Source organism: Macrotis lagotis, chromosome 1 (genome assembly GCF_037893015.1).
Source record: "Macrotis lagotis isolate mMagLag1 chromosome 1, bilby.v1.9.chrom.fasta, whole genome shotgun sequence".
In the NCBI taxonomy this organism is placed as follows: domain Eukaryota; kingdom Metazoa; phylum Chordata; class Mammalia; order Peramelemorphia; family Peramelidae; genus Macrotis; species Macrotis lagotis.
Window position 1 is genome coordinate 690,543,595 of NC_133658.1, and position 144,179 is coordinate 690,687,773.

General features: G+C 36.3%; 1 protein-coding gene and 1 pseudogene across 3 annotated transcripts; both read right to left on the minus strand.

Moving 5' to 3' along the window:
* Positions 1-8,183: 8,183 nt before the first annotated feature.
* LOC141523329 (POU domain, class 5, transcription factor 1-like) lies at positions 8,184-9,432 on the minus strand (annotated as a pseudogene).
* A 7,444-nt stretch (positions 9,433-16,876) lies between these two features.
* Positions 16,877-113,261, minus strand: ITGA6 (integrin subunit alpha 6). Of its 3 annotated transcripts, none has more exons than XM_074215709.1 (26): positions 113,043-113,261; positions 62,321-62,445; positions 58,329-58,408; positions 56,358-56,613; positions 53,902-54,033; positions 52,215-52,331; positions 50,360-50,570; positions 43,740-43,933; positions 43,511-43,599; positions 42,738-42,856; positions 40,025-40,123; positions 39,179-39,240; positions 34,798-34,958; positions 34,442-34,585; positions 32,631-32,746; positions 32,330-32,519; positions 32,137-32,220; positions 31,956-32,035; positions 31,728-31,805; positions 31,537-31,639; positions 30,036-30,209; positions 28,393-28,494; positions 28,201-28,311; positions 28,000-28,098; positions 24,611-24,736; positions 16,877-19,120 (listed from the first exon to the last, which is right to left on the minus strand). In XM_074215709.1, the coding sequence occupies exons 1-26, from the start codon at positions 113,225-113,227 to the stop codon at positions 18,959-18,961; spliced, it is 3,399 nt and encodes a 1,132-aa protein (XP_074071810.1). In that variant the 5' UTR covers positions 113,228-113,261; the 3' UTR covers positions 16,877-18,958. The 3 variants fall into 3 exon arrangements, with proteins under 3 accessions (XP_074071810.1, XP_074071807.1, XP_074071808.1); XM_074215707.1 differs by lacking the exon at positions 52,215-52,331 and adding an exon at positions 21,512-21,641 and having other exon boundaries at positions 19,032-19,120; XM_074215706.1 differs by lacking the exon at positions 52,215-52,331.
* Positions 113,262-144,179: the final 30,918 nt, after the last annotated feature.

The window sequence follows — 144,179 nt, forward strand, 5'->3', positions numbered from 1 at the left end:
CTCATACTTTATTCTTCTCCCTTAAGGATACGATTTTTCTGTCATCACATACAACTGAGATCAATGTATACCATGGAAACAATGTAAAGACTAACAGAATGACTTCTTGTGGGGGTGTGGGGAGGGAAGTAAGAATGGGGGAAAAATTGTAAAACTCAAAAACACCAAAATCTTTCTAAAAAATATAGTACATATTAAATATGCTTTCATTATTGAAAATAAAGAAAAGAAAATTCTGGAAGTCCTCTATTTCACACAATGTTTTTTTCCAGGTTCTTTTCTTGATCCAGGCTTTCTAGTAGTCCAATGATTCATAGATTGTTTCTTCTGGATCTATTTTCAAGGTCATTTCCCTAAAAGGTACTTTAAATTTTCTTCATTTTTCAGCCTTTTTATTTTGTTTGATGGAATCTTTTTAGTCTTGTAGATTCATTGGTTTCTATTTGTTCAATTCCAATTTTTAGGGCTTTTTTTTTTTAGGGCTTTATTTTCTTCAGTTAGCTTCTGTGTTTCCTTTTGCAGTTTTTATTTCTACTTTTAATGGAGTTGATTTCTTTGGTCAATTTTTCATAATTTTCCTGTATGATTTTCATTTTTTTTCCCCATTTTTCTTCTTCCTCTCTTCTTTGGTTTTAAAATTCTTTTTTAAGCTCTTTTCTTTTTTATCTCTTTTCCTGGAATATAGGGAGTATATATCCAAGCTTTTTTTTTTTTTTTTTTTTTGCTGGGGCTGGGGTCTGATACCTGGCTTGCCATTGAGCAATATGTTACCTATACAATCCATGTTGCCTTTGCAGAGGTTTTGGGGGGTTTTTTCCTCCTTTTTGTCTAGGTTCTAACTTAACAGTGGTTTGTTCCTGACTCAGTCCTGTCTTTTAACCCAGTGTTCTCAGGATTCAGATTTGGTTTGGGGCTGGAGTCCTCCCTGCTGGCTTGCTATCTAGCTGCCAGGACCTCTACTGTTGTTAAGCTATTGGGACTTGGATTGCACTATCATTAAAAACCCTCTGCTTGCTTTCCTGCTTTCCCACCTCCTGGACTTTACTTCCATTTCCCCACCAAAAAAGACAGACCTTCACTGAAGATCCTCCACAATGTCTGCAATTGAAAACTTCTTTGAATCTTCTCTTTTTCTTGGTGGGATCTGCAGTGTGAATGTCAGAGTAGAGACTTCATTTAAGCTTGGTAGGGAAAAGCTCCAGGAGCATGTTAGCTTCATCCCATCATCTTCCTCTGAGCCATTTCCAATGAGAGTAAGGCTCACTCACTTCCCCTTGTCTCCCCCTCCTTTTCCATTCCACTGCAAAAGGTTTTTCTGATCTCTTTTATGTGAAATAACTTACCCGATCTACATATCCTTTCTCTTTCTCCCACTACATTCTTTTTTTTTTTAGGTTTTTGCAAGGCAAATGGGGTTAAGTGGCTTGCCCAAGGCCACACAGCTAGGTAATTATTAAGTGTCTGAGACTGGATTTGAACCCAGGTACTCCTGACTCCAAGGCCGGTGCTTTATCCACTAAGCCACCTAGCCACCCCCTCCCACTACATTCTTCTCTCATCCATTAAGTCCATCTTTTTAATATCTTATCCCTTCATATTCAATACTTACCTATGCCTTGTCCATATGTGCTCCTTCTAACTGCCAAGCAGTTCAACAACATTAGGTTCCTTATGATTTGCCTTTCCTTTATTTTACTTGAGTCTTGTATTTGAAGATCAAATTTTCTGGTCAGCTCTGGTCAGAAAGTTTGAAAGTCATCTTTTTCATTGATTATCCATCTTTTGCCCTGAAAGAGTATTTCAGTTTTGCTGGATAGTTGACTCTTGGTTGTAATCCAAGCTTTTAAGCTTTTCAGAATATCATATTCCAACCTCTAGGATTCCTTAATGTAGAAGTTGCTAAAACACTTGTGTTATCCTGACTGTGGTTCCAAAGTAATTGAATTGCTTCTTTCTGACAGCTTCCAATATTTTCTCCTGGACTTGAGAGCTCTGTGATCTCTTTATGGAGGTGATCAGTGCATTCTTTCAATTTCTATTTTACCTTCTGTTTCTAGAATGTCACGGTAGTTCTCATTGATAATTTTTTTTTTTTTTAGTTTTTGCAAGGCAATGGGTTAAGTGGCTTGTCCAAGGCCACACAGCTAGGTAATTTTTAAGTGTCTGAGGCCAGATTTGAACCCAGGTACTCCTGACTCCAGGACCAGTGCTCTATCCACTACACCACCTAGCTGCCCCTCATTGATAATTTCTTGAAAAAAATGTTGTAAAGGCTCTTGTTTTTGATCATGGCTTTCAGGTAGTCCAATAATTTTAAAATAAGCTCTAGTTCTTCCAAGTTGTCTTTGGTTGAAAGATTGTTTCACTCATTCTTTGCATGTTTGATCACTCTAGAATTTGATTTGAGTCATTATTTAAAGGAATTTTGAGTGGTTTTGGGGGAGAGTTCGGGCAGGTCCTTGCCTTTACTCCACCATCTTGGCTTCACCACCCCTTTGTTTCTATTCTAAATTCTAAAATGAATGTTTCCAAGGAGGTCAAAGAAATCCAAAATGAGTACAATCAGGTGGAAAATAAGGAGAGATCATCATTTCTCATTTGAACTATTGTATTGCCTCATGAACACCAATTAAAGAGAAATAATAAATTCTATTTCCTTGTTTCTTTGTTTCTATACTCATCTATTTCTCCTTCAACCCTTCTCTTTTCCATCTTTCAAGCACTCAGAAAATAATCAAAACATCCCAAGATCATCTATTTTTTTTAATTCCCTCAATAAGTCATTAAGGTTTTGAGAGGATAGTTGTACCTTCTCCCCCTATTAGAATGCTAATTTTACATTATTATACAGCTCCATTCTAAGTGCTCAAATTAATTCACTTTTCTAGCTTTCTCCTGACTCCCTGTTTGCACTTTAAAAGTTTCTATTCAAATCTCTGCTACTGACCATTTCCTCCCTCAATGTGCACTCCCTCTTATCACCTTTCCCCTTTTTCTTTTCCCTTCCTACTTCCATGTTGAATTAGATTTCTAAACCCATCTGAATGGGTTCAGATGAAAGTGAGGTTCAAGAATTGCTCTCCCCATTGCCCCTCCACTGTAAAAGCTTTCCTTTGCATGTCTCTTTTTTGTGAGATAATTTTGCCCATTCTTTCTCACTCTTCACCCTTCTTCCAGTACTTCCCTCTTTTTCACCATTTCATTTTTTCGAGATCATCACAATATAATTACCTCACACTTGTGTCCTCTGTCTATGTAGACTCCTTCTAACTGCCCTAATATTGATAGGGTTCTTAGAAGTAATATGTCTCCTCCTTCCATATAGGAATGTAAATAGTTCAACCTTATTGAATCCCTCACAATTTTTCTTTTTATCTTTTTTACCTTTTTACCTTTTACTTGAGGCTTGTGTTTGAATGTCAAATTTTCTATTCATCTTGAATCTTTTCATTATAAATGTTTGAAAGTCCTCTATTTTATTGAATATCCATTTTTTCCTGAAGTGTTATACCCAGTTTACTGGGTAGGTTATAATCCTAGCTCCTTTGCTATCTAGAATATCATATTCCAAGTCCTCTATTAAATTCTGTGTTATCCTGACTGTGGCTCCATGCCTGCTTTCAATACTTTTTTATTGATCTGGGAACTCTAAAATTTGACTATAATATTCCTGAGAGTTTCCATTTGGGGATCTCTTTCAGAAAGTGATTATAAGATTCTTTTAATTTCTACCTTGTATACCTTCTATTTCTAAGATATCTCAGCAGTTTTCCATGATCATTTCTTAAAAAATAATATTTTAGGGGCATCTAGGTGGTGCACTGGCCCTGGAGTCAGGAGTACCTGAGTTCAAATCCGGCCTCAGACACTTAATAATTACCTAGCTGTGTGGTCTTGGGTAAGCCACTTAACACCATTTGTTTTGCAAAAACCTAAAAAAAAAATTTAACATTTTAGACTCCTTTTTTGATAATAACTTTCAGGTAATCCAATCATTCTTTTTTTATTTTAATTTTTTAAATGTACATTTTTATTTATTTATATGTTACTAGAATAGTCTTGTTGTAAGAGTAAACTTAATCCCCTCTCCCCCCCACAAAAATAAAAAACCTCACAAGAAATAAAGTGGAGGAAAGAGAAAAAAAAAGTCTTCTGCCTGTGTTCCAATACCATCAGCTCTTTCTCTGGGGTGGATCGCATTCTTTATCATAAGTCCATCAGAAAATTTACTTCCATCTTTTTCCACAGTTGCTTTTGCTGATTGTAATTCCCTCCATCCATTCCTCCCCACTACCACTTATTATATTTTCTCTCTCCTTTCACTTTGTCCCTCTTCAAAAGTGTGCTGTGGGGTAGCCATGTGGCATAGCAGCCAGAGCACTGGCCTTGGGGCCAAGAGGCCCCAACCCTACATCCCACCCCAGAGATCCAGCAACCATCCAGAACCATGTTCCGAATAGGCCTCCCAATCCCACCACCTTACAAAAAATAAAAAAGAAAATGTGTTATATCTAACTATCCTCTCCCAGGGTCTACCCTCTCCTGTATCACCTACAATTCCCCCCCCCATTTCCTTTCTCCCATGCCCTTTCCACTCCTTTTTCTTCTAGATTTCTATGCTCTATTAAATCTATATGTTGTTTCCTCTCTGATCCATTTCCAATGAGAATGAAGGCTCCATCTTTCCCCCCACCTTCCCCCTTCCATACCATTGCAAAAGCTATCTCTTGACTCTTTTACATGTAAAGTCTTAGTCTATTCTACCTCTCCTTTCCTTTCTCCCAGTACATTTTCTTTTCACCCAGTGACTCCATTTTAAAAATATACCTTCAAATTCAGCTCTCTCCTGTGCCTCATCTATAAAAGCTCCTTCTAACTTCTCTAATAAATGAGAAGGTTCATATGAGTTTATCAGTATCATCTTCCTATTCAGGAATATGTGCAGTTCATCATCATTGAATTCCTCATAATTTACTCTTCTCATCCATTTTCTCTATGCTTCACCCGAGTCCTGTACTTGAAGATTGAACTTTCTGTTCATCTCGGGCTGTTTGAATAGGAATATTTGAAATTCCCCTGTTTCTTTGAAAGTCCATCTTTTCCCCCTGGAAGAGATGTTCAGTTTTGCTAGGTAGTTGATTCTCGGTTGCGTTCCAAGCTCTTTTGCCTTCCAGAATATCATATTCCAAATCCTATGAGCCCTTAATGTGGATGCTGCTAAGTCCTGTGTAATCCTGACTGCAGCATCATGATATTTGAATTGTTTCATTCTGGCTGCTTGTAATATTTTCTCTTTCACTTGGTAGTTCTTGAACTTGGCTATAATATTCCTGGGTGTTATTTTTTTACTTCTTTCAGGAGGAGGTTGGTAGATTCTCTCAATTTCTATTTTACCTTCTGTTTCTAGGATATCAGGACAAATTTTCCTGTAGAAATTTTTTAAAAGTGAAGTCAAGGTTCTTTTCCTGATCATTACTTTCAGATAGCCAATAATTTTAAAATTGTCTCTTCTGGATCTGTTTGCCAGCTCTGTTGTTTTTTTTTTTTAATGAGATATTTCATGTATTGTATTATTGTCTCTTGAGTCCTCACAAAGTCATCAACTTCTTTTAACTCCAGTCTACATTTGGAGGAGTTGTTTTCAGAGAGCATTCTTATCTCCTTTTCCATCAGACCAATTCTGTTTTTTAAGATATTCTTCTCCTCATTAACTTTTTGGACTGCCTTTTCCATTTGACCTAGACTAGTTTTTAACATGTTATTTTCCTCAGCGTTTCTTTTTTTGGATCTCCTTGACTAAGCTGCTGATTTGGTTTTCATGTTTTTCCTGCATCTCTCTCATTTCTCTTCCCAATTTTCTCCTCTAGTTCTCTTACTTGAGTTTCAAAATCTTTTTTGAGCTCTGCCATAGCCTAAGCCCAACTCCTATTTTTCTTTGAGGCTCTGGATACAGATGTTTGGACTTTCTCATCTTCTGAGCTTGTGTTTTGATCCTTCATGGGACCAAAGTAATAGTCTATGGTCAAGTTCCTTTTTCTCTGTTTACTCAGATCCCCAGCCTATGCCCTGGCTTTGGGGTGCTTCCCAAACTTTTGAGTATTATTGGGGCACCCCCTACAAGGACTTCAGTTCCTTCAAGGTCTTATGAGAGGCTTTGACTGCTCTCCTGCAGATGGCCACAAGCACACCCCTCTGCCCTGGAGCTGTGAGGAGGGTCCCTGCTCTGCTATGTCAGTGTAAGTCTCCAGACTGTGACCAGGGTCTGGATATGGGCAAAGCACAAGAGTCCTGTCTCAGGGACAGAGGAGAGACTTAAACAATCTTCCCCCACCCTCTTACCTTCCATGGGCTGAACACTCTGGAAGCAGCTGCCTGGCAGCTCCCTGATGGGCAGCTCTGCAGGCTGCTTCCCTTTCCTGGGATCTGGGCTGTTTTGAGGGCCACAGCTATGCTGATGGCTGCAGCTGCCCCGAGGGTCACACTGACTCCCACTCACTCTGGCAGGTTTCCCTGCTGATCTTTCAAGTTGTGCTTGGTGTTTCCTGGGTTGGCAGGTCAGGAAATGCTTCTGCTGCCAAGAGCTTGTGCTCTCAGGGACCCAGGCACCCCGTGGCTATTCCCAGGAGCTCCTTCAGACAGATGCAATGGTCCTGGCTGTGCTGCCATCCCCTTAAACCCCATAGAACAGAGATCTTCCAGGTTACCTTGGGCTGAAGAATTGTCTCCCTGAATCTTTCTGTGGGTTCTGTCTCTCAAAAATTTTGTTATTTTAAGGTTTTTGAAACATTTTGGGGAGAACTCCTAGGAACAGTTGTTCTCATGCTGTCATCTTGGCTCTGTCCCCTAAACCAATCTTTCTTAAAGTATCTCTTCTTGATCTTCTTCCCCCAGATCAGTTGAATGAAATTATTTCACATTTTCTTCTATTTTTTCATTTTTTGACTTTGTTCTATTATTTCTTAATAATGTCTCATGGAGTCATTAACTTCCACTGTCCAATTTTAATTTTTAAGAAATTCTTTTCTTGTTTATGTTTGGTTTAAGTTATTTTCATCAATGAAATTTTGTTTTACTGTTTGGTTAATTCTTCAGCATTTTTTGTGCCTTCTTTATAAAATTGTTATCTTTTCATAACTTTCTTGCATTGTTCTCATTTATTTTATTAATTTTTTTCTCTACCAATCTCATCTGTGTTAGAGACTTTTGTGTATGGGAGTGCTGTGAACATTCATAACCTGGTGTCCTTGAGCACCAGAACCTTGTTTTACTGAGTGCCACAGGAGCGGGAGTGAATTAAGAGACTGGGGAAGTATTCAAGCACTGGTATTTGGTTCAATAAATGGAGACCTTGGTGTAAAGGAGAACTTGTCTCTCTTGTCTCCCACCCCTTCAATGCTCTCCTGGGGAAGGACTCAATATAATGGCGCCTGAACAGGGACAGGAAAGTGGAGTTATCTGAGTGAAGTTTGGGATAAGGACACAGCAGAGACAATCAAGAGAACCAGGTGACATCACAGTGCAGAGGACTCTGAAGAAAGTAACAGGCTAATTTGTTACTAGGGGGCTGATTTTAAACAAAGAAGTGTAAAGTGAAAGTGAAAAGACAAATAGTATTTAGCATTGAGGAGTCAGAGGGAAGTAGAACCTCCAAGGTAGTGCTGTAGGGGACTGAGCTTCTTCCTCCACAGGAGTCCATACCAGCACCATGAACAGGATGTGGAAGGTCTGCTTGCTGCTCCTTTTGGCTGCTGCTGCCAGCCTGACTGCTCTATGCGTGTTCAATCCAAACCCTTAAGCTTATGGGCAACTTCAGAGAATTCTCGTCATTGCCAAAGACCCTGACACCAAGGAGGAATTTCACTTCAGAAGTCACAGAGAGTTTCACTTTCCAGCCTACAGCAGGTGCACCTCAGCCATTGCTCTGGCAGCAGAGGGCTATGAAATGCACACTAACTGTGTTTCCTGTGTTGAGAGTAAAATGTCACAGGCTATTGGACAGTCTGTAATGGTGTTGACTACTGTTTAAAAAATGCAACAACCCCAAATTGTACTGTTGTCAACAACTTTTTTTTTTTGAATGGTTGAAGCAAATGTTTAATTTGGAGGGGTCAGAGGGGAGGACCCAATAGAGGTCTTTAAATACTTGAAGGGCTTTGATTCAATATGACTTGCTTAATATTGTTTTATTTAAGAGTTGGGAGATAAAAGAGATGTGGAACTAATAAACAAATTTTCCAACTTCCCCCCACCCATTCCCCCTCAAAAATCTGTTTATGAATCTCTGAAATATTGATCTCATTCTTCCCTGTTCCTAAATACTCCCAGGATTTAGAGAACTTAATTGACCAACTTCCAGACCTCATAATATTTTGTTGGGTTCCTCATCTCTATTCTCTCACCTTCTCTGTCCAAGGATGGACTAGCCATTCAGCTTGAATGCATGTTAGAGCCCAAAGGGGTAACAGGGAGAGGGGAAAATGCATCCCCCTCTGTGAAAGGAGCTGGGGAATAGAGTAGTGAAATGAGGGGCCCTGTAGCTGGGATGACTGCCCCCAGGGAAGGAGCCAGTTGCCTCAAAATCCTCTCGGGGTGAATTGCCGTTGCTTCACTTGCCCTTCTGGCGCCGGTTACAAAACCAAACCTGGACAACATCTTTGTCAAGGCCCAGCTGCTCAGCAATATTGCTAATCTGCTGAAGTGTGGGTTTGGGACACTGGAGAAACATGTTCTCCAAGCTTCCCCGAACTCCATTCTCAATGCTTGTGCGTTTCCTCTTTCTGGCTTGTTGAAGGACTGTCTCAGCCTTGCACATCTCCTGAAGGTGGTCATTGTCATCTGCTGCTTCTAGCCACTTCTGTAGCAGAGGTCGGAGCTTACACATGTTCTTGAAGCTAAGTTGTAGGGCCTCAAAGCGACAGATGGTGGTCTGGCTAAAAACCTTCCCAAAGAGTGCTTCCAAGGGGATGCCCACATCAGCCTGGGTATAACCCAGAGTGATCCTCTTCCGCTTTAGCTCCTTGGCAAACTGCTTCAGTTCCTCTGGGGAAGGGTCTCCTGTGGCTGCTCGTCTCCACTCTCCGCCGGCTCAGTCTTGGAGACTCGGGCAGCGGCGCGGGGCTCCGGAGCGGGGCTCTGGGGGCTGCCCTCGGAAGGGCTCTCAACCCCGGCTCCGGCGTCGCGGTAGGCGGCAGCGATCTCCTGCGCAGGTGGAACCATCGCTCCCACGTTGGGCTGAGGCTCACAGTAGACACCCCCTCCCCACATATCGTACAAATGGCACGGGGCCATTCCCCACCCGTCGGGCCCTGGTCCGGTTCCAGTCCCTCCGGGTGGGCCTTGGAAGCCCGGCCAATTCCACATAGGCTCTGACCCTCCCGCCCCGCCACCACCTGGGGGTGGAGAGAAATATTAAGGAGCCAGGTGTCCAGCCATGCGGGAGCGGGGTCCCCCAACCCAGGGATTTCTGTTGTCAACAACTTAAGTAATCTCAAATGCTCTCTCTCATTCTCTGCCTTTCCCACCCTCTGCAGAGGGAGGAGGGAGGGAGAAGGGAAAGCTTTCATTTTGGAACTTCAAAACTCAAACCCATGTCTCAAAAAACTTATTTTAGAAATTAAAGGACCTCCATGACTTCTTCCTGTTTGGGGAGGAAGTGGGGGGGTTGGGCAATGACCAATAGGTTATTGATTGGGAACCCTCATGGTTAGTTAAGAAAAAAGGGGAAGAAGACTTTTTTCTGGGATTGGGAAGTTTAGATTTTGTCTTTTGAAGAAAGCCTCTGCTTATGGCTAATATTCTGGTGTGTTATGTGTGTGTATATGTGTATTTAAACATCTACGGGACATTTTACACCTCTCTACTGGCCTCAAGATGCGGGAAAATGTTTCTATATTCTGAGATCTGGTACTGGCCAGGTTATCCATCTCAGCTTGGTAAATGTGATACAAGAGAGTTGTTTCTGGGTTTGTGTTAGTGTCTAAAGTCCTGTGTGTGTGTAATTCAGATCTGAAATAGTTAAATGTTACTCAAGTTAAAAGTTACTCCTTTTAGTTTGGATTTTGAATTTGATTGCTTTGAAACGTTTTTTGTTGGCAAAAGAAAAAAAACTTTGTAATCCTCATCTTTTGTAAATTGGGGATAAAATGTATTTCAAGGAATTTAGGAATGTTGGTTTTCACTGTTGACATTTGTTTATTTTTTGAACTTTTGTTTACAATTTATGTGGCATTCATTATGTAATAATTTTGTTTCAAAAGAAGACAAGAGGGGTGGCTAGGTGGCACAGTGGATAGACCACCGGCCCTGAAGTCAGGAGTACCTGGGTTCAAATCTGGCCTCAGACACTTAATAATTACCTAGCTGTGTGGCCTTGGGCAAGCCACTTAACCCCATTTGCCTTGCAAAATATAAAAAAAAAAAAAGAAGACAAGAAGGGGGATATGTCAGGGACTGTTGTGCATGGGAGTGCTGTGAACCTTCATCACCTGGTGACCTTGAGCACCAGAGCCTTATTTTGCTGAGTGCCATGGGAGTGGGAGTGGATTAAGATACCAGAGAGGTATTTAAGCACTGGTATTTGGTTCAATAAACAGAGACCTTGGAGACCTTGATGTATAAGGTTGTCTTCCTTGGCTTCTGCCCCTTCAATGCTTGCCTGGAAAATGTATAAGGGAATCCAGAACAGGGACTCAACACATCTGATTTTAAAAATATTTTTTCTTGTTTTTTCTTTTGTTCATCTAGGAATTCTTGCTGGGTTTGTCTTCAATTTTCATTTTTATTTGTAACTGTTTTGACATTGTTTTCTGAGTTTGTGTTTTGATCTTTCCTGTCACCACAGTAGCTTTTTTATGGTCAGGTTCCTTTTTTGTTATTTGCTCATTTTCCCATCCTATCACCTAGGGAAGTGAAGGGGACCTGTCCCAACTTTGAGGTTTCTTTCTGTTGCTGTTTTCTGAGGGTTTGGATATTTTCAGTGCTACCAAGGTGGTATAATTTGGAGACAGGTGTGACTACTGCTCTTCTGGTCTGCTTTCTGATCCTTATCCAGGAAGTGTCCCGATCCCTTGTGACCATTAGCTTTATTGCTCCTAAGGGCCCCTACTCCCTTGCAGCCCCAAGTACTCCTCTCTACCTTGAAACTATGATATGGAAGGAATATGAGCAGTGGAGTTGTCAAATAGTTCTCTGTCTGATGGGGTCCCTTGTAATCTTTTGCTGATCAATTAAGCTGCTGCTGCTGCTGTTGCTGCTATCACTGCCATTTCCAAGCTAACATCTGGTGTTGCTGTCATGTGTACTCTGGGCTGTCCCCCATCCCAGTTTCACAAACTTCACCTCCTGACATCCTAAGTATGACTGGAAAAGTTTCTCACCCCAACCTTTTGTTGATTACCACCACAGAATTTTGAGAGTTTGGCTGAAAAGCTTCCACTACTCCACCATCTTGGCTCTGTCTCCAGAGTGATTCTTGATTTTGGACCTGGCACTGGGACAGGTTGCATGGAAAAGGAATATGACCTTTTAACTACCTTTACTATAAATGATCCTGCCTGAGCTGAGATAGGATTGGTGACAGTGCCAGCAGCAATGTCATATCCCTTTTGTTCCTAGTACTACTCCTATACTTCATTGCTACATCAGGAGATTGACTATGATCTTTGGAGATTTGGCATAAACTAGTACCTGACTAGATCATTAAAATGTGGGACTTAGTCTTTCTAAAGCAAAGTCTGGAATTTATAGTTTTTGGTCAATTCTATATTATTCCTTCAGGGGGGTCATTATATTGCCTTTTGTTTTTTGAGGGTTATGGTTGCTGTCTTCTTATTTTAATTTTTTCTGTCCTTTTACCATGCCGCTGATGCAAGGCTTCTCAGATTAAGATTAAGATTAAGGTTGTCTAGTATTGACCCTAAAGCCATTTTAGTGGTGTAAAGGCCTCTCAAGATGTCAGACTTGTGGCTGAAAAACTCCCATATACCCAAAAGTTACTAAAATGTAATTGAGAAGGGTTTAACAAAATAAATAAAAATGCAACACAACATAAATAATGTTAATTTATGGTTTTATAAGTCAAAATTTGATCCTCTTGGATCCATTTCCATTTGAACTTGACAGCACTGCTCTGGAATAACTTTGGAACCTTGCTACCAAAGGGTGGAGTAAAGTAGGAGCAATAACTGCCTGTAGATTATGCTTATTTTTTGTTAAAGGTAAGAATCATCAGGCCATTGATATAGCTTTCTGGTAGCAAAATTGTACAAAAGTCCAACAAAGGAGAAATAAATAGTACCTCTCTCAGGATTCTGATTAAAATACCAAGTTTCCAATAAAAATAGGAAAGATGTACTCAACTGAATCAATGCTATATCTGTGTTTATATTCCTTGTGAACTTATTATAAACTTATGAAATATGACAAGACCTATTTGTTCAGACTATTGTGGTAGGCCAGTCCGATTCTGTTTTTTTTGTCTTTTGCTTCTAGTTTAGAATTAGAATGAAATGAGACTATCATAAACCATAAAACATATGGGCAGATAGGTGACTAAAGGCCTTGGAATGAGGAAGATCTGAGTTGGAATCCAGCCTAACTTAATTTCTCTGTGACCAAAAGCAAGTCACTTAATTAAGACTCATTTTTCTCACTGTTAAATGAGGATAATAGCACTCATTGTTCAGTCATTTCAGTCATGAACAACTCTTCATGACCCTATTTGGATGTTCATGTCAGATACTGGAGTGGTTTGCCATTTCCTGCTCCAACTCATTTTACAGATAAGGAAACTGAGACTAATGGGATCAAGTTACTTCTCCAGGTCACACAGCTACTAAACATCTGAGGTTAGAAATAAGAAGAGTGTTTCTGCTCCAGGCCCAGCATACTATCCACTGCACCACCTAGGTACCCCATATAATACCTACTGGCTATGGTTATGGTGAGGATCAACTAAGATAACATATGAAAAGTTTTTCCAAACCTTAAAGTGCTATATAAATGCTATCTATCTATATATCTATTATTATTATTATTACTTGGACATGGTAGATCTGGAAGATCCTCTCATGAGAATATGAGGAAATGTGAATATATATGATTATCTGACCTCTGTCCTCCTGTTCATCCTTCCCAGCTTCTATTTCCAAATGTGTCCATAGCTATCCTAACTGACAAGCAGGGCTAGAGCAAAGAGAAGATTTTTATTCTGACACTTAGCTTTGCTGACTGCTGTAAAAATGGCACTTGACATTTCTCACTTCAATGTAATCATCAAGTATTTATCTGCTCCATTTTCCCCATCATGGTGTCTGGCCTACCTTTACCCTGTGCTAGGCCAGTTTTTTTTTGTTTTTTTGTTTTTTTGCTAAGAGCTGTGCTTTTGAAACTTACTTCTCCTTAGACAGACAACTTAGCTGTTAATCCTATTATTACTTTCCTCAGAGCTGGGGACACAGAGTAACAGCTGTTTCAGAGATGGTCTCAGTCAGCACTTCAGTAATACTCCCAAATTATAACAGCTGGATCAAACAACTTCCAGATCTAAAAAACCTGTATTTATTTTAAGGTATGACAGAAGTAGAAAAAACTGATTATCCATTTGGCCATAATCAGGAATGGGAAAAAAAAAAACCCATCTATTTTTTTATTTTTATAAACTCTCTTGTTGTCACAACTAAAGGGAGCTCCAAAGTTCCCCTGGGATTCATTTTCCCCACTAAGAACTACCAGTAGTAGACTCCTTTAATTTTGGTGTCAGAAAAACTTTTAAAAATCTTAATCTAAGGGGCAGCTAGGTGGCGCAGTGGATAGAGCACCAGTCCTGGAGTCAGGAGTACCTGAGTTCAAATTTGGCCTCAGGCACATAATAATTACCTAGCTGTGTGGCCTTGGGCAAAAACTAAAAAAAAAAATCTTAATCTAAATTTCACCAAATTTTATTAGACAATCTGGATCTTCTTCTAGGTATGAGGTGAAGTCCTCAAACCTAGAATATTGTGCTTTCCTTCTGTTTTCCAATCTATTTTCTTTTCCTTTTGGGGCTTATAACCTAGAAACCTGTTTGTTTTTCTATCTTAGACAGACCATCCTATTAATTCCTTTTATGGTGCTTTTTACATTTTTTTTACCTTACCAAACACAATAGAATCCAAGCATTCTGACAATGACACAGGTTGTTGTGGATACCAATATTCCTCTACTATATGAAGACAAACAAAGAAAGTATAGCATAATTTATCTTTTAGACAAATACCAAGTTAAAAAAATTAAGAGGATTATTTAGGATAATCAACAACTTGGTGCTCCTGGTATATGATTTTTTCATTTTGTTAAATTATTTGATAATCTTTCATGACCTATTTCATATATTCTATCATAGTCAAATGGGTCTACTAGCTATTGCTTATTAATGAAACTTAAACCATTCATTTCCTGTATCTTTACATTTGTATAAGGCTTTCCCTTTATCTGAAATGCACTTTCATTATTTTTCCTCTTATTTATCAATATTTATTCAAGGCTCAGGTGAGATATAATTCCCCATTTCTCTCATTTACTTCTCCCACCTCAAATGTTGTCAGAACACTGATAATTCTCTTCTTTGCCCCCTTCACTCCCCACCAAGAATTATCCTGATCTGTGCACATGCAGTGAAATGTAAGTTTATTGAAGGCAGGGACAACTTTCATCTTGACCTTGTATCCCAATCACTTGGCAGAGTCCCTCAAACACTCTTTTGTGATCTCTCCTTTATCCATCTCTTCTTCATTCCCTACCTTATATTTGTGCAAATTTTATCTGCTCAGTAGAAAGTAAACTCACTGAGGGTAGGGGCTCTTTCAGTTTTTGTCTTTATACCTTTAGTACTGGGTCTATGTACTTAATAAATGTTTATGGATTTGAATTGAATCTTACCAGAAGTTTAATAAAGCTGATAAGACTGGGGATTAAATCAAAGCAATTAAATACTTGTTTTGCATTTTATTTTTTTATTTCTATTTTTTAGGTTTTTACAAGGTAGTGGGGTTAAGTGGCTTGCCCATGGCCACACAGCTAAGTAATTGTCTGAGGCTAGATTTGAACTCAGGCTATCCTGATTCCATGGCCCATGCTCTATCCACTGCGCCACCTAGCCACCCCTAAAACTTGTTTTTCAATGGGCAAATCTGAAGCAATAATTTACTTTGGAGGTAAGTAAACAGCTAAGGCAGGATAGAAATGTGTTTCTTTTGTGCAGTGGTGTTAAGAAGTGAGTGGTGCTAAATGAATTCCTTATCAGTCGCCTCCACTGGGTGAGCAGTCCCTCTGATGTCATTAATTACCAATGTTGATTAGTATGATAGTGATACCTTACTTTTGTATAAAGTCCAATAAGCCTGCAAGTGCTTTTTAACAGACATTATCTTGTTAGATCCTATAACCCTGACTTGACAGGACATTTTAAACAATTCTAAAGTAAATACTGCAATGCCATTATTGTTTATTTTTGGCTGAGGCCATTTTTTTTTAAAGCATCAAAGACCTACAATACTGCCCAAACATCAGCCTGGGCTTCTCAGCTACTTAAGTATATAGACCACTTCAATTTTTTTGATGCACCTCTGATCTCAAATATTTCAGTAATCACTCCAGAGATGTAGACATCAAAACAAACATGCTCAAACTAGTTTAGAGCATGATTTATAACTATGTCTACATGATTTTTGTCTCTGTCTTCCAGTAAATTTGGCAATGGGTCTGGTGACTTAACAAGTGAGATAAATTATTGTTTCCATTTTGTTGTTGTTCAGTTGTGTCCAACTCTTTATGACTTCATTTGGGGTTCTCTTGGCAAGGATACAGGAGTGGTTTGCCATTTCCTTCTCCAGCTCATTTTACAGATGATGAAACTGAGGTAAGCAGGGTTAGTACCTGGGTTAGACAGCTAGTAAGTGTCTGAGGCTGGATTTGAACTCAAGTCTCCTTGACTCTAGGCCTAGTATATGACTCCAGGTGCCACAAAGCGGCACCACCTTAGTGAAGGACAAATTGAGACTCAGGCTAAATGACAATGACAGGGGTAGTTAAGTGGTGCAGTGGCTAGGGCACTGGCCCTGAAGTCAGAGGGACCTGAATTCAAATTTGATCTCAGACACTTGATATAAGTGACTTCGCAAAGTCACAACCCCATTGTCCCAACAAAAAACCAAAAAATGACAATGACATAATAAGTGGTAGAAGAACTAGAACCCACATGGCCCAGTTTTTTTTCTATTATACAACATGGTGTAGAATCAATATCCATTCTGCAGATGTTCAATACAAGTAATTGCTTAGGCTTTTCAACCACTAGAAGAAAACCATCCTAAAATAAATCAACAGCTAAAGGAAAAACTATCTAATTGATTACTTCAAATAATTTCATCTTTATTGTCCAAATTGAGGATTTAGAGCTTGGATGGATCTTTGAGGCTTTCTAGTCCAACACACTTATAGTGCATGTAAGGAAACTGGGACCCAGGTAATACGTTTCAGACATAGAATAGGCAAATAATGTAGACTAAAGGGAAAAAAAAGGAATTCTCTCCTTCATTAGCACAAGTATGCTATTATAAATTTTTTAAAAGTTGTAGATTTTTTAAAATGCCTTATCTTTGTTCCTTTATTTACTCATTTATATCAAACACTACCTGAAATCATATCTGGACAACTTCTAAATTATTTTGTGTATTAAAAGTAATTAAATAACTCAGTACTCTTTCATAAATCTTATGGAAGACCTAAAAATAACTGGTTTCATAAAGAGAGAAACCTTGGCCCTTAAGACTCTTTCACAAATGTTTTCTATGTTACAAAGCCAAAGTTAGTCTCATGACAATGACTAAGTAATAAGTACTTTCATTAAAAAATTTTTATTTCACACTTTTATACAAATATCCACAGGTATGTTCTCATCATGGAATGATTTTACAATGTTAGTATAAAAATTTATCAAATGCAAACAGACCAGTGACTTGACTTGAGATGACATTTTTAACAATTCTAAATTTAACACTGCAACAACATTTTTGCTTTTTGTATTATTAAAAACTACACTGACTTCAGGACATTCATTTTTTTTAATAACAAAGGTCTATGAACACTCACTGTCAATATAAGCAGCCTCTTTGCAGCTTATAAAGCCAGTACATTGTGATCTTGAGTTATCCAGGCAAGATACTGAATCTTTTAAACACTGATACTACCTTCTTTTTAGAGACTAAAATTGTAAACAAAATACAATATTTGTACATGTCTTTATGAATGAAGACTTGAATTTTAAGGTCATACAGTTCCTGAAATGGAAAAAATAGCCCAAACTGATGAAAGCACGTACAATAATATTTTGTACTTTAGGAAATTTCTTATACTAGTTTCAAACTAATTAGTACTTCTCTCCTTTCCCTCCCCATATAACTAAACATTCTGGAACATGATAGGTAAACTGTTTATGAAGCCTGGTTCTATTCAAGATATAATCAATGTGTACAGCATAGCAATTGCCTTATTCTGTCAGTAGAATGCAAGAAGCAATTTGAAGGCATTGTAAAGTTCTTATTTTAATAATCACAAAGTCATTCAGGGAACATAGATTGGAGAAAAATATCAATGTATTCTTTTGATGGCTCTAATAGTAATAAAAAAATTAAAAGTCATGCTATCATGTCTGAAAAATAAAATCACTGTTTTGACATTAAAGCATCATTCAGTAGTCTCAACTTGGATCAGTTCAGATCCACCATATGCACCTAGCTGTTTTTGAAATGCTATTAATAGATAACATCTGGAGGAATGAGAGATGGGGACAAACAAGTCCATTTCCTCCAAGACTTTCTTAAAGTATGTGTGTGATGTTCTGAAAATAGTTGTTTGAGGGCAACCAAAACAAGCCTGACGCAAAAACCAAAACCAAGAGATCCTGACTGATCAGTAAGGAAAATAATCTTAGAGTTAAATTCTATCTCTTAAGCAAACCCAGATCTAAATGGTATTTAGGAAGAATAAGGGTAGAAAGAGAGGAGAGGGGAAGATGCTATAATATATAGTTGTTTTAAGTTATTAAAAAAATATCTCTGGTATATTTATAAAGAATTATTATTTTCTTTTTTGCAGTGAAAGATTTAGGTCAAAACCACTAACCACCTATATATTCTAAACTGATCACCTAAACCAGTCAAATAAAGCTAAATTGGAAAGTCTTTGGCCTATGTGTTAGTCAAAGGCAAAACGATTTATGAGAAAAATAAATACCAGGGCTAAAATATATACAAAAAATATAATTAGTTATTCAAGCCTGTTTTGTGTGTGTGTGTGTGTGTGTGTGTGTGTGTGTGTGTGTTGTATGTGTATGTTAGTCAGAAGAGAAGATGATATCCTGTATATTTTGGCATGAGCAGTATTCACACAAATCTGAGGTTAAAAACAAGATGGTAGGATGGCAGCATCACCTTCTATTGCACATTTACTTGAAGACAGTACTTTAGCTTAAACCACTGTCGATTTAAAGTTCTCTGATTCTAGTGGAAGAAATGTTTGGAAAGGCAATGCTAGAATTATTGAACTTACTACATGCCAGTGGATATCAGCATGACTGACGATGGTGTTTTTCTTTCTAATGCACTAATGGGATCATTTCACAAGAGGTACAACTCAGCATACTCTTTCTCATCATGGGCCAGCCACACCAAAATGAAAGGCAATCTGGAAATTTAAATTAAGGCAGTTTAAAAAAAAATCAGTTCCATCTGATTCAAATTTAGCTGTGCAAAATCAATGCCTTGGGATACGTAACAATATCCACAGTTTAAAACTGTATGTCCATACTGTCTGTAGTAAGTCTGAAACCAATCCTCAGTTACCGAAGGAATTTTTAAAATCCATTTAAATTTCTGAGTTGGAAAACAAGAGAACAGTCTGGAGAGTGTGCTGGTTCCCCCCACTAGGAGTAGCTTTCATCTTCGTTCCATTTTGTGATCCACTGTTTTTTTTCCAGGCCATCATTATATTTCTCATCTTTGATCTCTCGTTCCTCTTTCCGGATTCTTACAGCATGGTATCGGGGAACGCTGTCATCGTACCTGGAGCGCTTAAAGAATCCGCACTGGAGCAGAGGCAGAAAGGGGAAACAAAAATATTCAGTTACAAAATGCAAAAAAAAAAAAAAAAATGTACCAAGCAGAAATAGCTTAGCTTTTTTGTTCCTTTTAAAGTAATGCCCATATTTGGGAGAAAAGAAATAATTTTCCTTAAGAAAGAAACACAAATGTCTTAAAAGGAAAATGGCTGAGGTTTTAAAAAAGAAGAGAAATAATGGAGTGAGAGTTCAGTAGGAGAACTATGCAACTGAAGGGCAAGTCCATTTTCACCTGCTGACTTTAGATTAAAATTTTGCTTTTGATAATAAAGAAGCCTATTTCTGTTGTAACAATTTAGGAGTCACTGGGAAAATGCTTCTACAATTGAATAAAATAATCTCAATATTTTATTTGAATTATAGCTCATTTTAAAATCATTCTAAGGGAGTCATTTTGGCATATAAGGGGCATTTTGGAAATAGATTAGGAGTTAAATCAAGCCTGAAAAAAAGAAAGAGAAAAGGTTTCCTTGCCAAAATAAAATGATGTTGAGTCACAAACATTTTGCAAGACAGTATGTGAATATTCCCATATTATGTAACTGGCATATTTAAAAACCTTACTCTTTCGTACTGTTTTAAATTTCATTGCTCATAACATATCTCTTGGGAGCTATACATCACCTCAGTTGTAGGGGACATGCTGTCCATAAGTTAATCAATTCTCTTTACAAATAATGAAGTAACTGTGTGCTAGTATTCAGTTGAATTAAACACTGCCTAAACCTTTTGTTTATTGAGCTACCATGGGACTCACAACATATTGGAGTGGCTCCTCATTTTGCTTGGAAAATACAAAATATCTTTTCCATTGAAAGTGCTATGAGAATTAAATATTTTAGTTATATGTACCCTGCTCTGTTAAAAGACAATGCAATCTGAATGGAAATTTTCCAGGTTATTTCAGAATCAAAAACTGTTTGTAGTGCAGTGTGGCAGTAAAGGAAGAGTCTTCCAATTTAGAAATGCAGCTAGATGATGAATGATGAAGATATTTAGAATGAAAGATTAGCCTGCTTATTATGCAACTACCTACAGGAACAGATTTATGTTGAATGATACTACAGTATTATTAAAATACTATGGTCAAAATGCATAAGTATTAATATGGCAATAGAAAAATGGTATGAGAAGTAACTTTCATCTCAAGGTTACTTCTATGTTGACCACAATATTTTTATGATTTATAATCCCAGACTAGATCACAGTAGTATCTACCTAAAATAAAACACAGCTACCCATTTAAATAGTGCAGTAATTTAATGAACATTTAATGGCATGAGAGAAATACTATGCCACTGAAATTTGGGTGGGGCACCAAACTGAGCCATGGAAAGGAAGTTGGAAAAATACCATCCCTGTTTATCAAGATGTCAAAAAAAAGTAAAATGAGAAAAAGGAAAACACTCAACTTCTCCCATGAGTCCACAAATAAGAAAAGTAAAGCAGATCTAAAAATTTAAGTGAAACCTCTAAGAGAATAAAGTGGTCAAAGTCATTTTACGATAAACTCAGTGATCTGTCTAAATTTCTTTGTATCTATTATTACTCTCCTAGTGCATAGATCTTGAAATCTTAATTGGAGAAATTTTGATCATAATGTGCTGAAATGGGCTTTGGACTATCTTATGCTTGCAGCAAAGTGAGTCATATCTCTTGATCTTAGCAGCCCAACATTTTTGAGCAATAGTAAAATTATTCCAAACTATCAATCCCCCCCTTCCATTTAATGTAAGTAGATTAAAATGATAATGATGAAAAAATAAGGTAAAATTAATGATGAAGAACCCTTTCATCAAGAGAAATAACATGTTTTCAGCATGCAACAAAGGTTAATAAAGCAGCCAACATCACTTCTAGTTATAGGCAATTCTATAACTAAAAGGAAAAAATAAAATCAGCAGCAATTTCTTATGTGTTGAAAAATTTCCAATTTTGCTCACTATTCAGTAGTGAGTATGTATATATATATATATGTGTATGTGTTTGCATACACATCACACATGTATCTATACAAATACTGTAGTAAACTATAAGTAATTATAGAGATTTGGAATATTCTTTGTTTCAGAGTATATAAGGATTCAAATTTTTATTACTGTTTTAGGTTGTACTGGAATGAATGGGAAGGAGGGAAAATCATACTTGTAGTTGAAGGGTTTTTCTTATACTTTCTAAGAAAAAAGCACATGAGCATTCAAATGCAAATAATGAAAATAAATAAAAGCAAGCAAGCACATGGAGAAAGGAGGAAACTCATGTTAATGGAATGAATGCAGCAAGCTCTTTCTCTTAACATTAGCCACCACAACCACAGCGGGTCCCACAGCTAGCAATGAAAAAACATTGATCAATTACCAATTACAGAAGTAGCTCAATACTATGCATCAGAAGTAAGCCTCTCTTTATCAGACGGCTGAGCATGGATCTCAGCCTTGTGATATGTGGCATCATAATGATCTTTCTTATTTCTCTTGAAGAAACCACACTATAAGGAAGCAAGGTACTTAGTCAATTTCACAAATTGATGGACAAACATAAAACTCAAAACTTGATCCTTTACTTTTATAGCTAGCCCACCGACAAGGATACCAATTTCAGCAACTGGTAGTGAAGACTAGCACTAAATATTTGGGATAACATTCAACCTGAATTCCATCAGGACATACTGCTTCTCCTGCTGATTTTCCTTTTACCACTTCAGAGATAATTAAGAAAACTATGAGTAACATATTAAAGAGGAATTGATTTTATTTATTCCAGTAGAAAAATGTCAAGGCCCACATTTTTCCCAAATGCAAGGTTTAAAGCTGTGACTTTGGTTTCATCTATTTGGCATGTTATGCTCTTCCAGAAAGTCAAAAGGCTGACTTATGCTGTTTGTTCAGACAGTAGGTTAGGAAATGAATTCTCTAAAGTGAGACTTTGCACAAATCCTAGGAAAAGAGTTTCTGGGAAGTTTTTTTTTTCTTCTTTCACAATAAATCCTTCAGAACAAATATCATCAATTTGAAGCCTAGGGATCCGTGGAGCGAATTACAATACAAATTTGAAGACAGCTCAAGGGAAGAATGATTACTGTCATTTTCACAAATTCCGGATGAACATGAAACCCTCAAATGATAGAAACTTAAGTGAATTAGGTTAGGTCACTGTAAATGAGTATAAAAGCATTATCCTACTTTCCACTGTAATTTCCTTCATATAACTGGAGAACTTAGTCTATTTACTTATACTTGGTTCATAAGGTCTTGGAATTATTTTTTGAAATATAGCTTGGCCTGATGGATCTGTGACCTTTGGTGAATTCAGCTTCATATGCTGACAAATGTTATGAAGGAAAAGATATACCTAGCTGATGTTGGGAAATGTCTGCTTATTTGTGAAACTAGTGGCCTCTCGAATATCAATTCTAATCAAGGTTCAGTATGACCTAAGGCAGAAATTCTTGAGAGTGAAACCCCAATCAGATTAAAATATAATTGGAGAATGCTTAATAAAATAAAATAAAAGTGCAATATAACATGGATAATATTAATTTATAGTTTTCTAAGTAGTCAATATATAGATCTAATCCTTTTCTATTTGTGTCTGACCACTAGCTTAGTGGACAGAATACAATTTTTGGAGTCAGGAAGTCCTGCTTATGACATATACTAGTTCTGTGAACAAGGGCAAGTCACTTAACCTTCAGATGCCCCAAGCAATTCTCTGATACTAAAAGTTAATATGAGTTGCTGATCTACATTAGTTGGAGGCAAGTTCACTACACCATGAATTTAAAGATTTGGATTCCCCAAATGGAGGAAAATGGAGGCTCAGTATGAAGGCAATAACCATAAAATAATGAGTCTTATTCACATGTATTCTTGAAGTCAAATTGCTTTAAATAGAAACTTTTTAAAGAAAATAAAGCTATCAAAATGGCAGATCTGGGAAAGACCTTAAAGATTATCCAATCAAAACCCATCATATTTCAAATAAGAAAACTTATGCAAAGAGAGATTATATGATTTAGCCAAAGCAAACCAGCCAGTTGATGGAAGTGCTGGGACTAGAAGTTATCTTTAAGAACACAAATATTTAGATGAAAAACTGTTAGCATATCTGGAAGACTATCCTTAGGGATTCCTTAAACCAAAACACTTTTGCCTTGACTTCCATTTTTCTTGATTTTATCTTGGCATGGGTTGTTTAGATTGATCCCAGAATATGAAAAGCACAATTACATATAGTAGAGCTAAAGGAGGTCAGGCTCTTTCTAAGAGTCACTGTGAATCAAAAGCTCTTGGGCTTTACTGATAACAAGAACTCCAAACACATCCTCTAAGAGAGGTCTAAAGAATGACTTCTCTTTGGACAACAACAATTTAAGCATGGCATAGTTGGAGGAAACATAGTTCTCATTTCCTATAGCAGAAAAATGAAATAGTAATCTATATAGTCCATTATACCTTGAACTCTATTTGTAATTTATTTATATTATTTGTGCCTTTTTTTTTTGTAATGAGGGCAGTCAGGTAGCATAGTGGCTGGAACACTGCTTTGAAAGACCTGAGTTCAAATCTGGATTCAGATACTGACTAGCAGGGTGATCTTGGGCAAGTCACTCAACCCTTGGGCTTAATTTCCTCATCTGTAAAATGAGCTGGTTGAAGGAAATGGCAAATCATTCCATACCTTTGTCAAGAAAACCCCAAAGTGAAGAATCAAACACAACTGAAAATGATTTAACAAAAACTGTAATATGAGATGAAAGAATTGTGCATTACCACTAATATTAAAAATCCAGGCTGCAAAATAGTGTACCCTCATATGATGTGTATTCATAACATAAATCCTCATATAGTATATATTATATATATATATATATATATATATATATATATATATATATAAATGTGTGTGTAAATATATATATATATGAATGAAATATGAGGATGGTTACAAGCTTTGTGGAAGAATTTTTTAAAAATATGGTAAAGTGCTTCAAAAGGGGAAAAGAGAAAAGATGTTTTTACAATTAAAAAAGAAATGAAAACTTTTCACATGGGTTTCTATTATGTTTAGGATAAAAAAGTATGGGTGTGATTTTTTTCATATTGATTCCAAGTTCTGCTCACCTCATATGTTCATTTCATACTGGGGGAGTACGAGTTAAGGGGAAGGGGAGGGTGAGGTTAAAACTTGCCAGAACTATAGTAAGCCAGCAATTAAGGATTCGTTGGTCCCAAATGAAGTACATATCAGTTTCAAGTAACACAAAAGATGAATTTAGTATTTCTAAAACATATTTTAGTTATGTGTTCTATGACTGTACATCGAGGTGACTGAACTTCATACATCAAAACTTTCCATGATATCCAGATAATTATAACATGCTGTCCTCACTCTTAAAAAAAAAACTAGTAATTTTAAAAACATGAAATAAAACACAAGAAAAATGCTAAAACCTACCTTCCATAGTAAAAATACTAATAGAGCAAGCATCAAAATTCCAGCAAGAATAGCCACAAGGATTATCCACCAAGGAACGCCAGAATACTGTGCGACTGTCTTTGAAGGAAATACCGTAACACGGACCTGTGAAGCAGAAGAAATAATGTGAGGTTGAGTGTATGCAGCAGTGTCAAGGAATGCAAAGAGTAAGCATTTGAGAGACCAATTCTAGTTCAGATTTTGTCCTTCAAGGCAGTTAAGAAGGCCATCTATGAAGAATGCTAAATTTTAAATGGAACTTTTTTCCCTCTATTAACTTGTAATGTGTTCCACAGTTGCTTCCTTTTATAATCCTGATTTCTTCATTCCAGGCAGACTTAAAAGGTCTATAAAAATACAATGATGCAGCTCTTCCCCACCAAACTAAACATTCAATAAAGGAAGAACTGTTGAATTAGGTAGACATTCTAAAACATTTTAGCAGTGGCAGTGAACACCACCAAGGCTAATGGAGGACAGGGCTATCTAGAGGGATGCGGGCATAATATATGCAGGGAAATCAGGAAGACCCCTCCAACACTCAAGTCCCTAATCACTACATATTGGCTATGTGACTCTGGAAAATTCATTTCACATCTCAATGGTCCAGGAATCTCCTAAGACTTAAGTTGTTCTCTTACCTGGTCAAAGACTTTCCTCCTCAGGAACTCCCAGCACAGAGGAACTCTCAGATCTGGTCAAGAAAAACTGACCTGCACCCTTTCCTGACTCTTTGATTATTCAACACTGTTCCTTACATTAGCAATTTCCTCCTCTGCCTGGAAACACTTGACCATCCTTCAAAGCCAAATCAATGACAATTTCCCTGATCATGGGAAGATCACCTTCTCTTTGTCCCTCACATAACACTTTGAAACCTTCTCTAAGGCACTCATGAATCATTGGGTGTGTGTTTTTTGTTATGATAATGTCCCAGTGAGGGATGACTATATATTTTCTCCCACCTCAGCTCCAGTAATGGCTTATACCTTTATTTGAGTTTTAAGTAAATGTTTATTGAACTGAATAATTAATCAGTAATAATACTAGGAATATTTGATTTTGAGAAAAAGAAGCTCTCATCAGTTTTCAAATATTTGCATGCATAAGAAAAAAACATATTTTACATTACTCTAGAACGGAGGTCCTTAACCTGAAGTCCACAGTCCTTTTGGTCTGTAGAGAGAGTCAGGGAGACTATGAACTTGGAAACTTTTCATATTTGGATAATTATTTCTATATAATTTGTTTTCTCAAAAAATCCTATGGGATTTTATTTTGTACATTTAAAAATATAAGAGAAGGGATCCAAAGACCTCATCTAACTGTCAAAGGGATAGATGACATGCAAAAAGTTAAGAACCTTTGCCATAGAAGGCAGAAGGATTATTGATGAATAGAGCAACAGTGTGCTGGTAAATGTTTAACAATCACTGTATGAAACCATACAACACTATTTTATGTGCAATATGCATTGCAAACATTTTCTTCACCTTCTTAAATCTAAAAACCAACAAAAATAAATAAATCAAGCCCTGATGCACTTGCTGATTTCTGAAGTGCATTTCTAATTAAAAGTTACAAAGAAACCAATTTAGGCTCAATACAAAGAATAATTTTCAAAATAATTAAACCTATTTGACAATGGAATAGGGTTCCTTATGAGGTAGTAAGGTTCCTATCACTGGAGACATTCAAATGTGATTTTCTGCAGCAAACACATTGTCACAGTCCAACTTGATCTGTTTTGTGTTGCCATATTACTTTTGTTCTTATTGTAAATTGATCTTGAGAAAGCATTTGGCTTGGTAGAGGCAAAATGTAGTTTTTAAGATTCTTTTTCAAAGTTTCTATCATACAAATGTTAAGATCATGCAAGACTTTTCTGACAGATGAAACCACAGTTATAACTTCAATCAGTGAACCTCTGATAGTTGATATTAAGTAAGACATAAAACAGAAAGACGTATGCTTGCCAAAAATGGGCCTCATTTCGAGGGAATATCCCATGTGAAGACAGAAATCAAAGAGGAATTACCTAGAGATATTGAGTTTCTCTCAATGTTCATATTTGAAAATGTGCTGTTTGCATCAATCCCTCAAATACTACAGGTCCTTTCCAATGAAATATTTCACTTCTCAAAAGAGATCAGCCCAATAATCAAAGATAAAGCCAAGTAGAAGAATAAATATACCTACTGACCAGATTGAAAAAGACAACTGCTTTGGCAGTCAACTGAGTGAGTCAATCAGTTCAAGTACCTTAGACAAACATAGCAGACAGATAAGGAGATGGGCCCAGAATTGAACAGGTATATGACAGAAAACTATTCTTCATTTGAGAAATTATCTCAAAATGCTCCCTTGGGTTATCCAAAGGGCAAAAGTAAGATTATGGTGATTCTAAGTGAGTTAAAGATTATTAACATAAAATATTAAGTAATAGAGTTGTTCAATGATAACTTTCACTAGAAGTCAGGATTATTTTAGCTTAAAAGAGGAAACAGAAGACTTGTTTAACTGGAAAAGGAGTCAGGCCATTAATATATATATATATATAGCAGTCTATTATATCTATAAAATTTTAAAAGACCCAGAGAAGATCTCTGAGTTATATGAGTAGTAGATTTGGAGGTTTTTATGGAAGAAGATGGACAAGAATTAAATAAGATGAGCAAGAAAAGATGGTATAGGGGTAGCTAGGTGGCACAGTGGATAAAGCACCAGCCCTGCTGTCAGGAGGACCTAAGTGAAAATGCAGCCTCAGACACGATACTTATTAGCTGTGTTACCCTAACCCCATTGCCCTGCCAAAAAACTATCCCAACCAAGAAAGAAAAAAGACCTACAAAATTCACTAGTGAAGGTAATGCCTACATTTATAAGCTTATTGATTTGGTAGCTTAATAAAAACAGAAGATTAGCCTAGATCAGGGGTATTTAATCTGAAATCTATGAATTTGGTACCATGGTATTTCAATATAATTGGTTTCCTTTGTAACCTTGAGTTTGATGCATTTAAAACCTTTATTCTGAGAAGGGGTCCATGACTCATAAAAAAAGTTGATACCCTAAATCTAGATAATTCTTGCAATTTCTCTAAACTCTATAATTCAATTATTCTATAACCCATTCTATAAATACTTTTGATAATTTAATATGTACAAGATTGGATGATTTCTAATTTTCATTCTGAATCTAAGAGTCTTTCAAAATGCATATAACTCTCTTTTAAGAGAGTGGTAAACATATAAGGAGGAATAGAGAGAGGAATGATGAGAGTTATGAGACTTAAGACAAAAAACATTAACTTCTTCAGTTTTGCCAAGTAGCCAGAAAAAGATGAAAATTATTTTGAAACTACTCACTTGAGTGCCTGCATTTGGGACCTTAATATTCTCTGCTCTTGCAGTAACATTAATGTTAGCGTGAAGAAGAATATCTAAGTAGTTCAACTTGGAATATTCCTGTTTTGGGGGAAATAAATGGCATTAAGAGTCAAAGAAACAATTAATCCCTATAAGAAGGCAGATAGCTCTCCAAACAAGTGTCCCATAATGGAGCCATACCTCTAGGAATGTTCCATTCCACAGTCTTGACCGTAATATAATAGAAGCTTTGCTGTCCAAACCATGCAGGGGACATATTATGTCCACACAGTTAACATTTGTGCTACAGTTCTAGAAAGAAATTGACAAGTTGAAATGTAGTACACCAAAGAATGTTAATAATCTAACAAATCTCTTAGAAAATGCACTTACAAGGGTCTGATATTTTCTTTCTGCAAATAAAGAAAATTTTCTGCCATCATCTGTTTGTTTCTCTGCAATTTCTCGCTTTCTTCTTGAATTGTGAGGAGATGCCTAAAAGAGAAGGAGAAGTGTACCAGGAAGATCTCAAGAGGTCACGTAGGCCTGTCTTTCTTCTGCCACCCCCCCATACAATCTGGACCTTTTACTTATCCTCCTTGCTACAATTACTTCAAATCTACATTTTTTTATAGTATAGGCATACATGGATTCCTTCTCCTCCTCAAGGAATTAAAATAGAATTAACTATTTATTTACAAAATCAGCAAAAGTTTTTATCACCTAAATCTTTTGATATTTAATGATGATGGGGCGGCTGGGTGGCGCAGTGGATAGAGCGCCAGCCCTGGAGTCAGGAGTACCTGAGTTCAATCTGGCCTCAGACACTTAATAATTACCTAGCTGTGTGGCCTTGGGCAAGTCATTTAACCCCATTGCCTTGCAAAAACTTAAAAAAAAAAGATATTTAATGATGATAAACCAGACAGATGGTCCCTAGCTTAAATAAGTACCTGCTGAAAAAAGAACAAGCTCTCCAAAGAATTTAGGTCCAAAGAGGCCCTAAATAACCTCTATTAACACACTGGTGTAGAGAAATTCTGGGAGGGAAGGTCTTGTACTAATATAGATTAATATCTGTGTGGAAACTCAAAGAGCCTTTTAGACAGGTACCCAGGAGTTTTACACAGAGTACATTTCAGAGGCAGGAATAGAACTCAGGTTTTCCAGACACTAAGGCCAACTCTCTATCACACCATGCTTCTCAGATCCAGCAAAACCCTTATACTAAATTTTATTCTAAAGGACATTTTTTTTTTTGTTTTTGCAAGGCAAACGGGGTTAAGTGGCTTGCCTAAGGCCACACAGCTAGGTAATTATTAAGTGTCTGAGACCGGATTTGAACCCAGGTACTCCTGACTCCAAGGCCAGTGCTTTACCCACTACGCCACCTAGCCGCCCCTAAAGGACATTTTCAATGGTCAAAACAGCTTTGGCTGGTACAGTTGAAGCAAAACAGAATTGAAAGTACCTGTCCAAGTCTCTAGCATGACTAAAAAATTATTCATTATAATTACTGATATTTCTATAATATTTAAGATGTAATCTTAACAGTGAGAGGCAAAAACTGCTGACAGTATCTCCCATGTTACAGATAAGAAACTGAGGCTTAAGAAGATAAGTGGCTTGCTCGTGCTCTGAAAGTATCAAAAGGCAGGATTAGAATCAAGGCTCTTCTAACTATTAAATCAGCTCTATTTTCACTGTACCATAATACCATGCCAACCATATGCCTCACCTCTCATCTCAGTGCTCAATAGATTTTATCCTATTATTAGCCATCAAATTCCAAAAATTTTCATTTCCTGAAATGAGTAAAGGCAGATCTAGCCTTTGGAAGTGGGTATTTAACCTGAAAATTTCTCACTATTCCTTGGTAAATTATGCCTAAAAAGAAAAATATGAGGAAGGAGGAAAGACAAGGTAATCATTCTGTCAATTTTCTCAGGAAAGCTCAGTGATTGTATCAGAAGTAATCTTCCATTTCATCAATATGTTATTAGATAAGTATGAACTGAAAAAAATTATTAACATACCTTTAATTGCAGAGAGTTAATTTCACCTTGTGGCTCACAGTTTATTTTTTCCAATCCTTTGGATTCTATTTTCATCAAATAAAGCAGCCATTTGCCATTGCTAATTTCTTTGGGCCACTGAATGTTTAGAGATGCTGTGCCGAGATTTTTAAGAGGTTTCCCTAAATTAATTACCTGTTGAGAAATAAAAATGCATATGTTCTCAGAGTAAATTCTCTTAATGTAAAATTACAGCAGCAGTGGTTGGAAAATGTCAAGAGTATTTGATGCAAAATTGAATAAGCACAGAAAGGAGTCAGAAGCACAAATTCTGGGGCCATGTTTGCTCATGAAGAGGACAAGGGCAATGTATACTGGTGAACTGATCTGTGTCTATGTAATCAGGTCATCATTATTAACTTCATTTATAGTTTTTTCCCCAAAGGCACTGGGGTTAAATGACTTGTCCAAGGTCATGCAGCTAGATAATTATTAAGTGTCTGAGGCTGGATTTGAACTCAGGTCCTTCTGACTCCAAGGCAGGTGTTCTATCCACTGCACCACCTAGTTGTCCCCATCATCAACTTCAAATGTGAATATACCTTCATGTTACTGCTATCAGGGGTCAGGAACGACACTTCTATGACAGACAAGGCATGCCATAGTGAAGTCAGGATTTTTAGTCACAGGAAAAGGAAATCTATGTATGACTTTATAGCAAGATTCAATGTCATATGGATGAAGTCAAAGAGATATTCAGATAATTCAATCATCTTCTGCATAACTAGTCTCCAGAGAAATTTTCATCACTTCAGCATTCTTGTTCCAAGTCTCTTTTCCCCACTATAGTTAGCATAATTTTATAAACTATAAACCCAATTTCATACATCTTCAGCAAAACAAAAATGGGAAGGTAAATCTCTTGAGAGAAAGATATTACCTTCCAAAATCAAATAATATATACATAAAATATTTTTTTTTAGATTTTCATTAGTACAAATAATCACAAGTTGCCAAGTTATCTCAGTTTTCTCATCTGTAAAATGAGTTGAAGGAAATGGCAAACCACTCTAGTATCTGTGCCAAGAAAACCCCAAATAGGGCCATGGAGAGCTGGACACAACTGAAGCAATGATCAATCAAGTCACATAAACAACAAATGTATATAGTGCTCACATTATACCAAGTACTCTGCTAAGTGATCTACAAATATTTTTATTTGATTCTCATACCAACTCTGTGAGGTAGGTGCTATTATTAACTTCATTTTGCAATTTAGGAAACTGAAGCAAACAGAGCATATGAAATGTTAAAGGTTGGATCTGAACTCAGGTTGAGTCCAGTTCCAGCACTGTACCCCAGGGCTATAATATGTAAAATGTAAAATAAGGATGAAAAGGTCAGACTGTGGAGGCCCTCAAAGGCCGGGCTAAGGGGTCTGGGGTTTATTTGGGGAGAAAAGTAAAAAAAGTGAAATGATTTATATGGACCCCAATTCCTTCACATGTCTGCTCTAACTCACCCTGAATTCATATTCTATTAAGTTTCCAATATCATCTTCAGATTTCATAGCTCGCTCACCAACAACAGTACCTCCAAAGTACACCTGGGAAGGTTTAGCAACTCTGTTAAATTAAAAAACACTGGGTTTCAGTAAAGATTGTAAATGGTTCTTTCAAACATTGATTTGTTATGCTAAATACAAACACTTACCCAGAGACCGACAAAAGCAGTTCAATAACCACTTTAGCTTTAGCTGTAATTGAAGCCAAATTATCTTGATTGCTTGTTCTGAAGTGAAAAGGAAACAATGAGGTTTTATTTTAACAGTTTTTTCATTATAATTACACTTCTTTCATGAGTCAGATCAGAGGCAATTCATAGAGGCCTACACATTCATGGTGCAAGGCTAAATGAAGAGACTAAGGAATAAGAACTCACGTTTCCAACTTCAGATTCACATCCAAGTCTGTGGTATCAAAGGTGACTTCTGTTGTACTTAAAATCAAATAAAAAGTAACCTAAAAAAACACATGTGTATGCCAATTAACATGAATCCAATCTATCAAAATCCTGATGACATTTTAAAATAACAAAATGAAAAAAAAAAATTAGCACCTACACTGGAATTTCTCTTAAAGGGATTTCCAAGTTCACAGTCTACTTGGGAACCATTTATATTGGCTGCACAACTCAACTGTTTTTCCTTGGGAAGTAAAAAAAAAAATATATAGGTCAAAATAGCAAATTCATGCATGCATATAAAGCACATCTGCCCCTTTTCTTCCTCCCTTTTTGTCTTTAAGGACACTCACAGGAAAAGCCTTCAGCTCTCTGTATGCAGAGTAAGTTAAGGTGTCAGGAAAAGTTGCAATGAGTTTGGCTTCATGGGCATCGTCCCCATCTTTTGTAGGATTCCTTGGGTTTGATGGGCTATTTGTCACTGTTATTTCTAAAGCGATATCCTTCTGATCTTTGAGAACAAGCTCTGGAATGCCATTGTGACTATAAAACACAGAGACAACAGTATTCTCAAGACACTTGAAATCCTTCCTCATCAAATGGCCCTTGTCTTATGATAACAGTTTATGCTAATGCTACAAAAGTGATTCTTACATTGGTAAATAAGAAAATTTGTCTTGGTTGCCATCTCGAGTACAGAATCTATACTCCAATTTCAGATTGCTATTGCAGATGTTGTCATTTCCACATCCCTCTTTTAAGAACTGGACCTAGAAATAAACCAGAAATGAGTGTAAATTAAGATCACTCAAAAAAACAGATAGAAGACTAAGTAAATAAAACTCTTTTTCTATAATATCTACATTCCAATGTGACAACTGCCCCTTTGGAGAAACCATAAGCATACAAACCCTTTGTAACATATCTAATTCCAACTTGGGTCTAAAAGGACATATAGTTAATAGCATTTTAATAACTTTTCCCCAATTTCATAAGAATAAGTCATGTCTAATGTTGTCTTGTGGTACAGCAGATAGTTTGCCAGGGCCTACAATAGAGAAATCTGGCCTCAGACATTACTAGTTGTATGACCCTAGGCAAGACACTTTATCCTTTTGCCTAAGTTTCTTCATCTATAAAATGAGTTAAAAAAAGGAATGACAAACATTCCATTATCTTTAACAAGAAAATGTCAAATGGGTCACAAAGAGTCAGACAAGACTGAAAACAACTGAACAACAAAGAAGTTTTCCTCCTCTTTGTTTCATGATGCTACCTTGAGGCTTTTGCCAGAAGGCAGAAATGTACTAGGAAAGGGATTATAAAGATGACAAAAATATCCATCTCAATAATATTCCAAAGAGTTTATGAGGCAGTGTTACACACTTTGGCATTTTAGGTTTAACCTGTCACTAGTTTCAAAAAACCTTATATTTTTTCTATTCAGTCAGAGAATGACCTCCACTAATTGACCAAGGTCAGCAGAGATTACAGTGGGACTGTATACAAGCATGAATATAAGCTGACCTTCAGACAGCAAGAGAAGTATTGTCATCAAGACATTCTCTTCTCTCTAAATTTTCATACTATTGATTCCTAACCCTTCCCCCTCTCTCACTTCCAAGCCAGTACAGGATCTCTAACAATTCAGATTTTCTCTAATCCTAATGGTAATTGAGTTCTGATGCTGTCCATTTCATCTTATAATCATTTCCCTTTCTGAGTAAGACATGCCCCTTGATTATAAGAACCAGACCAACTAAAAATAGTTTTATACTACTTTTCAAAGATAGTAAGTCTTCTATATGAGAACACTGAGACAGGAGAAATATATGATATACTATATTGAAATTCTAAACTCAGCTGGTTATAATATGAAAAGAACTGCAATAGAAAAAAAATTTCAGTCTATAAAACTACTCATAAATTATCTACATACCCTCCTGATTTGGGAAGGAGGAGTAAAGAAATATATGTGTATGATATACCTACATACATAAACATATATTTCTTTCTTTCTCCTTTCTACATTACTATGTGTATTTATGTATTAATGCTGTATTTTGTATAAATATATTAATGAGTATTAATAAACTTCAATATAACAAAATTTATGATCCCTGTTAGTCTCTAGATTACTAGAGATCAGAGTGAACAGTAAACATGCCAGCTTTTGTTTGAGAAGATGATGATTTTTCTAAATTACTAAGAAATGTAAGCAATTATTTGTACTATATAAACAGAGATTATTTTTCCTATCATTATTTCCTTAGATTGGTTGAGTCTAACATGTAATATACTGAACACATAACATATAAATATGTTACACTGCAAGTTTATACAAAGGAGCATCCTTTCAATCTAATCACATGTTCTAACTATACACTCAGGAAGACATTTTACCAGATTATTTAACACTGTAGGGAAAAAAAACTCTGACATAATGGGGAGCCAGGCAAACTTACCTCTGAGGTCACAGTTTTGGGTTCATTTGAATTCAGAATTGGAATAAGTTCTGGAAGTGAATTTACTCGCCTCCGTGAACTTGGCTCTTGGATTTCCACTGAAGCTGTTATAGGAATAGGACGTAATTTATCTCTGATGTTCTCCTGGAAAATATAATCCTCTAATGAAGATCCTACTATATGGAAACAGTAACATTCTGAAACACTTCAGAGGAATATTTTACTTTGAATTCAAGTATACTACTTTTCTATATTAAAAAACCTGTATAGACCATTATAAAACCCCTCTTAAATTAAATAAGAATAAAACTCATGCAGTGCCTTAACCCTCTCTTTTAAATCTCTTAATTTCTTACCTGCAGCCAAAGTGTCCTCTCCATACACATTTTTTGATTCTGCCCTTTCAGAGTCAAGGGTAGGGAAGACTTAGGTTCAGAAGCTTGATTTGGAAAATGAACTCTTGATGATAAGCCGGATTTCCTCCTCTGACTTTCAGCTTCAAGTGTGCCCACAATTTCTAAGTAAAAATCAACAAGTAAACAGATATTATGAAACATTTTATTGACCCAAAGCATATTCTTCTACAAGTATATTTTAAGGTCTTTTAAAATCCAATCATTTTGATCATTAGTGGAAATGTTTTCCATTTGCCAAGATGGAAAATTTTGTGGTTAACTTGCCATTCAATATTTTTCTATTTCCTACTAACAATTTATTTATACATTCAAAATCCAATGATTTAGAAATTAAATTTCAATTCAAGCCACCTGAGGGCGCTCAAAAACAACACAAAATTCCACAGCACTGTATTTTCTGTTAGTTTGTGGTAGATAAGATTATATAGTACACCATAAAATTCTAAGGCTAAATGGAGATCAAAAAGTAGAACTGTCCCATTAACTCTCCAAAAAGTAGAGCTATCACACTGCCATTAGGCAGGTGAAGAATATCTAAAGTTATCAAGTAGGTCATTGTCTTTAAAAATAAAAAAAGATTAGAAAAAACAAAACAAGACAAAACCACTACAGTGATAGAAAATCTGTAAGGTCAGTATTGTGATGCTGGTTGCATTTTCTTACAAAAATTTAGTTATGAAGTAGTCTTTTAATGATGCAATCAACTTCTAAAAAGACTTGATAGTTGGTTGCTATATGGTCCTTTTGTCAATGTAATGTTCCTATAATGATGAAAAGCCACTAACCAAGTTTCTTACACATGTAAATCTGAGCTAAATATTAATATTACAAATTATTTGACCATCTCAATTTATGTAGCCTCTAAAATACAGACTTCATAAAGTTAGAGCTAAAAGAAACCTCAGGGTTCAATTTCCCTCATTTTACAGCTGATAAAACTGGTCCAATTTTAAAACTGACTTGCCCAGTCATCCAGATGGCAAACATCAGACCTGGACTTTGAAGATAGACTGTCTCCTTACATGGATAGCTGAAATTCCATCTAGAGAGGACTCAAAGAAGCATTTCTCACCCACCTTAAGCCCAAACAGCAGATTTATTCTATTATATTTCTCTGATCACTATAAATTAGTTTGAATTCACTCAGTACATGGTAACTGACTAGGAAGAGGAGCAGCTCAGAGATAATAAACTAGGTTTAACAATACTGTTATTATTAATATTATTTATTATTGTTACTGGCACTGATAATATGAATTCAACCACTTCATTTTAAAGAAAATGAGATCTAGGAAAGCAAGTAATTAGCTCAGGTTATACCATGTATCAGACATAGGGAAGATGTTGAGGGGAGAAGGGGAACCACATTTTTTAGCCCATATAAGATCATAAAATCACATATTTTAGACTAGAAGAGACCTCAAGGGCTATTTATTCTAACCTTATGATTTTACAGCTGAAGAAACTGAGGACTAGTGAAATTAAATATTTTGCCCAAGATCAGAGATATCACAAGGGTAGGATTTTAAATCTAGGTCCACTAATTCCAGTCAGTGTGCGATCTGCCAAATCACAAGTTAAAAACAGTAATGATAACCAGTAGTTCCATGACTTAATTAGTTCTATGTATTAAAACACACATATGATTGTACACACCACAAACATATATCACACACACACACACACACACACAAACACATCCCACAGCCATGTGGCTCTCTTTTTGTAACTGCTACTATTTCTAAACAGATGGGCAAGACCAAAATTTAGAGACACTGACATATTGTTTCAACAGTAGCATTTCTGTGTCCATCGGAAGAATTCCTAAATGTCAGAGCTGCCAAATGGAATGCTCCCCATTTTAAGGCCCTCCACAATCTTGACATTATCCATTTATCAGTGACCTGCAAACATCAAAATGAACTAGATGAAGACTTAACATGCTGAGTGCCCCTCAAAGAAAAAAGTCAGGAAGGGTTTAGGTGCATTAAAACCATTTATGTGCCAAATTCTACTTTAACCCTTACTAACCCTCCAGACAATTCACATCATCATAAAATATTTTCAGGCTGACTCTTAACTGACCTTTAGAGAGCAAGCCAAGTAGAAGATTCATTAAAAGTAAATAATGAGTATCTGCATAAGTGGATTACTACATTTTAAGGTCTGTGCAATAAAACTGTCCTTCCATATACCAGTTCATATTTTTTTTAAACAAGGAGTGGGGGTGGGGTAGTTAACTATATTAATTTTTATATAGTGTTGCAAGAAGTTTTCTAGTTGACTTGTAATTTTTTTTTAATACTATGGGGTTAATACCTAAATAGCAGGTAATCTCTGAATATTCACTGAAAAAAAAAAGGTTAATCAATGCACAAATCTCTAAATACAATATGTATAAATAAAAATATCTCAAGCATTTAAAAAATATTGAATGAGAGATGAATCATACAAATGCAAGGTCTTGTACCTAATTCATAAAACACATTGAAAACTGATCATCTTTTATTCTTCAAAGATAAAAATAGTTCATTTCCAGGGAGGCAAGAGGTGCTTTGAAGAATTAGATCTCCTTTTGTTTACAAAATATATGATCTGAAAGTTTCTCACTAGAATTCCAACAAAATTTAACAAGATTTCTCTTCATAGGATCATCAGTTTAGAACAAGAAGGGATCTTTGAAATTATTTTAACTGAGATCATACAGGTGGCAAATGAGGAAACTGGGATTCAAGACCTAATCCTTGAATTCCAAACCAAATTTTCTTTCATTCTGTCTTTTATCACTAGTCATGAAATAGGTTGTTGGTTTTTTTTTTTTTATTTGGTGTCTAATTCACCCCAGGTGAGGATCTGTGACTTTTCAACTAAGGAAGAACATAAAATACATAGGTTAAAAAAAAAATTCCAACTACAATTGGGAAACTGTTAGTTTCATTTTTGTCTTTTTTATCCCCAGCACCCTTGTTGTACCCAGAACATGCATCATCCTTTGTTCTCAAAGACCATGACATCAGGAGGAGGTGATACCATGACAAGTACATGAACTGGATTTGAATGAGGGGGGCTGTGCTGTTACCAGTGTTACTCTCTCCTCCAGAGCCATCTGGGTTCAGTGGCTAGATATGGATGAAGATGATTGCAGTTGGTCCTGGATGCAAGGCAATCAAAGTTAAGTGACTTGTCCAAGGTTATGTAGTCAGTAAGTATCTGAGGCTGGTTTTGAACTCAGAACCTCCTGACTCCACAGCTGGCACTCTAATTTACTACCATGGAAACAGATGTCATAGTACCTCAAAGACCTGTCTTTGCCTTATGTGTTTCAAATATTAAGTCATACACACCATATTAACTCATTCAGTATGCTAAACATCACAAAAAAGAAAACTTTCATCCCATTATAATTTTTATGAGCAAAAATTTCCCATTAAAATTCTCAAAACTAGTGGAAGAAATCAACTTAGGTTGTTCAAGGACAAAGAATAATGACAAGCAAGGAAAAGAATCAATGCTGTTTGTGTCCTTCAGACCATGAAAGAGTGTGGCACTGGTGGGGGAGGTGCTGAATAAGGTGTTACAAAGGGTGGAGCCAGAAAGAGAGTAGACTTGGTGAAACTACCATATTCTGACAATTCCATAGAACTGTTTTTTTTTTTTACCAACCAGCAACAACCCCAAAGTCAGTTTTTCCATACACTAATTTTCACTGAGAAGAAGTCTTCACTAAGCTGTCATGAAAACTGGGAGCATGGTTACAGAAACTGTTATTTTCTTAGTATAAAACTGATTTTTTTGGAGAATGTACAGTGAAGATTTTCTCTTATTATTTGATTATGGGATATCTGCTGTTATTTTTTAAAGGAGAGGGAACTTAAGAAGAAGAAGAAGAAGAATATTTATATAGTGCTTTAAAAGTTTATAAAATTATATAATATGTGTAAAGAGGTTTATAATCAGATTAATATAGAGAAAAATACCTTTATTTTAATAAAACTGATTTCTTTTATAATCCTATACATGCACCTGGGAGGTGGGAGCTATTATTCCTATTTTAAGGGTGAAGAAACTGAGGCCTACAGAAACTATTTACCTAGGTTCACACAATTAAAAGTTTCAGAGGCAGGATTTGAACTCATGCCCTCCTGATGCTTTATCTTACTACACCATTTCATTGTCTCTAATAAAAAGGACTTTACTTCTAAATTTTCTTTTGTATGCTACAGTTCTATTTTTTTTCTAGAGTTTTTGAAGATTTTTCAACTTGGAAAAATTTCTTTAAAAAACATGCAAAGAATATATACATATAGTCTCAAGTACTTACGTATTGCAGGATTGTAATTACTGGGCTTGGCAGTGTATTCAAAACAGGCCTTAACCTTCAGGCTGTATAAAATCAAGCAAATAATTCTTAAATAATGCCTTATCATGGTAGGATAAATCAATTAAAAACTTTAGTTTTCATATATTTCCAGATTACTTTAAAAAGAAAAAAAAAGGATGACTTCATTTTGACTGTTTAGGAGAATAATAATAATTAGATTTGCATAGCACTTGTGGTTTATAAAACACCTTACAAATATTACTTCATTTTATCTTTACAATAAACCCTATTTACTGCTGTGGGAACTGAGGCAGACAAAGGTTAAGTGACTCACCCAGAGCTCATAGCTACCAAGTATCTGAAGCAGAATTTAAACTTAAGTCATCTAGGCTCTAGGTCCCATACTCTGTCCATGGTACCACCAAGTTGCCTCTCAAACTCTGAGAAGCAGTTATTATTAATGTGCTAATTTTACAGTTGAGGGAAGTGAAGCAAAAAGAGATTATTTTCCCAGAGTCACACAACTAGTAAGTATGTGAGGCAGGATTTGAACTCAGATCTGTCTAGGCTGCAGATGCAGGGCTCTATCCACTGCTTCACTAAAGGAAACCAAAATTTCTTCTGTCCATGCCCCTAGCACATCTTGCTTATGAAATTCTGAGCAATGTTAACACTGTAGGACCCCAGTATGTCAATAAAGGGAATTAAAATTCACAGGAAAACTCAATATAACAAACATGCACCCACTTGTACATACAAAGTCAGTTTGACAGATAGTACTGACTGTTCCCAAAGGAGGAAAAAGCAGACAGAGGCAAGCTCATAGCACACAACTACCAATCTCACCATATTCCACTTGGAGCATCACAGGCCATTTTGTGTCTTAGATCGATCCTGTTAGGGGTTACAGTCACTGTCTTCAGGATGTTGATCACAGGTCGAGATCTGGAAGGGGGCAGAAACAAGAGAACTCATTTGGTATTCTGCTCCTCTTCGAACTGCCTTGCCATGGAAAGGTCAGTTGTACATCACAAAGCAGAGACGTTTTAATCCCATGATTTGGATTGTGAAGTCTTCAAAACCCAAGAGGTCATCAAACCCAAGTCCCACATTTTACTGATGAGAATACCAAGGCCCAGGCAGGCTAAGTGACTAACTTTGAATCACCTAAGTTTTAAGTGGGAGGTTCAAATTTCAAATTCAGGTGTTCTGATTACAAATCTAGTTTTTATTATTAAAAAAAAACAAACAAGAGTGGGTTGGATTGGGAGCTATGGCTCCCCAATTTCTTCCATGCTGCCTCTGTCCATCTGATGAGCTGACAATTTGTGGAAATATTAAAGGTAATTTGAAAGTAACTGATAATAGGGATTTTAGCTTCAAGGATTTGATTTCTTGAAAAAGGAAAAAAAAAACTAAATTCTTTGGGGAATCATCTTAGCAGCTGTTTTTTCTGAGCTCTGATATCACACAGGGTGGATGTCTACTCTCTACTGATCTATCAATATTTTCCAGTATTCACCCTTTTCAAGACATAAACAGATGTCCATGTTTTTCTTTTTTGTGATTAGTACAATTTTTATTCCTCTGCCCTTTCTATTCCTCTAGAGGAAGATTAGAATCCATGTCATAAGAAGGAGTCTACGATTAACACAGCAGGGAAGACAACACAGCTGAGGCCTGGAGATGGTGAGGAAACAGGTGCGTTCACTGTGACAGCAGAGCATACCAGTCTGAAGATGATGTCCTGAGGTGTGGGTGGCTGTTTGCTCTCCCAGACTACAGAACTATTCTTTCTCTTCATCACTGCTGGTGTCTGCCACTCACCACCCCCGTGGCCACTTCTAATCATGCCCAACGACATCCCTTCCCTCCTCCCTCCATTCTTCTCTTTTTTTCAGTCTTTTTTGTCTTCTCTCCCTCTTCTCCAGATGTGTTCCTTAGTTGCCAAGTTGCTTAGGGAGGGACTGCTTCCTCATTTGTAAAATAATTAGGCTGGGGTTTTTCCTTTCTGTTTGTGTGTGTGTGTGTGTGTGTGTGTGTGTGTGTGTGTGTGTGTCCTGTCCACCCACTTCTAGGTCTAAAGCCACTCTAGAAGCTGAGGGATCTGGGAAGCTATTCTCTGTATAGTCAGGGTTTTTCCTACTACATTTCTTTTAAAATATTCTTTAATTCCGAAAATGAATTAATTTTAAGTACTCTCCCCCCACCCCAATTAATCTAAAATGACTCAATTTAGACCTCTACTAAGGGACTACTCTGATATTCAAGAATGATAAAGAGCTGGTTGGCCCTGTTCTCAAAAGCTAGGTAAGTAGAACACATTCCACTCTGCTCCAACAGCAAGCAATGGCAAAATGCCTACTGTAAGTTCTGAGGATACAAAGAAAGGCAGAAATGTATTCCCTGTCCTCAAGAACATATAACATATATACAGGGCAAGATAATGGGTCTTGAGGGAAAAGGGGAAGAGAAGAAGTGGGGAAATGGGATTTGAACTTAATCTTAGTAAGTTAGTCAGAAGCAATGAGAGAGAACATTCCAGACATGGGGAAAGTCAGTAAGGAGATGGTAAGAGTCGGGAGACAGAATGCTCTGTGAGACAGCAAGGTCAGAGTTACTAATGTAGAATTTGTGTGGAAAGGGGAAAGGGGATAAAACATAAAAAATGCTGGAAAGAAAGGAAGAGTTCAAGTTATGAAGGGATTTAAAAGTCAAACACAGAATATTTGATTATGGTGGGAATAGGGAGCCACTGGAGTTGATTGCTTCTTATCTAATGATCAGCCCTAAGCTCCTTTACTAGGCTTGGTCACAGTAACACTCTATGACCACTTTCCACAGAATTTTTTAACCTGGGGAGGTTTATGGATAATGAGGTCCATGAGCTTGGAAGGAGGGAAAAAGGTTATCTTTATTTTTGTTACTTTGTTGCTGCTCAGTTCTTTTTTCATGCTCAACTTTTCATGACCCTATTTGGGGTTTTTCTTGGTGAAAATACTGAGTAGCTTGCCATTTCCTTCTCCATCTCATTTAATAGACGAGGAAACTGAAGCAAACAGGACTGATGACTTGCCTAGGATCACACAGGTAGTTAAGTTTCTGAAGCTAGATTTTCACTCAGAAGATGAGTCTTCCTGACTCCAGGCCCAGCACTCTATCTATCCCCTGCACCTCCAATTGACATTTAGCATTTGTTTCAATTATTGAAATACATTATTCTGAGAGAACTAGATTCATCAGACTACCAAAGGGTTCTATTGACACTAAAAACTTATGAATCTGGTTCCACTAAATTTAAAAATGAACTGGGAGCACTTATATGGAGTGTATTTCCTTGCTAATAAAATATCAGACTGCTAAAGTATTGTAACACTGTATTAGGAAAATTTTTTTGGTTTTTCTTTACAATAACTAACTCTCAAAGGCAAATATCTTCAAAATTCATTAAAAAAATTTGCCTTTGCAGCACAGATACTAAACTTTTGAATTTCAATCTAAATTCTCACTTTAAATAATTATCAAAATGTCAATCTGTATGATTAACTAAATTTACTACCTGAAAATTGACACTGAATCTGAGAGTGAACCAACAGCAATATCAGGATAGGAATTTTTATCAAGGTCCATATTTCCAGCAATTGAGTAGCCAAAGTATCGAGATTTTCCCTCAAGAACCTACAATGAAAGGGTGAACAGAACATCAGATTATTCAAATGAACTTTTTAGCCACACTTTGAAAAAAAAATACAAAATTTCTTTTGGCACATGTTCCTTTAAAGTTCAACTATAAACACCCCCAATTTATACTCCCAAAGTTCAAGTATTTTAGTTCATCCAAGGCTTCCAATTTATGTTGCGACTACACAGGAGAAGTGTGCAATTATCTGATTAACTTGTTCCATGTACAAAGCTAATCTAGATAACTCAATTTTTTTAAAAAGCTCTCATTTTCCTTAATAGCAGTTTTGAGGGCTTGGATCATCCAGGTAATTGCAATAATTCTCCACTTCATTCCACCTTGGTGGATAGAAGCCGAAATCTGCATTGAGCATGACTGTAGAAGGAAATCCTTGTTCAGAGGATTTTTTGGAAAAATACAGAATAGCTGAATAGTCAAAAGTATTACTTCTTTGGGATTACTTTGATTCCTAGCTGTTTATTTATAATACTTTAAAATTAAAATGGAGTTCATGGAGTTTGTCTTTAGAAGCAAATTTCCTAGAAGTTCCCCAATGCTAAAGATAAGGAAAAAAATCAATTTAGATCTAAGAATTTTAAATTGTAGAACAAAATCAAATTTGAAATAAGTTGTCAATGATATTGAATCACCTGTGTTGGTTTGGTATTTATTCCACTTGGAGAGCCGTGATAGATAAAAACTTTCCCCAAATCATCATAAGGTGCTCCAATTGCAATATCTGTTGATGACATAACAGTTTGATGGGTATTTATATTTCTAAGTCATAAACAAGCAGTTTTTATAATATTTTAGACTGCTGATCACAGGAAGTTACTTGTAACATTGAGAACTTCAATATTTCATCATCCATTGTCTCACCTGGGTATCCATCTTGATTAATATCACCGATGTTTTCCACTGCAATGCCAAACATAGAATCTTTGGTTCCATTAAGGCGAATTGGCTTGACCTTATTCCATTTGCCTTGTTGATTAATGTAGACATACACAGCACCCCCAACTTCTCCATCTCTATCAAAATACTGTGGTGCTCCAATTACTATATCTTGCCAACTTCAAATACAATAAGGGGAAGAATTATATACAATTAGGTCAAAGTGCTTGAAAGTTTAGGGGAATAAGGCTACTAATACCAATATTGTTGAGATGCATAGTTGACTTTTCACCATCAGCACAGAGGTGAATCCAAAATCACTCTAGTCAAAGTTAAATATTGAAGACTACATCTGTGTCAAAGAAATACTCTTAGTTCAGGGGAAGCAGGAAATTATACTATATTTTGTCCCAGAACTAAGAATTTGGCCCAGTTCTTGAGATATCTGAAAAGTATAAATTCTGATCCTGGCTTAACTCTCACACTGAGTCCCTTCATGATGCCCCTACATGGTGTCTACATCCTTGTGAAGATCTAGAAGTCATTTGATCAAAATCCCCCAAGGATTACATTAACTCCTAGAAAGACTGTAAAGCTATTTTTTATCTTTAATATCCCTAGAAATCACTGAAAGTTTTATCATTTTTTCACATATATATATATGGCATATTTTTTCATATCTATATATATATATATTATATCTTGGATAGTCAGGGATGGAGAGATTGGAAGGTGGTAGTAGTAGAAATTCCAATGCCATAAACTTTTCTTATAATAGAGAACTGATGTGATGATGTGTTAATTGGGTGTCTGTTTTGTTTACCTAGGCTTAAGCTATAACCTACCACCTTGGTAGTTCCAGAATCAATCAATTAGTCAGCATATGCCTACTATGTACAAGGAACTGATTCAAATACAGTGAATGAAACAATTCATGCTTTCAAGAAGCATTATTCTAATGAATAAGACAAAGATATATCTAAAGTAAATATATGATAAATATAAATAGCTGTTATTTAGTTGTTTCCAGTCATATCTGACTCTTTGTGAACCCTATTTAGAGTTTTTCTTTGCCACTGGATTGGTTTGCCATTTCCTTCTTCAGTTCCTTTTACAGATGAGGAAACTGAGGCGAACAGGATTAGGGAATTGCCTGGCATCATTCAGCTAGTAGGTATCTGAGGTCAGATATGAACTCAGAAAGATGAGTTTTCCTGACTCTAGGCTCAGTACTTTATCCACCATACCACCTTGCTGCCCCATAAATTACCAACAAAAAGTGCTAATACAAGGTAATTTGAGAGGGAAGGCACTAGCAGTTGGGTGGCTGAGGGGAAAGATACAAAAAGGCTTCTTGTAGAAGGCTCTACACTTAAGCCTTGAAAGAAGGCTTCAATGAGGTGAAGTTGGGAAATATATATTAAAATGAAGAAAGGTCTACCTCTGGAAACTGATGGAGAACACAAAGTTGGGGGAGAAGATGGGACTGGAGATATATAAATATATATATATATATATGTATATATATATATGTATATGTATATGTATGTATGTATAAATGTATGACTGTATGTATATATCTGAGATTCATCTGCATTGGAGTTTCAAGAGGTTTCCAAGAAAGGGAAAAAAGACCAAGGAATAGAACCGTGGAGATGTAAGATGAAGAATTATGTGTGAGGAAGAAAAGGAGACTCAATTGGCTAAACTATAGAGTCCAAGAAGAAATGGAAAGATTGGTTAGAGCCAAAAGGAAGGGATTTATAAGCCAAACAGAAGAGTTTTTAATTTTATTCCAGAGGCAAAAAGCAACTGGAGTTAAGTGAAAAGAAAACTGACAAGATTAGATCTGTGTTGAAGGAAAATCATTTTGCCACCTATGTGTAAGACTGATTAAGAGTTGTGAGTGACCTGAGAAAAAGAGATCATCCATCAAGAGACTGTACTAACCCAGGTAGGAGGCAATGAGGGCCTAAACTAATAAAGCAGAAACATAATGAGATATGTTGAGTTTGAGATATCATTTAGTTTGTAATGTCCAAATGAGAAAGTGGTGATGTGGGACTCAGGGTGGGAAAAGTGGGGCTAGATATATACATATCTGTGATTTATCTACATAGGAATGACCATTAAGGCCATAGGAACTGATGAGGTTACCAAGAGTTGTGTAGAAGGAGAAGGAAGTTAAAAAACAGAATCTTGAACGCAATTCAGAAATGTGATATGGGTGATGAGCCAAGAAAAGGATGATATAGATACCCAGAGAGGGCACAGCCTCCAGAAGGAAAAAATTGTCAATATAGTGTGAAAATGAGAAGGATAAAGTCTGAAAAAACCCCAACAGGATTTGGCAATCAAAAGAGCATTGGCAACTTTGGAGAAAAATCTTTCAGTTGCATGATAAGATTAGAAATCAGACTGTAGAACTTTGGGAAATGAGTGCCAGGTGTTTGGTAAATGCTTAATGAACGTTTGTTGATTTGAATTTTTTTTTAAATTGCATTTTAGCATTGTATAGACTTGGGAGATTCAGAGAGATATATGGCATACCCTATGCCCTTCAGGGACCTAAAATCCAGTCAATATTCATAGAAAGATAACTACAATAACAAACCTTCTCCCCCCCCCTTTTAGTTTTGTAAATAGCATCTTATTTTTTCCAATTACATGTAAAGATAAGTTTTCAACATTCATTTTTTTTAATAAGATCTTGAGTTCTAAATGTTTTCTTCCTCCCACCCATACTTCCCAAGATGGCAAGCAAGCTGATTTGGTTATACATGTGCAATCATGTAAACATATTTCCACATTAGTCATGTTGTGAAAGAAACAGAATAAAGGGAAAAGCCACACACAAAAAATGAAAATAGTATGCTTCAATCTGCAATCAGACTCCATAGTTCTTTCTTTGGATGTGGATAGCATTTTTTTGTTATGAGTCCTTTGGAATTGTCTAGGACCATAACAAACCTTTTTAATGTAATTACAATGTATATGGCATTGTACTAGTTACTCAGAATATAAATACAAAAATCAAACAGGCTCTACCCTTAAGGAACTCAGATGCATTGAAATTGAACTCTTCTGTCGAAAGCAACACCATTCTTCCATAAGTTCCTAACCCCAGTATTATCCTCAATACCTCATTCTCCCTTATTTCATGTAGCCATTAAATTGTCAAATCTTGCCAAGATACCTCTTGTAGGGGCAGCTAGGTGGCACGGTGAATAGTGCACAGGTCCTTTAGTCAGGAGGACCTGAGCCCAAATCCAGCCTCAGACACTTAATAATTACCTAGCTGTGTGGCCCTAGGCAAATCACTTAACCCCACTGCCTTGCAAAGACTTAAAAAAAAATGATACCTCTTGTATCTGATTTCTTCTCTCTACTCACATAGTTATTGCTTCAGTTCCAAGTCACTGGATTATTGTACATGCCTTCTAAATGGTCAGCCTGCCTCAAGTTTCCTACAACTCCAACTCATCCTATACACTATTACCAAAGTAATAGTAGTTTCTGGTTTCAATGTATCATAGGTTGGCATAAAAAATTAAATTGGGAATTTTGAAGGAATCTTATAGAAATAGCAGACAACTTGATAAAGTCAGCAGATAAGAGGAAAAAGTTGACAAATTCAGAAAGGCATAAAATATATGTGTAGTATTGTATAATAGGAATACCTATAAAAGAAAAGAAAAAATTCAGACTTCTTCACTGATACAAAGAAAGGGTCAAAATATTTTACATGGATTTTCCAGATCATGGGGGTGTCATGACCCTTACCCTTGAGGTGTGAAAGGGATAACTGCTTATTACAAACCCTGATGCTCTCCCATTCACCATCTCCATACTTCCTACTGCCTCTAAGATAAAATAGAAAAACATTCACAACTTGGTCCCAACACATTTCCAGTCTCAATGAACATTTTCTGCCTTTCCAAATTCTGAAATCCAAACAAGCTAGCCCTCATGACTATCCATCTCCCATCTCTGTTTCTTTGTATTGGCTGTTGTCCATGCTTGGGACATGCTCCACCATCTATAGGGGCCCCTTTTCCTTCAAGGCACAACTCAAAGCACCAGAGCTTTTCCCTCCAAACTACCCTGCATTTAATTAATCTGTATTTATTTTCCTTAAATTTATGCTGCATATGTGCTTACAGATCATGTGTATGTTTACATACCCCATTGGACATGTAAGCTTACTCTAAGTAAGATTGTTTCATTCTCTATAATACATTTATCCCCAATACCTCACTAGCATGGCGCCAGGAAACAGTCACTCAAAAAATACTTGTTGAGATGACATAGGTACAGATCAGTAAATATGAGGTAACTGAAGGTGGGTGAGAGCATTCCAAACCCTTGGGGATTGGTTTTCTTCAGGAGGCAGCCTCTAAGCTAAATCTTGAAGACAGATTAAGTGTCTGACAAGAGGGAAGAAGATCCAAGGATTCAGAGTGGAAGAAGAACATTCCAAGGGTGGAGGCTACATTGGGCTGAGACACAGAGACAAAGGATCAGAGGATGGAAAAGAAAGTTCCTAAAATAAATCTATTCTTCTCCACTCAGCTGCCTAAGTGATTTTCTTAAATCACAGATCTGACCACCTCACTTCTCAATCTTTGATATTTAAAGCTTTTCACAATTTCACTACCTCTCTAGCCATCTTATATTTTACACTCAAAGTACTCTCTATCTTATATGTTCCTCATTACTAAACACACTGTCTCCCCAATTAGAATGGGAGCTCAGACTGTTTTAACTTTTGTAGTATCATCTGTGTTTAATACAGTCTTGGGTCATGGAGTAAGCACCTAAAAAAATGTACAACAGGAAGACCTGAGTTCAAATCTGACCTTAGATACTTACTAGCTATATGATCTTAGACAAGTTATTTAATCCTGTTTGCCTTGGTTTCCTCATTTGTAAAAAGAGGAGAAGGAAATGGAAAACCATTCCAGTATCTCTCTTTCCTGTCTTTTTTTTTTGCAAAGCAACAGGGTTAAGTGACTTGCCCAAGGTCACACAGCTAGATAATTATTAAGTGTCTGAGGCCATATTTGAACTCAGATCCTCCTGACTACAGAGTTGGTGCTCTATCCACTGTGCCACGAGCTGCCCCCTCTAAATACCACTTTTAAGAAAACCCCAAATAGGATCATGAAGAGTTGAGCATGACTGAAATGATCAAACAACAACAATAACAACAAAATGCTTCTTGAATGACCATGGCTAGGGTAGAAGAGGTATATGAAATAAGATTAGAAAGTAAGGTTTGGGGGCGGCTAGGTGGTGCAGTGGATAGAGCATGGGCCCTGGAGTCAGGAGGACCTGAGTTCAAATCCGGCCTCAGACACTTAATAATTACCTAGCTGTGTGGCCTTGGGCAAGCCACCACTTAACCCCATTGCCTTGCAAAAATAAAAAATAAAATAAAATAAAAAAAGTAGGGTTCGGCACCATGTATTCCAGGCTGAGGAATTTGTACTGAATTCTAGAGTCATTTAAAGCTTCTATATAGAGGATTATCATGGTCAGACCTGTGCCTTAAGTTTATTTTTGTAGTTGTGTGAAGAGTGACTTAAGAGGAGAGAGACTGGAGGCAAACATACCAATTAGGAAGTGATTATAAAGATTGTAGTAGTATGGGCACAATAAGAGAGAAGTCTGAACACAGGTTAGTCTTGTTAAATGGAGAATAAAGGGGATAGATGTGAAATATGAGATAGAATTGATAGAACTTGACAAATTTTTGAATACGTAAGGTAAAGAAGAGCTAATGAATATGGATGCCCAAGAGGATGGTGGTAATCTCCCAAAATAAGTTTGAAAGAAAGATGGACAAGTTTTTAGAGTGTAAGAGTAGATGAGTTCTATTAGGGACATGTTAAATTTGAGACATCAACAATACACTGTGATGGAAATGTTCAGCAATATAAGATAAATAGCAGTAACAGATTGCTATTTAATAACACAGATCATAGGTACTACTAAGGTTAGTTTAGGTCAAAAGCAAGTTCAAGATAACTATACCCAGGAATGGGGTTCTCAATATGGGGGAGTCCATATCTAAAATGGTTTAGGTGCTGAAAGCCTGCACACTATCCCTTCCCTTCTGCATTCCAAACCTTTCTTTCTCCAGGGTAATCTGGGATATTCTAGTCACTCCTTATGAACACCCAACCCATCATCATAGAATATCTACAAAGACTGACATGTTGAGTTGCTTTGTTGATTTTATTATGCTTTTTTTAAATCAAGGAGTAGTGGGAAGTTAGCAGGGGTCTAATAACTCAAGGTCATTAGAAAATTAGCAGGCCTAAAATATATGAGATAAATCAGTATTTAATATAAAAACCATACTCTAAAGCATAGACAAATATAATTATGCTCACAGCTATGTGCATTTTCTCCAAATAACAGAAATAATGAAGGAAATATGGCAACTAAATAAAATCTGTCAGAACTAAAAAATATATACTTAATGGGGGAAAAAACCCACCATCTATGACAAAGTTATCTTTAAGTTCAAAGACCTAGGAATAATGAAGGCTTTACAGAATAAAAGTAGAAATAAAATAGTTCTATTGAGGAATCCTTACCCATCTTTGTTGAGGTCCACTACTGCCACATCATAGCCAAATGAAGAGGCCAGTCCTTCTCCTTCAAACAGATACTCAGTCAAAAGATGTGCAGATTTCATATCTCTCTTTAGGAGAACCACAGCTCCACTATGGTTGGCTCTTGGGGCGCCAGACACAAAAGTGATCTCATCTTTAGAGAGAATACTTTTTCCTGAGTCCAGTGAAAAACCTAAGAAAGCAAAATAAAGACACAAAAGATCACAACAACTTTCTGTGACAGGAAAGGCTTATGTCACTGGTGTTCCACTATTATTACCCCCTCCCTGCCCCACCCCCCCATCCACATTTTCTAGTGTATACACTACAGAATTAAGAGCCTTGGCATCCAAGAAAAAGAAAAAATAAATGTTAAGAATTATCAGTGCTTTCTAGGAATATTAAAGACTTCAAAAGAAACTATCCTGGTTAGCATTTGCATAGTAAGAAGCATTTATATAATTTATAAATGTAATTGTAAATTTATTTTAATGATAATTTTGATAAATGCAACACTATATAGGATATGCTATAATGAGAGCCAAACCTAAAATAGTACATCTTTGTGTATATGATTTGACTTTTAGCAGAGCTGAATCTATGCAATTGGTTTTACAACTCTACACTATATAATGCAATGATTACAGTTTGATATAGTGATAAATCTTCCATATTGTAATCAATCAAAAGAGAAATCTTTAATACCCAATAGATAGCACAAAGAGATCTGTCTCTTGGTCATGGACATGCAAAAAAAAGGCATGATGCAATGCTGATGATATGTAATATTTGAGAAATAAATAGCATGATGGGATCATATTATCCACATCCAGAGAAAGAACTATGGAATCTGAATGCACATCAAAGCATACTATTTTTATTTTTTATTAATTTTTACTTTTTTATGATTTTTCCTTTTTGTTCCAATTCTTCCTAGATAACATAATTAATGTGAAAGTGTATTTAACATGATTGTACATGTCTAAAATTTGCTTGCTATCTTGGGGAGGGGGGAGAGAGCAAGTAAAATTAAGAACTCAAAACCTTATAAAAAATGAAAGTTGAAAACTATTTTTACAGGTGATTGGAAAAAAATAAAATCCAATTTACATCCAATCTCAAAAAAGTTTGAGAGGTTGTGATCAACAACACAAGTGGATGAGCTGTAATTTCTCATCGAAATTTTCAGAACTGTACCTAATTATTTCAGATTGTTTGCTAGAACTTATTATTGGAATACAAAACTGCAAACATATACATGTGTATGTATATGCATATATAGATATATGTACATGTAGGTATATATATACACGCATATACTGTTATATATGCAGACATATATACATACATACATATATATACATATATATATGTATATGTATATGTATAGTGTGTGTGTGTGTGAAAGGAGGAGGGTTGTTGAGAAGGGGAGTGACATGGTCAGATCTGAGGCATAAATGCCAATATTGAATCATTCAAATTGAGAAATGAATTATATACAGAAATACAGCAAATGCAGAAATGTAAGTTATAGATTAGCCTCTTTATTCTCTTGAAACTACAGAAACTTTCACCATTACCATTCCAATTCTCAACTTAGGAGTTGATTTTAAAATATGACATATCAGAAAGCTATAGGAAGCTTTGCCTGGAACGTCCATCTCTCAAAGTTATTCAAGGGCTGAACCCCTGCTATCAAAATGCTTTTTAATAAGGTTTTATCTGAAATGGAGTGAGTCTTAAAAAAAATGCTGAAATGTAAATCAAGGTGGATTAATTTAAAAAAAAAACAAATGATCAAGACAATTTACTTGTCGTCATCTCCAGGGTCACAGACCTAGGTAGCTATTCATCATCACATCAGGAGATTTGTGGACCCTTACACTGGGAGGTTGTGTTTTGTAAACAAACTGATCAGGATCTGTATAGGAAACACTGGTCAAAAAGAGAAGGCCTGCATACACACATGGGGAAGAAATCAAAGAAAAAGCAATTATGCTTGGAAAACAGGGTGATGCTGTATTTCTTGTTAGATGACCAGTAGTCAATGGACTCCAAGTTGTGAGGTCACCTTCTTGGATCTCAGATGCCTATCCCCTTATTCACAAGAAATAATAAGCAAAAAAATCAAGCGATAAAACTACAGGCAGCCATAAAACCCCAAATCAACAGTGATGGGTTTGTTTTCTTGTTCTACTGTTGAAGTCATCACACAAGAAAAAAAAGTGGCAAGAACTATCACTAGTTCCTAATTTCTTAGAATATTTAAGTCTTAAAAGAAAAATATCTAGTTTGTTTTTTACTTATGTAGTTTGAATCATAAAGTATTTATTCAGCTTATAGGCTGATTTTCATGATGGCATTGGAATAAGGGTTATGTTAGGCTAGAACAGAACCATACATAATATATGATTCCTTATATATGCACAAGATGGCATGATTTGACTTTAGCAGAGCTGAATCCATGTAGGTTGAGTTTTCTTAATCCATGTAATGATTATTCAATCAAAAGAAGGCAAAGGCAGTATGATAAAGTAGTACAAAAATTTAGAAATGACAGCAGACCTGTGGATCAAAATATTTAGACAAACATTAGCTCCAGGAGGGCAGGGGCTATATTTTAATTTTTTTCTTTATATCTCCATTATTTAGCAAAGTGACTGATTAATAAATCTTTGCTGTTTTACTGAATTAAAAGTTAAAACTGTCTCTTTGAGACAAATTCCTCAACTTAGTTTTGATTGACTGATTTTTTTTTATGTTTTTGCCATGAAAACCACAGTAATCATTCTTCATGTCAACTTAAACCAAGAATTAGATTTTTAAATTCTATTTATAATTATCATAGTGTGCTTGAATAATTAACAATAGCCATTATTAGTAATACCAAGAAGCCTTGGGAATTAAGGGATTGACACTTAGTCATCATTTTATAAATCCTCATCATAACTCCTACAATTAAGTTCAAGCTAGAAACTAAATATTACAAGCCAGAACCCAGGTGGCCTGGGTCTAGAGACTTTATAAAGATACTTACCTTTCAGGTAATGAATCTAAATTGCAAATTAGGAAAAATAAGGTTTTTTTACCACTCCATTTAATAGTCCCAAACATAATGAAACTCAAGAATAATTCCTAGAGAAGTTTGTTAGAGAGGGTTAGCACTCCACATAAAATTTCATATCTGGTTATTTTCTTTTTTTTTAATTCAGTATAGTCCATGGTTAAATATCACCAAGTGAGTATGATGCACTCATTGTACAAAGCAGCGGTTAATACCCCATATCATCGAATTTCAGGAGAGTACCACTTTGGGGAAATAATTACTATTCACTTTAAGGAATCTCAGGTCAGGTAGAGTTCCAAGCCAAAACTGGCATAGACAAGTATCCTGGCTTTTATAAGGTAGAATCTAAGGAATTCTGAAATTCTGAGAGTTATCCAAAGTTTGGGAAATGAAACTTTAAAGAGGAACACAGGCACAAACTGGTCTGGAAATGTTTGCCATCTCTACTTATTCCTACCTAAATAACTGTTAGCTGGAACAGGAACTAGACTTTCATCATGGTCAGTCTCACCACCAACTTCATAAGGCCCATCTTCAAAGATATTCATGTCAAAAAAAGTGTTATTCTTTTGCTCTGCACGAACAATTCCTGAAGGAATGAAATGGCAAAAACAAAAAGAAAATGAAGATAAAAATGAAAGAAAATAAATGTGATTACTGAAGAGAAATGAGCATAATTGAAAGGAGAGTAAGAAGTAAAAGAATAATGATGAAGTGAAGTCATAATAAATAGGGTGAAAATATTACTGTCATTCATGTGATAATTTTTAAAAAATAGATGACTTGAATCTTAATGAAATCTCTATGCCATGAAACAAGATGAAAACATATTGGCTATAAAAATAAAATATATGTACATATATGAGAAATTGACAAAAACTTCCTCTATAAATAAATCAAAACCAATTTAGCTTCTTTATGATGATGCTTAAAGTCAAAATTTGTCTTTCTCCCATATTAGGAAGATATAATCAAGTTATAACTTTTTAAAATGTATATATTTAATTTTAAAAATAGAATTTCACATCACATACTCAAACACTCTGTTGCTCCTGCAAAAGAAACTAAAAGATTCCAAAATAAAAAAAGTCCCCCAAATTAAACCAAACTTCAAGTGCATCCTAGTTCTGCTTTTATGTCAAGGCTTAAGCTGAGGATTAAAAAGTGCTCTATGGTCTAGAATTGCTTTTCATAAGTTATCCTTGTGTTATCCCTGGGAGGTGGGAAAGGTATTATTATGATCATTTTACAGTTTAAGAAAATGAGGTCAAAGAAATTAAGTGACTTGTTCAAGGTTACCAGACAAAAATGTAGCAGATTTGGGGTACTAACCCAAGGCTACTTCAAATACATTGCAGCTTCCTGTTGTTGAGTTCATATTTTCCCACAAAAAGTGAAAGAGCTATTCTCTTACTGTTAATTGCAATAATTCTTCCTCATTCAAGAGAAATCATTTAAAATCCCCAAATTCCATTTCAGCATGGTTAGAGCCATGTGGCAGGCACAGAAGACATTTGTCAAGGAGTCATGTGGGAAAATTTAGTAAAAATATAATTTTGAAATTTATCAGAAAACAGTATTCTTAATATTTTAATAGGCTCAAAATCTGAAAAGGCTCCAAAAGAAAGAATTAAACTTTAAAAAATTTTTGTTCCCTAGAGAAGATAAATAAAATTCCTCTTATTATTTTTTAAATTGGGGTTTTTTTTCTTGCCATGAGTTAGAAAAAAGCTAGTCCTTCATTTGTTTTCTACACTTTCTATTATAATGTCTTATAAAATTATTTTTACTATACCAGTAAAAGTTTTTAACATTACTCTCAATTAATAACTGCAGACCATGACTACTCAATGAAATTATCCTTGGTAATTCAGTCATGAATGCTTCGGTGTCTCTCCAAATCATGGCTTTTCTTTAAGTGATCATCTCAGATCTCCTAACTCAACGGAGAATTGATCAAACTGACTTCTTTATCTACTTAGGCATATATCATCCTTGTACCACCAAAGAAACATCCATTACATCAGAGCTTTTTGCATAATACCTATTACTCATTAACATTTCTTGATAATAATTGATAATGATTTGAAGAAAAATGGGTTCACCTCCTCTAAGAATGCCAGATAGCAAACTTGATAGTAGTATCATTAGTTACACTAAAAAGAAAATTATCAATTTCACATATCATATATTTGCCTACATATGATATACACATATTAAAAACAGCAAATAAAAAAAGAAATAAGGATGAACTAAAAAAAATCAAGACTTTTAAGAAGAATGTAAATATGGCATTATAAACTTTTTTTCCTTTAAATCACATAATTTAGAGGCAGGAAAAAAATTAGGATATTTTCTTTCAAACTACCCTTGCTTCTGCACTATACTTTTCAGGAAAGGGGTCTATCTATTATTTTTAGTCTAATTTAGACATTAAAAATAGTGTAGTAATATTTTATTCCTTTATTTCATCTGCCCCTTGCATTTACATAAATAAAATTGCTCCCTTCTTTGATTTTCTCCTTTTCTATAGCTACACACTGCTAAAAATCTGTTCTTTAGTGGGTGTTTAAAATTATTGGAGATTTTTGACATTATTTTCTTCCAAAATCAAGAAAAGTAAAAATTCTTTAGCAAAAGTAAAAATCTTCATTAAATATATGTGTATGTGTGTGTGTGTGTGTGTATTTACACACTATACAGATATACATGTTTTCCTATCTTTTCTCTATACTACTTCCTATGTCTAATTCCTTTTTTCCCCCAATTCAATACTGATTAGAAGAAATTCTTATTTTTAGAGACAATTATGTATTTAGTGAAAAGGATACACAGGTTCCAGTCACCCACAGTTTCTCTCATGGCTCTTAAGAGAATAATAATGTTTGTCCAAAAGGAGACATATTCTCTCACCTTTCCAATTATAAGTGCCTGGGGCTCCAAATACAATGTAATGGAAATCTTTAGTAAAAGTTGCAGATACACCTTGCTGACAGGAACCAAATTTCTCATGGCCTCTCAAACGGCCATCACAAAAACTCCAGTCTCCTCCATCCATGTCATCTTCAATGGTAAGAGACTGACTCAACACGTAGCATCTCCCAATGATGTCCCGTGACTCTTGCTTGGTGTTAACATGCTGCCTTCTCTCATACCGATGGGCACATGTCTGTGAAATGTAGGAAATAATAAGTACTATTAAATCTGTAAAAAAGTTCACAACTCTAAGCTCTGGAGAGAGTCCACTGCACAGGGATCCAAAACAATTAAAAACAAAGAGTTAATTCTATGAATTATAATAATTCATTCATCTTAGGAAACGATCAAAAGGGATCTAATTGCTTGGTGAGGTGACTAGTTAACTTCTAGCTCCTCAAACATTTTTGTAGTTCTCGCCCAAGGGGAAGTTCCAAGTGACACTGTTACATGTTAATTACCAAAATGCAAAGAAAAAATAGCCAATGTCTCAACTTATTACAAAAATTTACAAAAACTAAGAAAACATCTTGTTTTCCTCAGTTTTAATCAACTCAGTACTCTATCAATTTGTAACTAGAAATAATTTTATATTTCAGAAAAGAAAACATTGTTACATATGTACATGTAACCAAAACACTGATGCTTAAAGTACATTTATGTTTGTGTGTATATATGTATATATATATATATATGTAAATGTGAATTTATTAGAGAGAGAACACTGCATAAATGTAAACCATTGGTGTACAGCACTTTAAGAGAGAGGAATCCTTCTACCAAGGACACCAGAAACATTTCTGCAACTTATAAAGAAGCCTAGGGCCCTCAGAAGTTAAGTGATTTGCCTAGTATCATACAGTAAAAAATGTCAAGTGAAGACCTTGAACCCAGATCTTCTTGATACTGAGGCCAGCTCTCTAATCACTACCTCTCATTTACTATATGTGTTACTATAAAAAGAGGGAAAGAATATATATAAATATATATATATATATTATATAATGTATATGTATATGTATATATATACATACATATATACAGTGAAAAGGTAATAATCTCCATTTCCAATATTTTATTATATGATACATAGCAACTTCCAAGAATCCATGAAATATGTATTGAAAATCAATGAAACCACTTATGATCATCAATAATTAAATCCTTTTTCCATCCCTTCATCCTTCTCCAATCAAAAAATTGCCATAAAAATAATAGAATCCTTAGTTTCTTTTTGCGAAGAATTTAAATCCACATAAATATACAATAGTGACCCAATCTATAAGGATTCAGATTAACTCTTTATAATGTTTTTTAGTCTAGACTCCATGATTTTATTAATGAAGGTTATTCGATGTTAGGAGTCTTAGAAAAATCTCCTGTATTTCTAAGGTTAAATGACTAGTCCTAAATTTAACAGCTAGTATGTGTTAGAAGTGATCCAGTCTAATTCCAAAGCTGGCCTTTTATCCAATGCCACCTTGTTTTTTAATTTGCCTATATGGGATTGTAAATTTACTGTGTTATTATCATCTTATCAATTCCTGTGATTTTTATTTAGATATTTTATATCTAGCATATCTGACATATATTTATAATTAATAAATTGCTTTAACTATTTATACCTGTATGCAATTTCTTTTTTTTTTTTTTTTTGGAGGCAATTGGAATTAAGTGATTTACCCAGGGTCATATACCTAGGAAGAGTCTGAGGACAATATTTGGAGCTTAGATCTTTCTGACTCCAAGGCCTGTGAGTCACCAAGTTGTCTCCATAATTTTTTTTTAAATGGCAAGACAAGGCTATTTCAAAGTATGTCAAAGAAAAACACACTGCTCATTACAATCATTGGTAATAAAGCCAAAAAAACAGCTGTTCCCTTAAACCTCTGAGTTTTTAATACTTACCACAACCTTTCCCCCTGGCCCCTGACTCTGGACAGTGACACCCATCCACTGGTCCTCCTTACTCTCAGATAAAGGGTCCGCTATGACATAAAAAGATAATCACACACATATTTAGCATTTTGGAGTTCTCTGAGAATATAAATAAAAAATATCTGCTTGATTCTTTAAAAAAAATAGAAACTCTCTGCCCCTGGACCTTTTTACAGAGATTCACAGAAATTACTATCAACCTTGGACAAACTGATAGTAATTTTAAGGATGTTTAAGAACATTTCATATATTTTTATTTTAAATTTATGAAATAAACAAGAATTTCCATAACATAGAAGAAAATTGAGTTGTAAATCAAATGTATTTATGATAGTAACAAGAAACAGCAAACCTATCATGGACAAATTGCTATTCCTTTTAAAATACAACTTTATCACATAAATTTCCTCCCCCCCCACCCTAGAGATAGTTACCTTTGGACATAAATATGCAAATTTGTGTAAAATCATTCTATACATACTCCTATTTCTCGTTTTTTTCTCCGGATGCAGATAGAATCTTCCTTCATATGTCCTTTGTGGTTAATTTAGGTATTTAGAGCAGTCAAAATGATTTAGTTGCTCTGTTATTCTTTTTTCTTTTAGGTTTTTTTTTTTTGCAAGGCAAATGGGGTTAAGTGGCTTGCCCAAGGCCACACAGCTAGGTAATTATTAAGTGTCTGAGACCGGATTTGAACCCAGGTACTCCTGACTCCAAGGCCGGTGCTCTATCTACTACGCCACCTAGCCACCCCTTGCTCTTGTTATTCTTAAAATAATATTGCAGGGTGGCTAGGTGGCACAGTGGATAGAGCACTGGCCCTGGAGTCAGGAGTACCTGAGTTCAAATCCGGCCTCAGGCACTTAATAATTACCTAGCTGTGTTGACCTTGGGCAAGCCACTTAACCCCATTGCCTTGCAAAAAAAATATATACTGTTGCCATATACAATATTCACTTGGTTCTGCTCATTTTGCTCTTATTATTTCATGCAAGTCTATCCATGTTTTTCTAAAATAAATGAACTCATCATTTCTTATAGAGAATTAAGAACATCTTTTGGGAGGAAGGAGAGGAGAGGAAAGGGAGAGGCAACCAATGTTAGGTGACTTGCCCAAGGTCACACACTAGAAAGTGTCTGGAGGAACTCAAGTCCTCCCAGCTCCAGGGCTGGGGTTCTATCCACAGCACAACCTGGCTGCCCCATATGTTGCTGAAATATATAATGCTCTATCATAGCTTGTTAACCCTTTCCCCTACTCTTTACCAATCCTTTTTTTTTTAGGTTTTTGCAAGGCAATGGGGTTAAGTGACTTGCCCAAGGCCACACAGCTAGGTAATTATTAAGTGCCTGAGGCCAGATTTGAACTCAGGTACTCCTGACTCCAGGGCCAGTGCTCTATCCACTGCACCACCTAGCCACCCCATCCTTTGCCATTCTTAACAAATACCAAAAGATATTAATACCAGTCTAAAGCTAAAGTAAATGAAGAGATCAACCAAAGATCCATCTGAACAAGGATTGTTAAAAAGTGCTTTTGATGATGGCAAGAACTAACATTTCCTAACTGTATGCTACCATCACTTGTTCCTAGAGGTTACAAGCACAGAAGTGTTTCTTAAACTCAACTTGTAGCCAAGATGCCAAAACACTAGGTGCTTCTCAGCCCAAGATAATCAGTCAAAGAACACCAGGTGAACTCTATAAAAATGAGTACTAGCCCACTTCTCTTCATTTGAAACGAACCTCAATTCACTTATCTTTTTTGTTTACAATTTGTTTTCATGCCCCATCGGATCATAAACTTCTTGTGGGCAAGGCTTTTGCCTTTTTTGTATATCCAGTACGTAATACAGTGAATGGTGTAGAGTAGACAATGAATGTTGCAGATTTGACAATGAAACCTTTATTCTAAGTCCCTAAAATGCAGTGTTATAAAATACATTTACCAACCCAGAATGACCTTCCTATTCATTTCTATTTTATTTTTTGACTAGTAAATCACTTTCCTTAAGAGACAATCTGTTGTAGCAGAGAGAATTCTGAATTTTGGGTCAGAAAGACGTCTATTCAATTTCTGCCTCTGTAACTTACCAGTGGCCATGACCATGGGCAAGTCATTCAACCTGTCTAAGCCTCAGACAACTCTCTAAGGCTATCACAAGATGGCAGAAGTTTCCACACCAACTCACAAATCTCAAGGCCTTGACATACTGACATAAGTAATCTTCATGATTTAAGCTAATCAGGGACCAGAAATCTAAGTTTCATTCAAGCAGAGTACAAAAGTTAAGTGAAAAATATTAAGTTCTTCTAACTTCATTTTAAGAGTCCTACCACTGGTTTCAGCATTTCTTTCCAAGAATATAATAGTGTTAATTCTTATTACGGGAACATAAAGATGACAGTTATTGATTTTTCGATGTAAGATTTTGGTATAAGAACAATTTAAAATAGCAACAAGTTGAAGAAAACAAAGTTCATTTTTTACACACTGGAAAAAGTATTGTGCAGTGGGTAAAGAATCTGATCTTAGACACTTAACTAAGTGATGCTGGGCAAGTCACTTAACCTTGATTGCTTCTCCCCCCCCCCCAAAAAAGGGTATCAGAGATCAAAATTGTAGTTAATAGTTTAGTTAAAATTATAAGAGTAGATTGCTAAATATTTCAAGGATAAATGAAAATTTCCTGGCAGATCCACTAAAAAAAAGTCCATTGTTTTGTTGTTTTCAGTCATGTCTGACTCTTCATGACCTTTTAGTGGTGGCTTGTCATTTCCTTCTCCAGCTCATTTTACAAATGAAAAAACTGAGGCAAACAGTGACATAACTTGCCCAGGGTCATTTGGATAGTAAGTGTTTAAGGTCAATTTTGAACTCAGATCTTCTCAACTCCAGGCCCTGTACTCAATCCACTGTGCCACTTAGTTGCCCCCATAAAACTGCAAGAAACAGTAAATTGGATATTAGAGAGCAGGAAAATAGTGAGCAGTATTCTACTTGCTATGGTTCCAGATAAAAAGACAATATGAGCTGGTGAAGGGAATGCTGGCCTTAGGGAACAGAAAGACTTGCATTTCAAACTGTTGACAGACATTTATTACCTGTGTGATCCCTTTGAATTCTCTGCCAGGTTATGTTTCCTCATTTGTAAAAAGAGGATAATAACAACCCATGTACCTCAAGTCTACTACAAGGATCAAATGGTACACAATGTATGAAAACTGTCTTTCAAGCCTTTAAAACACTATCTGAATGGGAGAAATAATTACTATTTCTCACAAGATAAGTTTCTAACTGATTATCTGAGATTTTTAACATGTTTTCAACTTTCACCTTAACAAAAAGATCTTGAGTTTAAAACATTGAAATATTTTTATATCAAATGTGGAACACTTTGATCGCTGAGAATAAAATGCAAATTCCATTTTTTCATTGCTATGAATTCTTCTTAAACAATGGCTTTATGCCTTTATGCAGTACCTCAATCTGTCAATAGGTGGCAACATCAGTACACTTTATTAGGGAAAGGCAGTGCTTCTTAATTAATTGGCAATCCTAGTTAGAATCCAAGCCATAACCAAGCTGACACATAAGAGCCCATTACTTCATGAAAGAAAACGCTTTAAATGTGAACAATCAAAATGAAAAACTATTAATATCATTTGTAAACAAAGATGAGAGCTGGAAATCACTTAGAGGTCACCTAGTCCAAAGATGCCCAAAAGATAATGGGTAATCTACTCAAGTCTACAAAATAAAGAGCAGAAGGGAGATTTGAACCCAGATCCTCCAATATCAGCACTCTTTCCACTTATACTCCAATAATCCATTATGGAAAATGTTTAAGAATAAAGAATGAGATATTCAAAATAAAGTAACTACCCTCTTAAACAGATAACCTCACTATATAAGACATTTAGAACTTGTATTTGTCTAAATGAAGTCAGAAAGAATTTACCATCATTATCAAATTCAATGCGTCGGCAAGGTTCCTGGATTGTGATGTCACAGCTGTACAGTCCTCCTGTCCGGTTAGCTTTCTGTAATGGAAAAGCTTTGGCTCGAGGGGCCCCTACCAACAACCTGTTGACAAGATAAGAGCAAAGAGGGTGTTTGAGTGCCTGGAAAATTTAGCATCTCCAAGATTGGTTAGAATAAGGGGACCATTTATAACAGCTGGTCAAAGACATTGCCAATTCTGCAGGCCTGGGGCAGCAGCATTATCTGTTTATCTTAGCTGCCCTTTCAGACTCTGTTTATTCACTCTTTAAGACATGGTGCTTTCCTCCCATCTCCTATTATTTATCTCCCCTCATTGCTCTGCCCACATAAGATTGCAAGTTCCTTGAGACAGGGACTGTTATATATATATCCTCAGTGCTAAGCACAGTGTCTGACCCTTAAGTAGGAGTTTAATCAATATTTACTGAATTGAATTTAAAGGGATAACAGGAATCTTTAATCTATCTTATGTCATAGACCCCTTTGACAGCTTGGTAAAGTCTATCAGTCTCCTTTCTCAGAATATTTTTGAATGCACAAAATGTACTATATCTATAGATAGAAATATCTAAAGATAGAGATAAAAAAAATGGACACAGTTGTTTGCATGTTGTAACCCTCTTCATACTGTTAGCCCTTTAAGGACTCTTTCTTTCCCTTCCACCCTCAGCACATACCAAAATGCCTGGCCCACTGGTGGCAATTAATAAATGGTTACTGACTGATTAACAAGAAATTAATTAAACTGAAATGTTTGCGAAAAAGTTCAAAGTCACCTAATTAAGTTGCCATGTTCTAGAAAGACAGTTTCCTGTTCAAGTGATAGCGTTTCTCCATTATCAAAGGACTTATTTTGGGCTACCATCTCCTATTTAAGCTCTACCAGCAGCTCCAACTAAGTTTGGACAATTAAAGTAAAACTGACCCTCTTTGGAATCAAAGAATTTTTAAAAGTTGGAAGAGATGCCAATAATACCTTTAATTCTAGTGATGCTGACTCTTTTTGGATATCTGTTTTGTACAAATAACCCAGGGTGATTATGGAACAATCACGGGAGTCATTAAATGGAAACAAACAACTGAATAAAAAGGGAAGGTCGGGAGATGAAAGAGAAGTTTAGAAAACCTAGGAGAGAATCAAAAAAAGAAAATGATAAATTCCTATTATAACTATCACTCCCTCTATCCCAGGGGTACATTCATATTCCCCAGGTGGTTTGTATTTTTTTGGGCAAGAGAAAGGAGAAAAAAGGAGGAATAGAGTGGAAGAGACTTCTAATTAAGATCTACCTTTGTCCAATTTTTATATCTAATAACATGATATAATATTGTCATCAATTCAATATATAGCAATTAAGTATCTGCTATGCAAGGAGCACCAAAAGGCATGTGAGGGGAAGGGGTAAATGGGAGAGGAGACACAGTCAACTAACCCAGACATGATATGATGGGATTAGCCAAGGCTGCTTAACAGAGAATCAGTCAAGACTACCTACTATATATATATATATATATATATATATATATATATATATATATATATATATATATATATATATATATATATCCAACTATTATGTATCCACTAGATACTTGGGAGATTTGAGTGGGGATACAGTATAAGAACACAAAAGAAATGAAAGACAATTCCCTCACCTCATGCAGCTTGTAAATTTAACTGAAGAGATAAATCTGCACACAAGAAATATTAAGACTTTACAGATCTCCATAATTAAATTAAATTCAACAAGCAATTTTAAAATTCTTAGTACGCACAAAACAGTGAAGATGTAAAACTAAAACAAATCAAAAGTCTATAAGATAGAACACTGAGAGAATAGGAATAAAAGCATATTTAGAAAAGGAGGTCATGGGTAGCTATTTGTTAAGGTGATCAAGAAAAGGAAAGACCACAAATGAAAGGTGAGAATATCAAACTGTTTCTAATGGGTCTGTACCGTACTATAATCATTTTTAGGTGTGAACTAATTGAAGTATAGGGATGTTCCTTGACATATCTTGGGAACAACTAGGATAGCTGGTGCTCTCCAAATAGCAGGCGTTCAATTCATACTGTCACCTGACTGCTGTTCTGATCCATGGCTGTGTTTAGGGAAAAGATCTGGCAGATGTAATTTTCTACAGCTCTTGTTGAATGCTTTGCCAGAAGCAGGGAACTGGTCCAGGGCTCCCTCTTTCTTTTTTTTAATTAATTTTTTAAATTAATAAAAATCTATTTTTTTTCTCCCCTACCCTAATCACTTCATTGAAAGAGAAAGAAAATGGGAGGGGAAGAAAGGAGAGAGGGAGATTAGAGAGAAAGAAGAGGAGACAGGAGGCAGAGGGAGAAGGAAAGAAAGAAAAAGGAAAGAAGAAAGAGGGAGAAAACGATGGAGACAAAGAGGAGAGAAGGATGGGAGGAGAAAGGCAAGGGAAGGGGGAAGGGGGAGAGAGGGAGAGGGAGAGGGAGAGGGAGAGAGAATCAGTTAAGTTCTGATACAAAGAAGAAAGTTTAAGAGACAGAGGTGAGCCAAGGACTACATTCTAGGCTTATGCCAAAGTATTGTAGGCAAGAGAAATGTAATGTCATATATGCAGAGCAAAAAATAGGACAGTTTGAATTATAGAGCATATAGAAGGATTTGACTCAAAGTAATAGCACCTATAGAGACTGTGTGTGTGTGTGTGTGTGTGTGAGAGAGAGAGAGAGAGAGAGAGAGAGAGTGACAGAGACAGAGAGACAGAGACAGAGAGGTCAGAACTGTGCACAAAGAAAATCTCTTTGTCAGTTGTAAAGAGGAAAGATTCATGATGGAAGATGAGTTAGGACGCTAAAGAAATAATTCAGCTTAGAGGTAAAGAATGAGCAGTGAAGAGAGCCTGAATTGGGGGGGGGGCAGTGTGAGAGGAGAGGAGGGGACAATAGATAAAGAGAGTAACAAGTCAAAGATGACTGAATGAATGAAGCATTTTTTGGAAGTATCTATTTAACACTTCTATATATAAAAATATTGTGCTAAGAAAAGTAAGGACATCCCTCCTCTAAAGTTTTAGGAGGATGACACCTACACTGGGGACCTGGGAGATGAAAGAAGGGTGATGCTTTCCAGGGAAATCTGAAAAAGAAGAATAATTTTGGAATTAAATGGAAAAATATTTTTAATGTTATTATGAGCCAAGCATGTAAATATAAATTTTTTAAGAAAGCACGACAGCCCTGCTCACGAAGAGTTTATATAATAATGGGGAGGGGAAGAGATGAATTACACAGGAAAATTTGGATGAAAAGGCCCAGGGGCCATTAAAGCTTCACAGAATGCTTTAATGGTTGATGCCAAGTTCTAGTGGTCCTCAAGCTTCATTGATGTAAGGAAAGGAAATCCTGGGAGAATCCAGGTTGGGTGGGTGGAATCCTGGGCAGGGCCACTGGAACACAAAGAAGTCCTGTGCTGGTCTGGGGTGCTCTAGATTTGGGAAAAAGATAATGTATCCTGTTTCAGACATGCCAAGTGGAAGATACCCATAAGACATCCAATTTGAAAAGTCTAGCAGGCAGTTTGTGGTATAGGATTGGAGTTCAGGAGAAAGACTAGGATTAGATCTCAAAGAAATCTTCATAGAGGTGATCACTGAAACCATGACAGCTAATATGGTCTCCAAGGTGATGGAATAGAAGAAAAGAGAAGAGAGTCCAGGACAGAGCCCACATACATTAGAGAAAGGAACACAGATGATGATTCCAAAAAAAAGGAGAGAAGAAATTACCAAGCAGGTATGAGGTGAACCATGAGAGTGAAATGTCAGGGATATCAAGGAAGGAGAGAGGTATACGGTAGAAGAAAAAGAGTCTTTAGTGTTGAAGGCCACAGAAGATTAAGAAGAACAAGGATTGAGAAATAGGCATTAGATTTAGAAATTAAGAAACCATTATTGACTTTGGAGGGAGAGGTTTGGAAGGAATGATGAGACTAGAAGTCAGATTGCAGAGTTTAGAAGGGAGTAAGAGAAGATTAAATGGAGACAAGGATGGGGTGAACTGGAGATATTTTTAAGCAGTAGAAAAAGAACTAGTAAATAGGAAGAGATGGAAAACAGGAAATCAAAGAGTTGATAGACAAGAGAAGGGAGGGAAGGGAAGGGAAAACAGAAAGGAGAGAAAACAGCCAAGGGAGAAAAAGAAATCAAGAGATATATAAGAGGAAGAGAGGGAGAAGGGGAAGACAGACAAGGTAGGGAAGGAAAAGTTATAGGTGAAGAGAAAAATAAGGGGAGGAGAGGAGAGAGATCAGAATAATATGCTGAAGAAGATAGGAAGGGATGGGATCAACAGCACATTCACAGGGATTAACTTTGATAGGGATTACCCCTTCATCAGAGGCTGACAGACCATCAGAGAAATATAAGTAATAAACATATTCATATATATTATAATATTAAGCTGATTTTTAATACTTATCATCTAGTATACAGTAAACAGTGCATATATCTGCATGGTGATAGGATTTTCAGAACAGAGAAAACAAATTTGCCTTTAAAAAATCAAAAGGAAAAGAAATGAAGCATTATATTATGCTGTAAACTCCCTCAATGTTCAGTTTGCTTACAGTATTGCCTAACCTTTAAAAAGGCAACAAATCTGTACTCAAAAGTCTTTGAAATGCTCATTTCCCTCCATCTCCTCCCACCCCCTTTAAGTCCCTCTAGCTAAGATCCTCTCCTCCTTGATCCAGGGTAAGTCATTTTCATCATTCCAAGGGAAAGAAAACTAAGGAGCACAGATGGAAAAACAAGAACTAGACAGCAGAGGGCCCCTTGCTCTCACTCATGCAAGAACTGCTCAGTTTTCCATGATTGTTGTTCAGTCATGTCCAAATCTTCATGACCCTATTTGGGTTTTTCTTGACAAAGGAACTTGGAATGGCTTGCCATTCTCTTTTCCACTTCATTTTACAGATGAGAAACCAAGGCAAATGGAGTAAGGGACTTGCCCAAGGTCACACAGCTTATAACAAATCTGAACTTTGACAAACATTAAAAATAAATTCAAGGGATGCTGTGATTAGGGAAAAGGGACAAAGAAAAGTAAAGGTGAGTGAACCTGAAGTTATTCCTCTTGCTCTAGGTTTGGTAACCACAGAAAGTTATATAAGCCAATTAAGAGGTAAATTTGGGTTCCAGATGCTTTCTGTTCTGCTCAAAACAAACCCTAAGGCAGCAGCTTACTGGAGGCAAATCTATCTAAATAAACAAATTACGAAAAAAAAGAGAAGAGTATCCTTGCCTGGACTTGGAATCAGGAAGACTCAGACTCAACTTTCTGAATTCAAATATGCTCTCAGACTCTTACTAGGTGTGTGTGTCCCTAACATGTTTTCCTGGGTTTCCTCATGTATAAAATGAACTGGAGAAGGAAATGACAAACCACTAACACTATCTTTGCCAAGAAAACCCCAAAAGGGGGTTCACAAAGATTCAGACTCAATTTGAAGAAACTACTCCACAACAAGAAGTAATTTGCCAGAAAGTTTCTTTCTCTTGAACTGAAGTCAACATCTCTGACTTTGATCTGCTGCTCCTAGTTCTGCCCTCTGGAGTCAAAGTAAGCCTAATTCCTTTTCTACAGGCCAACTCTTCAAATACCTGAAGGCAATAATCATGTCCTTCTTAAGCATTCTCTTTTCTAGGATAAACTATTTTCTTCAATTGACCTTTCTGGGAGCATGGTTTCAAGTCCCCTCTCTCACCATTGTGGTTCCCTCCGCTATATGAGCTTTTCCTCAAATGTATTAGTCAGATCTGAACCTAGTACACCAGATCAGTGCAGCAAGATTCTTATTCTGTGAGCATCGTATCATCAGTTCTTGTCCTTCATTATTGAAGCAGGACAAAAATAAAATCACTATGTTAGAAACAAGTTACCCATGTATCCAACTGTGACTGGTCAGTCCAATGAGCTCAGAATGCGCTGCCGTAGTTTGAACACCAATAGTCCAGGAGAATACCTGGGTAAGTACTCTAAACTTGTGTATCTCATTTTTCGTTTGAGCTGCTTCAATTCTGCCGCATTCATAGAGTGCAGCACCATCCCTGATGAGGGCACAACATGCTGGGTGATCCTGTGCCAGTGTCTCCCAATGCTGCACAATCAATTCCAAAGTTCCTAAGAGAGACCTTGAGTATCTTTGTATCATTTTTTCTGATCCCCTGTGAGGGCACTTGACATGTGTGAGTTCTCCATAAAAGTTTTTTTGGCAAACGTACGTGTTTGGCATTCGAACAATGTGGCCATCCCCATTATAGTTACATTCTCTATAATAAAGTTTGAATGCTCAAGAAGGAACCTCAGTGTCTGGTATCTTCTCTCTCCAGATTATCTTCAGAATCTTCCTAAAACAATTTAAATGGAAACGATTCAGTTTCCTGGCATGGCTCTGGTAGACTGTCCGGGTTTCACAGGCATACAACAATGAGGTCAGCACAAGGACTCTGTAGGCCTTCAGTCTGGTAGTCAGTCTAAATCTCTTCTCTCGTCATTTTCTTTTGAAGCTTCCCATTTAAAATGCAAGTGTCAATCTCATTGTCAAGGTGTACCTTTCTGGAAAAGACACTGCCAAGGTAAGTGAACTTGTTCATAGTACTCAAAACTTCTCCATGTACTGTAACTGATGGTTCCACATATGGATGGTATTAATTATGGCTTTCTTGTGGTTAATTGTTAGGTCAAAATTAGTACAAGGAGTAGAGACTCAATCCATACTTTGTTGCATCTCAGTTTCAGAAGTTGCACTGAGTATACCATCATCTGCAAACAGAAGAGCACTCATCAGTACTCCTTCCACTTTGGTATATTGGCCTTATAGTCTTTTCAAGTTGAAGAATTCACCATCATACTGTGTTCATCCACAGTGAAAACATTTGATAACATGGTTGAAAACATCATGCTAAAAAGCATGAGAGCAAGGACACAGCCTTGCTTCACTCCATTGGTGACTGGGAAATCTCGAGAGTATTGTCCACCATCTAGAACCCAGGCAAGCATGACATCATGGAACTGATGTACGATAGTGATGAACTTTCCTAGGCAACCAAATTTTGACCTAAATTTTCCATAAATTCTCATGACTGATGCTATCAAAGGTCTTGGTCAGATCTTCAAAGCAATGGAATGCAGCCTAAAATCACTGTATAGAATGTATCACTCTACTCTATTAACAGACTTCTTGTATGACCAACACTTAGCATAGTGACTGGCATGGTAGATGCTTAATGAAAACTGATTATCAATATTTTAATATCAGGAGTCAACATATGTACCTATATAAGCACATCCAAACCATAAAAAATAAATACAAGGTTATTTGGGTAAGGAGGGCAATAGATTCTTGAAGGATTATTAAAGACTCCAGTTAAAAAGTAATACTTGAACTGTAGGTCAGGGGAAAGGTCAGCAACTACAGAAGGTACCCAGAATGCTAAAGATTTAGCTTCTAAGGCTGAACTCCTTCCCCACCTCTCCCTTCCTCCCCCAACACACTTCCCCTGAGGGGTTTTCTGATCCATCCTAAGAGGTAAGTTTTGACCCTGTACCTCACAGGGTCAGAATCCTTAAGGGGACTCCTGGAAGCCAACCACCAAATTTCATTTCCTGAAGTGAAAAGTCAAACCATTTCACTCTATCTTTGTTGTTTTCCCAAAACAAACTTCTTAGTCCTGACCTATCCAATGTTAATAAAAGGAATTCTCACAAAAAAATGTAAACCCATATTGACAGTGCTGAAGGTGGGTATATTTTAGCTTTAATGGAAAAATATAGAAGAGATATGCAACATCAAGGTGTCTAAGTAGCATACTATATTAGATCAAAACAAGAGAAAAATTAATTATCATGGTTGAAAAAAGCTTGGTTTATACTTAAGCAGCTTTACCTACACAAAAAAAGAAAAAAGGACAACTATTATCAACCTATCTTTAACAGGACCAATGGATGATCATCTCCAAAGAGATTTCTGTCTGCTGTGTAATGTTCATGCTTACCAAAAGCCTTCAAAAGCTTCAACCTTAAAACAAAGCAAAATAAAAAATGAAATTCAAAAAAACCCATAAAATTACAGTGCTTCCTGTAAAAGGTCAGGAAGAAAAACTGAAATTATGACATCATTTGCAGATGGAACGGAACAACATAACCTGCTGAAAAGCTATTAAGTCAAGCTTCCTTCAAAATGCTTTGCATCACCTACTCTTCTGACCACCATCTGATTTTCCAAATAACCTCAATGTCACTGAAAATTCTTCAGTCATTCACATTTCAAATCCATCTTCCTGAAGCATTTTAAAACCATTAATTCCAGGGGAAAGGAGAGCTTTGCTTCATAGTCCTTGGAAATAATTTAGGTCCTTGGAGATTCTCAATTATGCCTTAATTCAGCTGAACAACCCATCCTAAGAAGAGGAAATATTGCATCATCATATGAAATTGAGTTTTAGTATTTCCGAATTAAGACTTATGAAAATTAGGAGATGATATAATAGCTTCTAATATGGCAATGCTACATTTAACCAGTATCAAAACAATCATTTCTGATGACTGATTTTTTCTTCTGCCTAAAGATTCCGTACAAATTGTCTATTGAGTCCCCCCAACTCTCCTTTATCACTAATACCAAGGCCACATACATACAAAACTTGGTTTGTATGTGTATGTGTGTGTGTCTTTTTTTTTTAATCTTTCAGCTAGAAATAATTAACCAAGTAAAAGGGTGGAGGAGTTCTACTCCAGGCCAATTAATATGTCCAGATATTTGCACTGAATTAGTCAGAAGTATGAACTAGATGTAAATAAATCTTTTAGCTATTTGAGAGGTTTACAGGGTTTTGACCAATGGGAGGGTAAAAGGCTGATGGCACATAGGAAACATCTTGTAATTGCTTAAGAAGATCATGTCATATCTCTTAGCAAATCTTCAGGGACCTGGGCAGCCCAAGCAATGAACCAGTTATAGTGGTGAAAGACTTCTGTTTGGCAGAAGCCAAGGCTTTGAGAAAGACCTGAAACAGGGAATGAAAGGGAAAAAAAGAATTTTCTCTCTCTCTCCCTGCCCAATTATCATGTCATAAAGGAAACTAGTTCAGGAAGAATTAGTGCACACACTAAAAAGACTGGACCAGTAGAAGATATACATCAATAGCTGGGAGCTATAGTCACTGGAAGAAAGGCATCTTCAGGAGAAGAATTCCTTGAAGAGAGAAGTGCTGGTTAGGGATGTTACAAATGAATCAACCTGGGGACCCAGGAGAAAGCTATATCTATGAGAATTTCATAAGAACTCTGAAGGAAGAAAACTGCTTATAGGAACCATGAATTATGACTTACTCCTTTGTCACAAGTTTTCTCTACATGTCTTTCTTAAAAAATGGTAACAGTTCTAGAACCCGTATTTTATTTAACTTTCACTTAAACTGCTGAAACCTGAGTGTCTAAGAAGACACTTGTTTCTTTTCCCACATTTTTTATCTGGTTGCCCCTAGCAATTAATCAAATTTGGTTATTTACCTTTCTAGGTTTCTCTTGACTCTTGTGTTTGCATTTCAAAGTTTCTTCTCAATTAAAAAAAAATCAGGAATGCTTGGAAGTCTATTAAAGATTTATTTACCCCCTGTTCTGCCAGGTCAATTATTCCTGGTATACTTCAAGATAAAAATGAAATAATTCCTGCCTTGAAAGAGGTTTCATCCTTTCAAGAGATAATATGTACATAGATTAAATATATAAAAATATTTGCAAAATAAATTCAAGGTAAATTTTTTTGAGGGAGAGGGGTACTAGTAATTAGGAAAGATGGTCTATAGATTATGTTAAATTTGTGAAGGAAAAAAGGGATTTCAAGAGGCAGAGATAAGAAGAGAGTATACTCAAAGCATAGGGAAACAGCTAGTGCAAAGACAAATAGAAGGCTTTAAGATTTTTAAGTGCTTCAAGTATGGAGGAGCCACAGAGTAACTATCAAATGACATTAGGAGGAAGGCTCACAAAGCTTCAGTTAGGAGAGTGGGTTTTCAAGTCTCGTCTTCTCCAAGGCTAAAGCCAATACTCTTATCATAAATTATTTCATACTACGGTTCTCAGGTCAGGACCAAATAAAATGATCTCCTGACTCCTAAGGCTCATAATCTTGTTGGCTAAACATCAATTGTTAACAGCCTTCAGGGCATCATCAGATCTTTCCCATCACACACCACACCAGCAATAGAGCCATCCTTTCACGTGAAGCATACTTAAGAACAGGATAGCCGAAGAACAAGCTTGTTACAGTACAAGTCAATCTCAATAAGAGTCAATTGTCAATTAGCTGCCCACAGATTTATCCCCAGCAAATTTTACTTTCAAGGTTATTGACAGCATCTTTTCTATTTCATTGCAGCTTTGTCGACATCTAGATTGCTTCTATTAATTTTGCATACAGAGAATCCTTCTGAAACCCAGATATCTAACCATCTCTCGCTACAAAGGAAGGGACGGACATTATAAACTTTGTGTGAAAGAAAGCAGGGGAATAATAGACTGAAGGACCTAGAGTCAGGAAGACTTGAGTTCAAATTCAACCTCAAATCCAACGTCCTAACTGTGACACTGGGCAAGTCACTTTTAATGCTGTTTGTCTTAGTTTTCTTCTCATAAAAATGGGGGATAATAATCACACCTACTTTGCAAGATTGTTGTAAGAAACAAATGAGATAATATTTAGAGTATGTAACACATAGTTTTTGGAATGTTAATGGACATTGTTATTCATTCTTCAACATCACAAATCATCATCATTATCTCCCAAATTGGGGACGTTAGCAATGAATTGGAAGGAGAAAAGGGAATGGCAGTAATTTAGTTCTTCCTTTCACCCCATTTAGTGCTTGAAGTGAAGTTAAAGATTTAGACCTAAAACAGATCTTAAAGATTGCCTATTTCCTTTAGAGACTAGGAAAAAAGATCCCCCCAAAAGTTAAATGACTTGCCTAAGAAAATCAAAACTGAAACTCAGAATCTCTTTTTCAAAATCTGTAATCGTTTCTGCTATACCATTCTGCATATCTCAAATTATTCATGGAAGTGAATATATACACTCCAAACCAAACACAAATGGAGAGATCTTTTTCCCACCCTACCTCCAGGAGTGTAAAGAATAATTACTTGGAAAAAAATAATGGAGTTTAAAGAATAATTACTTGGAAAAAAATCAATTCAAAGTGTTTATTAAATGCCTATTTGCCAAGCACAGTACTAATATTTGGTGTTAAAAATAGAACAAAAATGAAATGTTCCATGTCCTCAAGAGACTTGTCTTTTACTTGGAAGAAACAAGATATACATCAATAAGTAAAGACAAAGTAATATCAAGTGATGGATGAGAGATGGAAAGACCACAAGGAGGAGGATGTGAAACCTAGGCTGATCTCTGAAGGAACATTGGGACTACAAGAGGCAGAGGTGAGAAGGCATGGATAGTCTGTGCAAAGACTTGGGGCCCAAGATGAGCTGAAGCATCCATCACAGGAGGAAGATCACACAGGCCAGTTTGGCCAGAATACAGCATGAATGAAAGAAGGAATGAAAAAATAGAAACCAATCTAGAATGATAAATTCATGATCCAGGAGTACCAGAGGGAACAGACTATGAAAGATTTTAACAGATAATATTAATGTCAATTTCTTCTTGGAAGAAAATTTTACAAAGTTTTGTAAGTAATGATAAAAAAACACTTTATATATATAAAATTTTTTCTTGATAATATATAAGTACACACTTGATGTACATCTGTGCATGCCTACTGTGTACATGTAACATACATACTTAAATGTTCACACATACTTAAATGTCACATATATCATGTATGAATATATTTGTGTGTCTATGATTTAGTAAGTAGTACTTCAAAAAAACTTTGTACTATTCAAAATTTTGTAACATTGTTGTAAATAGATAAATATAAACATGTACAGTGCATGTGTATTACAGGATTACAAGTAGTTGAGATGAAAAAACTGTACACACCAAATTTTAAAACATATGCACATACATTTAAGTTCATAGTTACAAGTAGGCCTCATGTGTATATAAAGGTAAACATGTACACTAAGTATGTTTATAGTTTCACAAGCTGTTGAGAAAGTAAACTATCCTGTACATATGCATTTTTCTTGGCTACATATATGTATCTATATTTCATAGTTACATATATAGACATGAACATGTGTGCTGCCATATGAATGGGAATAGAAAGAACCATACCTTTCTTCTCAATTGTATATGGTAATGTCACAAAACTAACTTTTTATTAAGCCATTAAAACCTCACAATCAAATGCAATAAAGCAGTGTCTGTATATATGTGTCTGTGTATCAAATCTGTGGATAGAATCCTAGACGTGGAGTAAGGAATGTTCTATATAAATGCTAGTTATCAATTATTATATGACATGCTCTCCTATCTATGGCTTTGAGCATACTGATCATTCATTAATTTTTACAGTTATGAACTAGAGATATGTAAAATGTACTATTACAGATAAGAGTGAACAAACTTTGATGTTTAATAATTAGGTCATATCTTTTTAACTCTCAATCACCAACAAATTAAATGTTTTGGATATTTAAGTTGTGTCTGACATTATGTTGGGTATTACTAAAGTATAAAAATAAATTTAACATCGTATTTATAACTCAAAATACTTAAAAAAGATCATGCTCTTAACAGATTGAATCTTTCTTAAAAGAAAATATGAATTTCAGTCATAGGACCACAGATTTAGAGCTGAAAAACACCTTAATTAGATAAAGAAATGAAAGCAAAGGAAGAAAACTATGAAAAGACAATTAACATCCTAGTAAAGAGGCATTTTAAAAAACTAAAAACAATGACAACTTAGAAAACAGAATTGGTCAAAATGTTTCTCATAAAAAATATCTCCTTAGGGGGCAGCTAGGTGGCGCAGTGGATAGAGCACTGGCCCTGGAGTCAGGAGGACCTGAGTTCAAATCCAACCTAGCCCTGTGGCCTTGGGCAAGCCACTTAACCCCATTGCCTTGCAAAAACTAAAAAACAAAACAAAACAAAAAAAACCAAACTCCTTAAAAACTAAAATCGAACAAGTGAAACCTTAATGATTCCATGAAACTTCAAGAACTTGTAGACAAAGTCAAAAGAATGAAAAATAGAAGAAAATGTGAAATATCTCATTATAAATTTTTTTAATTATTTAGAAATCATGATCAGAAAAGACCCTAGACATCCTATTTCAAGAACATCAAGGTAAAATTAGAACCAGAGGGTAAAATAGAAATCAAAAGAATTCATGGATCACCACTTAAAAAAAGATCCCAAAATGAAAACACCCAGAAATAGTATAGCCAAATTTCAGAGCTTTCAGATCAGACAGAAAACACTTCAAAGCAACCATAAAGACATCATTTAAATATTATAAAGCAATAACATATAGTTTAACAACAATCACATTTAAAGGAGCAGGGGACTTGAAATATGATATCCCAGAAAGCAAAAGAGTTGGGATTACAACCAAGCAAATAAATCTATTTAGTAAAACTAAGTATAATCCTCCAAGAGGGAAAAAACAGATATTTAATGAAATACAGGACTTTCTAGTACTCCTGATGAAAAGACCAGAGCTGAACAGGATATCTGACTTTCAATTACAATCGAGATAGACAAATGATAAACATGAAAGAGAAGTCATAAGAGACTCAATAAGATTAACTTTTTTACCTTTCTATATGGGAAGATAATACATGTATTTTCTAAGAATTTTATCATTGTTAAAGCAGTTAGAGGGTATTAGAATGAGTCAAGACAGGATGAGCTTTTTAAAAAATGGATCAATGACATAGGTAAGCCCTGTGAAAATGAGGAAGACAGAGGAAGAATGGGGGAAAATATCTCACATAAAAGGAATATAAGAAAGAGTTTTTATAGTAAAATGGAAAATGGAAAGGTGGGCCACACAAACTACACTCATATGCAAATTGGTTCAAAGAGGGGAAGGTGATAAAAAGGAGATCAGATAAAAGGAGGCAGTAGTCAGAAGCAAAACAAAAAGAGAAAGAGAAGGATGAACAGAAAATAATAGGATAGAGGGAAATGTATAGTTAATAATCATAATAGTGAATATGAATGGGATGAACTCACCCATAAAATGAAAACAAACAGCAGAATGAATTAGAAACCAAAATGCAACCATACATTATTCACAAGAAACACACTTTACTCTTTTTTTTTGTTAGGTTTTTGCAAAGGTAAATGGGGTTAAGTGGCTTGCCCAAGGCCACACGGTTAGGTAATTATTAAGTGTCTGAGATCCGATTTGGACCCAGGTACTCCTGACTCCAAGGCCAGTGCTTTATCCACTATGCCACCTAGCCACCCCAAGAAACACACTTCAAAGAGAGAAAACACTCACAGAAATTAAGTCCAGAAAGGGCTGGAGCAAATCATGATCCAGACAAAGCAAAGAAGAAAAACAGCTCTAACTAACAGATATAATCAAGGAAACTAATTTTGCTAAATGGTACTATAGACAAGGAAATATTATCAAAACTAAACCTATTTGCACCAAATGGCATAACATCCAAATTATTATTAAAGTTTTTGCAAGGCAAATGGGGTTAAGTGGCTTGCCCAAGGCCACACAGCTAGGTATCTGAAGCCAGATTTGAGCTCAGGTACTCCTGATTCCAAGGCCGGTGCTCCATCCATGCACCACTTACTTGCCCCTACAGCCAAATTCTTAAAAGAAAAGTTAAATGAATTACAGGAAGAATTACACAGTAAAACTAAACTAAAAGTAGAGGGAGACCTCTACTTTCCCCTTTCAGAAATAGATAAATCTAACAATAAAATAAATAAGAAAGAAGTTAAGGAGATGAATAGAATTTTAGACAAGTTAGATGTGATAAACCTCTGGAGAAAACTGAATGGAAATAGGAAGAAACATACCTTCTCAGTAGTATATGGCAACATCACAAAAACTAACTAAAGTATAAAAACCTCACAACTAAATACAAAGAAATAGTAAATGCACATTTGTTAAAGCATAATACAATAAAAGTTACATTATATAAAAGCAGTGAAAGCATAAATTAAAAGCTAAATAGAAATTAAATAATCTAAGAGAATAAGTGAGTCAAAGAACAAATAATAGAATCAAGCAATAAATTCATTAAAGAGAATTACAATAATGAGACAACACTTCAAAATTTGTTGGATATGGCCAAAGAAGTAACAGGCTAAAATTTAAATCTCTAAGTGTATACAAGTGTATACATCAATAAAAGAGTCAAAGAATAGATCAATGAACTGGGAATATAACTAAACACACACACAAGAATAAATTAAAAATCTCAAGTTAAACTCCAAATTGGAAATCCTGAAAATCAAAAAAAAACCAAACCCTTAACTAATAAATAAAACTAGGAACTAGTTTTATTGGGAAACCCCAATAAAATAGAAGTCACTAGTTAATTTGATTTAAAAAAGAAAATCAAATTACTAGTATCAAAATGTGATTATCACCAATGAAGATGAAATTAAAGCATTTAAAAGATATTTTATCTAATTATATGCTGATAAAACTGACAATTTAAGTGAAATAAATGCAATTTATAAAAAAAATAGAAATTAACAGAAAAGGAAATAGAATATTAAAATAACCCTATCTTGGGATAGGAAATGGAACCAGCCATTAACGAACTCCCTGAGAAAAAATTCACAGGACCAGATGGATTTACAAGTGAATTCTACCAAACATTTAAGGAATTATTAATTCCACTATAATAAAAATCTATTTAGGAAAAAAGATTTAAAAGGATTCCTACTAAATTCCTTTTATAATACTAATATGATACTAATATAAAAAGATGATTGCTGGTAAAATGTATGTTCAGACTTCCTAATGTGGGCTAGACAGGCTCTGGAAAAACCCGGATCCTCTCTGGAAAGCTGATTCTGATGCCACTATGTTGTTTGTTCTTCTTTGTTGTTGATTTACTCATATGATAAAATCTAAACAGCACTTTGGAAAAACTGGGAGATTGTTGGGACTCCTAGTGACAACTTGTCTTTACATCACAACCTTGGGCATATCAATCATGAACTGATGATTATTAGGATGTTTGTTCTCCCTTTTCTGGACTGAATGTGTTATCATTCTAAGTCTGTTGTAATTAGCCAAGGCCTCTGAGAGAGGAACAAGCTTGAGTGAAGAATTGTTCTTGGTTTCTCTATAAAATGAAATGAGACTCAATGATCTCTAAGTCATCTTAAAGTTCACACTACCCTAACAAAGAAAGAAAATAGTAGGTCAATTTCTTTAATGAATATAGATGCAAAAATTTCAAATAAAATTCTAGCAGGGAGATTAGAGATATATCACAAAGATATACACCATAAGCAGATGGGAGTTATACTCGAAATACAAGGATCATTCAATATTAGAAAAACTAGCAGCACAATTAATCTTATAAAAAACAAACCCAACAAAAATCATGATTATATCAATAGATGCAGAAAAGATTTTGACAAAATACAACACTCATTCCTATTTTAAAAAATTCAGAAAGCACAGGAATCAATAGTCTTTTTTATAATGATAAGTGGTAGTCAAGAGCAAGCATCTGTAATGGAGTTAAAAATGAAGCCTTTCCAATAAGATCAGAAGTGAAGCAAGGATGTCACTACTATTTTTCAATATTGTACTAGAAATGCTAACTATAGCAATAAGAGAAGCAAAAGAAATTGAAGGAATAAAAATAGACAAGAACATATTTTTGCAGATTATATGATGGCATACTTAGAGAACTCCTGAGAATTAGCTAAAAAACTAATTCAAACAAATAACAAAGTTGTAGGATATAAAATAAGCCCGCATAAATCTTCATCATTTCTATATACTACCATCAAAACCCAGCAGCAAGAGGTAGAAAGAGAAATCTCATTTAGAATAACTACAAACAATACAAAATATATGAGAATCTGTCTGCCAAGACAAACCTAAGGATTATACGAACACAATTATAAATATTTTAAATGTGGGGGTGGCTAGGTGGCCCAGTGGATAGAGCACCAGACCTGGAGTCAGGAGTACCCGAGTTCAAATCCGGTCTCAGACATTTAATAATTACCTAGCTGTTTGGCCTTGGGCAAGCCACTTATCCTCATTGTCTTGCAAAAAAACAAACAAACAAACAAACAAAAACTAAAATAAATAAATGTTTTGATTGCAAATATAGCTCTATACAACTAGAGAAATATTAATTGCTCACAGATAGATCAAGTCAAAATAATAAAAATGACAATCCTACCTAATTTGATTTGCTTATTGAGTTCCATGCCAGTCAAACTACCAAAGATTTTATAGAGCTAGAAAAATAGCAACAAAATTTATCTAAAAGAACAAAAGGTCTTAAGAATAACAAGGCAATCAATTAAAAAGAAATATTAAGGATGGCTATCTAGTAGTACCAGATTTCAAACTATATTACAGAGCAATAATTATCAAAACAATCGTACTGGCTAAGAAACAGAGTGACCAATCAATGAAACAGATTACTAGTAAATATATAGTAGGAATATATAGTAGTGATAGGCAGACACTAAGCAGAGATCAAAATCTCACACCATATTCCAAGACAAGGTCAAAATGTATAAATTAATTAGACATAAAAGGTTAGAGAAGAATAGGAAAATATACTTGTCAGATCTATGGATAACAAGTTTATGAACAACAAAAGGAAGAGAGGATCACAGAAAGTAAAACAGACAATTCTGATTACATTAAATTAAAATTCTTTTGCACAACAAAATCAATTCAGACAAAATTAGAGGGAAAACAGGAAATGAAAAAATTTTACAAGTTGTTATGACAGAGGCCTCATTTCTCAAATATATAGGGAAATGAGCCAGATTTCTAAATATAAGAGCCATTTCCCAAGTGATATAGAAGCATATGAATAAGTATGTTTCAGAAGAAAAAAATCAAAGTTATTAATAGTCCCCTAAACAAGTGCTCTAAATCACTACTGAGTAGAGAATGCCAATTAAAAGAACTCTGAGATACCTTCTCACACCTATTTGAATAGCTTGAAAGAAAATAACTTGAAAGAAAAGGAAAATGACAAATGTTGGAGGAGATGTGGAAAGATCAGGATACTAGTGTTGGTGGAGTTGTGAACTACTCCAGTCATTCTGGAGAACAATTTGGACTCATACCCAAAGGGTTATAAAACTGTGATACCCTTTATCCCAGTAATACCACTACAAAGTCTGTATCCCAAAGGGATCAAAGAAAATGGACTTATTTGTAAATATACATATATATTTATAGCAGGTCTTTTGATGGGGGCAAAGGATTGGAAATCAAGGGAATGTCCATCATCTGGGTTATAGCTGAACAAGTCACAGTATATGACTGTGATAGAATACCCCTGAACTATAAGAAATGACTAGCTTTCAGAAATGCTTTCAGAAAAATCTGGGAAGGCTTATTATATGAACAGATGCAAAATGACGTGAACAGAATCATAAGAATATTGTATATAGTAATAGTAATTATTATAAAGATAATCAATTGTGAAAGACGAAGCTACTTTGAACAAGACAATGATTCAAGACAATCTCAGAGGACTCATAATGAAAAATACTCATATCTACCTCCAAAGAGAGAAGTGAGGAACTCTGAAAGCAAAATGAAGCATATTTTTTTTAACTTTGGTTTTTATTTTTATGTTTTCTGTTGCAACATGGCCAATATGGAAATATGTTTTGCCTGACTTCACATGTACAATCGATATCAAATTGTTTGCCTTCTAAAGTTTGAAGAGGTAGGAGTGGAAGGGAGGGAAAGAATTTGAAATAATTTTTTTTTTTAAAATGATAGTCAAAAAAATTTTACATATATTCAACAAAATAAACTAAAATGATTTTTTTTTAATTACCAAGCATACCTAGCTGTGTGGCCTTGGGCAAGCCACTTAACCCCATTTGCCTTGCAAAAACCTAAAAATAAATTTACCAAGCTAAGACCTTGTAGAGCTAAATGACTTGTCCAGGGTCACTCAGATGGTTAAGTATCTGAGATAAGGAGTCAAACTCACATCTTCTTGACTCAATTCAGCACTCTATCAGCTAAATTTCAAGGTTTATATACCATCTTAGAATCATATCTCTACTTAAAAATATCTAGCGTTAAACATATTTGTAAAACCTACACAAATTTATCCCCAATACAACTGTAACCAAAAATACCTGGCTCAAAAACTGAATTCATTAAGTTAACATCATACAAAATATCTAGGGGCTGAGTGAATACCACCTTCTAAAAGAAGACACTAGAAGTGATGTGTCTGTTAATGTAGGCAGGAACCTACAGATATAAAATCAATCTTGTTTAAGAACTAAAAATGTTGACTTGAACCTCAATATCACTTCACACAGAGACAAGTGTGTGCTAGCACCAGCATGTACTAGTAAGAGATAATTGTTACATTTTCAATGTGAACATTTACACCTTAGAAATCCTCAAATGCTAAAAATTAAGGTATGATTTATTGTTTTGTTGATTTCTAGAGTTAAAAAAGTGGCAAAAATATTAATGATGCAGATTAAACTTAAAAGTTTGCCAGTTTTTAGGGCCAGCTGGATGGATAGAGCCACCAATCCTGGAGTCAGGAGGACCTGAGTTCAAATTCAGCCTCAGAAACGCAATACTAATTTAGCTGTGTGACCTTGGGCAAGTCATTTAACCCCATTACCTTGGGAAAAAGTTTGTTAGTTTTTAAAGACAGTTGTCAAACATTTACCTAAACATCTCTGCATCACATTTGTCAAAAGCCAGGCAGGCATGATATAATAAGAAGAGCACTAAAACTAGTAATTAGGAGAGATCACTCCTCTGACACTTAGTAAGGTTTATCATGGGTTAGATGTTTAACTTTACTAAACCTTAATTTCCTTATTTGTAAAATGAGCATTTTCATAGCACCTACTACTCCGGGATGGTTGTAAGGATCAAATTTGATATGTTTAACACATTTTGTAAACTTAAAATCATTATATAAACTGCAAGCTATAATATTACCAATAGGAAAGATATTAAAAGATGAGAAAATTTGTCATTAGAAGTTATGAGTAGATAGGAATGCTAATTCATAGGATCAGAGATTAAGAGTTGAAAGAGATTTTATATGCCATCAAGCTCAAATGCTTCATTTTACAGAGATGAGAAATCTAAGATCAAGAGAGATTAAGTAATTTCTGCAGGCTCACATGGCTAGAATCTAAGGCAGTATTTGAATTTAGGTCTTTCTGATATGTACTTATTCACTGTGCCACCCAGCTATTTATTGGCAGTGTTATCTCCAATCATCTTGATTCATGTCTGGCTACTGGCCCAGATGGCTCTGGAGGAGAAAGTGAGGCTGGTAGCTTAGCACAGTATTCCCTCTCTCAAATCCAATTCATGTGTTTTTCATGTTATCACCTCCCTGATATCATGGTCTTCTTCAAGACCAAAGAACAAACATCATCATCATCATGTGATTTGGTTCAATCATGGGGGGAAAACAACTTAGAATTATGCAAAAATTACTAAACTCTTCTAGCTTTTTGACCCAGAGATTCACCACTCTTGGATTTAGGCCACAAGTAAAGCAAGTATCTGTACATAAATATTTATAAGTGGCACTGTGATAACAAAAAGCACCTATTTGTGAAATAAACTATGTGAACAATTAAGAAATGATTCTATGAATATAAAAGGGAATATCATTGTAGCATTCAGAATATGAAGAATGTAGAAAAACATCACTATTAATATAAAATGATAAAGTAAAAGAAGACTATATATACAATTAAATGTAAATAAAGTCAACAGGAAAGGCAAAGGGGGCATTGAGATGGTGAAGTGGAGAGAGTACAGGCTTTGAATTCAAATCCAATCTCAAACACTTGTCACTTATTAGCTGTGTGACTCTGGGCATGTCATTTAATCCTAATTGTCTCACAAAAGCAAAAAAACAAGGAGAGACAAGAAAATTCTGGTATCCTACAATGGTCAATTTTATTACTGTATATAATAAAAGTGAAAAGACTTATTGCCTTTTATGGTTAATTTGACAAAATAATTGTTGGGGGGAGGGGTAAGAAGTAGAATGAACTTTATAAAAGGATTTGTTTTGGTATTTGTTGAAATTTACTGTTATATAAAAACAAAATTTATCGTTAATTTATTTTCAGAACAAAACCAAATAAAGTAAGCCTCTATCTGGAAGCTGGTTCCAATTAGGTTAGAAATGAGAAAGACCATAAGATCATTTTTCCCATTAAAGCAAGAATTCTTAGCATGGGCTCAGTCAAAAGATTTCAAGGGACCTGTGAACCTAGATGAGAAAATAAATTGCATCTTAATTTTTACTGACTTTTAAATGAAATTTTACATTTCCTTTGATTATAAATATGGGCAACAAATCAGCATTAATTGCAGTACCTGTGAATTTGTCACCAATAGAAATCACAGATGTTTCCTTATCACATTCTTATGGTTTCAGATATCTCAAAATATCACTTACACCCATGGCTACTTAGGGATTACTAGTTATTAGACCTAATCCTGAGCAGTACACATGATGACATTCTTCCTGTCTATAGACTACATTTCATTTTAATTGCTTTCTTTTGTAATCCTAGACATTTTTATCTCAAGTACTCAAATTTTTTTTAAAAAGTCTAGTTTTCATTAAACTGCCAAATGGGTCTAAGGCATAAACAGGGTTAGGAGTCTCTATAATGGCATATAGAAAAATAAAATATCTTGAATCATCATGACAAAAAAAAAAGGCCTTCCAATCTTTTTCCTCCCAACTGTCAGTTTTTCATTCAATTTAAGGCCATTGAGGTCAAGCACTGGCCAACTACATTGTTTTCTTTCAATATTCCCATGGGTCATGATACTGTGAGAACAAAGGGGGCTCCAGGGCTAAAGGGAACTTAAGGAATGGGGCGTGTAGTTCAGTGTCATCTTGTTTTATAGTGGAGGAGGATGAGGGGAACTGAAATGATTTTTCTAAGGTCGACACGAGGTAAATAGCAGAGGCTGAACCCAAAGAGTCCAATTCTAAACCTAGTATCCTTGCCATCATAACACACTAGTTTTACCCCCATTAAAAACAAAGGATCTGTTATTTTTCAGTCATATCCAACTTTTCATGACCTCATATGTAGTTTTTTTTTAGGTTTTTTTTGCAAGGCAAATGGGGTTAAGTGGCCTGCCCAAGGCCACACAGCTAGGCAATCATCAAGTGTCTGAGACCGGACCTGAACCCAGGCACTCCTGACTCCAGGGCCAGCACCCTATCCACTGTGCCACCTAGCTGCCCCATATGTAGTTTTTTTGATAAAGATACTGGAGTGGTTTTTCTTTTCCTTCTTCAGATCATTTTACAGATGAGGAAAAAAAGACGTAAACAAAGTTAAATGACTTACCCAGGGTCACACAACTAGTAAGAGTCTGAGACTGGGTTTGAGCTCACAAGATAAGTCTTCCTGACTCTAGACCCATTACTCTATCCACAGCCCTAAACGGCCTAAAAGGATCTGATGTTATCCCTAATTTAAACACAATAATTCAGCTTCCCACCTTTAAGGGAGTTCCTGAATCTTGTTCAATTCTGTACAGGACTAATCAAGTTAGAACAGAATAGCAAGAATTTAATCTGTCATACAGACAAATATCAGAACACTAGTACAGTAGGAGAAAGGAGAAAGAACATTTAAGTTTTATGGATTTTTTAATAGTGATGAAGTATAATTTTCTTTATTATATATGTATATACATATAGATATATGCATACATACACATACACACGTTAGGAAGATAAAAATTGAGATGACTGAATTTCAATCAGAATCAGCATTCCCTAAACACATGATTTTTTTTTCCAAGTCCAGACCTGAGATTTCATAGGTGTTGAAACATATTCCACAAGGGCCTGTGATTCCTCTATAACCTACAATCTTGGAAAGTTGCCTGGGGATACTGAGAGTTGAAGAGCCTGGCCCGTGGTCACACAATCAGAGGTAGAAAGTTGCACCAGGCTTAAGATTAATAGTAGGTAATATAATCCTTTAGCTCACTCCTCCTCCCTGGTTCTTCTATCAAGATCAAGTGAACATAGGTGATGGACATGTAAAAATTATTTAATTTTTAATTTAATTTCCAAAAATCCTTTGTTCAACTACTAACAAACATTACTGAACAAGTCAGTTCCCATGAGGTCATCATTCTTAGACCAAGGGAGACTAATATTTTACACATACTGGAGATCTATAAGGCATTCTTGAGGCTTCAATTGCTTTCTTTTTCATCATTCCTATGAGACTATGGCTGTGATCAACTAGAAATTATCATAATTCTAGCATTTATTTGTAAATATCTCATTGGTAGTAGGCAATTACTAATCATCTGTATGTAATCCCAAATTCATCAACTTGGAGCTGAAAAGGACCAAAAGTCCAGTCATGTTCCTCAATTCTCATTTTCTAAATAAGGAAACTGAGGTCTACACTAGTAGCCAGGCTAGACCTCTGAGACCAAACCTAATCGAGCCTTCTTTCCCAACCTCCCAGGTCTCACAATAAACTGATTTTGTTCTTTTCAACAAGTTTATACAAGCTAAATGCATTGCCATGAAAGTGGAGTTACAGATTCAAGTAGGGAACCATATTATCACACATAACAATTAAAAATAATAATAATAACTTCACAAATATCATTTAAGATTTGCAAAGCATTTTACATTATCTCCTCCATTTCTCGCAAGTCTGAAAAGTGGATATTCTTATAATTCCTATTTTATAAATGAAGAAACTGAGGGAAGTTAAGTGATTTATCCAGGGTCATATGGTCAGTAAGTGTCTGAGAGCATATTTTAATTCATTAACTGCTAATACCAAGTCCAATGTTCCATACCCTACACCATCTAGCTGCCATAAATATAGCATATCTATAAAGAATATAGAATTCAAGATTTTCAAGAAAAATAGTTTTCAAATTTCCCCTTATTGGTAATAAATTCCAATAAAGTTCAACTAAAATAGTCACTGAGAACATAAAGGCTGTCTATCCAGATACTTGCATCCTTAAACCCTATTATTTGCCCATCAGAAATCCTCTAGTTTACTCATCAGCTCTCTATCTCTAAAGAGCAAAGATTTTGTTGGGAGACATGGGATGAGTTATTAGAAAAGAGAGTCATGACATGGCAAACAAGTCCATAATTTCATAGAGATTCTTCTTTCTAAGCTTCCTGCCTAAGAATCCAAAGCTTCCCCAATAGCCTTGCCCCCCAGTTTACTGAAGAACTAAGGCAATTCATTTTAAGTTAAATGCTCAGTTTGGTCTGTTTTTCCTCTAACAAAGGCTATATTCAGAATTGAGAAATTGATGAACCTAAGCAGATTGACCCATTAGTCCCTAGTCTGCCAAAACCTATTGAACAATAGAAATAAGTAAACCCCAGAATACTCCATTTCAGACCTCTGGAAATTACCAACTAAAGTCAGCATCGCTCCCTTCTTGACTTCCTCCATCATTTTCATGGTCAGTTATAAGAAGCACCCAAACATTTATGAAACACCTTCTATATTTCAGACACTGTGATAAGTAGTTAGGAATACAAAGAAAGGCAAAGGAAGGTCCCTGGCCCTCAAAGAGTTCACAGTTTAATAGGGAGCCATCAACTGTGACAAATAAGCTCTAAACAGGTTAGACTGGAGATAATCTCTAAGGAAAAGCACAAAGCATGCCTATGAAAGTCTTCTTGCAGAAATGAGATGTTAACTGATATTTGAAGCAAGAGATCTTGGAAATCAAAACCCAAACTATCTAACTTTGGGTAAATACTTTGTACTTACAAACTATCTCTGGCTTTAAAAAAAAAAAGGTCAATTTTGCCAGCATAAAGGAAGAGTTTAAAGTGAATATAAACATGGAAACCTTTAATCTGTAAAGACATTCAAAGTGAATATAAGTCTCGAGTAGCTTTTTTCCTTATGTTCCTTATGAAAATTTTCTTGTTAATTTAAATGTAATATTCAGGCACTTATTTTTAAAGTAGAAGAGTACAAATTCAGACAGCATTTCTCCAAATAGACTGATGTAACATACTGATATTTAAGGGCTTCAAAGCATTTTACAAACATTTTACAGACATTCAAAGCATTTCCCAACATGTACTTGAGGATTACCTTACTCAAGAACTGTTACACATACCAAGAACTGGTCAAGAATGGCTTTTTGTATCTCCTCCTCTAGCAACATTAAAAAACAACACCCCCCCCCCAAATAAATAAATAAAAACAAGGGTGATACAAGATTTGATAGAGATCAAGTCAGGAGAGGAGTTTTATGAATGACTTGGGCTTAAATCTTGGCTTTGCCACATACATTCACTTTGTGTTAGCCAGGACAATTATTAAACTTCACTGTAGTTCTTTTTTTTTTAATCTGTAAAATGAAAATATTGTCCTAAAAGTAACTACTGCATTCCATTCTAAACTCCCATGATTATTTTTTTCCTTGAAGTTGGAATCTCCCTATCTCTCCCAGGCTGGAAGTTTAGGGGCTACTTGTTGCCTAGTCCCTGTATGATAGGCACAGGAACTTTGATTTCCATTTCTAATTTGAGCAGGTTGACCCCCCTAGAAGGCAGCTTGAGGAAGGGGGAGTGGGCAGTGGGGGGGGGGGTACAGGGAGGAGTCACTATTTTAATGCTAAACCAGTTATCTGGTTTCCCCCAATCAACTCTACTAACTTGTTTATATTTCAATGAACTTTAATGTCCTCCCCAAAGTACTATTTCTCAATTTCCTTTTTGAAAATCCCACACTCACAAACCACTTTTATTTTATAAATATCAATAAAGCAGATATATACCCAAGTTTTGCTGCATGATTATGCATTGAAAATATTTCCAACCTCGTTTACAAGGTCATGACTCAATGCCCACCCCTAGAAAGGCATCCCCAGTTCTCAGACCATTCCTTCAGAATCAGCTTCCAAATATAAGGGAGGGAAGTGTAGGCTTTACATAAATTTTGTCTGACCTAGATACTTTACTTATTTAACACATCTCCTGCTTTCTCCATAGGTCCATTCAACTATCCTATTTTCCCTAAGACTCACCATATCAAAATCCACTAATTTCATAATTGTCCTCACCAATCCTAACTTCCAAAAATTGATTCCCCTTTCCAATCATCCATCAACCTAAAAAATTTGTACTTGTATTTGACTTCTTCATCTCTTTAGACCCATAAAACCAATCTATAACCAAGTGCTATTCAAAGTTTCACATCAAGTCACCCTTTCTTTTTTATTTCCATCACTGAAAGTCCTTCTCATCTCAGGTAGGCTGAAATGACAGGGACAGCTTCCTCCCACTACAACTAATTCTTTATACAGATGCCAAAATGAATTTTACTAGACCAACATTTTTATCCTATTATCACCCTCCTAGAAAAGTTACAATAGCTTCCTATTAAAAAAAAAGTTCCATGTCATCTACCCCATTTTCAAAGCCCTCTATAACAGTCACATAGTAGGCACTTCACCCCTATAAAAAAAAGTCACGTAGCAAGGCACTTTACCTCTGTATCAACATATTAGGCACTTCACCCCGTAACACAGGCACATAGTAGGCACTTCATCTCTGTAACATAGTAATTTTGCTACATTTGCTACACCTCCTCAATACCACATACAATTCTTGCTGAGCTAGCTTGGTCTCTCCCACATATCATATTTCTAATCCATGCTCTCCTATCCCCCCCCCCACACATTTCCCACCAACCTCTTCTCCCCATCATGGAATCCCTCATGCTTCCTATCGCCCCCAAGAAGTTCTTCAATAATGTAGTCCATGCTGATATTTCTCTGATTTCCCAGAGCATTTTCAGTCAATACTGTTATCATTTAATTGTTCTTTAATTGCTTCATATCTGCTATTGACCCAAGGATTTTGTTTGTTCCTTGAGTATACACACATACTGGTATCTTTTCTGTGGTATTTTTGACATCTCACATCAATAAATAACTTCTTGACTATCACTGGAGCACAAATGATATCCATTTTACAGATGTTCAAAACCCTTAACCCTGATTTATAAGATTAAAAAACAAAATAATTTGCATTTTACATATTAGCATACTCCCTAGTTTTCTTTCTAAAATAATGGATTTCTGAAATGAAAAGAATTTTAAATGAATGAAATTCAGGAGATGTTAAGAAATCATATGACAATAAAGCCATAAGTTCTCTAGGACCCTTAGGAAATGAGGCATTTTGGACACCAAAGTTTTCTAGCTATGTCTGTCATTTTTTAGATGGAACTTTGAAAAATTAGACTACAATTTTTGAAGTGTCATCATTATCATATAATTATTATTATTATTATTATTATTATTAATAGTTAATAATTATGAGTCAGGCACTACTAATAAACACTTTATCAATGTTATCTCAATTTTATCCTCACAACAACCCTGGAAGGCAGCTGGTACCAGTGGTCCTCCTCATTCTCCAGCTCTTTCTCTCCCTCCTCATCCTCTTTCTCCTTCTCCTACTCAAGTCTTCTTAACTCCAGGTCCAGGGAATCTATCCACAGCTCCATTTAACTGCTCAAATACGAGAGGCTTTACCCAAGATTCTTCCTAACATGCACTTGGCTGGGAAAATAACATTTCAGCTCACTACTCATGTCCATCCTTTCAGCACTACCTACACAGGCTTGCCCTGATCCTACCCAAGGGATGGGTGGCTTTTGTTAAGTTTGCAGGCTAGCTGCCTATATAGATCCATGCTTAGACTACACTACTTTCAACATCTAGATGGCAGAGTGAATAGAGCACTTGACCTCAAGTTAGTAAGACCAAAGTTCAAATTCAACCACAGAAAGTTGTGCAACTCCAGGCAAGGCACTTAACCTACCTTCCTCAGTTTTCTCTTCTATAAAATGGGAACTTGTACCTACCTCTCAGATATATTGTGATGATAATAATTTGTAAAGATAATGTTTGAAAAGTGCTTTGCAAACTTTAAAGGTGCTATTTAAATGTGCTAGTTATTATTAAGCAGCTTTGATATCATCCACATGGGTTCTGCCTCTATTGGTAGAGAACACAATCCTTCCATGACATGGCTGACTATTAATATTATTATATATAATGTTATATAACAAGATTATTTATAATTTAATTCTATAATAATTATACACATTAACCTAATGTTATTAATACACTAATATTATACAATAAGATTATTTATAATTAAAATAAATCCTAGTCCTAGGCCCAAGCCATCCTCTAGGCAGAATTTTAACAAGTGGAAATATGAGGGAATGGCCTTGCCATTAGTCTTAAGTCAACTATTTCCCCTCTTCCAATCTATCCTTCACATAGCTGTCAAGAAGATTTTCCTAAAGCACAGTTCTGACCATGTAACCATACTAATTAAAAAATTCCAAGCATTCTCTACTGATTATAGGATCAAATATTAATTGATCTTTATATCATCCTTTCAAAACTGCTATTTTGTAGGGGCAACTAGGTGGCACAGTAAATATAGCATCAGCCCTTAAGTCAGAAGGACCTGAGTTCAAATCCAGTCTCAGACACTTAATACTTACTTAGCTGTGTGACTGTGGGCAAGTCACCTCTGTATCAACATATTGCCTTGCCAAAAAAAAAAGCCAGAATTTCTGTTTTATATTTTATTATGTTCATGATTACTCACATGGTAACACATCTATATGATTTGCAAATATGTAAATACACAATAATGGGGTTAACATGTTCAAACATTAAACTATGCTCCTAGATAACTATCTAAGAATATAAATTAGACATGAGATGCTAACCTGCATCAATGGAGGATTTTATCAAAGAAATGGGAGGTTCAATCCCTATCCTTCTCATCAATAAGAGGTTGATCTAGTATTCTAAACCAAGTCTTTGACTTCAAATCCCCCAAGTGTTTCTTGCTGCACTCACAACCATGGAAGCTATAGTTTCACTGATTATTTAATTTCCCGGGCTTATAGGTTTTAGAACTTTGTAATTAAAGTTGTAGTTTTTTCCAGGAAACTATCTATCCAACACTTAACATAGTACTTAGTATATAACAAGTGCTTAATAATACTGACTATGCTCATAGCGTTGTCTTTATACAATGACCAAATGTAACAAATTTTTCAATATAGCCTTAATTTTTTTTAAAGTGTTTTGATTTTTGATTCAGAAAGCATGATCACTGTAGAATATACTTGTTTGACAATTAAATACACACTGAAACTGACATACCTTGAAGTGTTAAACTTTTTCCGTGATGTACCCTTCTGTGATGTACCCTTCATCCCCTCCATTAGCACCCCTGAGGGCAAGATCTGTCCTACACCTAGCAAGTTAGGTTACTTCCACAGAGTAGAGATTAGGTGAATGCTTACTAGTAAGCACGACTGCTATTCTAGGATTTTTTTTAAGGCCATTCTGATATTACTGGAATTGGCAGTAAAAAGTCAGTCTCGGGGCGGCTAGGTGGCACAGTGGATAGAGCACTGGCCCTGGAGTCAGGAATACCTGAGTTCCAATTCGGCCTCAGACACTTAATAATTACCTAGCTGTGTGGCCTTGGGTAAACCACTTAACCCCACTGCCTTGCAAAAAAAAAAAAAGCCCAAAAAAACAAAACACTAAAAAACTAAAAATCAACCCTATTTAACCCCATTGAATTGCAAAAATCTAAGTTTAAAAAAAAGTCAGTCTCTAGTTCTTAGAAGAAGATTGGTGTTTCTACAGCCTCGGAAGGTCCTCTCTTCATTTATCATGCTGCCAAGCCCATATTATTTGTGATGACTCCATTAAGATTAACTTCACCTCCAGGAGTGGTTGCCCTCTGTAATGAGAGGTTATAGTCCATCCTTTGACATTAGAGATTCACAGAGATAATAGTGGACTATTTCTCATAATCACAGGTGACAGTTATACCCATCTAGCTCATTCAATGCCTAGGACAGTAGAGAGTTCAATTGCTTTGTAAACTTTTAGATTTTTAGAGGCTACCATATTTTTTTCTTTTCAACCAAAGCACTTTAGAAATGTATCTTACCTCTTATTCATTTGTGGCCCAGGGTCAAGAGCTTTATCATGGTATCAAGTCACTCAACTTTGAGTTCATGTCATTGATGACAGTTTTGACTTCAGAGTCTATTTGTGACAGTGAAAGTTCATTCTCTTTGGGACTATTGTCAGTCAGTAATGCTAGATTGATTTTGTAAAAGAGTAATGAGTCAATGTTCCTGGGCAACTTCCTTCAAGCTGTCACGGACAAGAGGACTAAATTAAAAAAACTCTTTGTAAAGTACACTTAAGTGCTATGACTTGGAGTCCTCAATATCATAAAGTCAATTAGAGCAAAAATGTAAAGGTAAGCAGCATAAATGTTTATCTGTTCTCTGGTTTCAGTATCTTCTTTTTTTTTTGCTATCTATCTCCATACATGGTAAGATCAATACCCTTTCATCTTGTAGAGTACTTTTTATGAGTGAGTGAATGTGTGTGTGTCTGTGTGTCTGTGTGTGTGTGTGTGTATAAGAATAAATGCTCTAGGAAGTATATATACCCCATGTCCAATAGGCCTTACTTCAGGTTTAAGTTTAGATGTATAAATACATACAAGTACGGATATAATATGCATATATGCATGCATACATCTGTGTATATATAGCTACAGCATTCTCAAAAATATGTGTCTTATGTGCAGTATGTGTGTGTGTGTGTGTGACAAATAAAAGTCAGAATCTAAAGCATTTATATTAGTATATGTGGATGTACTGTGGTACTGCATACAATGACATAATTTTACAAATAAGGAAAACTGATGCCCCAAAAAGTTAAGTGATTGTCCAAAGTCAGACAGGGAGTGGGTATCGAAGCTGGAAATCAAATTCTGATTCTGAAACCAATATTGGGTTATCCGAACTATTTAAGTAATCATGATATAGAGATTCATGATTATAAGCCTATTTATATATGTTTTTTCATAGATCACTCAACATTTCTATATGCTGAGTAAAGCAATTATTATTCTGACTTCACAGATGAAGAAATTGGAATTGAGAGGTCAAATGACTTTTTTCCAGAACCCAAAGTCTTCTGAGTCCAAACTCACTAATCAGCTACCAAATAAGTTTTCTTTAAATCCATTCTCCCTTCATTCCCATCTCTTTCAAATAAAGTATAATAAAAAAAAATGCAAAGTGACTTTAAAATTAATGGAAAATAGCTAAATTTGAGAGATTATTTAAAAAACAGTAAGAATCAGTTTTATTTCATCTCCTAAGAAAAAAATGGGCACATTTTCACAAATTTTTTTTTCTTCTGATATGAATACCTTATATTTTGTTATATTGTTAGGCTCATTATTTAACACCTTATTTAAGAGGCAAGTTTACTAGCAAGTCGACTTTCATGAAGGTTAAATCAAAGGCTGACAACTGGAAAATCAAGTATTTGACCCTTACCGTTCAGAAGCAGGAAGTGATTAAATGTTAGATACCATTAAGGTTTCTTCCAGAACCTGGATGCATTTGAAAAGCACTGGCAGCTGCTAGGAATGACTGAAATAACATCCATTTCTTCAGGACACTTTACAAAACCAGGAACTCAATTTATCATTTCTTTATTGGAAAGCTAATGGTTTGTGGCTTTTAATTTTTCTTGTATCTTTTTCAATTAAAAGTCATCTAATATTGCTCCCTCCTACCTCTTCATCAACCCCCCCCTCAATCCGGAGGGGGAGAAGAAAAATAAAATTTGCGGGTTTTAAAATGATTATCTTTCACAAAATTATTAGAGCAGAAAGGATTTATAGTGAATAAGAAACTAGAGCCAGTAAGATAATCAATCATTCGGAGACTTACTAGTCCTGCACTCCATAAATACTCATGGAGCTAAATCATTGAAATAAGTCATTGTCTCCACTAGAGGCTATTACAGTTTTGATTTTCTCATGTAGAGTCTGGAGAGGTTTTCATATACTAATATGGAGACTCCCAAGAACAGTTTAGGAGGGAGATGGGCCACAAGTGTTGATAATTTTCTCTTTATAAGTACAGAAACAGAGTTCCCATTGAAAAATCAATGACAGAAATAGAACTGAGATTCCTCACTCTCAATTTACTGATCTGACAGCTCTGAGGTTTGAGCCTGTTTAAAATCAATGGATCTGATTTCACTGCTATTTTTATTTCCTGGAAGGAGTTGGAATTGTAAGTTTAGTGAGTATATTAAAAAAAAATATGTACTTGGGTGTTGTCTGTATTATAGAATCTACTTTGTCCTTAATCAGAGACACACCTGTATTATGAAACTGCAAGGAGTCAAGCTGATAATACAAGAACCGTATCTTGCAGGTTCAAACTCAGGTATAAATTCAGTCACTGGAAACTGGGTTTGGTTCTAATATGTGCTTTGTATGGATAAAGGATCCCTCTTCTCATCTCTCCCCCTTATTATTTTATTGTCCTCTGACATCCAATTTACTGTTTTCTTCAGTTGTGGGGGGTAGCTCAGTGGATAGAGTATCAGGGTTCATCTTCCTGAGTTCAAATCTGACCTTAGACACAAAGGCCTGGAAAAGACACTATCTGACCCTGTGCAAGTCCCTTAACCCTGTTTGTCTCAGTTTCCTCATCTATGAAATGAGTTGGAGAAGGAAGTACCAGACCACTCTAATTAATCACCATTGCATCCCCCTCCAAAAAAAAGAACAGATGGGATCACAAAGAGTCAGCCACAACCAAAAAAGACTTAACAATAATCATGTTATAAAATATTCTATTTTTAAAAAAGGAGTAAAATGAGGTATCTAATAATTCAAGTTGATATGTTTTTCAGAGCTGAGAAGATATTTTAGTTTTTTGTTTTCAGTAGTCCAAGATGGTCTATTTCTTATATCAAGGCTTTTCATCATATCATAGTGACTCTTTACCTATTTGGATGTCGGTGATCTCAAACCTTACCTGTCCAAAACACAGTGCCAAATCAGGATGTAAAAAATGAAAGCCTTCTTCATAACCAGAATAAATAAACAGGAAATCCATGTACTTTAAGCTTATATACTTTAATTATATAATGATGCTTTCAGAGTCTCAGAGAGTCACCTTGCTCCTAACTTACAATGCTAGCTTTCTGGCCACCTGATTTCTGAGTCCAATGTAGTAGTGGTAGAAGAGACCAATTCAGGCAGCCACATTGAAAAGTAGAAAGAGACACTAAGGGAAGAGATAGAAAAGGTATGAAAAGTAGATACAAACTCAAAAAAAAATTCACAGTAGTGCAAACAGTCCTAAATTCCTGATTAAGCTTTAGAGGGTTTTGCTATAGTTTAGCATATTATAATAAGTTCAAAATTAAGATGTTGAGAAATTTTTAAAAGATGTTACTATTTTTAGATAGCTAACTACTTAGTTAGCTAGATGTATGTATGTATTCTTTTTTAATAATGAAGGCAAGTTATATTCTTCAGGCAACATGCCACATTTTGAATACTGCTCTCTAATCAAAAGAAAGTTACATTTCCTCTGAGACTGATTTTTTTAAAGTGGTAGCTCAATAATCTGATTAATTTTGACAAATTAGCATTTAATGCTCCTGCTTTATAAGGTATGTTATTTTTCTCAGTGGTCTTATAGAAGTAATGCTTTATCCCAAAAATAAAGTAAAAAATATAATTCAGGGATGGGGCCTTGTCTTATTTCTCAAATTCTACCTCCTAGGTATGTCTTATATGTTTAAACATGTACATAGATGACCCTGGGTTTACAAAGATTACACTGATAGGGACAAGCTTATCTGAGGATCAACATGAATTTGTGGCCACAAACCAGCTATTTGGGATTGGGGGGAGGAGACAGACAGCAATTAGGGAATGGAGCACTATAGGATCTTTACCAAGAAAAACCCAAATACCAGAACATCTAACAGGACTGAAAAAAAATGACTCAACAACAACAAATGATCTCTCCTATGTAAATAAAATTCTAATTTGAATTAGTCTCTTCAAATAACCCCTAAGGTAAAAACTGCATCTCTCATCATCTCTTGCCCCACTTCAGCACCAAGCAAGTTGCCCCTATTCAATAAGCCTTTAATAAGCATTCACTGAACAGAACTGCAGTAGGAACTTAAAAAGTAATTCTCAAATAATATCTAGCCCTAAAAGACATCCATATCCATCTTCCCTGTATTCTCTTCAGAAGAGAATGAATCATTCCCATCTAAAATCAGCATGGGATTCAAAGGTTTAAAAAAAAATTAAAGCACCCATTTATAAGTAATTCTACTGTCAAAACATTTTAAAACATCATCTGTCAGCTCAGTAGCCTGCGGCAAACTCTTTCCAAGCGGAAGCTTGGCTCTTCTCATCATCCAGATCACACACTGAGTCACTACTAGGAGGAGAAAGAGAAAAGGGAGTTTGAAAAGGCCTTGGTTTCTGTTTAAGGTAATGAGAAGGAAGGAAAAAGGTATGAGCACACATTGTTCTGGAACAGAAATTAAGTCCAAGGAGAGGAAGGTCAATTGGTTCAGGCACTGGTTTGATAGTTGGGATTTAGCCAAAATCAATCCAAGATAGCTTTGCTTAGGCTGTCAATCAGGAGAGCTGAGGACGATGGTAAATCAATAGAGCCCACCAGCTAAGAGTTCTGCTTCTTCTACAGTTAGAAAAGGAATTCAGACTGAATATGGAAATGTGTTCCCTGGACCCAACAAACCCTTCTAGAATTTGGGTGGAATATTCAGGAAAGACTACTTGGTCTAGTGAGCTGAGTTGAATTTGGGAGTCAGGAAGAAATAGGTTTAAATTTTGCCTCAGATGCTTCCTTTACTTGGGTGATCTTGGGCAGGTTATTTCACTAGTGTCTATATGACCCTAAGCAACTCTTTAAGACTGAATAGCAGGGTGGCTAGGTTGCACAGTGGATAGAGCACCAGCCCAGGAGTCAGGAGTACCTTAGTTCAAATCAGTCCTCAGACACTTAATTACCTAGTTGTAATTACCTAGCCTTTGGGCAAGTCACTTGACCCCATTGCCTTGCAAAAACCTAAAAAAAAAAAAAAACTGGATAAATGGAGCTCCACTGGAGAGTTTCTAATATTGATGAAATCATAATGAAACTGGGAAGAAACCAACTATTATTAATAACAATATTAACTAATCCTGTAAAGCTCCAAATCAGTAATAATAATAAAAGAAATGTGAATCAAAACAACCCTGTGATTTTACATCATACCCAGAAACTGGCAAAGATAGCAAAAGATAGGAAAGGATAGTATAAATATAAACTCATAAATGCCTTATTAGTGGAACCCTGAATTAGTACATCCCTTTTGAAAAGCAATTAGGAAATCATACAACAATTTAAATGCAAAGAACACAACGACATGACAATCAATAATGAATGTCACGAAACTATAAAGAACAAGTGTGGGTTCAAAAAAGAGACATCTGAAGATGATCCCCTCCCAAACACATTCTTTTCTGAAGTGAGAGACAGAGAAGTGCATCACTGCAAATAATGTCTGATCTTTGTAATAGGCCGATCAGTTTTATTGACATATTTCCTCTTCTTCCCCTTATTCTTTAAAAAAAAAAAGTACTTGTATTAGGAATGACTCTTAGGAAGGGAGAGGAAGAAGGATACAGGGGAAATCTAGGAGATATAAAAAAATCAATAAAATTGATTTAAAAGAAATAAAAATATCCAATCTTGCTACTAGCTAATGATGTCAAATACTTTTGTATGGCTTAGTAAGAGCAGGGGTCATTGTCATTTCACCCTAAGTTCCATGAAGGCAAGTAAATATTTCATCTGAACTTTTCATTTTCCCCAATTCACAGCTAAGAAATGTTTGTTGAACTGATTATTATACTAGTTGACATTAGTTTTCTTCTTTTTTAGACATGAAACAATAACAGAATGTTAGGAATAGTAGACTTAGGGTCCACAGATCTGTATTCAAATCCTGATTCTGCCACACACTTCCTATGTGAACTGGGGCAACAAATTTCGTCTCTTTGGGCCTCAGTTTCTTCATTTGTTAAAAAAAATAGATTATAACTTTAAACCTAGGATTCTGTGACAAGTACTTTTGCAGTCACATCTGACTCTTATCATCCTGTTCATCAAGTTTTCTTAGCATAGTGAGTGGTTTGCCATTTCAATGGCAAAATTTTACCATTTTCTTCTCCAGTGGATTAAAGTAAACAGAGATTGAGTGACTTGCCCAAGTTCACACAGCTAGTAAGTGTCTGAGACCAGATTCAAACTCAGGTCTTCCTGACTCCAGGTCCAGCACTGTCTCCACTGAGCCTCCTATCCACACCACAGCATTATTCCATTGGTTGGTTCTTTCATTGTGTCCCTATTTGTATAAATGAAAACACAGGATGGTTTGTGTTTGAGCTTCAATGATGAGATTATATTTTTCTAAATCTGATGCAAAAATTAATTAAAATATTAATTTTGGCATATAAACTTGGGTATACTATGTCCACATGAAAAGCCAAGAATTATAATGTGAGAATATTGAATTGGAGAATTCCTAATAAAAACACCAGGAGAAAGTACAGCAAGTATGCTAAACTACATATAGCAGGACCTGGATGGATGAATCAATAATGGTCAAATCATGAAAATATGTCACAGAATGAAAATTTAAAAAAAATTAAAATAAAATGGCCTGGTACAGAGAGTCCTGAAAAAAAAAAGGTTTAAAAGAGAAAGAATGTTCCATCTATGCCAATGAGAGTTATTACCTACTGACGGCAGCTGTTGGCAAATTTGGATGACCTTATACAATGTGCTTCTTTTTGAACTTCAACCTGTAAATGTGCTCCTGGCACAGTAAAACCTCCATTAGAACCTGGAAATGCAAAGTGAAGTCTGGACCTCTGCAGACCAAGGAACTTTCAAGAGGCATTTTGATCAAAAAACAGATAATTCAAGTTGGGTTTTTAGAGGCAGCTTTTGTTTCCAACTCAGATTCTTCAATCATAAAATAAAAGGATTTAGATTAACAACCAAGTATCAACCTCACTGGAATATTTGTGATCATATGTGATTACATATTTAAAGAACTTTGACAACCTTAAAAAGCTACTTACTAGGGGCGGCTAGATGGTGCAATGGATAAAGCACCAGCCCTGGAGCCAGGAGTACCTGGGTTCAAATCCAATCTCAGACACTTAATAATTACCTAGCTGCATGGCCTTGGGCAAGCCACTTAACCCCATTTGCCTTGCAAAAACCTAAAAAAAAAAAGCTACTTACTAGATGTGTGACCCTAGACAAGTCATTTAACCACTATTTGTCTCAGTTTCCCTATCTGTGAAATAAATATATTTTTTAATCCCAAGGCTTTTTTGTGGTTTAGTCAATGTGTTGTGTCTGACTCTTTACGACCCCATTCAGGGGTCTTCTTGGCAAAGATACTGGAGTAGTTTACCATTTCCCTCTCCAGATCATGAGGAAACTGAGAAAAAAAGGGTTGTGACTTGCCTAGGGTCATACACTTAGTAACTATGTGAAAATGAATTTGAAGCCCAGCATTCTATCCATAACAAATCCAAGGGGGTTGTGAGGATCAAATGAGATAATCTTTGTAAAACATTTTTAGTTTAGTGCTATTAGTTGAGTTTATAATTGTTGTTATTATTTTATAATATAGTTCATCTTCTATAGGTTCAATAAAAGCACCTTAAGAATAACTTCAGGGGCGACTAAGTGGTGCAGTGGATAGAGCATCGGCTATGGAGTCAAGGAGGAACTGAGTTCAAATGTGGTCTCAGACACTTAATAACTGCCTAACCGGTGTGACCTTGGGCAAGTCACTTAACCCCATTGCCTTGCAAACAAACAAAAAGAATAACTTCAGTGGCATAGAGAACTATGGAGATGATTTTCCTCACCTCGTTCCCAATAAGGTCTTTATTTCTTCCACTACAAAAATCTCTATAGTCTATATACATATCCTAGTTAGGAAATAAAAAAATATCTTACATTTTGACATGTTAAAAAATACTCTTAAATTTTTATGAATCAATGCCTGAGCAGATGTTATGTTTATGTTCAAACATAAGTTTGTCAAATTCTCAAGGATATTCTGAAGTTTGTGTTTCCAATACAAGGAAGTGTGTTCTATTAGTTTTTGAGGAATGGTTAGCTTTCGACATATGATTTTAAATAACAAAATAATCTGAATAACAAAAATGCCCATTTTTTTTTAGATCTATGATTTCTTCAGGATAAGGAATTCCTGACAGGGTACTTCCTTTATCAATGCAGAGGAAGAGGCCCTGAGATACATCCAGTATGAGCTAGGGGTAGGATTTTAACCTAGGTTTCCTAAAGTCAGGACTTTTTTTTTATCCATTCCTCCAATGTGCTTCTCACCTGCTCTGTTAATTATTATCATTATGAGAATGATGATGTTAAAACTTACTGAAGGCAATATGTTAATTATCACAATTGAAATCATGTGGCACTGATTAAAGAAATCCTGGAAAGGCAAAAATCATTTCTTTTTTAAAATAACATAATTTAGCAAAAGAACACTAGACAGTGAGTCAGGAGAACTTTTGTCACTAGCTTGGCTAGTGATTCCTTAATCTATAAAATGAAGGAACTGGACTAAGTTAGAAACTCTAAGCTTCTTTAATCTATAACTCATGCTCATGTCTAATATCAAAGACACTTTACTGCCACTTTAATCAGTTCTTTCAAGTTACCTCCTCAAATCTCCCCTCATTTTTTTGAGTAATAGAACACTTTGTGTTAGGTATAAAGGGCTGGTTTTATCCCTTCAGAACAAAAATTTCTACAGCTCTCCTAGTAATAAATAAACAAAGTAGTATTCAACATGATATATGTAGTGAGAGGCACAAGGAATGCCAGGATTACAGAGAAATCAGCTGAAACAGAAAAAAACAAAAAAATCACAGGCCACTAGTTCATACTACTAGCTCCTATCTCAGAAAAAAGGTTACTGTGTTTCCATTGCCACAGGTTACTGGCTGCTTACCCCAGTCCCACAATCTGTTATAGGGTTCTAGAATAATGAAAGAGGACTCAATATTTCTGTCTAATGCTAGCCATCTCTAGGATAGGTAAGAAAAAAAAAAGGAAAAAAATTCACATGATAATTTTGTTGAATACTTGAAAGAAATAGGTTGTGCATAATAAATATGAAGTTTTGTGTGCAATCATCTTTTTTTTAAATTGTACTATATCATGGAAGTTTTAGTCTACAAATTAAAAATAAAATATATTTTTTAAAAAGTATGTACTATGCTCTTTTCTAGATGTTTTGACATTCATATTTTCTATCATATGCCACAGATATACCCATTCTTGTTTTTTGTGCCATGCCCTTGTTAGGCCTTAATTCAATTGGGATCTTTTGAATAAAGGACAAAAATGCTCTATTTTTAACATCAGGGCTAATTACAACTAAGCAAAAGGGAACATAACCAGAAGGATGCATATTAGGATATGAGAGGAAGTCCTCAAATTCTTGTAATGATTCCAAGAAATTTATTGGTCCAGGATATTTTTTGGATCAGATTCTGGGTGATCTAATGGATAAAGAGTTAGGAAGAACTAGATTCAAATCCTGTTTCTGATACTGAGAAGTGTGATTCCCAGAAGTCACCTAAAAGCTTAGTTGTTTCACATTAATCTATAAATCAGAACCAGATTACAATCTGCAGAGAGGAGGGAAGGGAGAAGAGTCTGCATACTGCAAGTTCTTTATATAGATTCTCTTGATAAAATTCAAACTCCCCAAGGTCAGAGCCTGTTTCATTTTTGTCTTTTTATCTACAGTGCCTTCCATAATGATTAGTAGGCAATTAATAAATACTTGCTAATTTATCCTTCATGTTTTCACTTTTGGTTCATGAACTTCCAACCTGTTAGAAGACACTAGACTAGAAAACACTTACCATTCGTAATGAAAATAAGGAAGCCATACATTGCAAAAGACAGGCACTTTAATTGAAATTTATTTTGAATTGCTTAAGAAGACACTCAAACTGAGAATAGATATTAGACACTACTGAGACTGCAGTCACAACAGATATTAGTTATTATTAGAAAACAAAGCACAGGCATTAACCAAGGACTTTATTATTCATCATGTCATTAACTTTGCAAACATGTTTCTTTCAAAACATTTCTGCTTATTTATTTCCCTATCCAAGACTAAGAAAAATATTAACATAAACATTTACCTTAAATTATAGTAGAAAAGACATTTCAAATAAACATGATGCATTCTGCCTTTCACACTATCCATCAAGTGTGGCTACTCTAGGTACATGTTTAAGATGGGTGTGTTAAAACTGCACAAAGCCTCTGGCTCTCCATCAAGTGTGTGTGTGTGTGTGTGTGTGTGTGTGTGTGTGTGTGTGTGTGTGTGTGATTTATCCCATGGTTGTTAATGATGATGATATGATGTATCCACAAGCCACAGATGCAAACATCCCAGTTTCAAAGATACTATTCTCTAGTGATGCTCGAAAACACACACACACACACACACACACACACAAACAGTTAATTATTCAGACCATTTTTATTGAGTGCTTATTCACACTCTCATAAAAAAAGATTTTCTCTACTCTTCTCTACTTTCTATAGAGGAGGGGAGGTTGAAGGGGGGGGGGGAGAAGCTGCATTTTAGAGAAGATCTGTTAAAACTGAAAAGATAAACTGGGAGGCCAGCTGCATGCTCTATCTGACCCTCATTTTACTCAAGCAAATGTCAACCTTCTGACCTGGTAAACTAAGAATTATTGTGCCATATTTTTCTACATAGAGAAGCCAAACAAGAAAAGATAAGATAGGAATCAGTCCAGGTACTAGTCTGAAAGAGAACGGTGTTTGTGAGAACATCTAACTTGTCCTTATTTGGGAGAGATTAACAATTAGTTGCTTTCAATTAATTTTAAGAGATCACTGTTTACCTTTAAATACCAGTTTCATGATAAATTTTACTTGTTTTTATTGGTAAATCGATGTTTCAAAACCTCCTGTTTAATCATCTACCAACTGTAGTAAGTTTCAACATTTCTTTAGTGAAAGGTTGAGCTCCATAATTTATAGACATTAGATTAAAATGTAATGAATCAAACAAAATGGGGAAAACCAATTTTTATTAAACCTCTAAGAACAACTGCACTAGTTTACAAACTACTTATTTTGTTTCCCAGAGAGGCAAAAAGGACTTTTCTGACATGGGGTTGAGAAGGCATAGCAACCAGGGAAGAAAAATGACAGCTGGCATTCTTTATTAAGAATTCTTCCTGGCCATAATACAATCCTTCTCCATGGGAGTTCCACGTTCCATGACAATGGCCAATCTAAGAACTTCATCACACCACAACTCTATGTTCATTCATCTTCTCTCTTTCAAATTAGTCTTCAATGTAACTGGTACTGAAACCCATTATTAATGACTATCAAAAGTCTATAAGACAATTTTCTTCCAAATCTTTTGTAGTATCTACTATGGAATAGTTTTACTCTGATGGATCATTATGGAGGGGGGGAGCTGATGCTAGGTTCTCAAGATTATGCTGCAGAGCCTATGGACCTGACTAGTTCATTTCTGAGAGGCCCACCATGCATCTTGCAGGTTAGTTGTAAAGTGGCAAAATTTTCAGCCACTGTATGAGGATTATCTTCTAAGGGACTTAGAAAATGTTTATGTTGGTGGAGGGAGTATTCACACTAAGGAAAACACAGACTGAAAATATTTTAGTAAAGACTACAGAAAAGAATATTTAATAGGAGGAAATTTGTTTTTAAATATGACCAAATCTCAAATAGAAAACTTATGCACGTACAACAGTAATGGTTGTGTCTACAAAATTAACACTGACCTAAATGGGGCAAATTTATAATTGTCATCATTTGTATCCCCTTCAAAACTCTATTTTCCTCCTCTAACCACTGTAAAAGACAAAGGGGGAAAAAACAAAAATTAGGTATGCTAGCCCATAATGGTGGTTTTTGGTCCATACAAGATAAAAATTACCATAATGTATCCAGGGAGCTAAGTATTCTACTGACAGAGGCTCCAAGGGAAATGTCATGGCAAAGTGTGTTTATCTTCCTTGATATTCTTAAGGTTTAAGTATAAACACCAAGCCACATCTGTTGTTGCTCCAAGTTTATCACATATGAAGCAGCATTTTGTGTTAGCCTGACTTCACTAAGGATACCCTGTAATATCCTAGGCTTAATTTTTTTTTTTAAATCAGCAAGCACTTATTTAGGATCTACTATGCACTAGGTAATATGCTAAACACTGAGACAAAAAAAATGCATTATTCACACTGAAATAACAAAGTGGATAAAAAAATAGAATTGTCCAAATCATAACATGCAGATGAATTTACAGCCCACTGAACTAGCACAGAATTACACACAGACAGACAGACAGACAGACACACACACACACACACACACACACACACACACATACACATAGACGATTCAGATAATATACTGGTACAAACCTGAATGGGGGAGGGGGAGTGTAATGGGAGTAATTCTCAACTTTGGGAAACCATCTGTATTTTTTTATTTATTCTCATCAGAGCTATAAAAAAGTTCATACTGGTTTTAAAGGATAGGCTTTTAACACTCAATAATGAGAAAAGGCTATAGATCATAGGACAACATTACCTCTAACCTAAACTGTGGGTGCCTGGAGGCTAGTGTAGGGCAGCACTCTAGGGTCCCTTCCATCCTTCCATGCTGTCATCCTAAACCTTCCCAGATCTCATTAGCCTTTCGATGCTCCACTTTCATAACTTTCTAATGAGCTGATCACATTAATATGCATTCTATCCTGCCACTCTACTAGACTGTAAATAATTCACACTGATAGGTGTAACTAAATTACTTAGGAAAAAACACTATTATGGTCTATCCTCATTAACTTGGTTCTTTACTATGAAAATTCAAGATGATCAATTCCAGGTCTTTGAAGATACTCCAGGACAGCAAAGAACTCTATCGAACGCACAAACTCTTCCCGAACATATAGTTTAGAGGGACAAAACATGCTGAAGCATGATGAAAAAGAAAAGGAAGCATGATAAGCGATTTTGGCTCCCTGAGGGCCTGGGGATAGACAGAGATAGAGTCTGGCCATTTAAACACCAGCCTTTGGTACAATTTAATAGATCAAACAGTAGAAATTTTACTAAATGTAAGAGAGTCTGAAAAATTTTGGCCAGGTCTGAAAGTCATCTTTGTCCTGTCCCCACTTTTTCTTGACTACTAAGGCAAAAAATAAATAACACACTATAATAAAGAGTCAGAAATCAAGAAGTGACCCTAGGATCTTCCCTCTCAACCCACATCTCTATCTGTCTTGGAAAAGAAACAGAGTGATAGTAGGAAAGAAAGGGGAAAGAGAAAAAGCAAATCCCCAAAAGGAATCAGAAATTCAGAAATGCCTAGTACAGAAAGACTCTTTTCATGTCTCCAACTGTCTAGATATTTTGCCTTCCAGCCACAGATTCATGTCTTACCAGAAAAGCTAATAGGGATGAATCACAGGCTTGAAGGCACTTTGCCGATGTCATGGAGTCCATCCCTCTGCCTCCAGGGATGACTACTCCTTAAAACACTGGAGGAAGATTACAGACTTTAAGATAGTATTCCATGAACTTAGTTAATAAATTCTTTAGTCAAATAAAGTCAAGAATCAAGAAATTCTTCTTTTGTAGAAAATCCATCAAACCACATAAAGCAACTTTGTAAGTCCCCAAAGCAGAGCCACACCTAGCATATTTCCAAATACAGTTCTCAAATACAGTGTTCTTCTGTTTTTAAAAAGTTTAAATGTAGCACTTAATGCTTTTTATAAAAAAGTTCTCATAAATATAGATCTTATGATCAAAAACATCACAAAAACAAACCAATCAATGTTTTCAAATCTCAAAAAAGAGTGGATAGGAAGACTTGGGTTTCACTCCAAGTCCCTTAAGCTATCAGTGTTCTAAGCAATTCACTAAACTAGGTTTTATACCTCAGAGTCCATGAACCTGTTTTTATTTGTTTTCAACGTAGACAACTATTTTAATACAATTGGCTTCTTTGTGATCCTATGTATTTAATTTGTTGAACAAAGGGATCCATTACACATATAAAAAGGATAAATAATTCCCAAGAGTTATTCCTAGGGTTCTGAAGTTTTAAGACTCTATATTGTAGAGATGGTGCCAATTTGCATTGGGAGAGGGAATTGCACAGTTCCTATCCCTAAATACATTTCTTCTAATAGAATCTATTTTTTTTTTGATGCACCCATAAATCAAAGGATAATAGAATTCAAACCTGAAGGGAACTTAAGAGTTCATCTAGACCAAACACCTCATTTTACATATCTGGAAATTGAGGCATCACAGTGAAAAGGAACTTGTTTAAAGTAGTATAGACACTAAAGAGCAAAGCTGGATCTGAACCCAGAATCTCTTAACTCTAAAACAGAACTCTTTCCACTTCATTATTGCCCATCATCATTTTGTCCTAAGACCTAGAAAATTCATTAAAGTTAATTATTGACAATAGCCAATTCAATACATAAATTTATATATGAGGTATTATGGCAGAACAGTGCCCATAGGCAAATACATGCTTTAGATGAGACATATTCTACCTATTCTCATGAAGCTTGGTAAGGGCAAATAACCCATTAATATACAGATAATTCTAATTTTAAGTAAGGTAGAAATGCATTAGAGAAGTGCTAGGTGGGGTCCCTGATTATTAACAATTATCAAGATTGGAGAAGGATTAATATAGGAACTGCTATTTGAAATAGCCTTTAAAATATGCATCAATGACTTGTTCATGGGACAAAAAGTAGTTTGATTTAGCTGGAGTGTAGTATATAAAGGCATTGTAATTTTAACCAGTTAGGCTTACAGTTTTTAAGTCAATATTAAACCTAAAAAAGGCATAAGTATTTATACTTCATCCATTGAACAAATATTTGATGAATGCATATTTTTCTTAGGTTTTTTTTTTTTGTAAGGCAAACAGGGTTAAGTGGCTTGCCCAAGGCCACACAGCTAGGTAATTAGATAATTATTAAGTGTCTGAGACTGGATTTGAACTCAGGTACTGCTGACTCCAGGGCTGGCGCTTTATCCACTGCGCCACCTAGCCGAGATGGAGCATTTACAAAGATAAGATAAAGGTCTCTGCCCTCAGGAAGCTTACAATCCAATAGTTGCTGTTTTGTATACTATAAAGGTAGACAATTATCTTATTTATTACTTGGAGCCTCTAGCACATTCCAGGATTTTCTGAATAAATTTGATAGAATGCAAAGGAAACTGATCCACATACAATGAAAAACTCTTATTGAATAGATAGTGAGATGCAGCAGGACAAATAACCCTTAGAATTCTCAATAAAGTTGTGTTTTGGGATGGAACATGCTGAGTCTAGAATTAGATGAACTTGGATTTGGATTAGATGAACTGACTTACTTGAATTGGACCTCACTGGAGAAACAGTCAAATGGTTCCAAGAGACTCAAAGGGCCTTCATTACAAAAACCCCGTCTCTTTAAATCTAATATTTTCTCAGTGGTTGGTTATAACTTGTAGAATAACATGATCTCAAAATTACAAATAATCCAAAGGGCAATGCAAAAACACCTAGCAGGTCTAAGCAGGCTGCAACGTGTTACTAACAATGACTTATGCAAAAGAAATGGTGTCAAAAGACATTACTAAGGAAATGACTAGGAAAGGAAGTGGTCCAATTGTGTAACAAGGATGAGAGACCACAGATAGATCTCCCAATAGTATACTGTATTCCTTAGATAAAAGAACAAGAGGAAAACCTCAAGTCATCAGGCAGATTTTCCAGGATTTTTTTTCCCAAAAAATGGGCAAAAAAATTACAAAGAAATGGCAGATAGGTATGAATTGATTGAATGACCATTAAAAAAATAATTGGGTCATTCTGACACACTTGTAAACAATATTAGATTAGGACTCAAACCTGAGTTCTAGTTCTACCATTACTAAGTAGATAATAGTGGGAAAAATAATTTGTCAGGACCTCAGTTTCAACATCTGTACAATTATGAGGACTGATGCAAATTTCTGAAGTCCCTTCCAAATCTAGAAGGTTAAATCCATGTCACATATCTCCTTTTTTTTTCTCTCCCCAACTCTTCTTTTCTCATCTACTCCTTCTTTCAGGAGAGAGTTTGATAACTGACTTGTGAATAGTTAAAAGTTAATATTTATAAAATGGTTTATGACTTGCAAAGTACCTTTATACACATTATCTGATTTGAGTCTTGCCACAACCCTACGAGGTATTATTAGACATATTTTAGAGATGAGGAAACTGAGGCTGAGGATAGTCATAAGAGCTACTAAGTGGTTGAGAAAGAATTCAAACTTAGGTCTTTTTTTTTAACACCAAGTTTATATGCTGTACCACTAAGCTAAAGACAAGCATCCTTTGAATATTCCACTCATGTAGACCTCAGTTTTAGAAGAGCACTAAGTGTAAAGCACAACATAAGAAGATTAAATCTGAGGTAGAAATGGCATAGAAATTTTCATCAACCTAAAAATTCCAAAACAGAAACCACTGACCTTGCAACATAATTTAAAGCGTGCCAACAAAGCTTTTACTGTAATAGAAAGAAAGTTTATGTCTCTACCTATGTATTGTGTAGGAGTTGGCAAAAAATGAAGAATTAATCATCTAAAGTATGAGACTTAATCTGGAAAAGCTTGAGCTTTATGATTATAATACAACTAAAAGACCCTCAAACAACCAGATCCAACACCTAGATCCATCAGGATTTTGCCATCCCCTCTTTTCAATATAATTGAGATAGTGAAGAAATTGAGATTTATCTCAAAATCTGTTATAGTTCTCTAGGAATTTAGTCTAATCTGTGAGGTGTACTAAGTAGAATGATAAGAGCAAAGGAGAGATTAAGCAAAGTAAGGAAATTTGAGGGAAGATCACTTCTCCAATGGGAGGTTGTGATGTCTGTTCTCTCTCATTCTTTCTAAGAAAACTTGACAAAATGTTGCTTTTCAATATAATTCTATTTAAACATAAGGCTCTAACTAAAAATCAGGTCTTTTTCTTTTTTTATTTGTTCAATATTTTGAATTTTTAATTCAACCACTATCTGTTTGGACCCTGCTTTTGAAATTCACAGGTTCACATCCTCTCATAATCGCCATCTAATGGGCTAGAGCCCATAAATTAGGCTTGCTCTATTTACAGGTACATTTCCTTCCACTGGTTCCTTTGCTTTACTCTAGCCTTCTGATTATTGACCTTAAGAATAATTTGATTTCATTATCTGAAAAATAAAAATGCTCCCCTCAAATTACTACTAGATGTAGCAATGCAAGCAGTTTGTTAAGCCCAGGCAGTTTGGTTTTGCCAAGGTCCAAAGATGCTTCTGCATCCCTATGTGATTACAACCCCATGTCCTCACCCCACCCCAAAAGTTCTGTTAAAAGTAATTGATAGTTTTGCAGAACTACTGTAAAATGGTGTGATTGTTTATGTGCTAGATAAACAGAAACAAAATGGATAAACTTTCAGGTCTTGAAATCCTATGTCAACAGCGTTAACAAAGGCAAAAAGCATGAATAGTTTTTATTAGAGGATATCCCATTTTCTAAGGAACCAGTCACTTTCTCATCTTCTAGTACTTTCTGTCATCCTCAAAGAACAGCCCTTATATACTTGATCCTTTTCACTTGACTATAAGACAAGAACTTTACATTTTTAACTCTATCCAGAATCTGAAACAAGTCAAAGAATTTCAGATCTTTATCTACTTCCTTACAAGCATTTCACATTGTTGACCACCCCATTTCTAGATATTCTCATCTCCTTCCGTCCTCTTAGCATCCTTCCTAGTACACTCTGCCTGTTTCCCAAATATGGCTAATCCCTAAATCTCTGCCCTAGTCATACTTTTCTCTCTTCAATTTCTGTCTTATCAAGATCACCTACTCAAGTGGGTTCAATGATTCCTAGATCATTCCAGGTTCAACCTATCATTTACACTCTAGTCCCAGCAGTGACTGTCTACTAGACACGTCCAGTTTGAAGAAGCACCAGCCCCTCACACTCACACCCAAGTGAACTAAACCCATGATATTCCACCCAGATCTGCGCCTTTGTCATTGAGAGCATTGACTTTGTCATTGACAGCATTACCATCCTCCTAAATTCAAAACCTCCAAGTCATCACTTCTCCTTTTTCCTCTTTTATCATCCCCTTGTCAAGTTCTGGGGATTCTACCTTCATAATCTCTCTTACTTGACAAATGGCTTCATTGTCACTACTCAAGTTCAGGATTCCCATTCTCCATTTCATCTTGCCCTCTGGACTCTCCACATTTCTCCAGACCACTCTCCATATTTGGAATGAATTTATTTCTTCTCCAAAACCCTTTTCAAGGCCTGGTAACAGACATCACAGCCTCCCGTTGGAGAAGTGATCATTCCTCGAATTTCCTTACTTTGCCCAATCTCTCCTTTGCTCTTATCATTCTACTTGGCATTAGATTTATTTGTGCATACCTCACAGACTAGACTAAAATCCTAGAGAACTATAACAGATTTTGAGATCAATCTCAATTTCTCCACTATCTCAAATACTGCCTTGTCCTAAGACATATTAAAATATGGGTTGAATAGAATTCTCTAGGAGGGAGGCAGATAATAAAGAAGAAAGATATCAGAGACAAATGAATGATTAACTGATTTTAACTAATAATAACTTCAGAAAATCCTTCATATCTAAAATGTCGTTTACAATTTGCCTGGATTAAGAACTTTTAAGTAAGTCATCACATTTGCCAGAAGGAAAAAAAAATAGTCACCAACATGCTATTGACTCTACAGGCAAGGCCTGAAACTAGTTTGGACCAGTAAGGCTCCAACTACCGCAGCCCAACATTTTTACATAATCATGCCCTTTGGAGACACAGGGCTCTCTACAAAGTGAACCAGCTGGGTCAAATTGTATAATTTTTAGTTCAGATTTGAAACTTCCCGAAGCTCTAGAGCGGTTCAGCAGGGACACTGGGTCCTGATCCCCCAACCCTCCACTGTTGAAACTGCTCTAAAACTGCTACACTAACAGGTGTATCAGGAAAAAAAACTCTTTGCTCTAAAACTGCTACACTAACAGGTGTATCGGAAAAACGATGGCATTCTGAGAGGCGCAGTCCAGTTCCTCCTTCCTTCTCCAACAAGGGTTAGGACCCAAGGTACCTTCTACCAGACAGAAAAGTTCTGCCTTGGAGGTGCCTTCTGCTTTCTTCGGTCTGTGGATTCTGGAAGAGCTTCAACTCCACTCCAAACCTGGGGGAGGTGAGGGGGGGTGGGGAGGCGGGAAACGCTTTTGTTGTTCCTCCCCCCATCCCCCCAGCCCGAGTAAAGAATGCAAAACACGGTGATTACCACGAAGCTCTCCTTCCCACCCCGACATTTTTTTGACTCTCTCCAGCACTAAGTTTAAAAAGAAAAAAAGCAAAGCCTGGTGACTAGCAGGCTGGCTCGTGTGGGGAGTTCTTAGAAAGAATGCGCGGAGCCGGGCCGGGCCCACGGGGCTGCGGCGCGTCCCCGGGCTACGCGGGAGCCGGGAGGGGGAGGGGCGGCCACTTTTCCACGCTCTCTCCCCAGGCGCCGGGGCCCGGCCCGGCTTTGCGGGAGCCCCCGCGGGGCGGGGAGCGCGGCTCTGAGGCGGCCCGGTGCGGGGCTCGTCGCCTCCGCCGAGGTGGCTCTGCCTACAGGTGGCCGGCCCCCGCCGCCCTGGGAAAACTGCCCTTCCAGACCCGGCCCCCGGCCCCCGCCGGGCCCGGCCCGGGGCGCCCTCAGACACACCCAGACACGCGCGCGCCCGGAGCTCCGGCTCCAACTTTCTCATCCGGGCGCGCGCCCCCACCTCAGAGGGGAATCTCAGAGGGGAAGCCGGGTGCACACACGAGTGCACCACACACGAGTGCACACACACACACACACACACACACACACACACACACGACCTGTCCGGCGAACCTCACTCAGACCGCTGCGCTCGCGCTCACACACACAAAGGTGGAGCGGGAGCCGCGGAGCCCTGCTACAACTTTGTCCCCGCACTCGCACACACACATGCACACGCGCGCACGCATACACGCGAAAAGCCGCCACCTGCCGTGTTCCCAGCCAAAATATCCAAGCGGGGAAATAAACTTTCGGGGGGGTGTGGGGATGGCGTGGGGGTGGGGTGGAAGCCCGGCGCCCCCTCCCCGCCCCTGCATCCTGGCCGCCGCCCCGGAGGGCGGGGGTTTGTGCGGGGCAGCCTGGACCCGGAGCCGGGCCAGGGGACGGCAGCTGCGCCGGCCCGGGACGGAGCCGCGGGGCCCCGGCAGAGCGCGCCGGGCCGGGCCTGGAGCGGCCGGGGAGGAGGGCGGGGGGCCGCGGACTTACAGCCTCCGGTCGTGCGGGTGCAGCTGCCAGTGCATGGCCAGGGAGAAGCCGAAGAGACTCTCGGGCTCCCCGGTCTTGCGGATCACGTTCTCCTCCCGGGTGTCCAGGTTAAAGGCGGCGCAGAACCGGAGCAGCAGACAGGCCGACAGGTAGGAGCGGAGCCCCCGCCGCGCCGCGGCCGCCATCGGCAGTGCCACGGGCCGGCCGAGGAAGGGAGAGAAGGACCTGCCCCGCGCCCCGCCGCGCCGCGCCGCTGCCACCTCCTGCTCCGCGGGCCCGGCCGGCCGCCCCACCCCCGGCACCGCGCGTCCTCCCGGCCCAGCCTCGCCCCCTCGCAGCCCGCTCTCCCACAGCTGAAAGAGCCCGTTGTTCTCCGGAGACTCGCAGGCGTTTTATCCAGTGACGGAGGAGCGGCCCCGCCTCTCCCCCTCCCCTCCCGGCTCCCTCCTCCCCGCAGGCCGGCCGGCTCTCGCCCCGCGCCGCCTGCACCCCCCGGGACCGCGGCGCGGGCCGGCGCGCTCCCCAGGGGCCTCGCAGCCTGGCCCGGCCGGGGGCGGCCTCCCGGGGTGGCCTGGGCTCCGAGGGCGCTCGCTCTCCAGCTCCTGCATTTCGACACGTGGCTCGCCATTCCGGGCTCACCTGTGCCCGTGAGCCCCGGGGGGTGCAGGATGCCCGAGTGGCCCCAGTGTGAACCCCGCAGTCACCTCGCCCGCCCTCCAGCCGCAACCAGCCGCCTTGCCCTGGCTTCCTCTTCAGAGCAGTAGCCAAACTTGGCATGAGCCTGCCTTTGGACTGAGATCTCTTAGGCTGTCTGTGGAGACACTTAATAATGGTTCATCCATAACAATTAAACTCTCCACCTTTCTCCGCTTCCATTCTACCGTCTGTTCCTCTAATCCCAATTTCAAAAATACATGCATGACAAATGTAGGAAAATAGTTTTCGGGGAAGTCGGTGTGGTTTCAGTTATTCAAAGTGTTTTACATATTAAGCCCCCAAAGAGGAAACTAAACAGGAAAGAGCCGATCTTTAAAACTGCCACCAGCAAATCTCACAGGCATCTCTCATTTAGCATGATTTTTCTGCCACAGATAAACTTGCTGAGAGAGATAGGAGATAGGGAGGATACTATTGCAATGGTCCAAAATGAAAAGGAGGAGAGGGACTGGAGACTCAAAACAGTTTCATACATTTAAAAAAAAATGATTGGATGCAGAGACTAAAACCAAAGATAGCTGATGTTTCAGAGAATCTTAAGATGTCCCTTCCCCTCCAGAATAATAGTAAGCCAAACTTTTTGGTGTATGATATGCTTGCATGTGAACTAGGAAGCAGAGCACCTTGTCTGATATGTGCGGGAGATAGGAAAAGATGCTCCAGTCTTTCCTTGCTGAAGCATGTGGAGGGATGACAGTTACTGCCAGATTCTCTGGGACACAGTCAGGGCCAGGGTCAGGATAGACCAGGTGTTCAATGCTGAAGGAGTCCATTAACTCATGAGCATATATTGGTCCTTGTAATATTTCCCTGTCAAAAATTATTCAAGTCAAGCCTAGACCAAACTAAATAGTAGGAGATAATCTCAGTAATTCCATAGAATCAACAAGTGTATCCAAACAGTAGCCGACAGGATTATATAGACTGAACTCTGATTCTTTGAGCTATTGTAAACCCAAGAAATATTAATCAGTCTTCCTCATGATCATTGTTCATATACTTGGGGATTGTTTCAGTGAACCTGATCCAATCCAATAAGATTTAACTATTAAGTATAAAGCATCACTAAAACAAGAGTTCTTATTCTAGAATTCACTGCATATTTCTAGGGACCTATGAACTCAAAAAAAAAGCACACCTTAATTTTCACTAACTTCTTTCAGAAATTTAAAATTTCTTTCATTTGAGAAGGTAGCCAGTAAAAGCAGTAAATTAGCAGTATTTATGACTTTGCCACCAACAGAAATCAGATTATTTTTATAACACATTAAAGTTGTTACAAGTATATTGAAATGTCATATGCTTATCACTTTGCTATTACTGCATATAGTTGTAATATAGTTTATATGTAATTATAGCTGATCATGGCTTATTTTACATGATAGTGATCAAATCTGCTGCTATATCTATAAACTATCTCAAATTTTAAAAATATATTGATAATTATATTTCAATATATACTTTTTGGGCAGCTAGGTGATGCAGTGGATAGAGCACTGATCCTGGAGTCAGGAGTACCTGAGTTCAAATCCAGCCTCAGACACTTAAGAATTGCCTAGTTGTGTGACCTTGGGCAAGTCACTTAACCCCATTGCCTTAAATTTAAAAAAAAATAAACCTAATCAACATATACTTTTTAATAATTTTATACATTGTGGTAATAAAAATTTAAAAACAAAATCATCATAATCCTATTATTTTCTTTTATGCAGAAAGTCAACAAACATTTATTGTCTACTACAGGCTAGGTCCTGTGTCCTCTAAGTACTGGGGATACAAAAAAGGGCAAAAGTAATTCTTAGTTTTAAAGACAAAATGCAAACAAGTACATATAGACTATCTATAAAGGATATATTCAAGATAGTACTAATATTAAGGATGATTAAGAAAGGATTCTTTAAAAAACATTACAAACATTATTCTCAAAAAGAATCTGTTAAGGGGTGGCTAGGTGGCTTCACTATCAAGGTGGCTAGGTGGCACACTGGATAGAGCACCGGCTCTGGAGTCAGGAGTACCTGAGTTCACATCCGGCCTCAGACACTTAATAATTACATAGCTGTGTGGCCTTGGGCAAGCCACTTAACCCCATTGCCTTGCAAAATAAAAGGGGGGGGTCGTCTGTAAGCTTCATCAGACTGCCAAAGGGGTCCATGACACAATCAAAGGTTACCTTGTACCATAAAAAGAAAAATCAAAAACAGACCCTACTGTTGAGGAACTTATATTTTTCTGGAAGGAAGTAAAACATAAACAAATAAGTATGGAGTCACATATTTAAAGTTGAAAAGGACCTTAGAAGTCATCCTATTCAACCCTTTCACTTTACAGATGAGGAAGCAACCTGAGAATTAATAGTATGAGTTGCCAGGCTACCTTCCAAACTCTTTCAATCTCTAAGCAAGAAGAGAGGCTTCAGGAGAATGGGACGTGCTGCAGAAATGAGGGATTGAAACCAGAGAGATGGAAAGGGTAAGTAGGCTCACTACCAAAGAGTATTCCCATGGAGAAAGAGGTATATACTATTAAGTGGGAAATGGGGACCTTAGAATGAGTATATAAACATATTTGGGGTTTGGGAACCTTTCTGGCTCTGACCAAGCATAGATTTCAGGGGGCCACAGAGGACTTAAAGGACATGCTGTCTTTCCTGTCCTTTCTGAGTCAATTGGTTCAAGGTGATGCTGTGGAACATACTGATCAGCAGCATTTTGGGGATGATTCCAAATGGTCAGCTCTTGATTTTTATAATTCAGGCACTCACCTTGAGTTCAATGACTTCAGTTTGATCTGGAACTCAGCCCAAACTGCTTTTTCTTATGTCCCTGAAAGGTCTGAAAGGGCCTTTTCCAAGTTGAATTCAGCAGCCACAATGTCCAGCATTCCATGGACACAGTTTCTTTGCCAGCATCTTCACAGAGGAAAAAGCATATACTTTGATCGAGCCTCTACTCAATGAAATACCTGGTGATTGTGCCATCCTCAGAAATGCACTGGACCACACCTGGCTTTAGCAGCTGGAGGGTGAGGATGTAGGTGGCCAGGATCCTAAGGTTCCACTCTAGGTTGTAACATCCACATCAGCATGGAGAGGTGAAAGTGAAGTTGGAGCATTTGGTATCTGTGTGCTTGGGCCAAAGGTGGGTATAAGCATGTTAGTTTGAAAAGATGAGAGAACTTACAACCTCAATGATTCAGAAAGGCTTCCTATAAAAAGTAGCTGAACTCTGAAGGAAGTTAGGTTTAGGAGAAATATCCTCCCAGTTTGAAGTACAAATTATAAATATATTCCACACCCCACTAACATAAGATCGTAATCTCTGTCCCAGTGCCCATTGCTATGAAGCTCTTTATTGTTTCAGTAAAAGGTCTTGTGAGATGAGAGACCATGAACATTCTCCAGTCTCTTTTTGAAATTGATCAAGCTTCACATCTTCTTTGCAAGTTGTGTTGGCTTCCACTTTCAGGAAAGAAGATGGAAGAGGCCAATTACATTTTCAGGTTATTGAAGAAAAGACTCCAGGAAAACTTGAGAGAAACTGGCAGTCTCCATCATTTAGACTTTGGAGAGTTTCCCTTTGGGTGAGATTGACCTGTTAACTTTCTCCCAAAGGGAGAGAGTCCTTTACCTTGTATTGTTTGATACATATTCTCCCATGAATACCTTCTCTGATTTCTGTTTTGCTAGGATTTGAATAAATGGACTTTTTTTTTTTGCTATTTGCTAGGTGTTTTCGTTGCAAAACTCATATTTGGTGGTATTTCATTGTGAAACTATCAAGCCTTGGATATGAAGATTGGAGTTTCCTTTTCCCCCCAGAAATAACAAAGCAGTTGGAAATTAGATGAACTCAAGCAAATCCCCTAGATGAACAATGTTTAAGAGAACAGATAGATATACTTCTAGTCTGGGACCCCCTCTCTGTGAGAAGAGCTGAGAGGCCTGGACCCCAACTTCCTGCTTCCCCTCCTGAAGGGAATTAATACCTCCCTTGGAGAAGAGGAAAGGGGGACAAGAGACTGGAGAAGTCTATTCTGCCTCCCTTCAAGTACACAAGGACATCTTCCTCACTGCACTCCTTACATCTAGGGCTTCATTTGACCATACAAAGGCATGATGGTGGGGTACAGAGTGCTGACTTTAGAAAATCATAAGTAAGATGGTTTGGCTACAAGATGATGATGATGATACTTGTTCTTTACACTTGAAAAAGACCATTAACATCAAGTTGGTGATGCCATGGTTTGGTTGCAAGAAACAGTGAATGAAGGCAAGTAATATAGGAGATGCAGATTTGGAGTCATCTTATGAAAATTTTTAAATGTCAAACTGAAAAGTTAGAATTTTTACTAGATATATTAGAAAGTCATTCAATGTTTCTAAGCAGGGGAGTGACAAGTTCAGACTTGTACTTTAGAAAGATTATTTTGGGGAGGATGGATTGGAATAGTGAGAGACTGAAACCTGGGGACCCAATTAGGAAGGTGTTGATAAGGGTCTAAACTATTAGATTGTGAACTCCTTAAGGACAGAGTCTGCTTTTTTTAAACCACTTTTTGTATCTCCCTCCATGGCACATAGTAGGTGCTTGATAAAAGTTTATTGATCAATTGATTGCTAAGGTGGTAGCTATACAAGTGAAAAGAAGATGGTAGAAGGATAATATGTTGTGGAGGTAGAATGGACCAGATATAAGGGATGAGTGAGAGGGAAAAGTCAGGCATAGAATCATGTTCAGGTTGTAAACTTAGTGACTAGAAGGATGGTATGACCTCAAGAGAAAGATGAGTTCTGTTTTGGACATGTTGAATTTGAGAAACTCATTGAACATACAGTTGGAGATGTTGAGAAGACAATTGGTAATGAGAGACATGCTCAAGAGAAAAAGTAGGACTAAAGTGATAGATCTGAGGGTCATCTCATTGAAATTATGATTGAACTCATTAGAGCTGATTAGATCACTAAAAGAGAGGGTATAGAGAATAAAACCCAGAAAAGAGTCTTCTCTCAATTCTAATCAATTTTTTTCCACTGGCCAACTAACCTCAACCCTTAATCATTTACCACAGATCCTATTTTTCATTCTCCTCTTAACTTTTTAGAAAGTTGCAAATGCAAACACAGACTATTTCCAAGAAGCTGGGTTTGGGGTTCCTGCTACTTCATTAACAGAACATTAACATCCTTACCAAGATGTTACTCACAGATGGAACAAAATTCCCTAGAGTGTTATTTCCAAGATACTCATTTAAGCCCACTGTATCCCCAAAAGGGATATTCAAGTAGATATTAGCATTGCTGAACTCAATTACTTTTATATGGGTTAAAAAGAGGTGGAGAGAGGAAGGGGGGAAAAACTGATGATTAGGTTTTTCTATAATGAGTACTCATTATTTTATGAAGTACTCTTTTCCTTGTCTCCTTCCCCTAGCTTTTTCTTGACCTGGATGCCAAGCATGGATAGGAAGGAGTCAAGATCTGGAACTCATTTTTAATAAGAATCTTTTTGAAGATTTCCTGCTTTTCCTGACAGATTAACCATAACAATCAAAGCTTGTGATTCAACAGTGACTTCCTCAGGGATTACAGGGTTTAGTGACAAGTAGAAAAGCAAGAGATAAAGATTTTTCCAAAAGCAGGGTTTGGAGGGTTTTTGGGCTCTGCTGAATATGACGTCAGTCTCTGGGGATAAAGGACAGAAGGAGCAAGAGAGTATTGGAGATTACAATAGGCCTGGAGGAGGACACTTGATAAGAAGTTGTCTGGGTTGGAAGGGAGAAAGTAGCAGCCTGGAGATCCAAGATAAAGAAATGATGGCTTTTGGTCATAAGGGAAGAATAAGTGGAAATGGATAAATCATAAGTAGTCCACTGAATTGTGGCTAGTGACAAAAGATTTTGCAAAAACTTCATCATGCTCTAAAGATTGGAAGAGAAAAATCTAAAGAAACAGTAAATAAGAGATTGCAGCATCCTAGCACAAATTAGAAAAAGGAAAACTAGGATGAGTGAATTATCTATCTTGGGGAGAGTAGAGTGGGAGGTAGTGAAGTGGGGATAGGCTGGAAATGGGGAATCCTAAACATAATTTCACAAGCCCCAAAACACAGATTTCATGTGTAGAGAATCTCTCCATAAATGCAGAATGATAACCCTTCTATAACACATAGTTAAATTGCCTGGAATAATGAGAGGTGACATAAATAATCACAGAGCAATGTCAGGGGCAGGATACTTAGATCTAGAATTAAAAAGAACCTTAAAGGGAGGCCGCTAGGTGGCACAGTGGATAGACCACCAGCCCTGGAGTCAAGAGGTCCTGAGTTCAAACTTTACCTAGCTGTGTGACCTTGGGCAAGTCACTTAACTCCATTGCCTTGCAAACTCCCCCCCCAAAAGAAGAATATCTCATTCAGCCCCTTCATTTTACAGTTGAGGAAAGTGACACCCAAGAAGGATTTTTCCACAGCCACAAAGGTAGTATGGAATTTGAACTTCTATTCTCTGACTCAAAAGTCAGTGCTCTTTCTACTGTTGAGTACTCTTTGCATTTATTAAACATTATAATACTATCTTCGTTTGATTCTGTCAGTTGCATGCTTCCTGAACTTATCAGGAATCTATGTCTTTTAGAGTCCAAGGCCTGTCTTTTAACCATATAATCCACTGCCTCCCCTTTGGGGAGCTGGGGAGAAAGGGCTGTCACAAAAATCCAAAGTAAACTTTGCTTCTTACATTTGAGATGCAAATGACTTTTAAAAAAAGTAAATTTCATTTGAAAATTTAATAATCCATTTACATTGGTCTCATCAAAGCTTTTATGGAAAAAGCCATTTGGAACTCTATTTTAAGATGAGATTACTTTTATCTTTGTTACTTGTTTTTTTCTGAGGAAAAAGAGTACTTTTTTAATCAATCAAGAAAAAACTCAAAAATTTTTGGAAGAAATGAATTCAATAAAAAATTTCTCTTTTTGGTTGGAGTAATATCCTAACTTCATACAACATGATTCCCCATCCCTTCTATCAATGGAAAATGAAGCTATGATATGTAGTTCTTTTCATATGGAATGCAAACTCCAAGATCCAAGTATGAATTTAATATTTTTAAATTTCTCCAAGAAGAAACCATAAAAGGATTCTTCCTGAAAAAAAAATTAGTGTCAGTTAAAAAAAAAGCCAATCTACAGATCCATTGGTGGACTAACTTGATTCTATCATTTTAATACATTTCCATTTGTTGAGAACCACAGTTCTACCAAAAAAAATATTTCTGTTCAATCAGTCCCAAGCATTAATCTTGCCTCCCTCAAGCAATCTGTTGAGTCTATATCAATAATTCATGGCAAATTGACTCAATGAAGAGAACATCAGGACCGAGTTAGAATCACCTGAGTTCAAATGTGATCTCAGATATTTGTTAGCTGTGTGACCCTGCACAAGTCACTTAACTCCAATATCTCCCCCCCCCAAAAAAAAACAAATAAACCATCCTTAATAGCTCATGGCAATGTTGAATTCCTAGTTACCCTTTATAACTCAACACAAATACAACTTCTACCCAGAAGTCATCTGCAATTTATTGGTCAATAACAACCTTTTCCCATCAACTTCATACATTTTTCTTTATATCTCTCTAAAGTATTCATCATGCATTAAAATCAACTCTTTAACAATGCATTGCATCCACCTACTAAATCCAGTATTGGAGGGAAGGAATCCTACCTTATCTTGTATTTCCCCTAATGTCTAGCCTTGAACAGTACAGCCTGTGATGTAGATCTGTGATGTCATTGATGAATGGAACTTCCATTGTGGAAACTCTTCATTAATGCCAATCATCAATCACTAACTGCAACTTAAAGTCTTTTATTCTGCTTTTTTGCTTAATATATGAAACAACAAATGCCTATTATATATACAATCAGTTTAATTTTTTCTAATATATAAGTTCTATAGGTTAGCTTCAAACTATGATTGTCTATCTCCCTAAACTTTCTGTCTCTTAGTATATTTTTGTTTGTTTTTGAGGCAATGAGTAAAGCAACTTGCCCAAGGTCACACAACTAGTATCAAGTGTTTGAAATCAGATTTGAACTCAAGGGTTCCCTGACTCCAAGGCTGGTGTTCTATTCACTTTTCAGTATATTTTTTAAAAATGCTTCACTATCAGAGTGGCTAGGTGGCACAGTGAATAGAGCACTGGCTCTGGAGTCAGGAGTACCTGAGTTCAAATCCAGCCTCAGACACTTAATTACCTAGCTGTGTGGCCTTGGGCAAGCCACTTAACCCCACTGCAAAAACTAAAAAAAAAAAAAAAAAAAAAATCCTCTCTTCTAACAAATACATTGTCAAGCAAAGCAAATCTATACATTAGCCATGCCCCCAAAAGTATGTTTATGCTCTATCTGTAGTCAAAGGATAGGGAACATCATTGTTCTTCCGGAGTCAGGGTTGGTCATTGAATTGATCAAAATGCTTAAGTCTTTCAAAGTTTTGTTTTATAACATTGTCATATAATTTGGTCTCTGGGGGCAGCTAGGTGACTCAGTGGATAAATCACTCTAGGATCTTTGCCAAGAAAACCCCAAGAGGGTCACAGAGTCAAATATAACTGAAATGACTCATTAGCTACAAAATGCATTTTTCTCTGCAACACTTTATACAAGTCTTCTCTGAATCCATCATTTTCATCATATCTTATAGCAAAACAATATTCCCTTATATTCATATGCCATAATTTGCTCAACAGTTCCCTACTTAATAGTCACCATCCCCTCTTTGTTTTAATTTCATTGCGGCAACTATTTTTGTATGTGAGGATTCCTTCCTTCTTTCCTGTATCTCTTTTGGATATGTTCTTATTAGCAGTATCTCTGGGTCAAAGGGTGCATATGTCCAAATGACTTACCAAAATGGTGAGACTAATTACAACTCTACCAATGGTGCATTAACACACACACACACACATACACACACACACACACTCTCACGATAATTTTTCTTAAGGTAACAATTAAGACATCAACAGACAGATATTGTAAAGTGAGAAGAGCAGGAGAACAACTTATTATCACATCAATATTAAAAAGACAAACAATTCTTAAGGTTTTAGAACCCTTATCAATACTGATCAGTGCCATGTTCTATAGGATGGATGAGGAAGAACACTAAAGAAATATGCAGAATGGAACACATACTTTTATAAATGACCAATGTAGCGATTTATTTTGATTGACTATGTACATTTATTATATCCTTTTTGTGTGTGCTTTCATGTGGGGTCCTAGCATGATTTCCCCCTGATTTAACAAATGTTTATTGATTAACTATTATGGGCATGGGACAGCTAGGTGTAGAGTGGATAGAATGCCAGGTCTAAAATCAAGGAGACTCATTCATCTGAGTTCAAATCTGGCCTCAGACACTTACTAGATGTGTGACCCTGGACAAATCACTTAACCTTGTTTGCCTCAATTTTTTTATCTGTAAAATGAGCTGGAAAAGAAAATAGCAAACCACTTCAGTATCTTTGCCAAGAAAATCCCAAAAGGGGTCATAAAGAGTTGAACAACTGAAAGACAACTAAACAGCAATAATTATGATCATGACAGAGAAGCAACATTTGCTCTTCACGATAATCCTATGAGGTAGGTGCTTTTTTAATCATTTTAATCATTGTTTTTTCATATGAAAGAAAATGAGGTTCAGAGAAATTAAATGATTTGTCCAGTGCCACACAGCTAGTAAGAAGTAAGTTAGGTTTGCCTTTGTGAGCTGTGGGGCTCCTTATTATCTCTATTCCCACTTAACCTGACGAATCTTCTAAGTCAAGGCTAGTTACCAAGATTCTGGAGTTGCTCATCTCAACTCTCTTATTGAAAAGTTGGATTCCCAGAAAAATATTACATCTCCTCCTTAAGTTTCTAGGGATATCTTTGATGGTTTGGAGTGCCTTTCTAATGCTACTGGTACCCTGATCTCCTCAACTGCCAATTATCTCACTGATAGCATCTAACCAGTGCCAGTTATATCAGTACTTTTGATTAGCATTCCACCACTGTTTAATCAATTGGTTTTAACAAAGGGGCATTTTGTTGAATAGATATCCAAGCTATTGAGTAGATATTAAGTAGATAGCCAAGAGCAGAAGTTTAAAACACCTTTCCTAATCCAAGGGACACTTTCCCTTATGCATTTGTCCCATCAGGTTTACTTCTGAATATATAGTTTATGGTCATAAGAGTTTAAACTCTGACATAGATTTCAGTTCCTAGACTCCTGGTACTCTTTTGACCTTTAGAGCTCACAAAGTCACATCCTAATCTATTCCATCTTCACCTAAGACAGGAAGGAAAAAAAGGTCACAGGGACAGTAGCAGCAACAAGGCCAGACATTCATGGTTTCGTGTCAGCCTGGGTGGGGAGATTAGTTCACTGGCACTCTCCTCAGTCACAGTCTTACAGTCATCCTTGTCTCCTCACTCAAAGGCAGCCAAGGAGAAAACAGAGCAAGGGTGGGTCAGTGGGGACTTTTGTATGGACACTCAGTTCTGGCTCAGAAACTGATTACAAAGCTTTTTCTCACCACAATGTAAGTGGATCAGAAATAATCACAGAATACCTGTGCATGCTCAAAGTTCCAATAAGGGATTGCATCAGAGTGAGTATACCACAAATGCTCATCAGGACTGGGCTCTCACTGGCCAGTCACCCATTGCGTTACAGAGAAGATCCTAACTCCAAAAGCAGTTTTGTACCTACTGGTTATTTTCTTAGGTGTTTTGCTTGTGCTAATAGTAAAATCAATTTATATTCCCTTGGAATACATTGCTTGAGTGATTAGAGGAAATGACTAACTAGAAACACACTATATGAAGGGAAGTAGCCTTGAATTTAAAAATTGCTGAAAGCAATCTGTAAAATAATTTCATGTAGATAATTAAAATCTGACTACTGAATAACTGTATTAATAAGTTAATAATATATTTGAGAATAACACTAACTACTGATGTAGAAAAATTGTATAAAAATATTTAATTAGTTCTTTTTTTGTGGTGGTAAAGAACTGGAAATTGTAGGGATGTCCATCAATTGGGGAATGACTAAGCAAGCTGTGGTATATATTATGAGATAAGAAATGACCAGCTAGATGTTCTCAGAAAAACCTAAAAAGATTTACAGAAACTAATACAAAGTGAAGTAAGCAGAATCAGTATACATAGGAATAGCAAAAGCAATGATCAAGTGTAAATGACTTTGCTACTCTCAGCAATATAATGATCCAAGATCACTCCAAAGGGTTTAATGATAAAAAATGTTATCCACCTCCAAGGAAATCTTAATGTAGATCAAAGCATATGTGTGTGTTTGTGTGTATATATATATCTTTGTTGTGGTTTTTTTGGCTTTCATTCTTGAAGAAGGCCATAACATCAGGGAGATGATGCTGTAACATGATGCAAATTGGATGGGGGGGGTGGCAGTGCTATGCTAAGTCACCAGCCTCACTTTCTCCTCCAGAGCTATCTGGGTCCAGTGGTTAGACATAAATTAAGATGACTGGAGAATGGTTTGGTTACAAGGTAGTCAGGGTCATGTGATTAGGGTGGTTTTGGTCTGTATTTTGCAACATGGTTAATATGGAAATATAATTTACAAGACGACATGTGTATAATCTATAAATGCTTACCTTCTTCATGGAAGGTAGGGAGGAGGGAAAGAATTTGGAACTCAAAAAGTTATTTTAAATAATGCTAAAATTATTTTTACATGTAATTTTATATATAAAATATTTATATATAAAAATTTTCAAGAAATGAAAAAAATATGTACAATTCTGTCTTTCATCTGTAAAATACTATGAAACAAATAACAAAAGGAAAAAATCATAGTACCCCAGAGTCACTTAATACGGAAATAGTTCTCTAATACCTAATCTTCAATCCCAGATCTCAAAGCCAAAATGAAGGTTCACACATTCCAGCTTCATGTATATTACTGGAAATGTATGTGCATTCCCAGTAAAGGGGAGAATTAGGTTCATTGATCATGTATTTCAAATTCCTTTCTATAACTCTTTAGAAACAATTTTAAGTCATCATATAGTCAAGAGGTAAAGCTATTGTTCTGAGAAAGCAAAGATAGACTTTTTCACACACATCAGTATCTGGATTAGGACCCAAAATTTCCCTACGTCTTAGTTCATACTAAGAGCACACTTTCAATCCCTTCTTTAGTGTTGGGAAAGAATTATTCCATTGAGACCAAATTTCCTGCCTCTTCAAGGAGGGGTAGCAGTTGAAGAAGTGTGATCTTGATCAAGCTTGATTTCTGGCACGAAGCAGCCGGCAGTAACATTTTGGCAGTTAGGCTGGACTGTTCAGAATTAACACAAGTTGCTTGTTCTTTCTGTTGAGAGAAGGATAAGTACCAGAAGACTCACTAGTGAAATTCTTGCCTCAGCCTCACAAACTCTGCCCTGAGTCAATTGGTTCAGATTTGGATGCCACTGGTAAACAGAACCTTTCCCTCTTTGCTCCAGACAAAGTTTACTTTCCTCATAAAAGTCAAACCCCTCCCTGGTTGCTGTTAGCTACAGAAATGGTTGGTTGAATGCCAGATTGGTAGAGAAGGAGGAGGTAGAGAGGGTGGAAGACAGTTAGGTCTTTGATTTTTCTAGGTTTGTGAATTTTTAGAAGTTCCTAATATACACTCTGTAAAGAATCAAAATACACCTAATTCTATAGGACTTTATGTTCCATGCCAACAGTCAAATGTAGTATCTTTTAGAATTTTAAATAGTCCTAATTATACTTTGAACATAGTGCAAGGCAGAAGAAAATGGGAAGTCACTTTTTGTTTCATTTTTTTAATTAATATTTTTTCTTATTCCCTTTTAACTTTCAAAGGTTAATTTATGTGGTCAGACAGACAGACAGACAGACAGACACACACACACACACACACACACACACACACACACACTAACACGATTGCAAGTTTCTCCAAGGCAGGAATTATTTTTTACCTTTTTTGTATTTCTAGTATTTACCACCATATAAGTATATTCTTAATAAATGATTTTTGATCCACTAACACATATATTATTCTGGTAAATAGTTCACAAGAATAGTTTTTGAAGTTACAAGTATATACCTAACCTATAAACATGTGAAGGTTTTCTTTGGTAGAATGATGAGTGTTTTCATAATTCTTTAAAATTCTTTTATTTTCTACTTTTAACACTTAAAAATCTTATCTTTTGATAATTACTAACAATGTATGGCATCACAGAAGGGCAGAATTTCAGAGTTAGAAGAGACCTCCACAAAATATTTATTGTAACCCACACCTCAAGAAAGACTCCATACTACAATATACCTACAGGTGGTCATTCAGTTTTTGCTTGGAGACATCAAGGGAGGGGAAACTTCTTTATCTACCAAGGCATCCCATTCCATTTTGGATGGCTCTGATTATCGTTAGGACAGTTTTATTTACATCAAACTTAAATGGGTGTCTTTGCTTCTTACACCCATTTCTTCTAGTTCTACCTTCTGGGATCAAATTGTACACATCACAGAGTCAATCAGCTGCCAAATCTTGTTTCTAAATTCCACAATATCTCTTGCATCTATACCCTTCTCTCTATTCATACAGTTACTACATTAGTCAGGCCTTCACTAGACTGGGAAAGAGTTTTGAATTGAGACCCTATTCTGCTTCTTCTGTACTAGACCTGAGACCTTCTCTTGCCTTGGTGAAGAGTATCACTGTGCTGAAATGCTTCTCCTTATGGCTTGCTCCTGACCAGGGTCAGACCCTAGGGTCTGTAGACCTCTCTGTCCATCTCTCTTTGCTATCTATCCTAGGCTTGGAAAATGACTCAGTGTGATTTTTTTTTCTTGAATTTCCTGATCAGGATTCAGTTTGACTTGTTTTCTAGATCTGTTTTTGGTTTTGTTTTGGTTTTTGTAGTCTCAAAAATGACAGAATAACGCATGTTTGAATCCCAGGAAATCACTCAGTATCACAGTAATATAAGTCTATGATCCAACCACTGATGTTGAAGAAACCAAAGTTGCTCATAAAGACCTACTATATCTTCTAGAAATAGCACCAAAAGGGGGCAGCTAGATGGCGAAGTGGATAAAGCACCGGCCCTGGAGTCAGGAGTACTTGAGTTCAAATCCAGTCTCAGACATTTAATAATTACCTAGCTGTGTGGCCTTGGGCAAGCCACTTAACCCCATTTGCCTTGCAAAACCCTAAAAAGAAAAAAGAAAAAGAAATAGCACCAAAAGAAGATACCACCTTCATCATAGGGGAATGAAATGTTAAAGTAGGAAATTTAAAAAATCATTGAAATAGCAGACAAATTTGACCTTAGAATATAGGACAGAGACTTGTCAAGACAACTCACTGATCATAGCAAACACTCATTTTCAACATCCCAAAAGATCACCAGATATATCAAAATAAAGTTGATTATATACTTTGCAACCAAAGTGAGAAACTTTTTGCAGTCAGTTAAAACAAGACCTGGAGCAGATTATGCCTCACATCAAGAGCTTCTTATTACAAAACTCAGATTTAAATTGAAGTAAAGAAAACCATCAGACTAAATAAGCATGACCTAAGCAATATCTTTATGAATATGAAATAGAAGTGATGAATAGATTTAAGAAGTGATGAATGGAATAGATGAATAGATCTGGTCTGAAGAACTATTAGCAGAGGTTCACAATATTATACAGGAAACAACAATCAAAAATATTACAAAGAAAAAGAAAAGCAAGAAAGCAAAATGATTACATAATGAGGCTTTAAAATTAGCTGAAGAGGGCAGCTAGGTGGCCTAGTGGATAGAGCACCAGCCCTGGAATCAGGAATACCTGAGTTCAAATCCAACTTCAGACACTTAATTAGGGAGCTGTGTGGTTTTGGGCAAGCCACTTAACTCCATTTGCCTTGCAAAAACCTAAACAAACAAACAAACAAATAAATAAATAAATAAAATTAGCTGAAGAAAGAAGGAAAGCAAAAGATAAAAGAGAATGGATTCAGAATTTCCAGAGAATAGCAAGGAGAGATAAGAAATTTCTTTAATAAGCAAAGCAAAAAATGGAAGAAAGCAATAGAATGGGAAAGATGAAAGATTTCTTCAAGAAAATTAGAGCTACAAAGGAAATGGTTTCATGCAAAAAAGGACATGATAAAAGACAAAACTGGTAGGGACTTAGAAGTAAAAGAGAGTAAGAAGATGTAATAAGAATAAACAGAACTATACAAGAAAGATACAGTGATTAATGATCTAGAGCTAGCCATCCTGGAAAATAAAGTCAAGTGTACTTTAGGAAGCATTGCTAACTATAAGACTAGTGGGAATGACAGAATTCCAGCTGAGCTATTTAAAAATTCTGAAAGATAATATTGTTAAAGTGTTGCATTCACTATGCCAACAGATTTGGAAAACTCAACAGTGGCCACTGAATTGGAAAAGATCAATTTACATCCCAATCCTAAAGAAGGGCAATGCCAAGGGATGTTCAGATTATCAAACAATTGTATTCATTTCACATGCCAGCAAGGTTACGTTTAGGATTCTTCAAACTAGGCTTCAGAAATATGTTATCCAAGAATTACAAAAGAGCAAGCAGGTTTTTGAAGAGGCAGAGGAACGAGAAACCAAAATGCCAATATGTTCTAGATTATGGAGAAAACCAGTTCCAGAAAAATATCTACTTCTGCTTTATTGACTATTCTAAAGAATATTTTTAACTGTGTGGATCTCAACAAAATACAAGTACTCAAAGAGATGAGAGTACTAGATTATCTTAGTCATCTCCTAAAGAATCTATGCAGGTCAAAAGGCAAGTTAGAATCAAATTTGGAACAACTGAATGATTTAAGATTGGATAAGAAGTATGACAAGGCTGTATATTGTCACCTTATTTAGTTCACTTATATGCAGAGTATTTATTCATCAAAATAATATCAACATAACGGGCTGGATGAATAGAAAGCCAGATATAAGGTTGCTGGGAGAAATAGTAATGATCTCAGATATGCAGGTGATACCACTCTAATGGCAGAAAGTGAAAAAGAATTAAGAATTCTCTTGCTGAGGTGAAAGAAGAGTGTAAAAAAAGATAGCTTGAAATTTAACATTAAAAAACTAAGATCTTCAAACTTGGTCCCATCACTTCATGGAAAATAAAGGAAGAAGAAATGGAAGCAGGGTCAGAATTGGTACTTGTAGCCATGAAATTAAAAGACATCTGCTCCTTGGAAGGACCACTTTGACAAATCTGTACAACATACTAAAAAGCAGAGATATCACCTTGCTGAGAAAGGTCTTACATAATCAATAATATAATTTTTCTAATATGACTGTGACAGTTGGACTATAAAGAAAACTGAGTACTGCAGAATCAAGGCTTCAAATTGTGCTATTGGAGAAGACTCATTTTGAGAGTCCCTTGTTCAGCAAGGAGATCAAATTAGTCAATACTTAAAGAATTATATATACTTAATTGAATAATACTTAATTCAGACTATTCACTTGGAAGGTCAAATACTGAAGTTGAAGTTTAAAAACTTTGGCCACATAATGAAAAGACAGAACTCATTGGAAAAGACCTTGATGCTGAGAAATATTGAAGGCAAAAGGAAAAGGGAACAAATCAGAGGATGAGATGGACAGACTTTGGGAGATAGTGAAGGAATACCAGGTGCATGAAGAGACTAGCATCACTGAATGACTCAATGACAACAACAATAACAAATTGGAGAAATTTGGAGTTGCTTTTGTTTGGCTTTGGATAATGGATCTTTCTGTACTTCTTCCTAATCTGCCATCTTGGCTCCTGCCTAGAAACATGGAATTTTTGATACCAAGACCTGGAACATTTTCTGTTATCCTACAGTGCATCTCTCAATGACATTTGACAACCTTGAAGCCAAAAGTGGAGGGAGTACCTACTGGGATCTTCCTAAAAATAAGCTGATGACAGATCTTACAATAATGAAAATCACTTGTTACACAAATGATAACAAGTTAACACCATAATGGTGAAGAGCTGTAAATATATAGGCAAAGAGAAAATAGACTAACAAGAAGATTGGGATGAGGTGTTATCTTAGACTAAAGCCAATACGATCATCCCAGCACTGAAGGGGAAGGTGGGTATAAGCTCATGTACTAAGGAGAAGGAAGGAGATATATTCATCACTTTCTTTGCTCCATAATCACTGGATGTTCATACTGCTACTATCTTCCCATTTCTTTTTCTTCTATAAAAGAAAGGCTAATTCTAAAGATTCCTTAATATTTAGCATAATAGTCTCTGCCCGCCTTTCCAATTTTGTACTCATTTGCACCTACTAAATAAAAGTGAGGAAATATAGCACTGGTCTCTCCTGCAAGCACTATTACTATATAACAAAGTCATTAAAAGAAATGAAAACTAAATTGCTTATCAAACTAGAAATAGTCAAACTCTATGAGCCTGAAATAAGAAAACAGATGTGACTTTTTTTGAAATTTATATTAGCAAGGGCTTTGAGGATTGTATTTTTGTTGGCAGCTGTGAAACAAATATGTGATTCAAAAGCAGAAAATTAATAGCTTACCTAGAATTCTGAGGACATGAGTGGAGGAAGGGAAGGAAATGAGGGAAGAGGAGGTAGTGAGAGTTGAAAAGTTTCTTATAATTGCTATTTTCATAGATCTAAAAGTTTTTTTTGCAAGAATATGAAAGTGGGAAGAAGTGTTGTTATGGCAACAAGTTAATATGTCTTTAGACCAATCAACTGAAAAAAAAACTTGAGTATAAAAAAGATTCTAATGTGTAGGATCCTGAACAAAGTACATTTGTTTTATGTCCTTAATTTGGGATAATATTTTGTATTCTTCTATACATAAGAACCTACTTTGCATATGTATTATTAAATGGATCTATTTTTTCATTTAGCCATTCATTTGAATTGATAAAGCATGCCAATAAAATAGATCCTGAAATCTATCAAATGAATCACATTACATTTCTTCCTGCTTTATATGCCAATTAGACTTCAGTAAATAATTAAGGAAAATTCAGAGAATTGTATTAGATGTTGGGTAAGATATTCAGTTAATCTAAGATCTTATTCCTGAACTTAAGAAACTTATAATCAATCCCAGAAATGTCACATGTATCAATAATTATAATGCAATATGATATTTGAAAAATGAATCAAAAATGCAAACCATACAAACAAAGTATTTTATGAATTCTAAAAGTGAGGGATCATTAGTTACTAGAAGAAATCAGGAATTTTTTATTTAGGAGTTGTTAGAGGATGAGTTAAATTGGTGGTGCTCATGATAGGGATGATTATAGGAAGGAGGGAACTCTTGGGATAAATAACAATATGAACAAAATACACACACATATGAACACACACCCATGTACATTAAACATGCATAGGGCAGCTAGGTGGTGCAGTGGATAGAGCACTGGCCCTGGAGTCAGGAGTACCTGAATTCAAATCCAACCTCAGACACTTAATAATTACCTAGCTGTGTGGCCTTGGGCAAGCCACTTAACCCCATTGCCTTGCAAAAAAGTAAAAAAAAAAACTCATGCATATATGTATGTATAGATATACACACACACACATATATTCACAACAAACCATCCAGTTTTACTAGGACATTGATTATACAAAGGAATCCAGCATGATAAAAAGACTAAAAATATTAGGTGGTGTCAGATTTGTGAAGGACCTTGAAAGAATATGAACTTTATTTGATGATAATAGGAAGGCTCTTTTAATAGGATGATTCCTTTTTTTTAATCAAAAGCATAATACAATCAAATTCTGTCCATAAAGAATTTAGTCTGGAAATAATTTAAAGAATGATTTGGAGTGGGTAGAATTGGATTTTATCAAAATTATATTGGCATGCTCTCAATATTCCCTACAGAGTTCTATTAATAAAGTAACTCACTATTTCCTCAAAACCTATAGAACTATTTTGTAAAGTTTCTCTCTGGATAATAGACTAGTTGTAGGCAAAATTGGGAAAAAAAAACAAAGTTTATTTTTATTCACTCACCTTTCCTATGTGTAATAAGGTGCTTGAATTATGAACTATTAATATTTATCTTTACCCCCCATTATTTTGTCTCTTTCAGCCTTCTGAATACTCAGAGATCTGAACTTTATATTTCAGAAGAAAGGATCTGATAAACAAACTCATACTAAGATATTAGTTTAAAAAGGGCTAGACATAGAAATTTGGCAAAATAGAACAAATGAAATTCTAATGAGAACTGTTCATCTAGATAGGGAGAAACATTTTTGGAGAAGGAAATGGAAGATCTGTTCTTCAAGTCTGACAGCTAGAAAGATACATAGGTAAAGAATACATGAGACTGGGGATCACCTTGAAACTCCTAGCTCCTATATCCCAGCATGGGAAAAAAAGATTCTCATAACTCCTGAAAATTGTAACTTTCTCAGAGAGAATATATTTAGCCAGAAGTGATGGACACTCATGACTTATCCATGAGACTGCTATCCAATGGAAGAAATTGGTTATATCCCTATTTGGGAGAAAGACTCTAATTACTCACAAGAATTGTAACTCTATTAGAGAGAATATACTTAGCCAGAAGTTATGGATGCTCATGATTTTCTGTGACAAACATAGAATGATTTAAAAACACTACCTCCTTAAAAGGGGGGACAGGAAGAAGTCAGTAGGATGGAGGGGATTTAATGGAGGTAAATCTCATTACATAAAGAGGTACAAAAGACCTATTGCAATAGAGGGGAAGAAGGGAGGAGATGAGAAACACTTATCTTCCTCTCATCAGACTTGACTTAAAGTTAACTTACACATACACTCAGCTAACTTAAGAAATATTTTACTTTTCAAGTATTAACAGGGGGGGGGAAAGGGGAGGGGGGGACAAAGACAAGGAGGGAAAGAAAAAGGGGAACTAACAGAAAGAAGGGATGAAAAAAGGGAAATGGGAAAGAAAGGGGAGGGGTCGGATATAGGAGGGCAAACACACTGAAGGTGGTGGTATTCAGAAACAAAATACTGGAGGAATATGGATAATGTGAAAAAGGTGGAAAATACAATCAGAGGGAAGATAGCATGGAGGGCAGTAAAGAGTTAGTAATTATAACTTTGAATGTGAATGGGATGAACTCTCCCTTAAAATGTAATTGAATAGCAGAGTGGATTAAAAACCAGAATCCTACAAAAAGCTGCTTATAAGAAACTCATGTGAAGCAGAGAGATACATATAGAGTAAAGGTAAAAGGTTGGAGGAAAATATATTCTGCTTCAGCTGAAGTGAAAAAAGTAGGGGTAGCAATCCTTATCTCAGACAAAGCAGCTGTAAAAATAGATAGTGTTAGAAAAGATAAGGAAAGAAACTATATTTTCCTAAAAGGTATTATAGAAAATAAAGTGATTTCAATACTAAATATGTATGCACCCAATGGGAGAAGATCCAGATTCTTAGAGGAGAAGCTGAAAGAACTACAGGAAGACATAGACAGCAAAACTCTACTAATGGGAGACCTCAATCTTCCACTCTCAGATTTAGATAAATCTAATCATAAAATAAACAAGAAAGAAGTTAAGGAGGTAACACCTAGATATGGTCAACTTATGGAGGAAACCAGAGAAAGAATTGCAAAGTTTGAACAAAGACCAAAGACTATTACCTTCAATTTAGGGAAAAAAAACTGTTATCTTATTATGTAATTTTACTATCTCTTGTACTTTTTTTCTTCCATAAGGATATGATTTCTCTCTCATCACAATCAATTTGGATCGATCTATACCATGGAAACATTGTATAGACTGGCAAATTTCCTTCTGTGGGGGTGGGGTGGGGTGAGGGAAGCAAGAATAGGGAAAAGATTGTAAAACACAAAATAAATAAAATCTTTGGGGGGAAAAAAAGAAACTCCTAACTCCTAGATTCCTTTTTTCCCTTGTTTTGTCTTCACTTGAATCCCATAATGTATCTCTATATTGACATTTTCCTGAATCTAATTGTAGCTGCTTCCACTGAATGGCAATTGCTATTCTGGTGGCATCCACTGCCTCTTTTCACTGGTGGTACTTTGAATTTTTTAACTCACCATGTCATGCATGCTAATCTCTCAATATTCATTAGTCTAAGATAAGGAAAGAAAAAACACAAAGAGAGCAAAGTAACCATTTGCTTAAGTCTTAGGGTGGTAAGAGAGAGGCCAACTTCCCCCCTCCAACCCTTTGGGCAGGTCATAAAAGTAGGCACATTCTGTTCTGACTTCTGGCAATTCTTGAGTCATCAGTACTTGCTGTTGGGGTAATCATTAACACATCATGATCAGAACTGACTTCCTCTGTTTCCACATGGTTACTTGGACTGGAATTAGTTGGGAGGGGAGTATATTAATGCATGCTCAAATGTGAAAGGGATGGAGTAGCATGAAGTACAGTGAATTCCCCCCACCCCAAAATGCTTCCAAACAGACCCATAAGATGCAAAAGTTTGAATCCCAATTGAGTCCCCAGAGTCAGTCATTTTTTCCAGCCCAAGTTGGAATAGAGAGACAGACATGAAATATTTGGACACTGTACCTTAGGTCAGGCTCATATAGAACACGCTAGAGAATAGAGAGAGGCAGTGCTCTGGGGCAAGAGGAGATCCCAATCCCAGTCCCCTACCCAAATCTGCAGCAGGGCACTGTGATGGGAACAGGCACCAATTAACAGTTTTGGAACCCACTATCCATTCCTAGGTCCCAGACAAAAGTTACACTGGGGAAGGTTCTATGGTATCATTTCATTTCATCTTTACAACCATTATACAGCTAACGAAACTGGACAAACTGAATTACTAACTGAATTACAAACTGAATCCTGCTAATCAGTATCTGAGCCTGAAATTTGAACTCAGGTATTCCTGACTACAGGTCCTATGCTCTCTCCTCTACACTGCCTTGCTACTGAAGGGAAACAGGAAACAATAGATTAGAACTACTACTAAACAAATTCAGAATGATCCAGAAGAGAAATAAAAAGCAATTACAAGTCTACCTTGTTTTATTGTGCTTCATTTTATTACACTTTGCAGATAGTACATTTTTTATAAATTGAAAGTTTGTGCAAGTTTGCATCAAGCAAAGTCTATTGGCACCATTTCCCCAACAAGTGCTCACTTAGTCTTTCTTTGTCACATTTTTAAAATTTTCACAATAGTTTGAGTTGTTTCATTATTCTATCTGTGAGAGAAGAGATGTTAAAGGTTCTGAGTAAGTTCAAAAGTCAGCAGCAATGTGACATACTTAAAGATAGACTTGTTTCTAGCTTCTAAGCCCAGTATGAAGCTGGGAAGGACAATAAATCCAGACTGAAGAGAATCCTTTACATCTGTTTCTGAATCAGCAGAGCTTTCTAAGTGACTAATGTGGTTGACACTCAGAACCAACCCAGGTCAAGCACTTTCAAAGCTCAGACCAGGGAGGATGACAGTCTGATTTTATGGGATTAGATACTCTGAGAATATTTAAAGTTTATGAGTCCCCAGTCTGTGCCATCCTTGAGATCTTAAAATAACACAACATTCAATAAGTCAAGAAAACTGCACAGGATCTGCCCTCTAGAAATGGGCAGTCAGGTTCTAACATAAAGTGCAAAGTCAGAATGTAGGATAGAAGAATGAGCAAACAAAAAAAGAATCCCAATAAAAAAAATTATTATGGTGCCAGGAACAATCAAGTCACAAGCCTCCCCCAAAATGACTACAAAGCATCTCTAAATAAAACCTGAAAGAAAAACACAAATTAGGCACAAATTCAATTAGAATTCCTAGGTGGAAACTAGAAATGATAAAGCAAGGTTTTTTAAAAAGTAAATGGAGGGGCGGCTAGGTAGCGTAGTGGATAAAGCACTGGCCTTAGAGTCAGGAGTACCTGGGTTCAAATCCAGTCTCAGACGCTTAATAATTACCTAGCTGTGTGGCCTTGGGCAAGCCTCTTAACCCCATTTGCCTTGCAAAAATCCTAAAAAACAAACAAAAATAATAAATGGAGCAGGGTAAAGGCTTACATACAAGAATAACTTAATCAGAAAAACTGAGTATAATACAACATAAAATAATTAATGAAATAGAGGACTTCCAAGCATTCCCAACAAAAAAGTCCATAGATGACTAGAAACTTTGATGTATAAGCACAGGAATTAAATATTAAAAAGGCAAAAAGGAACAATCATAAAGGACTAAAAATGAATAAACTGCTTATACTCAAATATGAGAAGATGAAATCTATTATCATCAGGGTTTTTTAAAATGTGGGAAGAGATAGGGAAAAGAGTAGGAAAGAAAGGTTAAGGAAATGATTTCACATATAATCAAGGTGCACAGTATGATCTTAGGTAATTCAGTTTGTCTAGGTTTCATTAGCTGAATAATGGTTGTAAAGATAAAGTGACATAAAATTGTAGAACCTTCCTCAATTTAACTTGTGTCTGGGATACAGAATTATTTATACAAACACAGACAAGGAGGTGGGGAAGAGGTTATTTAAATCTCACTCTCATTTGAATTACTCAAAGGAAGGAAGAGTGCATGCACACAGAGTTGAATATGGACATTTATTTCTCCTTCAGGAAAATAGAAAGCAAAGGTAGGAAAGAAAAAAAAAGGGAAGTTGAATGGAGGCTACTTTAAGCAAACAAACTCTAAGGATGTGCAGATATAAAAGCAACATTTTCTGAAGTGGCAAAGAATGAAACTGGGAGGGAGTGTCCAATAACTAAGGAATGACTAAACAAATTTTGTTGTATAAATGAAATAATATAAGAATATATATGTATATGTATAAATGAAATACTATATAAGTATACTTATATAAGTATAAATGAAATACTATAAGAAATGATGAAGGGCAAGATTTCAGAGAAACCTAAGAAGATTGGTATGAGATGATGCAGAATAAAGTCAATAGAACTAAGAGAACAATTTATTTCCTGAGTTGAAATCTGGTGTCAGACACATACTAGCTGTGTGATCCTGGACAAATTACTTAACTCTCTTTGCTTCAGTTTCCTCATCTGTAAAATGAGCTGGAGAAGGAAATGGCAAAGTTCTCCAGTATCTTTGCCAAGAAAATCCCCAATGAGGCCATGGAGAGTTGGACATGACTGAAATGACTGAACAACATGTGTATAAATTTTCATAAGTATATGTATATTCCATGTGTAAGTATATACACATATATTTATGAATATATTATATTTCACCCCAATTGCATGTTAAAACAATTTTTTAACTTTTTTTAAAGTTTTGAGTTCCAAATTCTATCCTTCCCTTTCCTCCCTGAGACAGTAAGCAATCAGATATAGGTTATACATGTGTAATCATGTAAAACATTTTCATATTAGTCATTTTGTACAAGAAGACTAATAAAAGAAAAAGAATGAAAGAAGAAAAGTGAAAAACAGCACACATCATTATGTATGCTTTCTCAGGAGGCAGATACTATGCTTCATCATAAGTTCTTAGGCATTTTCTTCGATTTTTGCACTGCTGTGTGAATAGCTGTCATTCACAGTTCTTCCTTGAATAAAAATCTTGATAATGTGTATAATATTCTTCTAGTTCTGTTCACTTCATTTTGCATCAGTTCATATAAATCTTTCCAGGTTTTTATAAAATCATCCTGCTTGTCATTTCTTATATAATGATAATATTTTATTAGTTATATACCACAAAATGTGAGACCATTCCCCAATTGATGGGCATCCCTTTGATTTCCAGTTCTTAGTCATCACTAAAAGAACAGCTATATATTATTTTGTACATATAGATTCTTCCTCCCCTTTTCTTTTTTGATATCTTTGGGATATAGATGAAACAATGGTACTGCTGGATCAAAGGGATTGCACAATACACATATTTTTAAAAAAGACTAAAACTCCTTAAGTCAGTCCATACCTGTGTTATTTGCATAAATTTAATAGACAAAAACTCTACTTTAGCACAGAAAATATCTATTCTCATATCCAAAAAGACACTAATATTACTTCTAAGCATTTCATGGGTTATTGAAGTGAGATTAGATAGTTCAATTCAATTCAACACATACTTAAATCTTGCTAATTTTGTTTTGCTCCTTGGATCAAGCCTGTTAGTTGTGAATTTAGACAAATAGCTTTTTTTTGGTGCCAATATTTAAGGCATTCATTCAGTCTTGTATTTTTCAAATTCCCCTATCATCATGATGACCTAATATTATTTATTAAATCTGTTTCCTCATTGTGCTATTTATGGTAAGATGTAAATAATGGCAAGATGTAGATTAAACAGACACGACTGTTCTTGCACGACTTCTAGTTTGAAACAGATAATGCTGTTAGATCCATATAAAAAGTGAAATACCTCATGAGGAAATCAAGTGATTCAACTTCAGTAAAGGACAGACTTTGGAGTTATTTAACAAATATACAACATATATTCCTATATAAGAGAATGTGAAGAGCAAAAGAAAATCAACTAAGTGTTTTGCTCCTGCTCATCATTCTGAAAAGGACATATTTTTTTTTAAAAATCTGAAAAAAATTTATGTTATCTAATTTTATTTCAAGGCAACTGGTAAATAGAGCCTGAAGTCAGGGAAACCTAAGTTCAATTCTGTCCCCAGAAACTTATTAGCAGTATGACCTTGAGCAAGTCTGTTTGCCTCCGTTTTCTGTGACCTCCTGGGGTCCCTAAAGAAACCTGCTCAAGGTTATGCAGTATATTTTAGTGACTTGTGTCAATATAGAATTATAGAATTTTAGAATCTAAAAGGGATTATTTTTCATCTGGACTTTTATTTCATTGATATTAGATACTCCCAATGAGGACTACCCAATAAGGTATTCCCACTACAAACATAGGTGGACACCTCATTTAGAGATTGTGGCTGGAATACTGAAAATTAACTGACTTGACTGGGGGAAGCATGTGTCAGATTAGGACTTGAACCCAAGTCTTCCTGACTCTGAAGGCAGCTCTTTATCCATTATATCATGGTACCTGTTGTCATAACAATAATAACTATTGTTATTTTGTTAACATTTCTTAGTACTTATTTAAAATTTGCAAAAATGCTTTCCATAAGTTTCCATTCAGTCCTGCTATTAAAACAGTTAAAATTCTAATTAGTAAAAATAATGAATCTCTATTGGAATTCACAACAAAGTTATAATTATGTACAATGTGGTCACTGATTTCATACCCCTGGAAATATGTTGTGCAAATCCAAATGATATAGTCACTTTAACATAATTATCATTATTGTGCTAATATTAATCATTATTAATTATTCATGACACTACTAAATATAATCATCAAAAATATTACTATTTGATAATAGTATTGTTGCTGTTAAGTACTAATAATTATATTTTTGTCATTAGATTGGAACTTAGATGTAATCCCCATTTTACAGAAAACTGAAATAGTAAGAGATTGAGTGACTTGTCACACAGTCAGTGTCTGAAATTCTAGTCCTATTTTGAACAGAGCTCAAAATTAGAAGTTCCTCAAGATATTAGAGGTGTTTACAGTTTCTTTAGTTAACTACATCTACCCTTCCATTATTTTCAAAAGGAAGATGATAACAATGCCAAGCAAAAGCTTGCAAAGGTCTCTCACTGCCTCATGATTTTCTGAGATAGGGTGAAAATAATCTATTTTAGGGTGGCTATCAACTTTAGAGGTGATGATTTCATGGCTCTCTGGACAAATTCCCAAGTACCTTAGTAATGGGTCTAAAACACAAGTTATATGTTAAATTTGATGCAGTGTTTCCAAGGATATAACACTTAGAAAAATACAAATTCCCCAGGTCTTTTAATATGGTAACTACTTGCACTAATTCCAACAAAACTCCCTTCACTTATTTCATTTTTATTTTAAAGGTCTCTTATACCCCAAACATCTAATTCCCAGTCATAACATTTCCATTAGCACAAAACTTTTTTCTTTTCCTTTTTTTTAAGTAACGACAGTTTATCAGTTGAGCTTGAATATAACTTGTGTTTATTCTTGCCCCAAGTAGAAATTTTCCAGCTTGAAGTATCCCAGAGAGAAGGAAGACTCTGCTTGAACTGTGCCTCTTCTCCCCTGGTCCCAAATGAGGCCTTCTTCCCTTCCTCCTTAGGAAGACTTTTTTCCCCCTGCAGCTCCAGTTTCACTCTGTGCAAAGGTTCACTGCCTTAATGTTGTCCTAGGCAGACAAGCTTATCGAGTGAACTGTAAATCCAATCAGTTTGGCAAAGAGGCTTCATGGGAGCTATGGAAACAATAGCCGGACTTGTATTAGCTTCAATGACTTCAACCCGTTCTCGGTTTGGTTCACTTGTGCAGAACAGTTGGGAAGCACAATGGAAAGACCATTAATTGCTGAAGAGCAGTTCTAACAAAAGAGAAAGCTCTGAGCTGCTGGGATAGTTTTGGATGTCATCCTCCAGTAAAAGGATTTCTATTTGTAGGTGGAGATTGCCCCTCACAGAGCTATCTCATCATTTTATTTCCTCCTCATTCTTTCAATATTTCATATTTCCATGGAACTTCTGGCAATGGTCACTGAAATCTGAGTTCTGAAGAGGAAGAGAGAATTTCTTTTCTCCTAGCTCCCATGGCCATCTTGCTTTCTCCTCACACAACTCACCATCTCCCAACTCCAGGCATTTTCTCTGGCTATCCCTCATGTTTGGAATTTCCTCCCTCATCTCTGCCTCCTAGCCTCCTTCAAGTCTCAACTTCTGTAAGAAGCCTTTCTCCATCCTCCTTAGTCTCTCTCTCTCTCTCTCTTTTTATCATCAGTCCTAAGCAGAGTTGGACATGTAGTAGGCAATTAATAAAATGCCTTTTACTTGACTTGACTACTAATATTGACAGTAGGGCAGCTAAGGGGTGAAATAGAGTGTTGGACCTGGAGTCAGAAAGATTCATCTTCCTGAGTTCAAATCCAATCTTGGACACTTATTAGTTTGGTGAACCTGGACAAGTCAATGACTCACAATTTCCTTTATAAAATGAGCTGGAGAAGAAAATGGCAATCAAACCAGAATCTTTGCCAAGAAAATTCCAGATGACATCATGAAGAGTCAGATACAACTGATGTCAATAAAATAATAAAAAATTGATCAAGGCCCAGTTTCAATGAACCCAGTCCATGAAAAACATTTAAAACAAGATTTTAATTGATATCTTTTGTTGTGCCAATTTCATTTTCCAACATATTCCTCTCTGTCTCTTACTCAAAGATGCATTTATGGTAACAAATTCTGATCCCACCATCTGAAGATCACGTGTGTTATATTTTACCCCTCCCCTACAGTTCTTCAATCGGAAGTTTGGAGGTATTTGGAGGTATCTCATCTCTGCCATTGACAATCCTCTACTGATTGTTTTTGGTGTCTCTAGAACTTTAAAATTACAACATGAATAAATATATAAATGTTTCCCTCTAGTTCTGAGGGGATTAATCCCCCCTTATCATCCCTTAGTTTCTGGGGAACAGGTTCACAATTTAAATCCGTATATAGGATAATCCCACCAAGTTCTAAGACCAAAGACCAGTTGGCCTTGATTTCTGGCACCATTGCTTCTCAGGGCTTCTCTTTTGAGCAGGCAGTTGCATTTGGTTTGAAATCTGGCCCTAAAGTGGCCCTGACTTGTAATCCCAGGGATGGAGCCTTGTTGCCTCTGTTTAAAACAAAAAAGGTGAGTCAAATAAGACTAAATCCCCATTTCCCTTTCTTGTATCCACAGGGTCTAAGGTTAAAAGGACAAGGGCCACCTTCCTTCCCCCCAGCTTAGTGAATAGTGACCATGTTGTAGATGAAAAAGACCTTCAATCCCAAACAGTTAGAAAAGAAAAAGAAACTTTCCCATTCCACTAGTTTCAAAGATGCAGCCTGTTCCAGCTACACAGTTAATGGAAAGAAGTTGTTCTAACCCATATGGCAAAGGAATACAGAATGACTTTTTCCCAAAAGCAAGCAACTATTGTCTCCCACATCCAATTCAGATGATCTGGGCATAAGCATAGCTCTATCATAAAGACCAGTACTATAACCCTTATGCCATGGTGTCTCCCTACAATGAAATCCATTTCATAAAGGTAAAAAATGCTTTATGAGCTTGTGAAGTTTATATAGCTATTGAAATCACACCAGTTTTTGATATCCTCATATATGCTTAGTTTCCAGATGGAAAAATGAATATTCTTTACAGCACAATGGGGGAGACCAATTTCCCATCTGTCATTGGCTTTAGGAAATGGAGTTGCAATGTATTAATTTAAGACATTTTGCTGTCCTCTGAGCCTTGGATTTAAATGTTGGCTGAGACTGCAAATACATAAATGGAATTGATGGTATTTGCCTTATCCCAAATTGTAAAGAGAAGGAAAGCATTTATTCTCGAAACAAGCAGATATGGAAGCATTTATCATAATCACAATGTTTATGATAGAGTTAAAAGAGGCTCATGTTTGGAAGCTATGAGCTCAAGCTGTATATTTAAAGGAACTTAACTTCTGGGAAGGATTTTTAGAGCTTGGTTAGAGATGATTACCACCAACATCATACTTCAATGTTTATTACATTTTTGATAGTAAACTATACTTAAAGAAAAATATTCCTGACACAACCTCATTTGTTCCTTGAAGTCCTATATTTCAAAGCAAGAGAAGAAATAAAATTTTTATTTTTGACAGTGCTTCCACAAGGTTCTACTACTCAGAGTTCTAACCAGGAATTTTGTTACCTGACGAAATTCTTTAGAGGGAGGGAGAGTAGCCATACAGTTCAAACTTAGGTGTCATTGCATCAAAAAACCAGGTTAATAGTCAGCCAGAGAATATAACTCTCACCCTGGAAGGGGGATGTGGGAGAATGTGGGCTCAAGGAGAGGACCACTATGGTGATGGAGCCTTGGGGATATAGACTCAGATACTGACATATGCTGCAGTGGTTCAGGATGACAGAGGACCATGATGTAGGGGATGTGAGAAGAAATCATCCCATCCTCCTGGGAGAAGTTGCCTTCCCCTATCCAGATGTGGCACTTAAGCAAAGCCCTGGTTTCCCTGCACTAAATATATCTCTGCCCACTTTCATCTAGTTTTTATACATTTCAAAAAAGTCATAAATTTAATCATGGTGGTTCATAACACTTCCATGTCTTAATAGTAAATTTTTATGAGTTACTAAGACCAAAAAAAATCTAGTTATATTCTGGTGAGTAATCATCTCATGATGAGTCTATCAGTACTCAGTGAGGCTGATTTGCAGATAACAAACAGATAAGTGATTTATTATTTTAACTGTACTTGAAGCCCATCCAATTAAGTAGAAGCTTTT

What these genes read in the sequence shown, in the direction of transcription:
- ITGA6 (XM_074215709.1), bottom strand. Translation starts at nt 113,227, where the DNA reads ATGGCGGCCGCGGCGCGGCGGGGGCTCCGCTCCTACCTGTCGGCCTGT. An exon ending in TAATCAAGATGGATACCCAG is followed by an intron (nt 43,600 to 43,739) that starts GTGAGACAATGG and finishes TGTCATCAACAG; the next exon opens with ATATTGCAATTGGAGCACCT. An exon ending in CTGCTTTTGTCGGTCTCTGG is followed by an intron (nt 31,640 to 31,727) that starts GTAAGTGTTTGT and finishes TTAATTTAACAG; the next exon opens with AGTTGCTAAACCTTCCCAGG.